At 44.7% G+C, this 121,896-nt stretch overlaps 10 protein-coding genes, 1 long non-coding RNA gene and 1 other non-coding gene across 16 annotated transcripts; 6 read left to right on the top strand and 6 right to left on the bottom strand.

Annotated features, from left to right (window-relative positions):
- Window positions 1–241: 241 nt before the first annotated feature.
- Window positions 242–19,043, bottom strand: LOC101072056 (noelin-2-like). 3 transcript variants are annotated; one of them, XM_029850556.1, is made up of 8 exons: window positions 18,849–19,043; window positions 12,471–12,620; window positions 11,077–11,232; window positions 7,699–7,918; window positions 6,663–6,769; window positions 2,321–2,497; window positions 2,077–2,250; window positions 242–1,055 (listed from the first exon to the last, which is right to left on the bottom strand). In XM_029850556.1, exons 1-8 carry the CDS (start codon window positions 19,020–19,022, stop codon window positions 735–737), a joined length of 1,479 nt encoding a protein of 492 aa, XP_029706416.1. In that variant the 5' UTR covers window positions 19,023–19,043; the 3' UTR covers window positions 242–734. The 3 variants fall into 3 exon arrangements, with proteins under 3 accessions (XP_029706416.1, XP_003972402.1, XP_029706417.1); XM_003972353.3 differs by lacking the exon at window positions 18,849–19,043 and adding an exon at window positions 16,050–16,582; XM_029850557.1 differs by lacking the exons at window positions 12,471–12,620; window positions 18,849–19,043 and adding an exon at window positions 16,050–16,583.
- A 1,973-nt stretch (window positions 19,044–21,016) lies between these two features.
- LOC101072271 (collagen alpha-1(XI) chain-like) lies at window positions 21,017–40,951 on the bottom strand. The gene is made up of 67 exons (XM_029850525.1): window positions 40,821–40,951; window positions 40,547–40,749; window positions 36,376–36,543; window positions 36,195–36,286; window positions 35,897–36,018; window positions 35,638–35,800; window positions 34,648–34,770; window positions 33,972–34,091; window positions 33,768–33,893; window positions 33,635–33,682; window positions 33,341–33,382; window positions 33,210–33,272; window positions 33,053–33,127; window positions 32,497–32,580; window positions 32,334–32,390; window positions 32,149–32,202; window positions 32,000–32,053; window positions 31,833–31,886; window positions 31,685–31,738; window positions 31,562–31,615; window positions 31,422–31,466; window positions 31,222–31,275; window positions 30,771–30,815; window positions 30,640–30,693; window positions 30,519–30,563; window positions 30,390–30,443; window positions 30,250–30,294; window positions 30,047–30,100; window positions 29,840–29,884; window positions 29,552–29,713; window positions 29,304–29,357; window positions 29,160–29,213; window positions 29,031–29,075; window positions 28,683–28,736; window positions 28,507–28,551; window positions 28,374–28,427; window positions 28,075–28,128; window positions 27,926–27,979; window positions 27,736–27,843; window positions 27,553–27,642; window positions 27,341–27,394; window positions 27,078–27,185; window positions 26,862–26,969; window positions 26,721–26,774; window positions 26,590–26,643; window positions 26,299–26,406; window positions 26,166–26,219; window positions 26,027–26,080; window positions 25,892–25,945; window positions 25,752–25,805; window positions 25,560–25,667; window positions 25,398–25,451; window positions 25,226–25,279; window positions 25,091–25,144; window positions 24,885–24,938; window positions 24,704–24,811; window positions 24,577–24,630; window positions 24,322–24,375; window positions 24,128–24,235; window positions 23,974–24,027; window positions 23,844–23,879; window positions 23,464–23,517; window positions 23,068–23,383; window positions 22,825–22,937; window positions 22,658–22,726; window positions 21,844–22,077; window positions 21,017–21,760 (listed from the first exon to the last, which is right to left on the bottom strand). Exons 2-67 carry the CDS (start codon window positions 40,608–40,610, stop codon window positions 21,614–21,616), a joined length of 5,205 nt encoding a protein of 1,734 aa, XP_029706385.1. The 5' UTR covers window positions 40,611–40,749; window positions 40,821–40,951; the 3' UTR covers window positions 21,017–21,613.
- A 2,008-nt stretch (window positions 40,952–42,959) lies between these two features.
- Window positions 42,960–46,097, top strand: LOC101079988 (retinol dehydrogenase 8-like). Its single transcript, XM_003972305.2, has 6 exons — window positions 42,960–43,117; window positions 44,083–44,244; window positions 44,324–44,503; window positions 44,706–44,799; window positions 44,981–45,164; window positions 45,235–46,097. Exons 1-6 carry the CDS (start codon window positions 43,012–43,014, stop codon window positions 45,460–45,462), a joined length of 954 nt encoding a protein of 317 aa, XP_003972354.2. The 5' UTR covers window positions 42,960–43,011; the 3' UTR covers window positions 45,463–46,097.
- Window positions 46,098–46,202: 105 nt separating this feature from the next.
- Window positions 46,203–52,235, top strand: palb2 (partner and localizer of BRCA2). Of its 2 annotated transcripts, none has more exons than XM_029850529.1 (13): window positions 46,203–46,287; window positions 46,570–46,653; window positions 46,735–46,794; window positions 46,876–47,050; window positions 47,381–48,787; window positions 48,962–50,133; window positions 50,223–50,375; window positions 50,488–50,570; window positions 50,653–50,802; window positions 50,907–51,023; window positions 51,119–51,206; window positions 51,281–51,459; window positions 51,636–52,235. In XM_029850529.1, the coding sequence occupies exons 2-13, from the start codon at window positions 46,576–46,578 to the stop codon at window positions 51,868–51,870; spliced, it is 3,897 nt and encodes a 1,298-aa protein (XP_029706389.1). In that variant the 5' UTR covers window positions 46,203–46,287; window positions 46,570–46,575; the 3' UTR covers window positions 51,871–52,235. The 2 variants fall into 2 exon arrangements, with proteins under 2 accessions (XP_029706389.1, XP_029706388.1); XM_029850528.1 differs by lacking the exon at window positions 46,203–46,287 and adding an exon at window positions 46,317–46,439.
- A 570-nt stretch (window positions 52,236–52,805) lies between these two features.
- On the bottom strand, window positions 52,806–56,350 carry plk1 (polo-like kinase 1 (Drosophila)). Of its 2 annotated transcripts, none has more exons than XM_003972355.3 (11): window positions 55,628–56,350; window positions 55,317–55,485; window positions 55,045–55,189; window positions 54,863–54,956; window positions 54,544–54,769; window positions 54,425–54,464; window positions 54,226–54,323; window positions 54,066–54,143; window positions 53,839–53,993; window positions 53,586–53,768; window positions 52,806–53,503 (listed from the first exon to the last, which is right to left on the bottom strand). In XM_003972355.3, the coding sequence occupies exons 1-11, from the start codon at window positions 55,988–55,990 to the stop codon at window positions 53,330–53,332; spliced, it is 1,725 nt and encodes a 574-aa protein (XP_003972404.1). In that variant the 5' UTR covers window positions 55,991–56,350; the 3' UTR covers window positions 52,806–53,329. The 2 variants fall into 2 exon arrangements, with proteins under 2 accessions (XP_003972404.1, XP_029706412.1); XM_029850552.1 differs by having other exon boundaries at window positions 54,425–54,467; window positions 55,628–56,349.
- Window positions 56,351–57,386: 1,036 nt separating this feature from the next.
- Window positions 57,387–59,361, bottom strand: LOC101080218 (GTP-binding protein Rhes). The gene has a single exon (XM_029850562.1). The coding sequence runs from the start codon at window positions 58,580–58,582 to the stop codon at window positions 57,944–57,946; it is 639 nt and encodes a 212-aa protein (XP_029706422.1). The 5' UTR covers window positions 58,583–59,361; the 3' UTR covers window positions 57,387–57,943.
- A 1,294-nt stretch (window positions 59,362–60,655) lies between these two features.
- On the bottom strand, window positions 60,656–64,937 carry LOC101061207 (fascin-like). The gene is made up of 5 exons (XM_003972306.3): window positions 63,849–64,937; window positions 62,241–62,397; window positions 62,026–62,147; window positions 61,678–61,848; window positions 60,656–61,538 (listed from the first exon to the last, which is right to left on the bottom strand). Exons 1-5 carry the CDS (start codon window positions 64,678–64,680, stop codon window positions 61,333–61,335), a joined length of 1,488 nt encoding a protein of 495 aa, XP_003972355.1. The 5' UTR covers window positions 64,681–64,937; the 3' UTR covers window positions 60,656–61,332.
- On the top strand, window positions 64,811–66,008 carry LOC115253233 (uncharacterized). Its single transcript, XR_003891515.1, has 3 exons — window positions 64,811–64,971; window positions 65,115–65,166; window positions 65,803–66,008. It is a non-coding gene; the product is annotated as an uncharacterized lncRNA (long non-coding RNA).
- Window positions 66,009–72,714: 6,706 nt separating this feature from the next.
- Window positions 72,715–74,122, top strand: LOC101072721 (uncharacterized). Its single transcript, XR_003891510.1, has 3 exons — window positions 72,715–72,799; window positions 72,881–72,966; window positions 73,501–74,122. It is a non-coding gene; the product is annotated as an uncharacterized protein (transcript).
- A 703-nt stretch (window positions 74,123–74,825) lies between these two features.
- Window positions 74,826–91,200, top strand: LOC101072944 (protein tweety homolog 3-like). The gene is made up of 15 exons (XM_003972357.3): window positions 74,826–75,327; window positions 76,104–76,290; window positions 81,011–81,207; window positions 82,941–83,052; window positions 83,124–83,344; window positions 83,428–83,523; window positions 83,618–83,690; window positions 83,819–83,894; window positions 84,328–84,383; window positions 84,478–84,570; window positions 84,773–84,865; window positions 84,942–85,078; window positions 86,579–86,752; window positions 87,719–87,794; window positions 88,917–91,200. The coding sequence occupies exons 2-15, from the start codon at window positions 76,165–76,167 to the stop codon at window positions 89,049–89,051; spliced, it is 1,665 nt and encodes a 554-aa protein (XP_003972406.1). The 5' UTR covers window positions 74,826–75,327; window positions 76,104–76,164; the 3' UTR covers window positions 89,052–91,200.
- A 761-nt stretch (window positions 91,201–91,961) lies between these two features.
- Window positions 91,962–97,514, bottom strand: LOC101073166 (beta-1,3-N-acetylglucosaminyltransferase lunatic fringe-like). Its single transcript, XM_029850559.1, has 8 exons — window positions 97,042–97,514; window positions 95,005–95,053; window positions 94,333–94,435; window positions 94,095–94,248; window positions 93,921–94,000; window positions 93,679–93,838; window positions 93,505–93,590; window positions 91,962–93,131 (listed from the first exon to the last, which is right to left on the bottom strand). Exons 1-8 carry the CDS (start codon window positions 97,399–97,401, stop codon window positions 93,071–93,073), a joined length of 1,053 nt encoding a protein of 350 aa, XP_029706419.1. The 5' UTR covers window positions 97,402–97,514; the 3' UTR covers window positions 91,962–93,070.
- A 17,281-nt stretch (window positions 97,515–114,795) lies between these two features.
- Window positions 114,796–120,318, top strand: LOC115253226 (neuropeptide Y receptor type 2-like). Its single transcript, XM_029850551.1, has 3 exons — window positions 114,796–115,046; window positions 115,359–116,665; window positions 118,724–120,318. The coding sequence occupies exons 2-3, from the start codon at window positions 115,803–115,805 to the stop codon at window positions 119,679–119,681; spliced, it is 1,821 nt and encodes a 606-aa protein (XP_029706411.1). The 5' UTR covers window positions 114,796–115,046; window positions 115,359–115,802; the 3' UTR covers window positions 119,682–120,318.
- The last annotated feature ends 1,578 nt before the right edge of the window (window positions 120,319–121,896 follow it).

Genomic DNA, 121,896 nt, shown 5'->3' with positions numbered 1-121,896 from the left:
GGAGATGAGAGAAAGCGCAAAGCTCCTCTGTCATGCTTCAGGTTGCTCCTGGTTTCACATTTGTTCCAGTTAAGAAGACGTACAGCACTGCTCTTGCCGTGTTATTTATATCTGTGTGCGATGATGAAACCATACCTTCATTTTGAGTAAACATGTACGTAGACAGACATGCAGATGTGCACGGACGGCTGCTCTCACCTCTCAAACTCTGCACCAAAACAGAGAAGACAAGAGTCTTGGCAAACTTTGACAAAGATTTAATGATTAAACAACCATGCTGACTGAACACATCCACAATCACATGACAAACCCAGAGCATCTCCGTCACCGTCGCCCAAAGTCCGAGGTCAAAATTCAGCTCGTGATCTTCGTTGCATTTTTTTCCTCTCCTTTTTTTTAAAATTGGAACCTAAATTCCAAAATAACTTCTTGGGATGTAAATGGAGTGAAACGCAATAGAATATGAATGAGCTCAAGCTGTCCGATTCCCCTTTTTTTCCATCAGTGTCCTTGTAGCAGAGGCAGTTAATTTTCGTCTTCACAGTGATGGATTTTCGCCTGTGACCTTTAAACATATGCCTGACAACCATGTATCGTGTGTAGTTATTACCCCAGCAGTCACTCAAATTCTGAACTGATTGTAGCATTGTGTGAGCGAGTGTATGTGTGTTGTTAGTTGCACTACCTTTCAGGGACAAACTATAATACTTCCCTCGGTTGTACCGTGCGTGGTTCTAGCCGTCGCTCCGGATGACATGAAACAGCGTGATGTTGTATAGCACCTGGTGCCCGTTGTTCCAGGTGAACAGGGCTCGCTCTCTGGGGTTGTAATCCATCATACTGATGTGGGAATACTGGTTGTGGAAAGGAATGTCAGTGTACTCGTACGTGGAGGAGTTGGTGTGGTAGGCAAAGTGGACCTTGGCTCCGGCCAGGTGGGAGTTGGTGACATACAGGGTGCCACAGATCATAAACGCCTCCCCTGCGCTGCGCTTGGGAAACCCTGTGTCCCAGCTCTGCAGGACTTCCAGCGTGTTAGAGTCCAGACGACTCACCTGGAGAACAGAGGAGAGCTTTCCATGAGACAGTACAGGTGTGCAGTTCACCTGACTTTCCTGTAAAAAACACACACACAAGTTTTCCCAAAGCGTCTTTTCACTGCTCAGTCACATATATTATGTGCGAGTTCTCCCACTGAAAATTAAATAGACTGAGGTGAATAATAAAAAAGAAATGCATTGCAATAAAGAAAGATGTACTGAAAGTGTAGTGACTCATAATGTACAGTGCATTACTTTGCACTACAGTAATATTTATGTCCTTCCTCTTCCTGCTGCTGTCAATCTTAATCTGGTGCATTTCCATATTCTGGGTTACCATTGTCCCCTTCTGTCACTCAGGCTTTTCTTCAATACATTCTGGGGGGGGGGGGGGGTTGCCTGAATTTGACTGACTGCTCCATAATAACCTTTTCAAACCAACTTTTTAATATTTCAGCACGGTTCTGCTTCTTTTGTGCTATTCCTGTCCCAATATTTCAACAACTGTGTGTCAAAACACATTAAAAGTCCCTTTTTCAGCTGTGCTGGGGTCCAATATTTGGCTATTTTATCTTGCATGTCATTATCACAAGCGATTGAAGAGATACTGTCAAGACTCAATAAATGCAGGTCCGCCAAACCAGCTGTACGTTTATTAAGTATATGCTTAAATGAGCGTTTGAGAATGTGGGTCAAAGTTCAGATTTTTCTTTAGTATTTCAACTTTGCATTTCAAGCCTAAGTGCAGTGTGAAAGGGAAAATTTTGAAGAAATCTTGTAGGGAAACTCAACGCTCTTGCTTTTCATTATGATGAATTGCTATACTCAAAGAAGCAATGTGTCTCTGACGGAAAAGGTAATGGATTGCAACTTTTTCAAGACTTTTGGAAGATAAATTGGCTGGCATCACAACCTCTACTTAGAACAAACATATGGAATAGTTAAGATTTGGTTAATAATCACATTAATCCCTTTCAGGCTTTTTCTCCTCTTGTGATTGGTATTATGTTATCGCGAGCGTGCAGAAGGGTGGTACCATAATGTTTCCAGCATTTGGAATGGAGGTATACACAGCCCAGAGTCCCATCTCATCAGCCATGAGGTCGATGTCAGAGGAGCCACCCCAGCTGTAGGGAAACGTGTTGTTGTACCCGGCGCCGCTCAGACTCCTTTGAAGTAGCACGCTGCGTGAGCGGAAATGATACTGCACCTGGAGAGACATATCGCGTGTTTATCATTCCCTTATTTCTGCCCTTTTTCTGTCCCAGTCCAGGCCCTACCAGGATGTTGCTTTGGTGCTTGTTGTAGTACAGGGACCCGTTGTAAACCACATGGCCGGTTCCAGCCCAGGCGTGGGGCAACAGGTGCTGCACGAAGTTCTGTCCCTTCGCAAAATCTCCCATGGTTCTGTATTCCAACACGCGCCTGCCTTTGTAGTAGCCGTCCATTGACCACACCTAATGGAGGAACAATGAGAAACAGAAAGATTGAGTGCGTACGAAGACCATCGGAACACCTACAGAGGTAAATACATCCAACAAGAGACTGGTCAGAATGATTTCTGAAACTTCGGTCATCACAATAGTACACACGGATCCTTCAAGTGTCAAATTGGAGCTTTGTTTGGGTCTTGCCTTAAGCAGAAGACAGGGGAAATTCTAAAGATCTTGCGTCACACACCGTTAACATTAATTCACAAGCTCGCAAGCTTATAGCCTGCAATGTTTCTTTTTGCTGTGTTTCACTGAGAATGAAACCTCCTGTAAATCTGAACAGTATAAAGGAATTACCCAAAGAATAATGTGAGACGAGAAATGAAATAAAAGAAAAGGCAGCCCCCACATTGGAGGGAATTATTAATGAAAAGGATTATTTCTTCACAAAATAACAGAAAACTAGGCAGGGTAGACAGCAGGGTACAGAGAAAAGGGATTTTATTTTTTTAACATCAAAGAATAAGTGAAGCTCTCCTGCTGTGGCAGAAATATTTAAATTTTGGATAATTTGTGTGAAATAATCACAGAATTATTTAAGTCCGGATAAAAGTAACTGATTACGGTGCTTCTCAGGAGCTATGAAATACATTTTGGAGTAGGAGCATGTGGTTCATTAAAGCAATGAAAGGACCGGCCTGCTTTCTTTTTGACTACAAACATTCTTCTCTTTTCTGCTGCCATCCAATCCTTCTCTATTTTTACTCCGGATCACCAGATTGTCTGGCAAGACATCTTGTATAAATTTTATTTAAATAGTGTTTTGAAAGGAAAGCACTTTGTGTGCTGACAGCTGTACCCTTCTGGCATTACTGCACAATTAGCTCTTTATAAAAAACTTCCAAACAACACATGGTGCACAGATAGGGTGTAAAACAAACATCCTCCCAGCCTCTCTCCCTTCGTGCTTACTGACAGAGAGATTCTGGGTTTAAAGCTTAACAAAATCCTCACGGGTCACTTAGTGATCCCAGCCCACGCTCTAAAATCCACAGTTCTTGTTCTGTGCAAATATTTGGGCTGAAATTAAGTGTTAAATCGCTGCCTGTGTTACACTGTGTGTCTATCCTAACCTCACACTGCTTTTCCAAACAGATCAAAGGGAGAAAGCTTCCTTTTCTGCTCGCTACAGAGAAGCGGGTATTATCTGTGCTCCACTGAGATGTGAGACAGGCTCAGCGATGACTGATCTAATGCTCTCAAAGGGAAAGATAGCTTGTGATAAATATTGTATCTGATAATAAATTCAGGCTGATCATCTCAGAATCAGGCCGTTTACTGTTGTACCAGTCCCATATACAGCATATGATGTTATAATTTGATGCTGACGCCCCACATGTCCAAGTGTATAAAAGCAGACAAGCATCGTAGAGAAGCAGCATATAATGATGCACAAACCAGTGGGCCCACAGAAGCAGCCATGTAGCAACAGAGCCGATGGTGCTGTGTTAATGAGCAGACCGCGACACACTGCCTGCATCAGTGGCTAAATGCAGCAATAGAAAATGTTCCAAGTAATAAATGTTGCTTATTTGTTGATTTGAATACCAGTTTATGAAGAGCCAGAGGTATATTTAAGCCTCAAGGTAAAGAGTTTAAATAATATTTTCTGGCAAGGGACAGAAAAAGACCTTCACTAGTGGCCCAGAACCGTCTTCAAGCCTTCCTCTCCATGAGACTACCAGGACAAAGGGTGTGATTTATGAAGGTGTGTATGTTCTGCTGGATCAGAGCATGCGGGCGACTCTGGTGTGCTGCCGGCTGCACGTTTTAATGAAGTGCTGGTTATAATTGCCATGTGTGCAGCTAGAGGTTAGTCACACAAATGACTCCTGTACTCCTGATTCGTACTGTTTACAGTGACAATTATTACATCTGAGGTAATTCATTAAATGAGATGATAGATAATAAATGTATACCACTTCCCTTTTTGACTAATGGTCAGACATGGTGGTATAATATAGCACATCAACCAGCTATAGTGATGTTTTATTATTTATCATTTATGTTGTAAACAATTTAAATGTGGAAATGATTAAAGTAATCACTTTCATTACAAGATATAAAATCAATAGAGAGCAAGCTCAAGCTTGGATCTTTCCCCCACAGTAAATAAAATCGAAGTCATTTGTAAACATTAATTCATTTTTAAGGGTTTAGAAAATCACTGCAGTGGGCGGTGGCAGCTCAGTCTGTAGGGGACTGGAGGTGGTGGAGGGTTCTTGGTTCAAGCCCCCAAACCTGGAGGTGTTCTGATAGCAAGGGGAGGTGCCAGGACACCCTTTAAAACACTGCTGAGGTAGCCTCGATCAGGGTGCTGTACCCCCAAATGCTTACATAGGGCCCTGCCTTCACCCATATGCAGCTGGAATAGTCTCCAGCACCCCCCCCCCCCCCCCCCCCCCTTCCCCATAACCCTGGAAGGGATATAGCAATAAAGGAATGAAAGGAATCATAGCAGCAAGCAACCGCCATCATCATATGTAGTCATAACAACACAGTTACTCACTGCAGACAAGTCCATGCTTCTATTTTCTAAAACATTCTACCAGCAAACAGGAAGGAGACTTAAACTCCCCAGGCTTCAAACCAGCTGCAACTGAACTAAGTAAGTGTGAGTGTGTGTTTGTCCTTATTTGTCATGCTAAGAAGGAGACACTTCACGGTCAGTGGGGAGGAGAGGAATGATTACAGATGACCCTTTAAAAATTCAACGCCGCCCCCCCCCCCCCTGTGGTTTTTGTCATCGCCTCCCATGCTGCTCTCATCGTGTCACAGTTGTGTCTCTATTTGATCTGCATCTACTTCCGTTATTCTGTCTCTTTCCAGACCCGCTTTTTTTTGTCCCTGAATTACCCCTCTGAAAACACAGCCAGCCTTTTCTCGCGCTCTCCTGCTGCAGTGCTGCATCTCTCCCAATCTCCCCCTCACGCATCGCGGCTTGACAGATCAGGGAATATCCACACCTCAACAGCTGTTCCCAAATACAGCGACAGGTGCGAGCATGTGCGCGCTACTGTTAGTAGAGTGAGAGCGTAAAATATAATGCATAAACATGAGTTCACACACTTGTGGCAAATAAACAGTTCATAAATGCCAGACTGGGACCCTGTACCGAACGCTGTAGTCATGGATACCAAAGGACTGATGAGAGGGACTCTACCTATAGTGTTTGTTGCAGGTGCTTGTGGAGGGAAAAAGACAGTGAAATTACCACATGAAATCAATGAAATGGCACCTGTTACTTCTGACATCTTAGATGGAGCCGATTTTTCGATTTTCAATTAAAGAGATTTCACATTTCTCTGGAATGACAAAAACATCCAAACTCAACAGACTCTGGAGGTTTCCACATCACACATTTATGAACACTGGGCTTTTTGGATGCGTGAGCTTTTTATGAAATAAAGCATTGGAACACTATTTCTCCAGGCACAATTGCAGTGAATTACTGTTATTTCTATGAATGTAAGCAACATTCATATCAAACAGTATTTGAAAGTACTTACCCTTCATACACCCACAGTTTACTCTATCATATCTCAAATCCTGGAGATATTTGATAAAGAACATGAATACATTTCCTTTGCTGGGCCCCAAAGGATATGCAAAGGGAATTCTGTTTATGCGCGCAAAATGTAAATATGAGAGAATAACCTTTTAATGGAAAAACTTAACAAGGGGTTATATTTTGGAACAAGTTGGACTCAGGAAAAAGGCTGTGAGTGGTTACGATAGAAAAACAGGCTTCTGATCTGATGCACATTTGGTAGATAAGAAAAAGCCTCCACCCAGAACAACATTCCCAGTATCAACTGGTAAACAGAAGCCATAAATGTGATACAAATGCTGCGTCGCTCCCGCTCATCACTGGGGAGAAGCTCTAATGGGGAACAGGCAAGGGTCACCATGGTGATATAAATCATACCTGGCAACTGGGAGACAGTCGCCTTGACAACTAGCTTAATGTGCCTGAACACGGCATGTGCATGCGTGTGTGCAGGAAATGGTTTGTAGGTAGTTCAGGCAGAGTGCAGACAGAATTCTGTTTACTACAGCAAGAAGACAGACTAATTACACAAGAGCAAAAATTAATTCCGTTGGTTTCTTACACACAGAGTCCACTTACCCTACTATCGGAGCTGGGTATCATGGCATCAGTCATCCAGGAGCCAAAGCGGGACCCCGAGGCTCTTACGGTGATCGGGGTGCTAACTGCAGTCAGACGACCACAACCTGTTAACAAAGGGCGATTGCATCAGGTTAAATCTAAAAGAAGGATTTTGTTTAAAAAACCAACTGTGTGTTTACAGTTGCTGGTTCGACAGAGCGACGTTTCTATCATCGGTTATTTAAAGTGATGCCAGTGATGGGCAGCTGCCAGACGCAACAACTCATTTAACTCATAAATGGATTTTCTTCTTGCAGTTTACCGACGTCGAAGCAGACGCATATGTGAGCAAAAAAATATATATACCGGTATATCTGGAGAGCGAAGGCTGAATGGAGGTTTAATAAAGCTTCTCTGTAACCGCAAAATAAATAAAGAAAAATCCTTTTTAGTCATGAGCGAGGTTTAAAATTTTCATTAGTTGCAACTGCCAAATCACTGAAGTGGTTTAAACATGAAGCACTCACCTCCTGCGGCTCTTTGAAGAAGCTGTGAAACTTCTGCTGTCGCATCACTTAAAGCTCATTTCAGTGGTGACAATTTTTCATTTCAAAGACCATAACACCTACACCGACCAACCTATATGGTCCAGTGTTTCCAAGTAACAACCTAAGCCATCGTGTCTTAAGGATCTCATTATTCAGTGAGCTATAAAGCTTTCCGATGAGCTTTTTTTTGGGGGAGGGGGGTGAACCTCTGTGACTGACTTTCCAAGCTCTGTAGTTCACCTGATGGAAGGGGTTTGATTCTGGTCATGACATTTACGCGAAGCATTTTTGCACAAAATAAAGTGAGTAAAATTAAGAAAACAATGTTCAGGGAGAAGAGAAACATTCACCTGAGTGGCAACATTTAGGGTAAGTTGGGGAGGCAGGATTTTAAGCTCTTTTGCTTATTAGAGACTCACTTTTGCAGCATTTGCAGTGTCCCTAACTCACCATGTAAATATACATCAAGCTACAAACTCAAACCTTAATTTTATTCTATTTAGTACCGAGTTTGTTCATGCAGCTGTGCAGTCTGGTCTCCAGCAGTAAAACCCTCTGCTGAAGCTCCTCGTAGTCGTACGCTCCGATCTCTTCCTGGATGGAGGTCAGGATGAAGGACAGGTTGGAAAGCTCCATTCGCAGGGTGATCAGCATCTGCAGGTCTAATCTGTACTGCTCCACCACTGACAGGAGGGGTCGTAGCTGAGACATTTGGCCCTTCAGCTCCTGTAGGAGCATGAAAAAAAAATCTTTTAAATTTTAATAAACATCTTATTTTTTTTATCTTTACAGGGACAGGAAGAAAAAGGCACTTCGGGGGGGGGAGGTCTAAAGCAAGTTGAGCATGGATCTACAATCGCTACTCAACCTGGGTCTGAATCCAACAATTAGACTTCATCTTTCTTATTCACACTTTTCTCCTGCTTATGCACAGAGGAGAGAAGAAGCAAAGAGGTAAGACAAAAATGGAACAGAGGAAGGACAAAAATGGAAAATACCTCCAGGACCTGCTGAAGGGCCTACATATAGTCCATCTGGCCCGAGAAAGCCTTTTGATCCCACAGGAGGACAAACATGATGTGGCTTGAGGAAATTACATACTCGACTGGTGCTGGAACCCAGTTAAGCTAAAATTTATAGAAAGATGCTTCTCTCAGTTTGCACTACAACAAGAACTGCTGCTCTGTTAAATACAGACACTGATTTTTGGGGACAGAGATGTTTGTCGCAGCAGGAGAATTAAAGAATATAGTCAATTTCTGGGTTATCAGGTTGACAATTAACCATTTTAGCTTCAGTTACCATCTCCAAAAATGTATCCAGTGCAGAGCTGCACTTGATATCAGGAAAAAAAGACAAAGAGATGAAAAGAAGTGTCAAAAATGCAGACAAAAAGATGACTCATCACCTCCCCGGATATCTCTTACCTCTGCACACAAACATGACACAGTGTTGAGGAAATAGGCTTGGCAGTCGCTCAAAGACTAAACCTTCTCTTGCTCTCCTAAAATCATGACCTTTCAAGCACAGCATCCACATCTCTGGAGCTGTTTCATGAAACATTTTGCACGTATGGGGGTCTTTCACCCTCACTTAGGTTGGCATCTAAGCTGCAGATACACCGAAGTTTATTAACACGCATTAAAACCGATCTTGACAAAATCCCATAAACCTCAGTCTGTTTAATAGTGCACACTTTGCCCAGCTAATCCCTCCCCTGCCTTTTTCTCCTGCTTCATCTTCATCTTTCTAATCTCTTTGCTCCAGTTTTACTCATGCGTCTCTGGCCCCACCCTTTCTCCCTGACCTTTCCCAACATTTAAAAGAAAAATAAATTAAGCCATTATTCCTAATCAGGGTGTAACTGGAGCCTGTGTCAGCGGGCACCAGGTGAGAGACCGGAGCTCAGCAGGGCACACATGCCCTTCACACACACACCCGTGCCACTGGGCAAATAAGCTCCAATAAGTCCAATGTGTGCGTCTGAATGAGGGATGAAAACATGCAGATACGGTGGAGGGGTAGAGGGGAGGGGCAACAACGTTACTACTCATCCCTAACTCTGACCCCTGTTTCTGTCATCCCAGTTCCTCCACCCCCACTGGACAAATGCCTGTCTTTAGTTATTGATAACTTCCCTGTAGCACCATGTTGTATAAATATTCACCAGTCCTGCTTCTCGGTGCAGTGGCAAGTACATGTGCCTGGAAAACCCACAAGGAGCCAAGAAGTGTGTACCCACACACACTTGAACTAACAGCATAAAAACTTAAAAACAGACCCCAGAGCCCTTCGATGTTGTTAAGAAGATTCTCGCCAATAGATGAAAGGAAGACTGGAAGTATTTAGGACTGGGAAGTATTCAGGACTGGGAAGTATTCAGGACTATCAGGCTGGGTGTGCGCGTTCATTTAGCACACTAAGCTGTTAAAGAGTGGTTATATTGTACTATAATTTAATTTGGATGAGCCTGTAATTGAATTTCTAATGCCCTCCATCTTTGTTGTGATTTTTAAAGGAATGAAATGTGTTTCTTTTTAAAATTCGTATTGATATAAAGATATTCACTATTATTAACTTTGTGATGTCTAACAAAAAATAAATACAGTAAATAGTGCTTATAGCTTTAAGGTTCTTAACAATTCACATAAACAAATGTGAGTGGAAAAGCAGTGTTGCTTCCAGCTAATGTCATGCATTACATAAATTATATAAACAAAGCAATTAAATGAATGTCTCAAAAACTGTGCAATAAAAAAATGCAGTGGGAGAGACTCCTTAGTCATATTTGAGACATAAAACCTCATTTGATGGTTAAAAGTTTTAAGACCTGCATAACACGGAAAGCAGACATCAGTGTGTAAATTATACAGTTTGTCATTAAAAACTTTATATACAGCGCCATTAACATTGTCCTTGCACTTAAGGCTTTCGCACATGCATTTCTTAGACTTTAGACAATCTAATGTGTGATATTGGCAGGAAGCAGGTTTGGGTTTGTTCCAGATATGTCAGCATGAAAATATTTGCTATATAAAATGTTGAACAGCTAAAAGGCCTTTGAGCTGCTGATTTATACTTCAAAGAAAAGAAGCGTGTCTTGAAATTATGGTATGTCCTGGACATCTACCGTAGTAATAGTCCCATCTTTCAGGCAGGCAATATACAGTAAATCCTCACATCAGCGGGTAACATTTCACGCCGGACTAAGTGGCTTTTATTTTGGTTTCATATGGTGTTATTAGAAATGTGTTTTATACTGTTAAACTGTTTTACATTTAGACAGCCGCTGGTTTCACAGCTGATTAAAATATCATTGATCATTTGCTCCTCAGATACACAAGCCTTTTATTCTTGTCAGTTAATCTTCTCCTTGCCTGCCTGTTTGTTATTGGCACCGACGCCTGGCAGCAGCATCATGCCAGACAATTCCATACCTGATGAGATTAGTGCTCAGGAGTCAAACACATCTATTTATTCTACCTTCCCACCAAAGTAATCTTATCTTCCCTGCAAATCTGAAGAATAGAAATTGATTAAAGCGCATGCCACCGGTTCTCTGGCCACCTGCATGTGCATCAGTATTCTGGGAATGTGATCATTAATATAAAAGTGTCAGACTCCACCAGGCTGAAGTCAGACTGGATGCAGCGATGCCGCAGTTGTGCCAGCACCTATGGGTGAAACGCCCTGCTGCACTTTTGCACGGGAGGACACGAGGCTGAAAAACTGAGAGCTCCGAGACAAATTCCATCCCCTTTGTGACAAACAGTTGCCTATCTGACAAGAAACTTAAGCTTGGCATGCGTAAAATCAATGTTTTCACACCAAAGGATATGTTTACCCCGAGGCAACCATCTTTAACTCTGTGTGTGTGTGGGTACCTGCAGGCTCTTGGCCGTCAGAGTGCGTGGGTTGGCCACATAAGTGTGTAAGCGTCCGTCCACTCCTCTCAGCAGTGGCTCAGAGTCACGGACATACTGCAGGTCCCGGGCTGTCCGAAGGTCTACCACCTCCAAAGACTGACTCACATTCTGTACCTGCAAACATTCACAGCGACGCAGATCACGCTAAAGCACATTCCAACTCAATTTCCTGAAGTATTTCTGTGTACTGTGCTTTTGCTTGATTTTTCTTTTATTTTCGTCCTGTTGTCTGCACGACAACTGTGTTTTACAGTTACGTTGTGTTTAAATGGTGACTTCACCTGAGCTCTTGTTTAGTATTTACTTTATTTGGCACCAAGCAGCATACACAGATGTAGTTTTATCTTCCCGGGAGAGAGCCATCTGTGAGTCTTTTGCTTCCATGCTACTACAACAGAGGCTTTGAAAAATTCTATTTTGTGTGTGTAACTTGCATTGATGGCATTTTTTTAAATGTTCCTGTTAAGATCAGTCCCACGCTTTATTCTTTAATCTCTTGATATTTCATTTACATCCAGCAGCAATCACCTCTCCCCTAACTCCTGTGTTTAAACACACTTTAATCATATTCCATAATGAAGGTTAAATAGCTGCATATTATAAAAGAAACCATTACGAAAGAAACAACCCAGATAGCAGCAGTGATACACAAACACGCCCTGTTACAGCACAGCAGGATCTGGGTGGCAATTCCAGACAAACAGTGAGATAATTAATATTCATAAAGACAGAACCTTCCTGTGAGGAGTAAGTGATGAGCTCCTCGTGCACTCCTCATGCAACTGACTGTGTGTGAGCATACAGGCTATACAATATGTATATGTTGGCTGAGAGTTGCACAGTGTGAGAAATGTTTGCCGGTGTCGTGGTGTTCAATAATGCATGGACTTCTGGAACATATCACTTTTATTTGTATCTCAGGACACCTGTCCACAGTGAGAGCAATGCACTGCAAATGCAGCTGCACCCATAGTGAGGCACACGTGCACTTTTGGTCGAGAATGTGGATCAAGCTGTTCCGGTTTAGACTTGATGATGAGGAGTTGTCATTCTCCTCCATTTGTCAGTCATGCCTTTAGAAAATAAAAGCCTTACCGTACATTTCAAACTTTTGATGTGACTGAAATGAAGACACTGGAGGATAAATCTACTGATCTGTCAGTAAAAAACTTGCGTGTGTGGGGCAGGGGGCAAATGTGCACGCTCGAGTGCGGGCGTGTGCGCGTGTTTCTTCTGTGAGTGTCAAAACAAAGAGACAGTTCAGTGAATATTTTATTCCACTACACTGCTTCCTATCTGCACCGCATCACAATGCTGACCACTGGAACATGCACACACAAACACACACACACCTGTTCGGTCAGCAGGCGCAGTTGTCGGCTGCGAGGGTCCCGTTTGCACAGGTTCCTTGCTGGTGCGACCACCGTGCAGACACACCTCCCGTCAGGGTCTGAAGCCGTGCTGTACACCTGCCAACCCTCTTCTGAGCCTGGGTACAAACCCTGGACACAAGCAGCAGCCGTGTTAAGGGAATCCCCAGGAATGTTACATCAGCCTTGCTTTCAACAGGAAAACCAGTGGTTCAGAGTAAATCGGGGTTATTTACTGGGTGCGTTTGCCTTTCGCGAGGTCACAATCTGTGAATGTTGAGTGCTTTTCTATTTACCTGATTCAAATGCGGTTGCTTTCAGTTTTTTGAACCAATTGTCTTCCTCTTCTAAATACCAAAATCACCTTAAGCCCAATTTCCTTGTCACCGTCACACGAACACAGCCTGAGCAGGTCACCACTCCAACCCAGAGTGCACATTCACGTGCCGAGGGGCAATTTAGAGTCACAAAAGTGTTACCTGGTTAAATTAATGACTCCCTTCCGGTGCTCCCTCATGGCCTACATATTGACATATATGTGGGGAGCTGTATGCTGGACCACACCACATCAATAACCGATCTGAGACTGACATAATGAAGCTGGGAACAAATATGACTCAGAAAGGCTAACTCCTACAAGCGTGACCTGAAGTTTGCCTTTTGTTGACGGCATCAAAACATCAGCGTGTTATATAGGAGGAAACTGCAAACCATATTTTGGAGAAGAAATCAATGCCAAAATATTGCTGTGTTTTTCTACGAGCAACATTTGGCTGTCAAAATCCCTGAAGTGCATGTTTTATTGATTACTATCCTGCGAATATGTTTTTGTGAACTGTTGTTCAAAGAAGCCTAATGATTCATAGCAGAAAAACATCTTCTGGTTTTGAATTTTCTTTTACCAGGTCACACTTTCCCTTTGTCTCAGCATATTATGTAGGTCAAAGTATGAGACAAATTCATTTTCTTATTATTAGACAAATTATTTTCTTATTTTAGACAAATACATTTTCTTTTAAATGTCTAATTCTGGGTTCTGGTGAATCCTCAGAAGAGATTTTGGTTATGGCAGAAAAAAGTGGATCCATGTCTTGACTAAATCTCTCTTTTTTTTGGCTAAAATAAGCCGTGACATGTAATCCCTGTCTGTGGCCACAAAAGATTGCAGCTGGAGAGTTTCCCACCATCTCCAGCTGCATCTAGAGCAGCTGTTCTTTCTGGCAAAGTCACCGGCTTTACCAAACACACAGAAATCTGCCCCAAAGTCTTTTTTCTCACGTTTTCATGTGTTTTCTTCTGGTGACATTTTTAACTCTAGTCACAAGTGTTATAAGAGTAATATCCTGGGTTGGTACATTTCTTAATTTCTGACCCAAACACAAAGTCAAACAAAAAAAAAATAATCCCAAAATTCAACTGATAAATCTTAAAATCTGGTTCAGTACAGGTCACAGATTTAATCCTAAATGCATCTGATGTCATAGCTTTACTATATCACACACAGAAAAGTCTATTTCAGTGTTGCATGCAAATGAATGCTTTAATATTTTGTGCAATTATAAGACTGAGTGGGTACCTGCTCAAGGGCTGCAGATGGAAATTAGCAAGCGGCTGAAATTCTCATTTGAGATTATTGGGTCTTAATAAGTAGTTATAAAAATAAAAATCTAGAAAATCAGATTCTTGAGTAATTACCTCGAAAGAATAGAGATCACCTCATTAGCTGCTCTTCAACCACACAAATTAGGTTTAACGCTCAAGCCTGTTTTATTTCAAAACGTGCTTACATAGTGTTCATCTTTCTGTTTTTAATATTTTAGGGTGCTCAGGTGACAGTGTTTTTTTCCTTGGGGTCCAAATGTGTCATGACGCATTAAAGTAGAGCACATAAGCTCCTTTAGTGATGTTTCACCAGCTCTGTGAGTCAGTTTATTCAATATTAAGAGGTATAAATATGTAGAACATGCCATCACACATCTGCTTGTCACCAAGTCAGAGACAGAAGGGGAACAGGAAAATGAGGCGTGCGAAGGGGAGATAAGACACGGAGGAAAGAAACTGATAAATCAATGTGCTGTTTTGGGTGTGGTAACATTGAAGTCTCATTTAAAATGAAGCTGAGCGAGGCAGGGGACTCGATGGGATGAGAGTATGAGCAGGGGCTGTTTGATGTAATTAAACAGAACGCGACATACGGCTCCTGAGGGCTCATTTCACACAGGGGGAAGAAATGATAAAAATCTACTCGGGCATCTTAGCTGATAGTGATCAGAGCAAATACAGACAGTCAACAGAGCTAAATCCCTGCAAGATTCACACGGGCAGAGGATAATCGAATACTCTAAACAGTTTCACGATTCAAAGACCTTTATGTCTAAATATCCATTTATCGTGGCAGAGGGCATAGTACTTGTCCAGGGGACACGTCTAAAGATTGGAATTTTTTGAGTGCTTCCCAAATAGTGGGGTCCTTATACAGCCAGTCTGGAGGCCAATGGCAATGTCACTGTGCTTAAAACAACATCGTCAAGGTATCTTAAGATATTGTGCTTTCATTTTGCTCATTCTGCATACACAACTCAAAAACACAACATTCTGATGCAGTCATACACACAAAGCAATGTCTTTGTCTCAGCAGTAAATGTCAGTTTTCCTCATCTCTGCCTGAAGGGACTTCAGTATGACTGATGAATACTACATATACGGTACAATAAAATGATTGCTATCACTATCTCCTATAAGATGCATGGCGCCTCTCTGCATCCTCTTCTTGTGCGTAGGCGGTCAGTAACACGAGACCTCCTGCACTCTGCTGAACTTGCAAAGAGCTGCCACAAAGCAGCTGCCACGAGACAGGGAGCCAAATCACACAAGTCCAAGATAAAGACACAACTAAATACACGTGGGGCACAAATACATTAATGTGAACTGTATGTGCAGCAATCCAGCAAATATGTCTGTTTTTCCAGGGTGTTCCTAAGGCAACAAATTGCTGACTGTCCCACAAGTGAGTCAGCCTCCCCCATGAGAAATATCACTCCAGTAATTCAGAGAAAGACAAAGAGTGATGTCATTAAATCTTTGCATATATGTGTAGCAGTGGCCGCATAACGCATGTGCGCTTTATGACTCCTGTCAACAACTATTTATTTATTCATATGCCGTATTTGTGCTGCTTGTTCCTCCCGTTTGCAAGCCCCACTGAGCAGATCAACTGGCTGCTTCATGCACAGATGAATCTTCACAAAAAGGTCGATCGCCATAGGACTTAATTCCAAGATGACCCTCTGCGTTTAGTGAGAGTTGTAGTGTAATCAATGCAAATACAACCATTTCACATCAGAGCTTAAATTTTCCATGAGTGACACTAAACAAGTGATGAGAGAGGAAGTATACAAAGAAATTTAAAACAATCCATAGATAAAATCATCACTGAGGCTTTATTCTTGCAAATAATATTCTACTTCTAAAACAACCTACTTGCTGATGAATCACATTGAGTATAAAATTAACTCTCCTGTACTGTGTGTGTGTGTGTTTCTGTGTCTGCAGGATACATACACTAACGATCCGCTCGTGTGTGCCGTCGGGGGAGACGATGGTTCCATTGAGTCCGACCAGCGACGGCAGAGTCTGAGACATCCAGTTAGTGACCATAGCCATGGTGCTGAGCACCGCACCGATCTTTAACATGGGAACGCTCATCCTGACGTGCACACATTCACAGGCAGCGCAGAAAAACAAAAACTGAGGCTGTCTCTCACGCACAGTCCAAACTGTTGACAGCAGTCATGCCAAAACCATCGTTACAGGTAGAAGAAGTGCATGCTCAAGAGTTTTTGGCTCAACCCTCAGCTGTGACTTTGCTCTGCTGCTGATGTCTGCACTCCTACAGCACAATGTCTCTGGTTAGAGGAATCCTGGAGCAACCATTTCAGATGCCCCCATGGGAAGAGGCGTTAAATCCAAACATCCACTCCTCACCTCAGGCTGCAGGAGATGTGGCTCAAACAGCTGGTAAAGTCCTACCGCGCCGTGTGCTTCCTGGACTCCTTCCTTTGCCTGGCAGTAAGAATCTGTGGCTGAGCCAGCACTGCGCTCTCATTTATCCACTAACTCTCTGCTTCTCTCCCTCCCTCCCCACCCTGCATCCCTTTCAGATTCCATCTCTCCCTCACCCTTGCTCTGGTGGCTCATTCATCAAATGAGCGATGTTGCGCTATAAAATTTGCTTAAATTACTTGAGCAATGAAGACATTCTATATTTAAATTTGAATGGTTATGTAATATTAGTATTGTCTATTTTCCACTGGTTTCTTTGTATTATATCCCTCCCTTTGTTGTCTGCTCAGTCCGTTCGCTGAAATTTTCCTTTATATTGAATAACGAAAAACACTTCCATGACCACAGCACAGAAAAATTGACCTTTCTCTGATGTGTGTGTTTGTGTGTGTGCAAGACAGAGGATACACAAACATTCATGAAGGCATACTAGTGCGTTACTGCCCCCTAGTGGTCGAAAATGTTCAATCACTTTACAATCCAACTCATTGATTATTCTGCACATCTTAAATGAGGCAAAGTTGCGTAACACTAAATCTCTGGAGGTTGACTTACACTTGGCTAAAACTAAGAAAATTTAATTTAAAAAAATAGTATTTGGTGCAGACATCTCTGCTTTACAAAATCTTCAATCATTAATTTTCCTGTCTTGTACGTTCTCTATAAAAACTCTGCACCTCTGCTGCTGGTTCATTCCAACACCACGAAGAAGGAAATCTGGCATGCAGTGTGTTTGTGTGTGTCAATGACACCCCAAAACTGTGGACACTGACTGAAATGGAACCACATCCATTACTCCAGCTATAATGTTGTTGATGCTGTTGTTTGTTCCCATTTTCATGCATTCTCTGCTGGGGAGAGGCACATGTTTCACCATGAGTAGTAGCTGTCTGTCCCTCTGCGTTGTTACCGCCAGCTGTTGGCATCCTGCACATTAACTCATCCATTAATCAAGCTCCAGCAGAGTGCAAAATACTGTAACCCCCCCTCAGTCCAGTCTATGGCGGACGGCCCAGTTCATTACTGTCTGCAATATTCACTTGTACATGCAGTTAGAGACGTTTCTATACATTTAAATAAACCTAAGTTTGTTGTCAAGCATTTCTAAATTGTATTATTTTGTCAACTATTTTAAAGTTCTATATAAATATTACTTTAATAGAGCATTATTTTAGAGTAAATAACATTTACAGGTGAATATACATGCTGCAAGGTGCAGCTTTATGAGCAGTTTCTTACTCGAATAAATAACAACAAAAAACATAATGCTGTTTTAGAGGAATTGGATTAAAGAATATTAAGTTGATACCTTGTTTTGAAACTAAAACAACATATTTTCATGTAACTATAGGATTTTTCATAAAGCCAATGCCGATAACCTTGATTTGGCTCTACAGCTAAATTCAGGAGGGTATGAAACCAAATGAAATTACAACCTCACAGTAGCTGAATGAGACCTGGAAAAAGAATGAGATCAGCATCTCTGCCGCCGCGCAGCTGCAAAAGAGCACAGCTGTCCTGCGGATCACGCCTGCAGCGGTGATGTTTCGGTAATTTAACTAAACAACACTAAATGTTTGATGGAGCCTTTGTTCTCATCGGCAGTTACACGCTCGCCCTTTCTCGTCGGAGAATCGAGCCCCCAGGATGTGCATGGATAATACATAAAACACCCTTCAGCGAATACGCTGAACTGACATGAATATTTCAATCAGGAGCACTTAGCAGTAAAACGGTTGTCAAGGAGACGGATGGTGTCAACATGACAACTGAGCAGCGTGACACGTTCTGGGTATTTATTATATATATTTATCAGCTGTAAAAGCCAAGTCTTTTTTAAGGGCGGATGTGCAAAAGTGGGAAATATAAAGTGTGCATGAAAAAAATCTGGATCATCTTAAGAAAAACCAACCAAGAGAAGATGTCAAGAACCCAAGTACAACACAGAAAAGTGAATTTATAAAAAAGGTGACTCAGAGAGAATCAGGCTCTCCTGATTCTGCCAGGAACTCCTTTGGTAGCAGATTTCATATTTATCTAGTCCTTTTTTTTTTTTGCCCACTGAGTTCATGTCCGTGAAGCTAATCTAAATTTTCCACTTGTCGTGTTCTGGGTGATATTTATACATATAAAATACAAACACTCACTCTTATTGCTGAAACTGCAGGAAAAAGTGGTAGTTGTGAGACCCTTCACATTCAAGCCATTCAACAAATAACAAAAAAGAGACTTTATCAAGTACCATACCTTTTACAGTTTATCCTTGCATATCCACCTCTATCTATTTCAAGTTCTTACCGTAGCTGAACGGAGTGTAAGGAGCAACATCAGCACCCAGGAGGCAGCAGGTGAAGCCATTTCCATCAACATCTCCTCTGGATCAAGTCGCTGTGAACTGCTACAGTAGATCCTGCTCCTCTTTAACCTTGGGGTCAGGGATTTCTCAAGTGGACCAGAGGGTAAAGATTCCATGTACACGTGGAGGAACACAGCCGTGATGTTGTCGGCATGCTGAGGAGACACACAGACCCCAATTGCAGCGAACAATAGTCACAGAATGGGTGAAAAAAAGGGAGCGGAGAGAAGGAGGAGTTGGAAACAGGACAACTCTTCAGCTGCAAACACAGCCAAGATGATGCTTTCATGATTTTGTAAATTAGTGATAAATTAGTGAGATCCAGGAAATAAATAAACAACACGTTTGAAGCTTTTTTTTTTAAACTAATACTGTATTTACTCATTTCAAAACAATAATAAATATTCTGGTATGGTAAAATGCCTTATTAGTTATAAAATACCCAACATAAAACAAAAACGAAATGTTTATGGTCATAAATTGTGGCCAAAATGAGTCTTGAATACATTGCTGTATGCTTTAATAAAATAAATATCAAAATCTTAAGTACTTTATTCAGTTTTGTCACCTGCAACTCTACTGTTCGAACTTTTGTTCTACTTACGCTAACGTAAATTAGCTTTTAGCAAAATTAGCCCCTAGCTAAATAATGCTCTTTAGGATCGCCAAAATAAATGTTAATGCATTCATAATTTGAGTGATATAATAATATATAATGCTAAGTATGATTCAACTTGAATGATGGTAACTTGGAGAAAATGTGGAAATTCTTGCCAATTAATGAGCTACGCTAAAGCTAATGAGGCCTAATAAAAATGTCGAACAATGCTTTTACCTTTTTTTTTCTCTCTTTAAAATTACTCGAAGAACATCACATCTGCCTTCAATAGACAGACTAAAGTGGAATAAATAGTTAAACAGAATTAGATAGTTCTGGCAGGTTCAGGGGGATGTTGAGGCTCCAAATAGCCAAGGCCCCGTGCGTGAGGGTGACTTATCAGACTTTCATGCTTCCATCTATATTTCATTCCTGAAAATTAGCGTCCAAATCCTTCTTGGTGAGCTGAGTTCTGCTGCTTCACCTCCTAAATGTTTCAGGATATCCGAGAATGTCTTTGCTACCCGTCGCACACATGTCAAAGATAATACTGAACCAAAATCCAAAGCAGCATTTACCTGCAATTGGTTTATATCTCAGAAAACCACAATCGAGTTTAAATCAAATAAATACAGCTGCAGTGTACAAACACACCAATTTATACATAATCCTTATTCCCTGTCTGTAAAGCTTTTATTTCATTTTATTTAAATAACTATATGCAGCCGGGAGGGTTCAAATGAAAATGAATTCATACATCTTTTGTTCTAATGTATTTAAGCTTGAAATTATGCATGCTGCTGATCAAAAGAGATTAATGAATGGCTTTATTTTCATCCAAGCACATTCTGAACAACCCCTTAAAAGCACTTTAGGCTTCGTTCAAATGGAACCCAGAGCGATTCTGTACATTTGGTCATCCATCTCTCGGGTTCCAATGGCTTTGAAACAATTTTACACATTAATTAACAGGCATTAAATGGCTTTGGCCTTGTTATAGTGTTATTTTCTAACATTCCAGGACGATAGGGCACTCAAGAAACGATAGAGTGCTCAAGAAACCATTAACTGGAGGATGGTGTCATATATTCCCTTTTTTTGTGCAATTTACCTGGCTGGAGTGATAAAACTAGGAAAAATGCTGATATTAGGGGTCCACGTTTGACCTTGACAGAACTAAATAGATTTCAACTCAGATTTAGGTAACACAAAAACAATAGCCGCAAGGCAGGACGAGATGATGCTGCGAACACCTGTACCAAAATCCATAAGCCAGCCAGAGTCATCTCAATGTCTGGCTGATGTTTACAACACAGAGGCCAAGTCTCTTTACTTCAAGAGCCAAAAATGAGACCCAAACCCATGAATGACAGTTAGAGGCCACTGATATAAATAAAAATGCAGACTGCCTCGCTCCGAGCACCCTGCAACCACACGGAATGTGAAAAAAGGCTCTGAAAGCGTGACAAAACAGATCCATGTGCAGTTTGAAAAGAGCATACAGGAGTAGATGGAAAGGAGGAGAGACGTTTTATCTACAATTCATATCCACAAACACGTACACTACATACTTTTATTCCAATATCTTAATCAGTCACTTCCCCAATATTCATATAAAAACCGCGCTTCAAATTTGGACCACAACTTTCTTAGGTTCCTTATGTTTAAACACATGAAACACGGCTTTACAAATTACAAAAAATGCAAGGCCCCAGGTCTCCTTAGTCACGTACTCTGTAAGGAACCACATAATAGCACCATGATTAATTACAAACTAATATACATTTCACAACAACAAAATTATTACAGCAACTGATGACACGACGCTACAGACAGACAAATAAAACCACAGTAAACTGACATCAATGCCAGACGTTTACGGTTTGTACGTTTGAGGATAGTTTAATTCATGGGAGACTTGAATAAAATCTATCATACAGACAGTCATAAGAACAGATGGCATTCAAAGAAAACTGTTTTAAAACCAATTTTTAAATATTCAGCATCACATAAGTCTTGTGTTTTTCCCTGCGTGTAAAAAAAAAAAAAGAAGTGTCCATGGCTCTTTTTTTAATTAAATTACTCCAACTGAAATAGCTCCCAGCCCGGTTAACCGTTGTAGCAAACCGGGCCGACCTGGAAACCGAATTTCTGGTTCCCGTTCCCAAAATCAGACACGGCGACATCGAGGATGGGGAGTGTGTTGGACAGCGGGGCGTCAAATTCCAGCACAGTCCTCTCCTGCCCTGAGCGTGACTATGGCGGGGAACACAATCCATCAGGTTGATCGGCTGACTGAATAAATGGTTTGCACTTACAATTAATTGCGCGTCTCCTACCTGACACCCGTCGTACAGCGCGCTGATGTAGTGCGTGTTCTCGTGCGTCAGCTCCTCCCCGTTGGCGCCTTTGAAGCGCAGTGCAAGCTCGTAGCTCTGGGGGGCGCTGTGCAGCCAGGCGGCAGAGTTGAGGCAGTTGTAGGTGAAGGTCTGCTTGGCTGTTGCACTCAGCAGCTGCAGGAAGGTCAGCTGGACCACATGGACGGGAATGCCCTCTGACCCAGAGTAGGAAAACTGCGCAAGAATCGAGCAAATATAAGTATACACATAAATCTAATGTGACAAGCCAAATAGTTCACTTTGTAAATCCAGCTAATAAAGTTTTAAACGCCTGAGGATCACAATGACCTTGATTTAGGTACCAAAGGTGATTTACTGTAATATTTGCCCATTCTACTGCAATTTTTGTGCTTTTACTTGTTATTATTCTTGAGGATTCGGTATTGAAAACACAGAAACTAGATCGCAGTCGCTTCTGTTTCTTCGTACACACATCTGTGGCCTTATGTGTTATTAATTTGTCCTTTAGTCCTCGACAGAGAAAGAGGGTTATCCAAACAGCCGGATTTATCCTTAGAAGACTGAATATGAGTGTTAAATAAATCGAAAAAAATACAGCGCCAGTGTACAAATACATCAACTGACACAAATCTTGAAGCTCATTCCCTGTTAAGTTTTTCATACCAGTAGAAATGTTGCTACGGAAACTCAACTGCAGTAATGCTGAGTGGCATTTGAGAATGGCCACACAGTATCCAGCATATTATGTCTCGCATTTATTGCTATGTAAAGGAGAACGCTCATCACACTCCACCTGTTTTCCTTTCCTGAAGTCACTGTACCAGGTACCCGGCTTTTCACCCTTCCAGCCTGCTAACTTCACCTGATGGAAAACAAAGCAAATTCAGCAAATCCCTCCTTAAAATGCCAATTAGAATGTTTTTATAAAACAAAAATGTGCATTATCCATGTGAAACTAACCGACTGGAACTTCTTGTCGGGGTACAGGCAAGTCTCTCCTTGTGCTGTGAAGTTGCAGAACACCTTGAATGAATCTCTATGGCAACCCTGGTTTGGATCTATCCAGTAATCACCTGGAAAGAGAGGGAAAGGGTAAGTGAGACACAGAGGCTTAAGAAACATGAGCTAAAAAGGCGAGCGGGGCAGATCTGTACATGCAGGCAGCCGTTTTGAACTCATGCAGGGAAAAACTCATTAACATACCGTTGGGGAGCTCCGGGTGGAGGAGCCACAGCTCCTTACAGGTGCGGGCCGGGCTGTGGTACGTCCCTAGAGGGTTCCGCAAACCTTCCACTTCTACTTTCATGGAAGAGAGAGACGCGAACACTTCCTCCATTTCTTGGCCCTCCTTTATCCATCCATTGTGTTCAGCCTGGTCCCCCTGCATCCACTCATCCTCGTTCCCACCGTATCCCTCCCTGCCCTCCTCCTCCTCGAAGGCAGCACCATCCACCATGTTGTAGGTTCTCCTTCTGTACCCCCGCTGTGGGAAGGGAGAAACCCCAGCTGCTGGTGGGCCCTGAAAATGGGAGAGAGCGCTGTGAAACCTTTCTATTACTTCAAAGGTTATGTACTCAGTTCTCAGGAAGTATCACTCACGGGGGGTCCTGGTTCTCCAGCGGGACCAGTGTCTCCTCTGGGACCAATTGGACCCTAAACATAGAGGGAAAAACACATCATATATAAGCAGCTTGTCTATCTGTTTGAGGTTCTCCGTCCACACTCCTGTGGATAAACCCAGTTATTATCAGGTCTTCAGAGTTCAGTTGGAGTTTTGGATTGTTTTTTATTGCCTTAGCTGGATGTAGGTGTTGGGAACCCCCCCCCCCCCCCCCATTTTTTCAATGATTACAGCTGATTTCTAAACATGTGTGAGCATCTGTGGTTCATTGTTACAGAAAGGGAATGTTTCTGTTCTGCATTTCTGTATGAGAAATTCTGCAGAAACTTAGTTGGATTGTCCGAAAGCTCATAGTTACCTGGTTGCCTTTTGAACCCTGGATGCCCATGGCACCCTGTGGGACAGGTTAAAGAAATTGACCAGAGTGATTCTGATGCCAATGGAAGGGGATGAACATTCCTGTATGTAAAGTTAAGTTGTATACTCACAGAAACACCCGTTGGGCCGGGGGGACCATATGGACCAGGTGGACCAAACGGACCCTGATATTAAACAAAAACAAGATGAAGAAGTGGTGTTTATACTGTCAATAACTAAGTTATTGACAACTTTACTATTTTTCTGACTGGTCATTTTCAGCACCTCATCTCCTTTTGGACCCGGTAGCCCCTGGTTTCCTGGTAGCCCTCGGTCCCCTTTTTCGCCGATGTCTCCCGGTGGCCCTATCAGACCGATTAATCCACCGTGACCCTGCAGAATGATTAGAGTTGAGGCTAAAAACCACGATGAGCGTGTACAATAATGCTAGTCATGAGTATAAGAGCACGTGTAGGCACCTTATCACCCCTCTTGCCGTGGTCTCCCTTAAATCCTAATAATCCCGGCGGACCCTGTGAAGGTCAAAGGTAAGTTTAAATGTATTGACTTTGGATAAAAAGCAATTCATTTGTCTCTGACTTTATTTCAGCAGACAAAGTGTAGACATATATTGTGTTTTAAATACTGTGGCTTCATATTTTATTGCCTCTATTTTCTCTTTGCTGATTGTTAAACATCCTACATTAAAACACGCTAATGTTGATAGATCCTACCATAGGACCTGGGGGCCCCGCCTGGCCAGGTGGTCCATTCAAGCCCTGCTCACCCTGAGAGAAGACAGACAAAACAGGTGATTCACCATCATTTTTTAAGATTTCACTATGGTCTTCTCTCACTTACCGCAGGACCAGGAATGCCTCTGAGACCCTGGGGGCCAGACTTCCCAGGGTGTCCCTGGGGACCTACTGGCCCTGTCTTTCCCATGAGACCCTCCAAACCATGAGCGCCCTGAAACCAGACGGCGCTCAATGTGACCATCTGAGGCTGCGACTCTTCAGAGTGAGTTATGTTTCTTTCTCACCTTTGCTCCTTTCAAACCTTCTTTTCCTCCCTTGCCTGGTTTTCCCAAGTGACCCTGAAGGACACAATTTCGAAAACCTTTCAGCCTGAATCCATCACACGGGTGCAGTGATGCACACATGCAGAAAAAAAACCCTAAAGTAGCAGAAAAAATCTATCTAACTCTAACAGGTCATGTGGGAGACATGAAGACAAAAACACACAGACCCTTCGTCCTGGAGGTCCAGGTGGTCCCGGTTCTCCAGTTGCTCCAGGAAGTCCCTAAAAAAACAACGATCAATAACTGGCAATAATTAGTGAAGCACATCATGAAAGAACTTCGTGGAGGATGGAGAGGCTCACAGATTTCCCAGGATCTCCGCTGTCTCCTTTAACTCCAGGCAAACCCTCCACACCCTGAGGTCAGAAATTCCATATGAGAAATGAGGAACATTTGAAAACAACCCCCAAAACATGTGTTTGTTGGGAGAAGAAGAAAAGGAACAAAAAAAAAGAAAGCTGATTAGACACTCACGTTGGGTCCAGCTTCCCCCTGCTGTCCAAAGTCTCCAGTGGCACCAATAGGCCCCTATCAGACAAAAAGAGCGTCGTTCATCTTGTTTTTCATGTACACACACACACACACACACACACACACACACACACACAGGGAGCAGAAAGATAAGATTTCTCTTACCATACTGCCCTTGGGTCCATCCTCTCCTTGGAGGCCCCTGGCTCCTGGAGGTCCAGGGGCTCCTGCAAGGCCCATGTCTCCCTTCTCGCCTTGGTCTCCTTTTTCTCCCTGAAAGCAAAGGAGAAAATTAGAAAAGTGGCATCTGTCGATGTTCTGATGATAAAAATGTGGCTGCAGAAAATGAGAACTCACGATCATTCCCGAAAATCCGGCAGGACCTGGGTTACCCGCCTCGCCATCCTCGCCCTTAGAGACGCAAGGATGAATATGTCAAACATCCAGAAAGATAATCACGTTGACTCATCATTATCAGGCGTTACTGCTGTCTTTACCTTTTCTCCAACGAGACCTGGCTGTCCAATCATGCCAAGACGACCGTTTGGACCCTGAAAATCAAACAGATATCTTTAGGAATCTGCTTGGATCCACTGCTGGGATCAGTGAGAATGCTAACTTCTGAGTCTTACCTGTCCTCCAATGGGTCCCTGAGCACCAGTAGGGCCTAGTTGACCAGGAGGACCCTAAAACCAGGAAGAAGCACATTTGTTAACTAAAACCATAAAATATAACCATATGATATCTAAGAGGAGTCCGAGATAAGCTCACCATCAGTCCCACGTGTCCACTCTCCCCCTTCTCTCCCGACAGGCCCGGCATGCCCTAAGGAAAGACAGACCATTAAAGCCATGGGTATGTTTCAAACATCTCACCTCTACACCACCTGCCATATGGGTCACACCTGTAGTCCTAATGGTCCTGGAGAGCCTTTAAAGCCTCGGAATCCCTCGTCCCCCTTTGGACCGTACATTCCCTGCTGTCCCCGAGGACCCACCACTCCATCTGCGCCCTGGTACACGTGGGACACCCTCATTCATCAATCACAGCGCAGTGCTTAAATGACTTTTAATTAGTGATGATGAGGCATCATTAGTTATTTAAGCTAGCAGAAGGCAAGTAAATGATCCAGACAGGTTTAATAAAGCTTGGGGGGGGGGAAAGCAGTTCAACTCTCATGTTGTAAAAGACACACCGGAACTCCTAGTTGACCGGCTGGTCCCTGTGGTCCAGTTGGGCCCGGCGGTCCCTGAAAAGAGAAAAGTAATCAGAAACGGCTTCGGTACGGTACTCCGTGTTCAGGGTGTTCTCCATCTTCCCACTTACTCCTTCCCCTTTGTCTCCTTTGCTGCCCTTCTGTCCAGGTTCTCCCTGTTCTCCCTGTGAGGACAAACAAAGACAGAAACCGTTATAGAGAAGCCGTGAACGCGAACGCTCCGCTATCTGATGATGAATCACGCACTCCACCTTATCTCCGTCGTCTCCTGGAAGTCCAGCAGGACCTGTAGGTCCCAGAGCTCCTAAAGGACCCTGCTCTCCATCCTGACCTGCAGGTCCAATCGGGCCCTTGTCTCCCTGAGAAACATTTCATTCTAGTTTATGAAGTCTCATCATGCTTCCACAAGTCAATAAACACAGATATGAATCCAGAATAGTTCTAGTTGGTTATGATTGCTGACTTACAGGCTCGCCCTTCTCTCCCATTGGTCCAGCCCCTCCCAGTGATCCTGCCCGACCCGGTTGTCCAATGGCGCCTGCAGGCCCCGAGGGGCCTCTCTCACCAGTCGGTCCCTGCAGACAGAATATGATGGTTTGATCATTCCTACAATTAAACTGTCAATAAAGCAGTACAGAACTATCCGACTGTGATTAACCTTGATTACATGAAACACATTGTATGATTTTGATTCTTTTTATTTCATCAGAAGAGATATGATGGGACTCACTATGACTCCTGGAGATCCAGCAGGTCCCAGTGCTCCTTTCAAGCCATGGGGTCCCTGGAAAAAAAAGCACAAAGAGCTGATTAAACAACTCAGTAACAACCGGATCATCTACGAATGTGGATTTTGAGAATGGATCCGAGTAAATATAGCCTAGCATCGCAATGCCATTTTCTGCTCAACAATAAACTGCATGTTGTCTGTGTGGGTGTTACCATGACTCCAGGGGCTCCTCTGTTCCCTCTAAATCCTTTCATTCCCGATGGACCATTCTTTCCAGGAGTTCCTGGTAAACCTGGATCACCCTGAGAAATAAAACACACATCAAGTCAAAGAGACTCTGATAGTGCTGCATCCCTGCTAATAATGATTACTGTGTGAGGAAGATATGTTCGCACCTTTCCACCTTCCTTCCCAGCAGACCCAGGTAAACCCTGCTCACCAGGTACACCTGGAGCCCCCGGGTGGCCACGATCCCCAGTAGGACCAGGCTCACCTGATTTCCCCTGAAACCCACAAAAGTCTTGATTACACTAGCACAGACGAGGTATGAGAAAGATGGGCTCAAAAGGTCTCAGTTGAGATCACCTGTGGCCCCACAACACCTGTTGGTCCCGGCGGCCCCGTTTTTCCTTGGAATCCCTGCACTCACAAAAAAGACAGATAGGAAAAAGAAACACTCTGCTGCATGTAGACAGACTTTTAAACCCACTGACACCAGAGGTGACCTAACTTACCGCCTCTCCTCTTTGACCTGGGTGACCTGGAAGTCCATCCTTCCCAGCAGGCCCCTGACAACAAATCAACTCAACTGTCAACTGTTCACATAATACTTAGCCATTTCAAATATTCTTAGGTGCAGAGAGGTGGTTATTGTTACAGGAAATTAAACCAATATGCTAAATGCTAGGGCTAAATTTCAGGTTCTTCAGGAGCTGTAAGCTCTCAGCCCTGCCACTGGGTGGCGGTAGTTGTGGCCATGGCTCACAAGTGCGTCACAAATTAGCTCATCTGACCTAAAGACCTCACAACTCACATTTGATCCTTTAGGTCCAGGCTCTCCATTCCTTCCTTGTGGCCCTTGGGGACCCTAAAATGACATAATCACATGTCAGTCAATCAAATCATCAATCAATAGCATACTGTGTATTTACAAAGCTTTTTTTTACCCTCTCTCCGGGAGAACCTGGGGGCCCATCACTCCCTGAGACTCCCTATGATGAGATGAAGAACGGAGGCAGTCATGGACAGAAACTGATGAAGCGAAGCTGATCATGTAAGGGAATCCACCCATCAATGCTAACTCATGAGGTGTTCCCACTGGCTGATAGGAAAGTCAGCTGACCTTTTCTCCGGGTTTTCCTGTGGGTCCTTTTGCCCCTCTGCCACCTCGTGCTCCCTGTTTCAGAAGACAGAGATGACAGCAGTGGACAAAGGCTTACATTTTCAGGGTTTTATTAGATTCCTGGGTCAGTAAACACAGTGATGAGATCTGTGATGCTGTGAGCATCAATGACACATCTGTACGGAGCAGCCATGTTCCCAGAACAGCCCTGATGTTCACTCGCCACTCAATCCACCGGGATGTTGGACAGACTTCTTTCTAAAACTGCTTTATAAAATTGGACTCGACTTTACACCAGAACTTTAACTTAGGGTAGAACCATGTCTAGTTCTGAGTAACAGCACTTACATTTGGACCCCTCTGGCCGACCCCTCCTGGTTGCCCACCGGGACCCTGAGTAACACCACAGGAGATGGGACGTAAGTGGAAAATTCTGATTATCTTTATTGTTGCCATTATTCAACACCATGTACTCACTTTCTTCCCCTTTTCTCCCCCTGGTCCCAGTCCACCAGGAAACCCATCACCACCCTGGGGAAGAATGAAGAACCCATGTTACACGTCACATCAATAATGCCAATAGCATCTGACATTCAGACAGTCAGCTGTGGATTATTTTACCTTCGGTCCCAGTCTTCCTGGATATCCTGGCAGCCCAGGAACTCCCAATTTTCCCTAAAAACACACAATGAAAGCCTTCATTGATTTTGATGGGGTTTACTTTACTGACTTTACTGTAGTAAGTTGCCTTTATCTGAGTTCCAACCAAGTGCTTATTGTTTGATGATCACTGAGGCTGATCATCATTCCATCAATAATCATTGAAGTTAATACATTAGCTTCATTTGAATCAGTTTTATGCTACATGCCTTCTCTCCTGTATGACCAGCAGGACCGAATTCTCCCTTAGGACCCAACTGGCCTTTGAGGCCCTCAGGTCCATCTTCTCCACGGGTACCTGGAGCACCATTTTCTCCAGAGTCTCCCCTCTCTCCCATCTCTCCTTTGGCACCCGGAAATCCATCCTCTCCCTGTTCTCAGGATAGTTTGTGAGGCAGTAAGACACAAAATCCAGTTTACAGGACATTATAAAGTCCCATCCTGTGCTATTTTTAGAAGTGGGGGGGGAGGGACCCTGTTTTTTTCGCCTCACTCACCTTTTCACCTTTGCTTCCCTTAAATCCTCTGATTCCATCTGCTCCCTGTAAAACATGAGACAACAGAAGCTGAATCATCACTGGTTCCTCTGATGTTCGCATTTAATAGATACAGTACCTAAAAATAAGCAGATTTGGTTGGAACAGTGAAATTAAGTGTGCGTGACTGTGATTTCCTCAATCAATTGAAATTTCTCTTTATTCCACCTTAACTCCTCGCTGTCCAGGATATCCCACAGGCCCCTGCACTCCTTGAGGACCCTGAAAATGGATACGCTCTCATTAAATGCACAATTTCATGACTGATGAGGTCATTCCAACAGCATACCTAACCATGCATGATCATGTAGCTTTCATTTGAAAGAGTAGCTAAGCCTGAAACATACTTACTTACTTAAATTTAGACTTACCGGCAGACCTTTTTCTCCCGGAGTTCCCTCTCTTCCTGGGTGACCCTGATCAGAGCAGGAAAATATCAGATTAAAGTCTGGGGAGTTCTTTAACATCAGTTGTGTTAATTAGTCAGCAGATTAGGTATTCATGTACGTACAGGAGGGCCATCATTTCCAGGTAACCCCTGCGTTCCTTTCTTCCCTTGAGGCCCCTTTAAGAGGAAGGTCAGGCAGTCAGTCAGGTAATAATAAGAGCTGCTTACAAAAGTGAAAAATGGAAGTTTTACCTTCTCTCCTGGCAGCCCAACTAAGCCCTGAGGACCAGGAAAACCCTGTAGGACAGGTAGATCTTCATTATTTCAGTGTGAAAAAAATTCTTTCAGCATTTTAACTCTCCTCTGCTCATACCACAATTCCTGGGTTTCCCTGCTGACCGGGTGCTCCGACTTCTCCCGGGGGACCCTGTTACAGACAGGCAATGGTGTCATGGGAGGAACCTTGTTAGTAGGGTCTACCGTCTCCTACCTCCCCATACTCACTATGTTTCCTTTAGAACCTTGAACACCGTCTACTCCTGTAATGCCCTGTGAGGACAAAAAGGAAGAGAGCAAATAAAAGGGTCATGTTGTTCTGTATCCTGAAGTATCCTGGAATATCGTGGAAAGCATTTATTCCTTAAACAAGCCAATAATTAACGCACTTCTGCACCTCACAAGTTACGACTTGCAGCCCCCAAACCTAAAACAAACAGAGTTGTACAACAAAGGGAGTGCTTGAGGTGTTTTAGGGAGGTGATGATGTGCTCCAAGAAAGAAATTTTCTCCGCTCAGCAAAGAATGACCCGACTAAAATAACACGCCAATTAAACTTTTAAGAAAGGCTTTTAAAGCCAGTGTTTTGCTCATGTGCGTAGGAAGAGCATCACTTAAGCGACCCGGATTAGTGAGTTAGGTCGGCACTCGGAGCAAAAAGTATAGAAATCTCACTCACAGTCAGGCCCGGTGGACCAGGGCGACCTCTGGAGCCAGGTAGACCTCTGGAACCCTAAAGCAGGCATCAGTTACATCAGTTTAATCATCCCAGGAAGTCTGTGGCATCAGGATCCATATGCACAGTAGTGAAAGCTTTTATAGTCTAGATTATCATATACAAACAACAGTAATTTGGATGTATTGTGCATTGGCACTTACAGCTTCACCTGCTTGCCCTCTTGGACCCAGTGGCCCTTCAGATCCCTGAAGAAATATTTTTTCAAAATTCAAATATGACCACATCATAACTGTATAGAACCAACTCGCTGTGAGCCCTCATGCAAACAGTAGACACTCACCCTTTCTCCTGTCTCTCCAGGAGGCCCTGGTGGTCCTGGTTTACCCCTGTCCCCCTAACAAAACAAACACTGATGTTGGCATTGGGATATTTCTGCATTCACTCATTTAGCTAAACAACTCACCTTGTGTCCTTTGTATCCAGGAAGCCCTGGCAAACCATCAAAGCCTCTATCGCCCTGAGGAAAAGGTGCCAACAGAAGAAGGGACGTCAAGAGGAAGAAGAAGAGTTGCAAAGTGAGCTTTAGACCTGTGAGGTCAGCTCTTCCTCACCTTTGGTCCCGCATCTCCAACTTCTCCACGGCCACCGTCTGCTCCGTGTTGACCCTAACACACAAGGAACACAAGCCGTTCAGACCGATGTTGTTGATATCCGAGATAAACAGCAGAACATAAAAACATCATACAGATTCGGCTACAGGATAAATGAGTAAACTCACCCTTTTCCCGATTTGTCCGTTCTGACCTGGGCTACCTGGCAGTCCTGGAGGACCCTGAGTGAAAACACGAGGAAAGACAACAGAGGACAGTAGAAATGGTTCTGAGATGAGTTCCAGATTTCTTTAGAGGTTGAGTCCAGCAGACTCACCGCCTGGCCCATCTCTCCTCTGCTTCCCTTCAGGCCAGAAGGTCCTGGAAAACCCTGAACAAATAAGAATCATGAAAACAGCAGCAGTCAAAACACTGTTCAGGTTGCTTTTAAAAATAAAAAATAAAGAGAAGCCCAAGAAAGTTGTTGGGCCTCTTATTTTAGAATAATGTGACATCACGCACCAGTGGTCCAGGTCTTCCTCTAAGGCCCAGCGGACCTGGTGGGCCCTTCAGGGCCAGCTAGCAGAGCATATAAAAATCAGAATCAAACTGCAGCAGCTCCACACCAGCTGTTAGTGCCTGTGCATTTCAGATGTCATAAATTATATTTAAGGCGTTTGAGTACCGTGGTCTGCTGCAGGATCGCCTGGGCCTGAGCTTCCTGTGCAGATCGCCCCATACCTGTCTTTGGATCACCGCCAGCCTGGAACTGCACACACGCACACACATTTTATGTCAAACTCAGTACTCCACCCTGTGGCCACTCTCTTGAATTGCACTCACGGCAGTCACAGTATTGCAATAAAACTTTAAGTGTCGTCCAAAAGCACCAACATCAGTGCTCAGAAGCAATTTTAGACTTTGAAGGTGATTATTCAGCTGTATTGCCAACAATCATCTAGAAAAAGCGGGAAAAAATCCACCTGGTCACAGCTTTGGTTGGCTCGTAACTCTGACTGACTGCTTTATAGAATCTGTGTCTCTTTTAAGTTCAAGTTTAGTCACCAGCAGGTGATAGTTTTTCTTGCTTAAAAAGTTACGTAACGCTTCCTATCATCTCTCAGTTAGAGTATTTGCACTCTGCCAGCGGCTCCTCTGAGGTTTATTAGGACCAAATGACTGCCATAGCAACGTGACTTCAGCATGCGCGGCCTCGGGCAGCTCAGAAATAGTGTTGTTACCGGTATGAGTATGACGTTTCCTGGGGGACCAGCTACTCCATCAGCTCCGTTAAGGCCCGGTCGCCCTGGAGGGCCCTGAGAAGAGTCAGAGGAGGACACTTATGTAAAAGGCCAAATATGCCATGGACTCATCAAGCATGCAGCGAGCTGTCCTCACCAGCTCTCCGGGGTCTCCTTGAGGTCCTATTGGTCCTATTACCCCAGGAGGCCCTCTTTCACCCTGAACACAGGCAATTAAAACTCACTGCTGTGGTATTTAGCATCTTATTCTGAAGAACGTGTACTAACCTCAGGTCCCTCTGGGCCGTAGGGTCCAACGATCTGAGTTCCCTGCAGAAGTATAACAGTTTATGACATCAAGTCTATATTTGATCTTCTATATTGCCAACAGTCATCTACCTGAAACCTGACCAGAATAGAGTGTTTCTTAACATAATCATGATGGCTACCTGCATCAATTTGTCTGGAAACAGTACATCTTAATCCACACACAAAGATGTTAAAATGCTGCCTCTTGTAAAATGTTACTCCTCTGAAGCCTTTCTTTATTTACACAGTGCATGTTTTTAAACCTTTTATTACCGTTCCATAATATCCTGGTTCTCCTTTTTCTCCTTTCTCCGGTAAATTCTAAGGATAGAAAACAAATGTATCCATTAGTTGGCAAAGACTAAATGAATAAAAATGGTCCTCCGAGCAATATCTGGACCGTTACCTGTGTGTTGAAGAGGACCTCCCGTTCCCTTTCAGCTGGCCCATAACGTTCCTCCTCTTCTTCATATTCGTACTCGTTTAGAAGGGCTAAGTCTGTCGTGTTGTCATAATCTTCATACTCTATGATCTTGTGGGTTAAACAAGACACAGGAAATGACAAAAGGCGCAGAGAGCATGATAAACAACCACTGATGGTCAGTCTCACCTCATAATCTGTGACATTGGGACTTGTAGTCACAGTGGAAATGGACAAGTCCTCATACAGGTCACTGTAGTCAAACTCCTCAAACTCCTCAGCCACATGTTTCTTCGGTGTTCCCTCCACCTGAAACCACAAACAACATGTTAAGACATTTGGCATTTGCATAATATTGATCTGATTGATCATAACTGGTACAGAACTGAGGCTGCCAACTGTTAGCACATAAATAGTTCCTGCTGAGAAAGACTTCCCCGAGGATCGGACTGAACAAGCCAGCAAATTTCCATGAAATTTCCTGCCCAATCTTGGCTTCTCCCTGCCGTCTGTATTTCTGCTGCAGCAGCAATAAAATAGCGCAACACTTGAGCTTTGAGCTGTAGGCCAGATGATAAATCAGCGGCAGCGGAAAGGGACTTGAATAGTTTCCCAGGAGTGCGGAGAGTTTGGCAAGGACCAAGAACCTTGGCAAAGAGTACTGGACCGCAAAAGCATGTAGTGGGATAGAAACAGCAAGTTAGATGTGATACTGAGGATGTAATTGATGCTAAATTGTAACCATATTTGCCTTGTAGGCTTTCAACCAATAACTGCTCTATCAAATTAAAGCTTAAGGGGTCCTAGAATTCCAGCTTTCTATACCTGAGCTGCAACAAAACGATGGTTCCCATCAGTTTTTTACCTCCTCGGCCTCTGTCAGGATGTTGTTGTATGGCAAAGGTGCGTCACAGTCTGGAATGTAGTCCTGGCAGTACGTCTCTGCAGATCTGGGGTCGTCGATGATTAGCAGCTGCTGGATATCGCCCTATGTCACGATATGGCACAGAGAGAAATCTTTAGGACACTGATTGTCGACATCAAAAGAAAACATTGCTGTTTTGCCTGGGCACATCTGTTGTTGTAGTCAGACTCAAGTTATTTAACAAGTTCTTTTTACTGCTGGTCTGTGCTTAATCATCTCCAGATCCTCAGTCTTGAGTCTGAGAATTAAGATCAGAGAGGACGCTCTCTTTCTAGATACAGTATACATCCACACATGGAAGTAGAGCCAGGCTCAGAGTACCGTGGGAGGTCAGTTTAACAGCTGGACCACCCGAAACCCCTGAAAACTACCCCATTTACAGCACACGTCAACACCTGCAAGTAAAACACCCCGATGGCAAATCGCAAAATGTCTTGAGCGCTGATCATTTGAGGTTTTAATCCCATCAATGATAAAGTCCCTGATCTGAGATGGTTGGGGATGAAATCAAGGAAATTAGAACTTTGAATAAAAGTTTAAGTTTACATGGTCAAAACACAGAATGGAAGAAATTGTATCAACAACATTTAATGAATGACTGCCTATTACTTCTCTTTGATTTAACATGGGATAAAACTACAATTAAATAAAACTGACGACGATTAGAATGTGTAGTACGTATTTACAAACACTGGGGGGCAGTCTAGAAAGACGAGCCTGTAAATATACTGTAGATGTGATCTTATCAGATCAAAAAACAAACACAAACACAAATATCATTTCAATAGGTTATTGTGGGATTTGTATGATTGAATATTTTGCCAATCCTAAATGGGTTCATGCTTCAGAGGGCAGACTGAAATATTGTACTCAAAAACAATGTCTCCATGTAAATTATCGTGGCCCACAACGAACATATAACACACTCACCTCAAACACGCCTTCATCCAGAAGTCTCATTCCAAATACAGTCACCCCCTCAGTGCTGACCTGGGGGTCAAAACCTCTGAGCAAGTCCAGGGTGTCCAGTTTGACACAGTCTAGGTAGAGAGTCACTGACTGGCCCTCCACGCCGTAGGCTATTCTGTGCCACCTGGCAGGAAGGAGAGGAAAATATTCCATATTTCTGTCTTTGTGCAACTTTAAATACAGGAAGAGATAAACACCAGGTTCTTGAGTGTTTACCCACTTGCCATCAGCCAGGTTGATCTTCCTAAAGGTGGGGTAAAGCTCTGGAGATGGCTGACCCTCGTGGTCCTCGTAGAGGAAAACAGGAGAACGACCAATTTCCACACCCAACTGTTGTGTTCCCTGAAATAAATAATACATACTATTTATTTCTAATAATAATCATGCGTGGCATCCTGCCATCAGACATTAATAGAATATCAACATCACATCGTTTTAGAGTTTAGTGGGATAAAACCAATATAAGCATGTCTTTATTGGGACAGGATTCAGAGGAGCCTTCTTTCATGGATTCATACCTGTGAGTCGTATAAGGAGAGCAAAAAGACCTGCGAGTCTTTCACGGCTCTCACTGTTGTCATCACGGAGAAATTCATGGGGAAGGAGGAATCTGGGGGACAGGAATCCATAAACAGCAATCAAACGGATTCATTGCTGCATTTCATTTACAGATTTCCACCAGTTTTGACAAAAACCTACCGGGGAAGAACTGTCTGGTGGGCGCGCTCAGCTGAATCTTCTTGTCAATCTTGAAGGCCAGATCTGACAGCTCCTGTCCTTCTCTGCTGGTGCACAGTCCTGCCTCCAACGACACGCCCTCCATGTCCTCCGACAGCTCCAGCACCTTCAGCACATCGATAAGTTCACCTGCCGAGGAAATGGGAGGTGCTGAGCTTTCAACTTCAAAATGCCACAGAATCTACCCCTCACCAGAGGTGACTAAAGTGCTCTTATTGTTTCTTTAAGTCGCCAAAGTGCCAATAACACAGAGTTCATACAAGAGTGTAATGATAACAGTCTGTGGGCGAGTATTACTTTCTGTTTAAAGTAAAGTAAAGGATAAGGGTGATGATAAGAGGCTTGTGCTGTACAATTTAGAGCACGCACATTCATTTTAGGATTAGCTGCTTTATTGTTTTTTTTCTGCATTTGCACTAATCAGGTAGCCACGATGAAGCTCAGGGGGTCCAGTCATCATTTTACTCCACCAACGAGTGAGACCGCCCTGGATCAAAGGATCCAGCTGGGGTTCTCTGATCATGATAGAAGGAGATATTTGTCCCCAAACAGCAGAGAGATGAAGAACAAGCATTTCTCTGGCAAGTGTGAGGAAAACCCAGGTGTGCTAAAAATAACCAAGAATCAGATCAACCACATGAAGCAGGAAACGACTGAAATGTTCAAGATGTGACCGGAGAGAGGAACCCATATGGACATCCCTCCTCGCACAACCCTGGAAATCTGCGAGATCGACTGAGGAGAAAAAGATGGTTGGGTGGATCGGGGGGGCAGAAATGTGTGGCTTACAGACCGTGAAGAGGTGAGGGAAACGGGTTAAAAAGGAGGAAATAGTAGACAGTGGGGGAGAGGAGGACATGCCTCTACTGGTACAGCTTCTTTTCTCACGTATTTCTGGGGCTTATGTGAAGCCTCGACCTGCCTCACACACATAAACACACACAAACACACACAAACACACACACACACACACACACACACACACACACACGCAGGCGTCTGAGTGCCAGATGTATTTGGTGCTCATTTTTGTATGTCTGTTTGTCTGTCCGCCTGCTGGCACAGCTTGTAAATCTGTCGGATGCATTCATTAGCTGTTTCACCTCTTTTTTTTCCCCAAAATGCTGTTGTTGTGCAGTTCCTCCCTGTTTTGGATCACACAGTATTTTGTGTTCTAATCACTCATTAGCACAACTCGCTGGTAATACTTTTGCTGATCCTTGTATATAAAGAAACAGCCAGGACAGCATCACCCTGTGCTCTTCAGTCAATCAATTTTGGTTATGTTAAGTACAAAAATTTATTTGATGTGTGTGTGTGTTTGTGTGTATGTGTGTGTGTGTACGTTCTGGTGTCCATCACTGGCTGCCGCTATCCCGAGGCTCTGAGCTGTGGTAGGAGAGGGACTCTGATCGACATGCACACACACGCTGAGATGTCAGATGTATGCTTCAGCGGGGTCTCAAAAGGAAACTCCACCCGTTCGGAATTGTTCATATATATCACCGAAACCAGATCAAACGAGGATTAGAGACGCTGTCTACAGTCAGGCAGATGGCAGCGGGATGGAGATCTATCGGACGCCTTCTGCTAACTCCTCATTTAAGTATTTTCCTTGCATATGTACATTTACATTCCTGAGTGCAGACTTTGACCTACACATTTTACTTTTTAACTCCTCACAGCGATAACCGTTCCAGACCTGCTCTTAAAAAGCGAAGGCGGTGTTGCAGTCAAGTGGAGGTCATCACCTGTTACTAGAGATTGACCTCTCGGGTTGCACTTCTACACCAGTGTACAAAAATGCTTACTGGAGCAGATGCACAGGATGCACGCATGTACAAACCACGCAGAGAGGCAGATGTTGCACAGGGCGTCGTTAGCATTTCACCACATTCACTGTACACGGCTCAGTCTCCAACCATTTCTACAAAAACTTGAATCCTTTTATGGCTCATAATCAAAAGAAGAATGAAACAAAGCACACAAAAGACTATAAAGTGCAGAGCGCGCCGGATAGACCATATGGTTCTTTTCCTTTCAGCTGGCTATAATCAAACACATGCAACGCTGCAAGGTGGTAAGAGCCACAAACACTCAGTGTCTCCATCACAAAATCAGTGGTGTCACCACATCAGCCTTGTCTCATTCTAACAGAACAAGGTCATCGTACCACTCAGACATAATCCAGCAATAATCGTTCGCCGCAGGATTCCAACTCTTCTCACACAACATCTTTTGTATCCTTTTTACTGTTGGGCCGAGATGTTTGGAGGACAAAGGATGGGCTTTTACAACATATTTGGGTTAAAACGGCAAATTAAAGTGTTCAGATTAACAAAGTTGCAGTTTAAACTTCACCAAAGTGTGGGCAAAACTGATTCTGATCTCTGCTAGCATGTGGTGAACATCTTTCCACAACAGTGGTGCCTGTAGCAATATTCCAGTTTGTGATGTCCCAGCAGGAGGTCCTCATTGTCTGTCTGATCAACAGCTAACAGGCCGCTAATTGTCAAACTACTGTCTGCAATCCCACGAAGGACTGAAATGGAACAGCCGATGAAATATAAGCAAGATGTGGGGAGAGGAGGAAGATCTTCATGTGCACATGCTGCACAGGGCTTCACATGTGCCACACACCTGCCCAGATGTGATGTACACACAGATCTTTGGTCAACAAATAGCATGTCCGTGCTAAAAAACTATCCAAGCAACCACTCAACACAATCAATAAATAACAGAGCTGTGCCGTGCTGAGACAGCACCTGAAAGCACACGTTGTGTACAGTCGATAAAGGTAAGAGGGTGAAACACCTGAGGCCAAACCAGCAGGACCGTAACTTGAGCTCAGGTGAGGATAATTCACAGTCAAACAGGCCAGCAGGTATGACACCTCTCATCTGAAAGAAGGCCAGAACACAACCACAGTGACCTCCGAGGGAGGTGAATAATAGATGCCGTTTGACCCGAGTCCATGCATCATTCATTTGTCAGAAAAGTGATTTTTTTTTTTTTTAAAAAGAAGAGAGAGTGAGAGAGAGAAATGTGTTTGTTACATTCCTGTTTACCAGGATGCCTCCAATGAGCACCAGGTGTGACATGTTAATGGTGTCCACAACCTGACCTAGTTTGACTTCAGATGACCCTTAAGGACTGCAGGTCAAATGATTCACTTCAGTAATGACCTTCACAGACCGAAATGAGCTTTACCAAGTTATTTGAACTGAAAGTTGCTCAAAAAGATGCTAGACAACTTAAATGTCTTACTTCTACGTCATTTTGATTTATTATGAGACTTGTTTAAATAAACAGAGAGATTCCCTTGATCTCCACTCAGGGCTAAGCACTAATGGTGACTACAGGTTTACTGGACCTATAAAAACAACTTTTGTTTGCCCCAGCAACCTCAGGTGGAGGCAATCTGGGGAGGTTTCTGCTGAATCATTACAACTAAAACAAGGGTTAAAGTATAAATCAATGTGATTGTTTTTACATTTCTGCATTTTAAAAAAAAGTAATTTGGCGAGTTACCGGCACAGATGAGCATAATGTTAGTCTGCTAGCATTAGCAGAACATAGGATAAGGGTGTGGGGCTGCATTGTGATGAGGTTGTGTGTTGCTCTAACCGCACTTTATACCATGTATTTTGCAGTTATGGGCACTCACTGATCTTTAATTTCATGTTTGCTTAGCTAAACAAAAACTGGTAAATAAACTGCAACCATGGACCCATATGAGTTCATTTGCTTCCCATGTGGAGACCTGATGTAGGGACAGCAGAGAAAGGACAGAGTTTGTTTTGAAATAGGAAATTAGTTCAATAAAGGCAAAAAAGGAAAAAGTTTAAGAAGAAGTGTGGGTTATGTTTTACTGCAGCCTGCCACCAGATGGCAATAAAGACGATATAAACGCACTTTTTCTCAATGGAAATCACATTAATGCCTTGCTTTGCAGCTTTAACCTGCTTTTACGTTAATTATTATATTTTATTATTACAATTGACTTAAAATCCATCAATTAGGAGGCACATTAATTTAGCACCTTCCTAGTAAGCTCTTATTCCTCCCTGAAATCGTGCCTCAGAACCATATAAAGTATATTTTTTAAATTCTGCAGAGGTTTTTCCCCTACCTTTCCCCGTGTGAATCACCGCAAAGAGCAGCGCGAGCAGCCACGTCCGGTCCCATCGATCCATCACGGCGCATCAGAAGTGATCGATCTCGCGCTCCCAGTAATTCCCCTCGTGGCGCCCGGGAGCTCCGCGGGACACCTGACGAACGCCTGCCTCGAGTCTGCCGCCACGCGCACACCCCGTGCCAGGTGGGGACTCAAACCTGCGCGTGCAGAGAGGTGGGTTTTAACGGTTCTGAATGACAGCGCGCTGCCACATAAGTGAGCTCCTGACCTGGCTGAGGACGGATGGAGAAAGGACCGCGGTCACGGGGAAACAAAGTCTAAATCATGGAAGGTCTCCTCGGTCCGCAGAGAGCCTTCCTCACGCCTTCTCTTCCCTCCTCCACCTCACCCCCACCCCTCTCTCCTCCTCGGCGACCCCTCCCTCTATATGAAGCTGTGCAGACTGTATATGGTATCAATAAAGCCTTACATGTGACATATAAATAAATCTTTTTACCTTTCGATCTTTTGAATCAAATTTCAGGTTGCTGAATCTTATACTGGAACAAATCAATTTGTGTGTGTGTGTGTGTGTGTGTGTGGGGGGGGGGGGGGGGTACTGGCCTTTTTCAGGACTGTGGGTGGGCCGGCTCGTCTGCATCATTACTGTATGTAGTGCTGTAAGTGGGTCTAACATACATAAGTATGTGCACATTTTTACAAAGATCGCTGTAACATTGGCACAAACAATGAACATGTGCAGCCAGTTAATGCTTCCACATTAAGGAAGGGTTTTTTTTGTCAAAAGTATCAGATCCAAATGTAAACCAGCCCAACATATACAGTGAAAAGTTATTCCCATTGTTTTCCCTTGCTCTCTCTCTCTCTCTTCCTTCTCTCTCTCTCTCCACACACACACACACACACACACACACACGCGGCATGCTAGAACAGGACAACATTGCTGCCCAACTAATAAAAATATGCTGCTACAGATTCCAAATTCCACTGCCTGTCTGTCTTTGCCCACCACACACACTTAAAACATAAATGCCCCACGTTCGGCTTATAGACACAAGTAGCCAACGCCTTTCTTCCCTTCAGGGGTATATGTCCTGTTTTAGCTGTAATGTATAGAAAGAAAGACTAACTTTGGATAATCAGCAATGTAGATGCATGTTTCGTGAACTATTTTTTTCTACAAAAAACTTTATGGGGCAAATAGGTTGCTGGTGTTGGAGTTTAGTGCTTACTTGCACACACATGCATGCACATGAATGCCTATAGGAAGCTCAAGACTCACCTGCTGCTGTCCCAGACTGTCTGGGAGAAGATATTGGATATTTTAGGAGAAAACAATGACCATAAATAATAATATCCACATTGTGAAGTATTCTACATTTAAATTGGTTTAGTTTGTTTCTGTGACATTTGATTGTGTATTATGGCCGCTGTCAACGAAGCATGTAAATATTATTTTGTCTTCATCCAGAAGAATGTAATGGATTAAGATTTAATCTCTTTTGATGGAAGATCGTGTTTGACAGGTTTGTTTTAGTAACAGAAGAAATCTGTAGTCAGGTGAACATCCGTGGTGGCTTTTTAAGGGGGAAAAAAGATTCCAGGCATGTTTTTAAATGCCCTTCCCTTTTGTTCAAGCATGTGTGTGACCAAGATTTGTATGTGTGTGTATTTTTGTGTAAAATATGTTCCACTGCAGAAAACAAAAACAACAAAGAATATGGAAATATTTGTGTATCTGTCAAATTTGGTTTAGGTTCTGTGCTTCAATAAAGAATTATGTCATTTTATTTAATCTAATTTACAACCTTAAAGCATTTGGTTTGGTTTAATGTGTGCATTATCTTGTGTTCATTGTTTACAGTTGCATGTTTCATTACTTTTTTTACATGAGTCTGTAAACTGACATAAAGAAAGAAAATACTTTCACAAGATCAAGTCATAAAACATCCCCAGGCTTTTTCTTTTTTGCTTTGAAGAAAATTCCTCTATGAAAATCCATTCAAATTTTTTATACTAATTGCACCTTTAGTATTGCTTTGTATGTTTTTTATTGTTTTATCCATGTTCATATTAATTTTCTATTTTTGAAGTTCCGATTAATGAACATATGCTATACATGAAAATTGTCTGCATTATACTAGTGACCACTTGGTGGCGCTAAAGCTGCACCGAATAGACAGACACAACGTGCGTTTTTAAAATATAGCTTGTTCTCATTTTTTTTAGAAAACCGGTTGTCAGAAAACAAATAATATTTAGTATGTGGTTTAAGACAAACAATTTTGTCCCAGGAGGAAATAAATGAATAAATGAATGAGAGCACAGAGAGGACCAGGCTGTTCTGTAATCTGGTAGTCCATGTGACCCTTGTGACCCTGTCTTTCTCCCTTATCCTCTTATTGTCTCTCAGTTTAGCCGTGAGGTGACAACCACTCTGCAAGCCGAGCAACGTTGTTATGGCGAGTCCAGGGCAGAAAGTGGTGCTGATCACAGGCTGTTCCTCCGGGATCGGCCTGAGGATGGCCGTGATGCTGGCCAAGGATCCGCAGAAGCGCTTTCACGGTGGGTGCTTCGAAAACAGACTGCACGGAAAAATGTTGTGGGTTCGTCTCCCTGGACTCTTTGCAACTATACAACTGCAACAAAAATGACTAAAAAAATTTTTTAAATGTTTTTTTTACCTGCTGACATTATGTTAAACTCTTACACCAGCAAGGCTCTAGTTGGCTTTGAACATAAGATGCTTAAATCATAAGTATTTGTAAAAGTGGTATTATGTCCCTAAAGCCACAGATATTTCTGTGCTTATGAACAGCCTAAAACAGCAGAAAATAAGACATAAATTTAGCGTGTTACAACAATTACTGTAGCAATGTAACAACAAATACTGAACCTAATATTTTATGAATTTCTCCTTAAATTCTTTAACAAACTGCATGTACCGGCCTAAATGAATCAGCTCAGATCCAAACTGAACCGGTAAACTCTTAAACAACCAAATGTTGCTCTTTTTCCCACTGACCAAAATAATGTCAAAGAAGCATTTGATCTGATTTGATCCAGACTAAAAATTTGCAGCAGAATGAAGAGTTAAAATCACGCTAACGGGCACAATAAGCACAGATATTCTCACTGTTTAACTGGGTGAAAGTCACACAGTTTGGCCTCTGACCCAAAATCAATCTTTCATAGCTTTTAAAATAAACACAGACAATAACTAAAGAACGCCGCAGCATCAGACTGATTATCGCCTGGCTCACAGAGCATTTGGAATGCCTATTTCTGGAAAGGGCAGGTGGCAGCCACTATAACAGGACCACTAATACTTGTTTGCAAAGACGTCTTTACTAAATTAATGCTATCGGCATTATAATTTACTAGAGCTCTTCAGAGGTCTTACCACCATTCAACAAGCATCCCAAGACCTCTTCTAGAGGGACTAATACTAAATGCATTGATTTGACTTTTACTATTATTGGTATTGAAAAAGCTTAATTCCTTTTATTCGATGAACCCCTGCTTCTCAGTCATCGCAACGATGCGTGATCTGAAACGGAAGGACAAGCTGCTGGAAGCTGCAGGGGACACATACGAGAAAACCCTTTCTTTGGCTGTTCTGGACGTCTGCAGCGACGAGTCGGTGAAGCAGTGCATCAACGGCATCAAAGATCGCCACGTGGACGTCCTCAGTGAGTAAATCACCTCTTCGTCACGCTGCTCCACAAAGCTTTCAGCTCAAACTCACCGTTGCTTCCTTCTCCTGCCCAGTCAACAACGCAGGTATCGGCCTTGTGGGCCCAGTGGAGAGCATCCCCATCGAGGAAATGAAGAAAGTGTTTGAGACCAACTTCTTCGGGGTGATCCGCATGATCAAGGAGGTGATGCCTGACATGAAGAAACGTAGAGGAGGCCACATCATCGTGGTCAGCAGTGTGATGGGCCTACAAGGTTAGCAAACTGTACAGAGACATTTTAGAGGAGTGATGGAGGTGTGGTGGAGTGGGTGTTAAGAGATAAATGACAGACACACCAGCTTAGGCCTGATGGATGCGACAGGTGTGGATGGAAGGATGAACAAAGGTGTGAATGGCTGGAGGACAGGGTTTGACGTGGGCCATCCAAAACTGATAACGCGTGCACTTTTTTGCAGGTGTGGTGTTCAACGACGTCTACGCGGCCTCCAAGTTTGCCATGGAGGGTTTCTGCGAGAGTTTGGCTGTGCAGCTCTTTAAGTTTAATGTCAAGTGAGTGCCAAATCCACTGAAGCATTCCGCTAAACAGGGTCAAAATCCATATTATTCCAGCACCATTGGAGAAAACACGACAGGATGTTGTTTGTTCGGTGAAATCTTGCTTAAATAGTACATCAATCACGCTCTGTAGCTGCCTTTTATCCTCTCAAACTGGTGGTTTGTCGCTCCACAGCTTGTCCCTGATAGAGCCGGGTCCGGTCCACACAGAGTTTGAGGCGAAGATGATGCAGGATGTGAGACAAAAGGATTTTCCCGGGACTGACCCTGAAACGATGCATTACTTCAAGAACGTGTATCTTCCTTCTGCAATCGACATCTTTGAGATGTTTGGACAAACCCCCGACGACATTGCCAGAGTAAGTCTGTCTCATTCTTCCTGACTGAAAGCTTCATGTCTTATTCCATCCCACCTCTGGCTCTTTGCAGTGCACCGTAAAGGTTGTTGAGTCGAGCAGACCGCGATTCCGCAACCTGACCAACCCCTTGTACAGTCCCATCGTTGCCCTGAAATACGCCGATGACACTGGGAACCTGTCTGTTCGTGCCTTCTACCATATGCTATTTAATATGGGCTCCGTCATGCACGTGAGCATGACTGTCATGAAGTATCTCACCTGTGGATGTCTGAGGAGCAGGACGATTTCACCAAACTAGAAACAGCCTACAGTACTTTCTGTATGCCTGAGAACACCGTTAATGACCAATGTATGGTTCATACTGTAATGAAGTCCTATTTTCTCCTTTACTAGAAGTGTAGCTGTCTATTGAAAAAAAATCAAATATACGTTTTCTGGAATTCTGTGGAGTCTGTCCAGAGTGCCAAAAATAGGTGTTTTAAGTGTATAATGTCTGTCAGGCTTCTGTTTCCTTTCATTATTTGGAAAAAGTAGTGGATTATAGTACTGCAAATTGTTCTTTTTAAGTCATTGTAATTACATTGATGTACAGATTATATGAGATCTGTCAAAACCTCAGAATAATTTAGGCTTTTCACTAAACTGTGGTCACCTTCATATCACAGGTTCATGCATTTTCATTCAATGTTCTTATGGTGTAGTGATGCTGTCTCTGTTGTTCATTACATACATCATTCATTTGTTGCGTCTACTTGTATAAATGGAAGTAAATAGAAGAAAGTACTAGGCTGTATTTAGAACAGTATGTAAATTAAAAATAATATCCAAAAATGATTGTTTCCTTGAAAAGGTGTCAAAGCTATTTTAGATAGTAATTAAAGTGTAGGACATTTTACTGTCAAATGTAAATATGTAAAATATCATAGCTCAATAAACCGATTTCTTTTTCTTTCAAATGTGACGTTAGTTTTGATTATTTTATTTACTCTTTAACTAGATTTAACGAGCTGATCCAGTTATCGGTATTCTACTGCTCACGCCTGTTTGTGGGACTCGCGGGAAATTAAAACTAAATCGACATCAGCATCATCGACCATCAAAATAAAGCAAACGTGATGCCGTTGTAAGTCCAGTTCTTGTGTTTTACATTTAAGCAAGGGTTGACATTTAATCATACAAAACATTTATGTGAGAGAGTGTAACTGTCGACTCACAATCCATACTAGTTTCGTGTTTTTTGCCTTAAGAGCTCGCCAAGACATGCTTTCTGGACAGGTTAGCTTTCTTGCTATGTTGAGCTAACCTTCCGAAAAGCTCCATTAACATTACACTAAACAACAAAGTGAAAGTACTATGATGTCTGAGATGCATATTCATTCTGCCGTGCGTGTGTCATGTCCAAAAGTGCAGGATGGACGACACTGTGACCGACATTCTCCAGTGTGAAGAGCAGCTGAGGACTACGCTTCACTGCGAAGACAAGGACAAGGTTCTGCCCACCAAATTACACACTTTAACCGTACAGACTGCCTTTAATCCTGTGTGTTGTGACTGAATATTATCATTACAGCTTCGCAGGAAGTTGTTATATTTACAAAGAGAGTACCACAGGACCGCCCAGAGACTACAGGTTAGAGACTTTCTTTCAGCTTGCATCGACCATTACACTTAAAATGTTCTCTGCGTTCTATTGATGTGGTTCTCCTGACAGCGAGCTGAGCGTTCAGAAGCCGTGCAGAGGTGTGTGAGGAGCAGGATTACACAGCAATGCAATCATAAGAACCAGGAGGGACGAGAGGCCACAGACAATCCTCCTGATGACCCCTCTGTGCTGATCTCAACCACCACTCCTGCTCAAGATGCACAATGGAATGGACACGCTGGAGGTCATTTTAATTAATTACACTGGTGGTTTCTCTTGCAGTACATGGTCAAACTGACAATTAGATAGAAATTACCTTTCAAGCAACAGAGTTACTAGCTACCAGATGATATAAGTGCAGCTGTATTGTAAGTGTGAACAGTATATGTGTATAATCTTAAATGTGAATGCTGTGCTTTCTCTTAGAAGTGGTGTTGTAAACCTAATAAAGCAGTTAGCATAATTATTATTATTTACCGATGTGAAAGGGTGAGATAGGGATCTTTGCAAATGAATGATTACATTACTTAATAAATACACTTTGCATGTTTTAATATTTTACGATATCCAACAGATTTTGAGAAACTCAGGAGCCGAGTTGTCGGATTTCTCCCTCCTCTGGATGCAGCTTGTCCACAAACTCCAATTTCCATTCATGAATCCACTACTGACGAAAGGCCTAGTCCCTCCCTGCGCCTGCGCTCTCGACGCAGTCGAATGCGTTGGGAAAGGCAGAGTTCATTAGTGGGTGTGAGCACAGATGGCAGTCAGAATGGGCAAGAGCCTAATGAAAGGATGGAGGCTGCTGCAACACAGACGACCAAAGGAGATCAAACAAAGCCGACAGAGGTTTTTAAAGAAAGTGAAGAGCTGTTTTCTGGTGAGGAGTCTCCTTCCCTGCTCCATACACACTCGAGTGCTTTTGGCCAAAATGAAGAGAGAGATGTAGAGGAAAAAGTCATACAAGTAGGACCTGAGCAAACGGACAAAGAGATCAAGCTGTCTATAGAAGCACAACAAGAAACACAGCCATTACTGTTAGCATGTAAATCTGCATTACGCAGGGAAGAAAGTGAACAAGAGGGAAAACAAACTGAAAGGAAGAAGGCGGGATTAGAGCAAAGCGAGGATGGACAGAGGGATGGATGTCTGCAGAGAGGCACCAGAAATGTTGATATGGTTGTAGAAGATGGAAAAGATTGTGAAAAAGGTGATGACAAAGTTAAAGAAGATAAAATAAACATAGATCAGGGAGACCGTGATACAAAGGGAGTTGGTCTTCTGGAGTCGTGTACTTTGGTGGAGGGACTACTTTTTCCTGCAGAGTACTACGTGCGTACCACGAGACGCATGACGTCTTCACAGAGTCAGCCTGACATGCAGGCCGTCATACTCTCTCAGCTGAACATTGGACGACATCGTAGAAGACGGGGCAATGGAAGAAGACTCGCACACAGCGGGGGGTCAAATAGCCAAACATCTGATTCAGTCGGACCTTGTAGCAAATCCAAGGAGGCTGACATGTCTGACGAGACAAACCGTCAAAGCTCCAGTGAGAATTCAGGTCGAGTCCCAGATAGCCAAATTAAAACCGATGCTTGTTTTTCTGCAGCAGATTCTACTTCTCGTCCGGCGAGAGGACAGAAGAGGAGGAGAGGGAGAGGCAGGGGGCGGCCTCACACCCCTCGGTGCTCTTTTAGCCCAGTCACCAGGCCACAAGGACTTGAACATACCTCAGATAATCCCCAACTCACAAACAGCCCGGTCTTACTTTCTCCTTCACCTTACAGAACCACAGTCTTGCCTTGTCCTTTGCCCTGTTCAGCTGATGAATCAAAGTCTTTTTTAACTGGTCCAGTACCAGACGATAAGCAACACCCACCCAGCTCTGCTTCTGAACATGTGGCTGGTATGACTGGAACTAAAAACAGCCCTGCATCTGGACAGAACAGGAGGAACAGATCCTCCCAGCTGAGTGGAAGTAAGACTTGTTTTAATACAGATTATTCAGTTAAACGCAATTTCCTTCTACATGAGCTACAGTGAATATTATAGGTCCAGCTTGTTTGAAGCTATACTCAGTTGTTCCTGTTATAAAAGTAAAGGTACTTTTAAAAATAAAGGTACTAATTTTGTTTTACTTTATGCCCTGCAGGTCAAGAGAGCTGTCATTCTTTCACCATGCCCTCTCCTCCTGCTGCAACAGCTCTTCCTCTGCCCTCTCTGTCCCTAAGCTCATTGCTTAAAGACCTGATTAAGTTTGATGTTCAGCAAGATTTCCATCTTCCTGATGACCAGTTTGCCTCCCTGAAGCTACACAAGCTCCATCAAGTTGCCGTGGAAACAGGAGTTGAACACTTTTCATCACCATCTTATTGCACACGGAGGAGCGTCCGGCAGTTTGTGTTAAATCACAGCGGCGGCGATGCAATCACGCCACTTCCGGTCCCGTGCGGCTCCACGCCCACTCTCCCATCTTCACCCGATACAAATAAAGCAAGCCCCTTCTCTACTCCATCTGTAGGAGTCCAGAACGCACTGATGGCGCCTGATACTACACAGGGATTTGACCAAGAGAAGACAGAAGGGTCCCGGACTGAGAGCTGGGGTCTCGCTGCCTCGCCAGAATCTGTGTCAGCGATGGGAGGACGCGCTGCTGACCGTGTTGATCAGTGTCAGGAGCAAGATGCTGAACTGACACATCGTCCTGGGAAATTCCATCCCGAGGAGACGCAGGGCTTTACGAACCTCACAGACGACGGAGCTCTTCCCAAAACCCCCTCTTTTAGTTGCCAGTCGGAGAGAACTTTCAAGGAACCTCCTGACACCAAAGAGACAAATAAATGCTGTGACCCACACACGAGTCCCTGCATGGACAATAAGAATCAGAGCTCTTCCCTCCGGTCACAGCTACTGCTGAGTCCTCTTCTGGCATCAACTCTCTCCACAACCACGCACCTTCACTCCTCCACCCTCCCCTCCAGCCCCTCACTACCATCACTAGGAGTTACCCCCCAGACCGAGGCCGATGCCCTTCCTTTCGCATCGTCGCCCTCTGCTCCAAACCTCATCCCGCCTCCCCCTCATAGCCCCTCCACTCAGGCCCTCCCCCCTCCGCCTCTGTCACCCCGCCCATACATCCCCCCCAGCCAGCCTCCCACATGCATAGCCAGTCAGGTCCAGGCCTCGTCTCGGCCCGTTCACCTGGCTGAACCTGCAAACGAGACGCACGGCTCAAACATCCAATCTGAGGGTCCTGAGGGAAATCGAGGCTTTAAGACAGAGGCAGAAGATGAAGACTTCAAGAGCTGCACGCAAACTTTAAAGGTACCGGGTTTATATGTTGTAGTTAGAATGCAGTTTTCAAGCAGATAAAACAACAACATGGTGATTCTTGTGTGCATGTTTGCGTACAGTCTCCATCGGGTGGCTGCCTGGTCGACGCATGCTGCCTTCCTGGATCTTTGGGTCATTTGCACGTGGCAGCAGCTGGAAAGTGGGCTGTGTGCCTCTGGACCCAAACTTCAGATTCTGATTGGAGCTTAGTGCACACCTGGTCCTTTAATGAGGTGAGTGTGTGGGCATGTTTGCACAGATGTGTGTTTTTTGAGTTATATGTGCTGGTTTTGCTGATTTTTAATCTGTATCTGACAAGTTTTAATCCTTATTTTCTGTCTGCAGATGGTGATCAATATCTTTCCTGTTGCTGATGCTGCTGGGCTGATTTGTGTGACTCTGGGCCAGTTAGAAATCAGAGAAGTGAGGTAAGTGAATGCAACACACTAAGCTAAAACGTTACCAGCCGAAAAACGCAGAAATAAAGACACATGTCGTCCGTGTCAACAGGGTGCTGTCGTGCTCCAGTCTCTCACAAGTGTCGCTCTGTGACGGTTTGGTACAAACTGTCGCGGCTCTGTCCAAATCCAGAGTCGTGACCTCAACACATTCAGCATCTGGCTCTGCATTGCGGGTGTTTACGCTGTCAGATAGCGGCAGGTAACACGTAGAATGTTGGTGATGTTTCTTGTATTACACTGTGGCTGCATCACACTGCCGTCTCTCTCTCTCTCTCTGTGTCTCTGTGTCTCTCCACCCATCAGCACATCAAGCTCTCAGCCTCTTGTGTCTCCTGGCATTTGTGTTGGTGCTCTCTCCCCGGTCCACGGGCTTCCAGATGCTCTGATTGGCACAGATGACAGCGAACGACTCTTCATCTGGTAGGCAAGATCGTAACTTTTCGTTATTGCTTTTGCTGATTAAGTAGAATCGGGTTGAACGAGTATTTAAAAACATGTCTATTTGGAAATCACAGGAATTTAGATACTGGACAGCTGCTGCAGAAAGTTCTCCTTGGAGATGGTTTCTCCCACGTAGCCTGTCTCAGAGGATACTCGTACAGCGTGAGTGTGTGTGAGGGGCTGATGAGATGATCTGCTGGCAGTTTGGAGGATTTTTATTTGCCTGTGTTGCACAGGGAGTATTATTTGTCCTGCTGCAGCATCAGTTCCTCAGCTCCCACCAGGAAGGAGGAGGAGAGGTTCCAGTGAAGAAAAGGAAGAATATGGGCCTGCTCTCCTTGGTGGCCGTCAACCCTCTCAGTGGGAAGTCCGTCCTGGCTACTCGGTTGTACCCACCCAGCACCTGGTCCAGCCGGTGAGTTGAGGGCCATCGAAGGCTCATGCCTGCAGCGTTGTTGCCTTCACGGCGTTAGGTCACTCCTCGGTTGACATCCAGCTCTTCATCCAAAACGTCTTAATCACTTTGCCAGTCAGAATTATGTACTTTGCTGCGTGTGCTGTGTTACCGCTACACTCCCTTGTGTTCTTCAGGCTGTCTGATGTGGATGTCGACGACCGCAGCGTGGTGGGTTTAAGTCAGAACGGCTGTGTCTGCGTGTGGGAGCTTGGGCGCAGAGGGGTCCCAAGGACGGTCAGGGCTCCCGAGAGTGAAGGCTGGCAGCTGGCTCGCTGGGGGGGAGGAGGGACGCTGTTAACTGGACACCACAACGGTGATGTGACTTTACACTGCTGCAGGAAGAATCTGATTGGAGTACAAACACTTTAATCAAAACCAGTGTTTTTCTGTCCCTGTGACAATGTTCAAATGGAGATTTTAATTGATTTAGAGATGCTTTTTAAGGTGAGCCGCCGTTCTTCCTTCACTTGAACTGATTTGAGGTTTTAAGCTGACAAATTCTGGATTCATACTGACATTACTCCAGACTAAACCTCCGTTACTCTTTCATGAAACAGCATGAAAACACACTGGCCTGCTGTGTTTCAAGATGTTTGGCTTTTAAAATAGTTTGAAATTAACTTTTATCACTGCTTCGTTGTTACTTAAGTGTAGAGTTTGTATATTTAAAGAAAAAAAAGGTTTACAGAGTTTCTTTTAATTGTTTGCATTAAATATTTGTGAAATACACTGTATTTTTTACCTTTTTCATGCTACCTAAGCGAATTTTCTCTTAAATATTGTCGGGCCATTTTAGGAGATGCACATTTATGAAAGGCATTTTATGGATAAGGCTAAACATTTGCATCTTGATGATTGCATTGCTAAAAATTCTAGTGTCTGAAATTTCATACCAGTATTGAAATTATTAACCCTTTTAAAAACTCCAAAATACTTCAACTGTGATTGTAGTCAATTATATTTCTGTCTGTAAAAGTGTCCTCAAGGAAGAAAAGTGACTTTTCTTCTCAGGCTGGTTTTACTGTTTTGGGGATCTGAATGGAAAAAGCAGTCTTATTTAACTTTAATCTCCACTTTAGAACAATTGGCAGCGACACAAATGACTAGTTATATTTCAGGGTATATGAATAACTTTGTTATTCCAAATATGAACTATAATGGGTTATCAGGAAACATGGACTCTTATTTCCAATTTTCTTGGTTTAAATCATTTACAGGTTACTTCGGTTCAATGCTATTTCCATTTAAAACAAGCAGATATATTTTAAATCTTTAGGTCTTTTTAATAAAAAGGAAAAAGCAACTCCTTTGAGAAAGTTTATTTGAACTTGGGAATTAAAGAATTAAAATCTTTAACATGTACATATATTTAGTGGTATGTACACATTTGGGCATCTTGTACATATAAGAGTAAAGTAAAATAAACTGGAAACAATGTACATGATGAAGACATTACATGGTTCTCCACATAGACAAACACATAAAAACAGACAAAACAGCAGAAAAAGATCATTTCTCACCCACACAACCTCCAAGTTGCAAACCTCAGTGGTGTTTGGTTTAGAATACAAAGAACCATGAACATATTTTGAAGGACAAGATGATTCCAGGCGTTTCCTATTTCTACTACGTTGTCTGATTTTATTCCAGCAAGATTAAAATGCTTTTGTACAGTATTAAAACTACTGGCAGATCATCCCACAATAATCCTAAAGTAAAAGAGCATTTACAGGGTCTGGACTCTGGGAGGCAGACAGGAAGAAGCAGTCAGTGATTAAAGACCAGAGTGAACGAGTGGTACGAGTCGGTCTAACACAGCCGGGTAGGATTATCTGTCCAGCAGCTTCTCCACCATCAGCTTGGCGTAGCGAAGGCGGCTGGCCAGCTCCTTACTGCAGCCAAACTCCTCTAGCAGAGACAGTTTGTAGGTGCGGAAGTCTCGTTTCTCGTCAATGTAGGTCACCGCAGCCATGAGGGGGCACAGGATCAGCTTGGTGTGGTCCTGACAGGGGTGGGACAGCCAGAGCGTTTTTTCTCTTTCAACCCAAACCTCGACAAGCAAAAGGTTTGTATAGATAACTCACCTGGAAGAAGTTGATCTGGACGGTGCCGTTGCTCAGGTGCAGGACAATGGCGCTCTTGGTTCTGAACCAGAGGGACAGATAGGGCAGCCTCGCCAGCTCGTCTCCTTCCCGCCGTGCGATGTTGGCGCCGGCCTTCAGCAGGTGCTCGCTCATGTAATTGCGGAAATATTTCAGCAGCGTTATCTGCGGGCCAAAAAGGAAATGAGTACACCGGATGATTTCCTGTGATGAAGCTAAAAACAAGATTTCCCACCTTCTTGTTGAGAGTTGGAGGGTACGAGCGGACGTTGAGGTAGGATTCAGCAGCCGTCTTGTCAATGTACTGCAGACTGTCTCCATCGGTGTACATGATGAGACGCGTGTAGTCGTTAAACAGGACGCCTACGCTGTTGTCACACAGCTGGTAGCCTGAAATACAGACATGTTACCATAACAGCCTTGGAACTTGAGATCTTAATGTACTTAGTCTTAAGTGCTTACCTAAACCATATTTATCAGAGTAGTCGACCCATTTGCTGATCCAGAAGATGGGAATACAGGCGGGGTCCTCTGCCTCTTCTGGAAAGAAAAACAAAAATGCAATTAGTACTGAAATGCAAAGACTATCGCCCAAAAAGGGGAGCCAAGGGGAGTCCGTCACCTTGGCAGACGACGGCCTTCTCGGAGGGTTTGGCTGCAATGAGAACGTTCAGCTGCTGCAACATGTCCTTCAGGTGGTTTTCTGCTGGCTCGGGCTCCCTGGAGAGAAAAGACAACCCCTCATTTAAGAATCCTTGATTAACTGAAGCAAATATGGACGCTGGTGTCAATAGCGGGAGAGAGTTTAAGACGTTTCTAACCTTTGCATGGGCTCCTCCTTCACGTCCACCTTTTCTGTGCCTGCTGGAAAGAAGAGCTTCACCATCAAATCCTGTGGATACTGAATATCTGGATACATTTAGTGTCTCGAGATCATTACCCTTGTTGTTAATGGCGGCGAGAGGGCGTCTCTGGTTCAGCTCCGCCGCGGCGGACGGCCCCATTGAAAAACGAGGCGGCACCGTGAGGCAAGTAGTGGGCAGGCGTGAGGGGACGTAGCCCGATGTAAAGAACTCATCTGCCTGCACGTCAGAAATGGTCGGCCTCTGAGTCGGGTCGGCATGCAACATCCTCTTGATGAGGGACGTTGCCGCTGGGTTGATGTGCTGCAGAGATAGTTGTAAATCCAGGTTAAGAGGAGTCTGCAAAGAATATATGATTTGCATGCTATTCACAGAAATACCGGCAGGCCATCTCACCCAGGGGATGGTGTAGCTGTTCTTCTTTATGCGATTGTAGGTCTCCTTCAGACAGGAAGTCTCAAAGGGGGGCTTACCCACCAACAATGTATACCTGGTGGAGTAAAGACGGTGACCATTTTGAGCTGGTTGGTCTAAAAATCATGAGTTTGCTTTGTTTTTGACTGCGTATTGTGACTTACAATATACATCCAAGAGACCAAATGTCCACTTCATAGCTGTGGCCTTTCTTGCAAAGCACCTCCGGTGCAATGTAGTTGGGCGTGCCACACAAAGTCTTCTTCCTCTCACCATCGAACTCAATCCTGGTGGCCAAACCAAAATCCCCTAATCAAGAGAAACACATTAGTAAAGCTGGACAACAGGTTGTCTACATTCCTTAAAAACAAAAGACTATTTCCACTGCAGACACCATATTGTTTGTGTACGTGTGTCCAAATACTCTCGATCTTACCGATCTTGACCTCCATGTCGTCATTGAGGAAGATGTTCCCCAGCTTCAGGTCTCTGTGAATGACTCTGTTGTTGTGCAGGTAATGGACTCCCTTCAGAAGCTGGGTCATGTAGTAGCGGGCTTCAGGCTCCGTCACAGCCTTGCGACGCTTGTGCAGCTCCAACAAGGACTGGGAGAGATGATTATTTCAATTAAAGGAGTGATCATTTAATTATTAAGTAAATTTGGGGGGAAACGTCATTTGATTTTCTTGGAGGACCATCAGGGCCAACGGCCCTTTGAAAGGAAAGATAACATGAATGCTCGCTCACCCTTCTCCTGCAGATCTCCAGGACGACAAAAACGAAGTCGTCGTCCTCGAAAAAGCCGTGAAACCCCACGATGTTGGCATGGTCGAGACTTTTGTGAATGGCGATTTCGGAAGTCATCTTCTCCCTCTGGTGTTGCTTCAGGATCAGGGACTTTGGCACAATCTTCCCGGCGAACGTCTGCTTCGTCTCCAGGTCGGTGATTTCGTAGCATTTGGCGAAACCACCTTTCCCCAGGAACCGTCCCCTTGCGTATCTTCTCATGGTGCGTGGATCTACCAGAACATCTGGGATTTCTTTGAGAGGAGCCGATTTGGGGTCGACATGTGCCGACGGGTTCGTCGGCTTCGCAATGCCTGCACTCATTTTAGACTTAATCACAACTCGGCTCTAATAGAAACGACAGGAAAAAAATCCTCAGTGTTTTCTAAAAAATATATATATATATCTTAATGGTTGAAACTACCGCTAACTCCCTCGATTCTGACGTTAGTTTAGCTGCAAGCTAGCTTGATCCCATATATTAAAATTAAACACCAAAGTTACTCAAAATTTGACTAAACGATTAAAAAATAGAACGTGCAAGTTCCAGATTTAAAAAAACAAACAAGACATGAAACTAATCGCAGACTTATCCCTCGGTGGTTGTAGCGTTGTGGGCTGCGTCAACAGCTTCTGAAAGAAGTTTAAAATGCTGCCACGGTCGTTAGAGTCCTCTCTGATTGGCTGGTCTGATTTGAATTCAGAGGCGGCAAAGCATCGTGGGAAACTCGTCATGGAATCAGCCAATCATTGAGCCAGAAGGGCACATTCCATGGTTTGATTCGTCAAATTCTTTGTGCTTGGGGTATAGAGTGCTCATGGGAAATGTAGTTAGAGTGGATTTTAAACATTTAAATCGCTGTTTGTCATAACCCGATGTTATGAGTTATTTTGGAATTTTAAGTTTGTAGAGGAGACATTTTTAAAACAATTTACAAACGTAAATGTGTCAGAACTTTACGAATGATTGAAAGTAACAATACTGAAAGAATCATTTTGTGAAAGTGATTGTTTGGACCATATGAATTACTGTACATTATACTATCATATAATATTTGAGGTAAACAACTTGAAGAGGTAAGAATATACCTTGTGATGAAGCAGTTGTGATTCGTGATATGAAAACATCATAGAAAAAAAGAGGTAGGGGCCATCTTCTTTATCCCAGCTTTGTTATGCTTTGTCATTTACAAATACAGTATTCAAATTACTTTGAGTTGAGTGACCATACCATACCATACCATACCATACCATACCATACCATACCATACCATAATGGGCACACAGAAGAGGCTTCCAGAAACAGCATTAATATGATCCCATTTTTCACTTCTATATATCTCTCCTCTTTAAAGTTGAGGCATAAAAACAGTTTTTTTTTTTAAATGCATCACTTCCTTTTTGTTGATTTCATGCAATACAGATGCATTATCTACCTGTATTCAATTACATTGTAGAGCTAACAACAGCAGAATATAACAGTAGCTTGAATGTAGTGTCTTTCTGTGTGTGTGTGTGTGTGTGTGTGTGTGTGTGTGTGTGTGTGTGTGTGTGTGTGTGTGTGTGTGTGTGTGTGTGTGTGTGTGATTGTGCATGTGCATGTGTATGTACAGTATCATCTCAAATGAAACCATTTGGATTAATTCAAATGGAGGGCCATTTTCTGATCTAAATATTTTCCCTGGACAACCATGTAAACAATGGATGATGTTTGCTATTATAGGACTGGAGAGGAAGGAAATTAAAGGCTCATGTTCTGTCAATTTATTCATGATTCAAATATTAGAATTTCAAATTTGTGTGGATATTGCTATTTTAAGCACAATGTTTGGCTCCATTGGGACTACAATGAATACATAATTATTTATTTTACTAAAAGCGCTCTTAAACATAGCTCTAAGTGACCAGGAACCAATAAATTTACTCCCTGCTGTTCTCAGTTAAGGTCAAACATACTCTGGATCTCTCACACCCATTTATTGACTTGTGATAATAGTGGATTTGAGGTCAGCACTATTTACTTTTGTCAATTAATGTAGCTTTACTGCAACCAAACACAAAATGAACAAGTGCAGTACATCACAAACCAATAATATCAAAATATACATTAGGGGCATTATTATAATTTCATGACTGCATTTATTGGAAACAATTATTCTGTTAGTTTATGATGCCTCAACACCTTTAAGAGTCCCAAGTCCTTTTAAAAGTACAAACAGACTACATGCGGGCGCGGTGCATGTACCACATTACGCGGAGTCCAGCTGTCCAGTGTTCTTATGACAGGATACAGCTGCTATTCTTCTTCAGTGGTGGTCTTTTCGTGACAGATGTCGTGCACTGTCTTCCTCTGCGCCTCCACACAGCAGGGCTCAACCGCTCTGTCGATTTCACCCGTTGCAGCAGCGCCCGGAACACACCGACCGCGTTTCCACCGGTGCGCGCGGATGCCTCCACGAAGTCGGCGTCCCACTGATCCTCCACGGTGGCCATGACGTCGGCCGCCGGCAGCACGCGACCCTCGACCTCGCTTAGGTCCGCCTTGCTGCCCACCACGACCATCGGCGCGCCTTTACCGCCCCGCAGCTGCAGAATCTCGTCGCGCAGCCGTTGCACCTCCGCCAGGGAGCCCGGGTCATCCACCGCGTACACGAGGGCGAACGCGTCACTGTGCCGGATGCACAGCTCCCGCATGGCCGGGAACGAGTAGCTGCCACTCGTGTCCAGGATCTCCAGGCGCACCTTACCACCGGACCCCGTCACCGCATACTCCAGCACGTGAAACTCATCCACGGTGCGCGTGTATTTGCGCTCGAAGCTGTCGTGGAGGAAACGGTGGATGAGCGCAGACTTTCCGACCCCTGCCGCCCCGAGGAACACCAGCCGGACCGTGTTCGTGCGCGCAGGTGGAGACATGATGGTGTGAGCCGGTGTGAACAGCTGTTCTCTCCAGCTGGATGTTGTTCCCCTTGAAAACGCAACAGGCCTTAAAGGCTGGCCACAGCTGGCCACATCTGGCCGGTACCACCCACCTATCTAAGTGACGCTGAAATGAATATGCCCTTAACAAGATGCAGTTCATTTAATAAAAACAAAAACCAAGCAAACATATAACAACTACTACTCACACCTTCCGATGAAACAACAACCTGTAAATTTAAGCAACAAATTTTATTGCCGGATATCAATCAGCAGACGGAACTCATGTCCACGGTGCCAGTAATCGGGGTAGAAACCACTCGTTGATTTTAATATTGCTTTGTTAGTGTATCTGTCGGAATAAATAACAGCCAGAAGCCTCACAGCCATAAACCTGCTGCTGTTGTCAAACATAAACATGCAGCCACGTGCAACAGGTATGAATCATGGAAGGTTTTCTCTTTTATAATCCCAAAACCAAGTCACGCAGCACCCGAGCACCTGGATGTGTTGTATAAAAGTTGGACATATATTTTGCTGTGTTTTGTAGATTTCACTGTCTATTAAGGAGAGAAAACAATGTCCTGCACGTGTTTCCTCACGTGGACATAAGTAGAAACTGACGATTTGTCATTGTTTGCATTCAGGTGTCTGTTTAGTGTGTTTGATAACTTATCACTTTCCTTGAAGGTTAATAATTTCTGTATATTATGAATGAGTAATGCCAACATTTAAAAGAACAATCAATAATATTTTGACATAAAATTATCCATCCACATGCGTCTCTTTTCCTTCAATTTGAACTTTTTTGACACGTAATTATGAACATTTTAAAAAGTCAATGGGAAATTCAGTTCACATTATCAACAATAGGTGGCAGCAAACAACAGGAATGGATGAGATTATTGATCAGGAACCACCTTTAACCAGCGTATTTTGCCAATAACGTTTAAGAGATCAAGTTGTAGACTGCTTGGATTTCATATAAGATGATAAACTGTCAAGGATCATGTTTCAAATTCCTTTAAATTGGTACTGTATATGCAGAGGTTTCATGATCTCAGAATAAATTCTTTCTTAAGTCTTTTTGTTTTTGACAACTTCTCCTTTCCTCTGCTGCGGTGCAATATTAGCAATTTCTAGTGGTGAAATCTGATTGCTGTGAGTTTTCTCATTGATACTGATGGTTTGTTTACACAGACTAGGTGTGAACATGTATGTATGATGAATTATTATTTCATATTGCCTCTTTATGCTAATCAGTGTATTGGAGGTTTAGGATTATTGATCAATGCCAGTCACATCTCAGAACATTGCTCTTCTTCGAGCTCCATCCTTGCCATTTTTGTTACCATGACAACAAGACCGGGTAACGGAGATAAAGGATGCGTGTTGATAAAAATACACATCTGAGCGATGACATTATGAATAACTATCTCTGCATGAGGACAGTGGAAGTGGAGTAGGTTGCTTCCCTCCTCTTCTACCCTGCTTCAAATTCCTTTTCTTGGCTCATGGAAGCCTCAGGAGACATGATACAGACCTCTCAGTCTGTGTCCTACACACTATAGTCCCTATCAAAGCATGACAATGATTTTTTTCATTCGGAACTCTAAATTAAGACTCTAAATAAAGCCTGACTCTAAATTAAGATTATGTTTGATTCAGGTTGGAAATAAAGGGGCCATGAAAGAACAAAGGGCGGCATCAAGGTGAAGCCAATGTGAAAGGAGTATCCTCAGCATTTTTGAGCATTTCAGCTTGTCTGCAAATGTCTTGTGCTTAATTGGCAACATCCAGACTTTCAGAATCTGAGGTAATGCCAGCATGTTGATGCACTTGCAAAGGGAATTGATGGTGATGATGTTGTAAATGTGCAGGCGCTGAACATTTGAGAAAGAAAGGCTGGTGCTGATTGACATGACAGAGGATCTGATAAGTGACTGCAATTCACTCTGAGACAACATGACTCAGCAAAATGGAGGTACAAAAGAGAAACCATTCATTAGTGTTTAAACAACGCACCCAGAACACGTGACTGTAGTCAAATGAAATGAACCAATCAGAAGGTCCATGAGATGGAAAAAAATCTTTATTTGGGAGTTCAAAATTTAAAAGGTAACACGCAAAAAAGAATTGACATGGAAGGCACAGGCAAGACCACTCGTCCTCAGTTGGAGATTTTATCGCAACAGAGTTCTTTCAGATTTGTGCAAGTTTACAGAATCCAAGTTGGACAAAGATGTTTTCTGCATTAGAATGCGTACACATGTGCTTGAATTCTTTATAAAACAACTGAAAAAATGCACTAATTTCAGGAAGTTGGGAGAACACACAGAGGTAAATCAAATCCATCAAGAGAGGAAAGCTGGAGAGTTGCAGCAATCATTAACACAAATTCGTACTAAAGTTCCCATGACTACAATTTTGGAGTACTGACAAAGAAAGCTTTATTTACAGCAGAAATGTGGAGCAGGGACAGCCTTTATCTAATGCATGTTGTGCTTTAAAGTTTGAAGGAGAGGAGTTAAACACAGCCGGGGTTCAATAGGAGCAGGTTTAGATATTGTGAGTACTGTAAGTTACTACACCAGTAGTGCCACAAATAAAAACAACAACACCCATGGTGCTTTGCTGCCATGATGTCCAGTTTACCTACTTCATTTCACACTAAACACACAAGCACACACGCTCACACGAACACACACACAATCCCTCACACAGCAGGAAAGTCCAACTGTGCTTTCTTAATATTCCCAGAGTGTGGCGCTCTCCAGGGAGTCAGCACTGGCCTTAAGACCTCCAGCATGGTCTCCTTTGAGGTACTTTCCCCCCAGTGCCCGTATGGCCACCTTGTTGAGGTCGCAGAACTGGAAGAGGAACTGGACAGGAGTGGAGTTGCTGCACACCACTGCTGTGTCGTCTCCAACACACCAGTACTTCCCCTGGGAGTCTGCAACAAGCACCAATCATATGATGCTTAGCACTCAAGCACACCAACAGGAAGAACAGAACGCACTTGACTTCATTTTAACAGGGACCATCGGCACCATTGATTTGTATTCGATTTTGTGTGTCTCAAGATGGCGAACCTTTAAGGGAATAGGCTCCATTGTGGAACTCCAGCTGGAAAACGTCATACGATGCTCGGTTGGAGTCCAGACTCGCCATTCCGGCCTTACGAGCTCCGATGAACCCGTGCTCTCCACGGAGGACGATGATTGGACGGTTGATGAGTTTCATCAGGAACTGCTCAGCCTCCGCTGTGCAGAAGGGATGAATGGGATAATGAAACATGCCCCCCTTGTTTCCCGAAGGAGTTATGTTTGATCGTCAAACACGAAGAGACAAAAATGATGCGATGCTCCTAATTCTGTGTTTACTCTCTTCTCTTTGAGGGTGGGTGAGTATTTCCTGGCACTCTGAGAGCATCATCTCACCTGCATTATCAACAGTAGCAGCCAGTTGACCATTCTTCTTAGCCACCACGTATTTCCCATTAGCTGCACGCACGCACACTCGACCATCACGCCATTCCAGTTCAAATAAGCCATTGCTTGACCTGCAACGAAAACGCCCCATTGAAGATATCAGCATTTCGGTTTTCAATGTGGCAGCGTCCAAGGATTACAAGTGTGTGCATGTGTGTGGTTACTTGGTGGAGGCAGTACACTGCAGTCCTCCACTGGCTGTCAGAGTCCAGTATTTTCCAGCAGCAGTTCTGAAGGCACACTTCCTGTCCTCGCGGCTCATCTCCATCTGGAAGACTTCTTGGTCCCCTTCCTCATCCTGATTGGCTGACAGGTCAATACCTGGAAAAGGTTAGAGAGACGGAGCACCGTGAACCTCTGCTTGTCCAGCTGTTGACGGAGTGATGTCACCAATATTCTCCAGGGAATTGCTGCTCCCACTGATGAACCAGGCCTCCACCAGACAAATCTCTCAAGGATCCTGATAAAGAGCCTGAGACCTTTGACCCCAGGCAGCAGGACAGAGGCATCCTCAAATGTTTCTGCTTTACTGGTATGACAGTGATAACAGTGGGACAGCTAGTTTGTATTAGATGTGTACATTTGTGGGTCTCTGTCATGTAATCAGACACACAATGCCATAATAATGATTTGTGCATTTCTTCAAAATAATCTTGCTGAAACTGGTGCAGGATAAGTGAAAACAGCGCACCAAGTAAGACCCTCCAGGCTAAAATGAAATCTTTAATTATCTAATAATTCTCTGACTTCCTCACTTTGAGTGACACAGTTCATGCTATGATAGATGGACTCATCAGACTTCTATATAGGGCAGGTTTGATAGAGCTCTGACGAACTAGATCCTTATAAAGGCCTGAAACTGGACTTGGATAAACTGGTGTGGATCAGGGTGAGACGGCTCTTCACTGGCTGACACAATGAACTGTTTCCCCTTCTAATACGGGTGAACAAAATGCCTGTGGGTTGTCCTCCAAAAATGATGTGCGTTATTGATTTATTTTGGCCATGTGCGAGTATGTGTGTGTGTGTCTGTGTGTTACATTAGGGTGAATTTTAAATAAAAGACCTTGTCACAAGTCACCAAGTTACTGACCTACAAAGGCCCAATTCAAACAAAGATTAGCTTACTTCTCCCACAATCCATCTCTCCTGGAATGTACACTCGGACACAGACCCCCCACACATGCACCCACACACACACACACACCCACACACACACACACACCCACACGCACACTCTCCCTCTCTCTGTTTTTCTGCATGCATTTGCTGTGTATTGACTACAGGGGTAACTATACTCTCAATAATGGGTTATGGTGGCAGCACAGAGTCACTGAGGTCATCCAGACAAAGAGGTTTCATGTGGCCAAAAAAAAATTCAGATTCAGCCTGAGTCATTCCTCCTCGCTCTCACTGTCCCCCTCCATTTTCTGCCTTTGTGTTCACACAAAAACACCCTGCCTATTTTCTGTCTATATTTTCACATCATTCTGTGTTAAAGAAAGATGCATAAGCGCAGGGTTCGACCGGACCAGAAGCCCCAATGCGGGGCTAGAATTACTGCAGAAAAATGTTAAGCTTGGCCAAAAAAAGGGAGGGGAGAGGAGTGAGGGCACGATAATGAAGAACACATGGTGAGGAAAATAAAGACTATAAGTCCAGCCTGCAAAGCGCATAAGCACATCAGGCAACAGCTGCATGTTAAACATGCCCAGCTATGCGGTGACTTCATGTGAAGAGTGAAACGGTCCCCGTGTGTCCGGGAGCCTCACCTTGTCTGGTGGAGACGTTTCTCTCGTTACCTGCAGTCAGCACGACCTGTGCGTGGCTGCGCTCCAGGCCAAACAGTTCATCCTTCCCCACCCGACTGCTTTTCCCAGACCTCAGCGTGCCGGTGGGTCCCACAGGCGCCAAGTAGCGGCCGTTGCAGTCGCGGAATGCCACTTTTCCGGAGAGGAACTCCAACATGAAGCTGGTGTCCTTGTCCGTCTTGGTGGCCAGGGTCCCGTCATTGCGCAGGAAGCGGTTATCAGAGGTTTCCAGGTGGTAACGCTGATCACGGTACACCAGGGTTATAAGAGAATCGACCCCCCAGGGAATGTCGCGGTTTACTGACACCTCCTGCCGCTCCCCTTGCGCGCTTAAGTGGGCGAAACGCTTGCGCGCAAAGCTGTAAAGGTTAACCTGCGGGTGCACGGCCAGGTGCACGCTCCATTTCTCTGCAGGCGAGACAGCCTGCGCGAAGCAGGTAATCCGGTCCTCGCTGCCACCGAGGTACCGGCCATGGGGCTCCGACTGCAGAGACCACCGCCCGTCTTCGTGCGCAGTGATAACGAAGCGGCAGTCCCGGCCACGCGTCTCGCTGTCCGCAGTCACGTTGCCGTCTTTGTCCGTGGCGAGGTAGCGGCCCAGGTGGGAGAGGAGGAACACGGCGTTGCCGTCCTCGGCGGTCTGCTCCAGGGTCCAGGTCTGTTTCTTTTTCAGGCTGCTGGCTGAGGCGTTGATCTTAAAGCCGAAAGTCTCCGCCGTCAGATACTTCCCCGCGCTGTTGATGAGCCCCAGAGGGATCTGCAGCAGGTCCCCGTCGGCGCCGTTTGCAGACATGATGGCTGTCGAAGGTGTCAGAAAAGAAAAGAGAGGCTGCGGAGGATTGGAGAGAGCGGACAGACAGGGAGTGCGTGTGGAGGTGTCTGAGGAGGGAGGCAGAGAGGGAGAGCTGCTCTGTGATGACTGATGATGATGAGCGTCCCCTGACTGCAGATCCAGCCCACCACGCTGGAGTTGCAGGGGGCGAAAAAACGGGGCTTTTCCCGCACCCAATAAGAGGATCCGTCAACTAAAACCAGCCTGCTGTCACAAATACAAACACAAAAATGCAAGAATAATCCAATCCAGGTCTAACAACTATTGTTTTTTCCACCCATACACCCACCCACCCACCCACACACACACACACCGCCTCTAATTGAAGTCTGCTCACCATCAGTTCCACATGGATTGACCCATTCATTCTCTGACAGAACACTGTTTGTCTTCAGGCCCTTCTGCGTGCTGAAGACCCTGATGTAAAGTTTGGTGACGAGCTAAAAGGTGAACATCTTTTCTCATGCGCATGACATTTAAGAATAATCTGACTATAATAGTGGACAGAACTCAACCTAATGTGACTAAATGGGAGGTGGGAGAAAGGCTAAAGTCGTTTGTGTCAGAAATGTAAACATCAGGGCTGCGGCGTTGAACAAAGCTGCATTTCTGGAATCAGACAAGGAAATGGTGTCAGTTTCCTTTGTCAGCGTCAGTTGTTTCCTGATCTTGTGGTTTCACCTGTGTGGACAAACTTACGCTTCCTCTCTGGGCCCATGGGGGAGTGGGTGTGTCTTCCTCTTTTCCTTTAATACAATCAAAGTTGGTGCCATTAATCTTCTGCTATACAGCAAACCTAAACCACCAGCACAATCGTGTGAATGTTAACTGTATTTGACTCTATACAATCAGACCTTGGACCAGTAGGTTCAGACCTCGACAGACCTGCAATTTGAGGAACTCCTGTCATAGTGAAAGGTTTAGAGCTCGAAGGGCATTTGCATACATGTCTTAGCTTTCGTGAAGGTGTTAACATTTATGCAAACCAGTTCATGTTTCTGTGTTGCGGAATTCACAAAACTGCTGCATGATAAAACAAATAGCGCATCTTAAAATAGGTGCTTGTCTAACTGTCATGTGTAGGGATCAAAACTGGGTTGGAGTAAGGAAAATCTGGATACCATTTGGAAAATCTGGAGTTGGACGGCACATGTGGCGGGTGGCGGATTTGGAAAAGTTCCGCCTGCTCCGATGCAGACAAGAGCGCCCCCTTCTGAGAACCTTTGAGAATGCATGTGTGTGTGTGTATCTGTGTGTGTTCTTTTTCTTGATTCTCTTGTTTCTCTTTGTTGTTTTTATCCTTTGTGAGGCACTTTGTGCTGCCCAGTGTATGAAAAGTGCCATATAAATAAAGATTGAATTAAATTGAATCCATCCATCCATCCAAGCAGAAGTCAGTCATTCAAAATTTTCTGTCACAACTAACATTGTTACAATACAGATTAAATAGGCAAACATGTTTTACAGTTTTCTGATTAATCTGAGCCATAGTTTTTTGTATTTATTAATAACGTTTAATATATGCACATTTCAATCTATCTTAACACTTTTTAAAAACAGCAATGTACGTGCAGTATAGTATGACGCCCACTAGGTGGGAGAGATGCTGCATGTGAACGAGCATTTTTCCCCCACACAAAATAAGCTAAATAACATGGGCAGAACTTAGGTGCATGACACATTACTTCAAAATTTTTTAGTACATTTAACACCTTCAGAATCAACCAGTACATCAAACCAGTTGGTGTATTGAAATTGATGAGCTTTATTAAAGTTAGAGAAGGAAAAAAATGACTTTTTAGAATAATTTCTTAAATATATTGAACTGACTCTTCCAAGTAAATTGCCCAAGTCACTGTTCTTGAGATCTCAAGGGATTTGTTTGTCCAGCAATGCAAAAATATCCTTGTGATGCCTGACTGTGTGGGTCTCCACCACCTGTGTAAACACTTGGATTGAGAACATGATACAGTACCAACAGGTCAGTTTTCTCGACAGACTCTCAGGCAATAGTGAACATGGAAAGAAACAAAGAAAACAGAAGCAGAGAAAATGGTCTGAAAGAAATGTACTTGTATCATTAATATTTTATCTCTTTGCATACTGTGTTCTGTGTCTTTTCAGCAATTGCATACTGCATAAGAGAAAGAAAATATTAACTTTCTGTGAAAGTGTCTCATGGGGAATTCAACCCCAATATAATCTGCCGAAATTTTAGACTTTAAATCGAAAACAGACTTACTAAAAACTCGTTATGCACACTTTTTCTCAAGGCAGATATTCGAATAACATGTCATGCACGTAGACGCAGGATAATAGAGTTGCTTTGAGATGAAGAGTTGAGATAAAAATTGAGAAACTTTCTCCCAGAGATTCTCCCTGAATGCACCTTTTTGCAGAAAGGCATGACAGTATTTGCATCTTTATGAACAATGAAGCAGAAATGAAAATGAAATAAAAATAATTACATAATAATAATAATAACATCTATTTTTTGCAGGTAGTACTATGATTGCGTGGGACTAATTGATCCTGTTAATACCCTTTGACCAATGGTCTACGGAAAGAAATGAGTCAGGGGTTGGCCGCAACGTGGTTTGGGGTTTTAGCTTCGTCAAGCTAATCACAGCTAAGTGTGTATGCGGCTTAAGATTTCAACACAAAGTTTGTCGTTTTCTTACACCGTATTACAACACATAGTATTTAATTTGTCTCGCTACCTCAAATTGAATTTGACAGAATTGAAATAATTTATCGTATTTTGCGGCACTTTTACTCCCATTTCCGTGGAAACCGTCCTAGTTTATTTGTTGGTCTCTTGATTTGAAGGTGTCTTCCGCAGATTCCGGTGTAGCTCGAGCTTTATTAGCTAGTTCCACAGATCACAACAGCTGCCTGGTTGCTCAGACGACTCTATCTGCAACACTGAAGCCAAAACAATCATCTTCAACATTTTACCTTGTCTTTTACCAGCTATGACCGCCATTGTCCGTCAGCAGCGGATCATGCGGAAAATCCACAGTGTTGGAGACAACAAACTGGAGTTGTAGCAAAGCTAACATCTTAGTAGCTCATGTTTTTACTATTAGCAAGAGGTTGGGCAACCTGAAGTGCGCGTTTGGCGTGGGAACAGAAGATGAGAGGTTTACACACTGTAAAAGCCAAGTTTTCCAACTTAACGTAACGTTTGTTCTCCAGCAATGTCCGTCTCGACTGCCAAGCTGTCCCTGGAGGTGAGTGATGTTCAGACGGATGAGGACTGCGACGAGCTGGTAGGTCCCGATCCATGTTCCCTTTTAGACCACAGCTGCTGACTTTGTCCTCGGTTCTGTCTTTAAACAACACATTTATCTTCTGTCGGTGCAAAAAGGCGGCTGTTTATGATGACAGTGACCATCAATCTCTGATAAATTACCGTTTTATTTGGTTGGAATCAGACCACAAAAATAATATATATTTTAAAAAATCACCCATAATAAACAGGAAAAGCTAAAATTCCGTTTAAAGAATAACTTTCTGTACTGTGTTGTTACTAAAACATGATTAATTGAATGCTTCATCAAGCATTGACATTGTTGTTGTTTTTTTAGAAAAATCTTTTTAATTGTAGTCATGCTGACAACTATTTTGTCGACTATATAGGTGGACGATGGATTCTGTTTCTCAGCTGATGTTTCAGATAAGGTAAAAAAAATCAAAATAAAATTACATGTTATTTTTTTTAATACAGCAATGTTTTAACTCTTCATTATATTATTAATACTCTCCATTATTGTCATATTAAGATCAGAGACCAGAGAACTAAATGGAAACGTTCTTCTGGCAAGCCGCCTCCTCCTAGTAAGACCTACTCCACTGCTCTTTGGTGGTTTTTCTAGGAAACTCTCACATCACAAGTTGGTTTACATTTAATTTGAACCTCTGCAGGATCTCCATACTGCTCTAGTCTGAATAGGAAACCTAGAAGAGTTGCAGTGGCAGCCTGGAGACTACCAAGGTCTTCTCTGGGGGACTCCAGAGGGGCCACACCTGGAGAGAGCAGCCTGACTCGCCTCACATTCCCCAGCAACGGCCACAGTAAGACACACACACACACACACACACACACACACACACACACACACACAGCAGATATCAGTATCTGCTCTCAGGAGGATGGAGTTCAGGTGAAGAGAGCAAAGTGAGAAATCCAGACTAATTTTGTTCTTATCAAAACTGCTTTGTGTGAGGAGAAGTACATCATTGCTTTAACATAAAAAGCCATTAACTGAAAGCAAACAAAAAATACAAACTCCCCCAATGGCCACCTCTGTGAAAGTGGCTCTCGTGACTGACGTGTGACTAGTTTTTTGTATACAACACGAATACTTGTCTATGTTTGCCTGTATTATCATCTTCAGAACCATCCCAGACGCTCCGGTCAGAGTACAATGCTACACCAGAGCTTTTCAAACAGACCTCGAGCCTGAGGAAACCCAAAAATCACTCTGGCTCCAACGGTGAGACTGAAAGTGTAGATCTGTCAGAATGAAAAACTGAAATGAGTGAATTAAAAGATTCTCAGAACAATATAGCCAACTTAAATTTTTATAAAAATTATATTTCAACTCCCTATTGAGTATGTTATCACCACGATCCACCTAGAAAAGCTGAAAGAACAAGCTTGTAATAGTAAAAACTGAAATGAGACATAACAGACTAATCTGTTAATTTGTCAAACACCCTTCAGTTTTTCACATTTGGAAGGTTAGAGTGCTCTGACTCTCTGTGTGTGTGTGCGTGTGAGAGTGTGTGTATTTTTTGAAAAACTTTTGCTCATTTGTTGCTTCATTTTGCAGGCGTCGCCCTCAGCGCAGATGACTACAGAGAGAAGGAGGACATGTACGATGAGATTATTCGCCTCAAGAAGGTCATACACAGATAAACTAAAGAAGGATTATTGACAGTTTCTGTTTGTGATTATTTATTTATGTACTCTATATACTTGCATGTTTGAGTGTGAGCAAGTTTTTGATCACTCTGCAGAGTCTTCAGGCCCACAAGTCTGACAACCAGCAACTGAAAGTCAAACTACGCCGCCTGGAGGAGGATAACGCCAAAAGAGAGAAACAGATAGAAGAACTGTTGGATCCTACAAAAGTAAGAGTATGCTGTAAATTTTCATGGATAAAAATGTTAAAGGTTTTAAAAAACTTCTTTTGTCTTCAGGGATCTGAGTATACTCGTAGTTTAGTGGACAAGAAAAAAGATGGAAGTGTGGTGAGTACACTCATTCTCCACATTAATATACACAGATTTAAAAAAAAAAAAAAAAAAATCCATATTGTGTGTGCTTTTAAATGTGGTCCAGGTTGTAAATGGGCTGAAACAGAGGATTTTGAAGCTGGAACAGCAGTGTCGAGAAAAAGAAAATGCTTTGAGGTATGACTACCCTCACCCAGCTTTAATTGATTTTAACATGAGCATGAAGTTGATAAAGGTTGTTTTCTGTTTTCCACAGTAAACTACAAAGTGAGCTCAGAACCACCAGCCTGGATGAGCTGAAGATCACAGTTGAAACCTACTTTGAAGAGGTAGAATGTCTCCCTTAAAGAATGCTGCTGTCTACATCTGCAGTAAATGTGTTAACATGTCCAGGTTTTCCAAAACACAAGACAGGGGGGAAAAAAAGCTAAGAAAATCTTTGCATCTCATATTTCAGATCCAGAGACTGAGGATTCTTCTGGAGGCTGCAGAAAAGAAGTATGTTTCTGCCCATCAGTTTCACTATCTGTGTTATTTTGTTGCATTATAAAAGGATCAGGGTAAGATAACTGGATCTAAATTAGTCGTCAGATGTTCCAACACTGGTTTATTTAATATGAAGTGAACTTTGAATTAATGTAATTTGTCTTCTTCTGTTCTTTTATAAAGAAAAAACAAACAAACATGGATTTCAGCTTTAAAAATTATATGACAAAAGAAACTTACAGCAATCGAGGATGCCGTACATTTGATCCCCAGACACATTAAGAGTTTCTGTGAAGACTCTTCCAATGTGTTCCTGAAACCAGTCCTATCAGAACTAACACACAAGAGCAGACACTTTTCCTTTAAACATCCTGGGTTTGTTAACTTAATTCAAACAGGACATTTGTATTTAAGGTGCTTTAATTTCTCCTCACGTCATGGTGTACAACATTGTCCTTTGTTGTCTGCGTCTTAAACCTCATTTGCAGTAGTCGAGCAGAGAGTCGATGCTCCCAAAGGCAGCAGAAAGTGCTGAACTCGGCGCTTCATCGTCTGTCCGAGAACCTGAAGGAGCTGCAGCAGGAGAACTCGATACTCAGAGAGGAGCTCAACACGGAGAGTCCTGCAGGAGGACTCAAAGGTGCGTTCCTTAACTTTACACACTCTCAAACACTTTGATTATTTTCCTTCAAACAATCCTTCAAATAAACACACGTGCTGCAATAAGGAGTGATGCACCATTGAGATGCTGAACCCTGAGCTGTCTCCTAGGTTACAGAGAATGGAGTAAACAGAGGCTGCTGAGAAAGCTGCTGGAAGTTGAGACGGTGAGAGAAATCGTGACTAACTGTCCATGTAAACACCGACTGTCAGATTTTAAAGAATTATCGCGACCGTGACGACTCCTCTCTCCTCCTATCAGAGGCTGGAGGACAGCAGAAGACACACCCACACAGCCAAACGCAGAGGCCAATTGGAGCAGGGGGTCCAGACCATGCCCACTGAGATGCAGGGGTTTACCATGGCAACAGAGGCAGTGTTCTCCGTGGGAACGATGACTGAGGAAGAAGAGGAGATCTCTGGCCTGAAAGACCTTCTTAGCCAACTGGAGAAGATGAGGGCGGAGCTTCAACAAACACTGTCTCATAAAGAGTGAGCAAGCAGCAACTTTAATAGATATAATTTAAATAATTAAGTTTATTTTCAGGCTATAATAAATGTTAAATGCCTACTTTTTTTTATTTCTGGGGCCAGAGGACAACAGTTACTGTTTACACACACATCTACTATATATAATGTATACACACACTGCACTATATTTTTACACCTTCTGAATCTGTTTTTTAGTGATGAACTGAGACGTCTGAGGACTGAAAAAGAAGACTTACATAAGGAAACAGAACGTTGGAAAGCTGAACAGATAAAAGAGCGGGACGAAGAACGACAGCAGCATAAGTGTGTTCAGCTGATTCTAGACATTTGTTCTATCCATATCTTCCCAGTTTCACAGGGAAGGTGTTGCAAAGCTGCTAAAAAGAAATATCAAATGTGACTCTGCTCACATATTTGGCACCATAATAAAGAGCAGCTTGCTAATGTGAACATATGCTGCTTTTAGTTTATCTCACAATGAAAGAATTTCAGAAAAGGCAGCTGGTTGTATTTGTGTTTGTTTTTACCAGGATGGAGTTAGAGCAGCTGATGGCACAGATCCAAACTCTAGAAGAGAGAATAGAACCTGCACAGGCTGAGCTCTCTTCTGACTTAGCTGCATCACCAAAGAACGATGACATCACACAGGCTGGAACAGGGCTGGAAGAGAGAGAAGAGAAGGATGTTGGCGGTACAGAAGAGGAGGGAGTAGGTGAAGGTTTGCATGCAGAGTGGAGCAAAAGAGAGGGCGCATCGGTAGTGATTCAGAGAAACTGGAGGGAACACAGAGAAAGGGTATGTTGCTAAAAGATCAAGAAATAAAGAGACAAAATGAGTTTGGTCTCTTTTAATCTGTGTCTGCACTCAATGTGAAGGACATGGCGATGCTGCAGTCAGCATTCAGAGGCCACCTCAGCAGAGAGGCACTGCTCAAGCATCTGCTGGAAGATCTGCAGAACAAGGTTTCATCCACACACACGCACACACTAAATCACATAAACGTACACAGCCATCATTCCTGCTCACGGTGTATTCTAACTCTTCTGAAGAGTATTTCCTTTTCTTTTGTTCCCTTCTCTTTGTTTCCTCCTTTGCAGGCTGTAGAAGCGACAAAGGGGCAGCTGGATGGGGTCACCCTGACGTTGATCCAGTCGGCTTTTCGGGGCCACCTAGCCCGCTGCACACCCGAAATGAAGAGGTACAGACCTGAGAGATTTGAAACGAACACACTCATACTGTATGTGGCCATGCATCATGCGTGTGATTATTTGTGCCTCAGCTTTGGGTCCTCAGTGCCTCCTCTGATGGGAAATGCCTCACCAGTGCAGAGAGGAGCTCAATCTGTACATCATGCTGACAGAACAGGTGAAAATTATTGTTAATTATTAGTAGTATCACGTGATCGCCTTGTTTTAGAAAGAATGTAGAGTAAATACACTGTTTATTCAGCCACGTTAAGGTGTCCGTCAATGATAGGTCTTGATGTTTGACTGGACCTCCATTACACCCTCCTGCTTTTAATCTATTCATCATCCATTCATTTTTTATAAGACACACTGAATTTTGTTGTTCAAAACAAAACAGAGGCTTAAATTTACATAGAAATGGAGCCAAATTAAATACTTTCCACTGGAAGCAAAGGAGGTTTGAATGACTAGTTGCTGTATACATTATGTTGTTGCCAAGCTGATAAATACATCTGGGAAGATGGTGAGGGAGAAAAGCCATGGCTGTCCTCTAGTTTGTACCCCTCCAGGACAAAATCCAGAAATGGTTAGAGAGAGATGGTGCACTGCTCTTTTTCAAAAAGCTCAGAAGACCTTTTGAATAAGATGCTATTATGAATACTCCGTGATTTTCCGTATTTGAGTTATTGTGCACATACTACACATCTTCTAGACCAAATGGAACTTCGAACCACAGCCGAATCCAGTGGAGCCGCTGCACTTGACTCCGATGACTCCGATGACATCATTGTGTCTCCGTCACGTCCTCTGAGGAGCCGAGAGGTCTTGATGTTATAGATCCTCTCTCAACTGTTTGGCAACATCGTCCTCCTTATGTGCACATATTTATGGTTCAGACTCTTCTTGGATCTGTTTCCTGTGGAATGAATGTTTTCTTTACAGAAGTCATGCTGAACTTTGGGATACTTTTATACTCAGTTTCCATGCCTTGGTTTTTACATTTCAGCCAAATTTCAAGTGCCTAATACCATCAAAACACAAATTGGTTTTACTTTTGGTTTTTTTTTGTGATCTAATTCAACTACATCTTTGTAAATGCACAAATTATTGTTAGTCCATAATTGTAAAATCATATATATGTACTTCATAAATTATGATCAACAGATGCACTGTTGTAACAAACTGTGAATAAATTATGAATCATTCTGCTGCAACACTAAACACAATGAAACAGATGACAAACATTCATCACTGGCTGGGCTGCCGCTTAAGATGGATTAATATTTCTGAAAGATGAAATAAAAGTTTGATTCATAGAAAAAAAACTGCCAAAACCGCAAATGAAAAGTTATTATATGGTGAAACCAATTTACTTTGATTCCCAGTCTACTTCCACAGCACTCTAGTTTACCGACAGCTGTCAAAATAATTATTAACTCCTAATTCTGGAAATCCTGTTCGCTACTTCCGCTAAGTGTCACACTTTCAAATGTCCGACGGGGATCAGTGTTTGGCTTTTCTTTCTTCTTTCTTGCTTTTATTTCCGTTTTCTTTAAACTTGTAATATTGTAATATTTTTTGTTATTACTATTAACACACTCTTTAGCAGTGTGTAGAAATGATTTTTTGTTGATTTGTTCTTCAGGTTGTTTTAGGTGCGTTTGTTCGTTTACAGAATACTGTTTCACTTCTAGTGTTTATGTTTTTGCCTCCTCGCCATACCTTCATATTTAAACAGAGGCTGGGTTATCAAGCGTAATGACGGAGAAGCCAACACAATTAAAAATGTGTCTTACTCAAGGGCCAATTAGGATTTTAGCCAAAAAACAGACCATAATATAAATATTACATTTCTCATATAGAAAATTGAAGTTTAAAAGCTCTTAAGAACGTCTGACAGATACAAAAAAAAAAATCAAATCGAACAATGACATAAAAATCTTCGGTTCACAAAAGTATAATTTATTAACTAGTACTGTCTCTGTTCCGACGGTAGGGGGCGTTCCCTGCGCTCTCGCGCATCTCTGCCTCTCTCTCTTTCGCACACGCACCCGCACCCGCACGCACTCACAGAGCTGCCGCAAAGCCCCGTCCTCCAGGGCTTTTTAAACACCGTGTTTCTTTCACGCTTCACCAATATCAGCTAATTAAAGAGCCGCGGTCAAAGCGTGGGAACAGCGCGGTGCAGAAATTCCGGCGAGAGACTACGGCGGAAGGAGCAGCGGTGAAAAAGCGCGATTTAAAGAGCAGATCCCGGGCTGAGGGTCAGCGAGTTTAACCCTTATTCCGCCGCAGCTGCATCGTCTCCCCTCGCAGGAGGGGGTCACCATCGCACGGCGCCTCGGTGAAATGTGACCGCGGCTGGGCTGTGTTCGATGCGGTTGGGACTGCAGCCGACTCGGTGGTTGCAGCTTGCTCGGTGCGGCGGCGACGTTCGCATTCACCGCCGGATCAGCCGAGACAATAGGCGAAATACACACCGGCCTGGGCCGTCGGGACCGCATTAACCCAGAGTTTGCATCCGCTTTGGCTTCGCTCGGTGAGTTTCAATCATTTCTCCAGCACCGAATCTTTTTGTGCCCGCAGACATTAAGTGAATTCTTTCCTTTTCCACCCCCGTTGCCTTGACTACACGGAGACTGCGGTAGTTTTAACGAACAAAGCTGGTTAATGCCAACTAATCCGCATCTCGCTAACAATTTATGTCCCCCAGCATGCAATATAAACGATTCTCCTTGGCTGCAGTGTTCTGGAATAGTGTCGATTTAACTGCCATATCCGAGTCGTGCCTGTCTGGGATTAGATAAAACGGCCATTTCATTGCTCTCATAACATTTTTTAAATCACGAAAACCAGCGTTTGGTGTTATGGGCGTAAATGGGATGGCAAGCACTGCCCAGTATGCCGTATATATGTATAGATACCGCATGACCTCACATGCAGTCCAGTTAATAGAATGCGTTGAAAAATGCTGTTTTTCAAGTTTCAAGGAAAACCTTAAAACGGAAAATAGTCGAAGTAAGTGAATTAAAGCCTTTGATGGCTCCAACAATCATAAAGAGACAGTGCACACGACAAATGGATTGAACACATGCATGTCTGCACTGCCAATGAAGATTTTATAGAAGAAAGAAAAAGTACAAAAGAGTTGAAGGACACTTATTTTTAGCCATTATTGTGAAAATCAATATTATTATACTGAAAGAGGCAAAGCTACATATTCTGGTTTATATTTTCCTGTGCCAACTTCCTGTTATATCCATGTTAGTCACCAGTAATAACCAGACAACCTAATGTTCCTGCATCTCTCCACAGTCTCCGCGTGAGAATTTTGGACCCGAGAGCGGCGTGACCGCTGACAGCTAGGTGGGCGAAGATGGCTGCCGTGGTGAATTACTCCCCGCCGTGGTGGGTCAACCTGCTTCACCGGCTGCCCCATTTCAACATGGAATTCCAGATTGTGAGCAGCGACTTCAGGCCGGAGGACTCGGAGTACCAGAAGGTAAAACAGGCACCGGTGGGGGGAATAATTACCTCCCACTCGGAATGTGTCATCTTGTGCATCGTTCGGCATCACCTTATCACACCTCCCGCCGCCTGCCCACACTGTTGTTTTCCCAGCAGAGTGGCCAAATGGTGGCGAAAGCTGTCCCGAAACCACAAAGTTGTCGCGTGTCTCCCTGCACTGATGGTCTCTGAGGCCTAAAACATCCTTCAGTCACAATGCCGATCCCCGTCCTGCTCACATATTGCAGAAATAAACGTGGTTCAGTGATGGGGGAAAGACCAGAACAGCTTTAGGAACCGTAGATGAACGAAGAATCGCTGTTGAGAAGTGTGCACCCGCGAGACCAACTCGTCTGCACAGTTGCGACGTTGGCGTACGCGTGGATGAGTCAAAGCTTTAAGCCGTCAAATATTCAACGTTGGCCGTCAATATTTCTGCACAGAACTTTTTCAGCTGCCACTTATCGGGTCTGACGAGTCCCAGACCTTCTGGATGTCTTCAGAATCAGGATCTGGCTTCTGATGGAATCATAGCAACTCCATATCCCAGATTTTCAGGGATAAATTGGAAGAATTGTGAGTTGAATTTCTCATTGTGTGCACTTGGTGCTCTGTATTACAGTTTCTGTAAATGAGCCTGGACCTTCTCCTTGCCACTGCTCCTTCTCCAGGAGCTGGATTTGGAGCAGACCATTACAGGAACAGAAGGTCGGAGCCATCGGGGCTCTGATTCATGACACGCGTTAATGGAACAATTAATTCATCCTCTTCTCTGATGCAGTGTATGTAGTTGATGCGTGGCTTCAGGGATCTCTGCTTTAGTGTGAAACTCCCCTCCCAAAAAAGGGAGGTTTTGCTGCATTTCATTTGAATCCTCTAACAAGGTGACTTTGGGGTCTCTGCACCAGAAAACACAAGCAGCTGCCAGCGAGCGCCCAGCCAAGAACCATCGTTCTGAATCCCAGATTTATTTCGCTGCAGCGTGTTCGCCCCTCAGTGTCAGTCGCTGACTTAGGAGGATTGGAGGGCAAGAGCTGAGCGTGGGAAGACACCCGCGGCCGCGGAGAAGGGAGGGAGACGCCACTGTGGAGAGGAGGAGGAGGAGGAGGAGGAGGAGGGAGACAGATAAAGAGGGACTGATGGGAGGCAAGAGAGAGGAGCTCCCATGAGCCACGGGAGGTGGTTTTAAATTGCCAAACAGCTACTTCCTGCAACTATTCAGTGTTTGACTGAGGCTCTTTGTGTGTTTGTGTGTGACTGCTGGAATTTTAAAGACCTCTTTTACATCCCGGCAGACCTGCGTGTCCATATAATATCATATGTTTGTCTGCACATGGACGGTGTGTACGGGAGTTGAGCTGTATTTATATATGTCACATGCACTTTCTGTGTCAGTGCATTTTTAGCACTTAGATTTATTTGTCGATGTGAGGTCACAGATCTTCCTCAGGGTTTGTGTGTGTGCGCGCGCGAATGTGTGTGTGTAAGAGAAAGAGAGAGAGCGATAGATAAAGGGTAAAGGGGGTCCCATTCAGGGTGAAATCATTAATTCTGGCTAGACGGGGGAGTGGGGGGAGACATATGGGGTGAGAAGAGGGTGCGAAGGAGGTTGAATTGGATGGGGGGACTTGTTGGGGAGGAGGTGGGTGAAGGAAGGGGCGGTCTGTCCCCTGCTGAAAGAATGCTTTCTTTCTTTCACTGAAGCTTCTCTTTAGATCATTCAGTGTGTGTGTCCCAAAGGCTTTCATGCATCCACTCATCCAGCTGAGAAACCCCCACCCCCACTCCCCCAACCCATCCGTCAGTGCAACGAGTCCAGCGACTTACACACTTCCCTATGGTGTTTGTTTTTCAGATGTGATTCGGATCAGGTATTCAGTCAGTAGGCTTTAGAGTTGCTCAAAACTCACTCGCTCACTCACTCACTCGCTCGCTCGCTCACTCACTCACTCACTCACTCACTCACTCACTCACTCACTTAACTCTTTAGCATTCATGCCGTTGCTTTGCTGACGTGACAGAGGATGCTGACTCTGCAGAGTTTTTTTTTGCTCTTTTGCTGAAAAAGAGCCTTTTTCCCCCCTAACATTTTGCGAGACTTTGGTCTAGCTTGTGTGTGTGCGTGTGTGTGTGCGCAGTTTGGTCTCCTTCCTCTCCAGTAAACTTGCATTGTCAGCGGCCAGCCACAGCTTCACAGCTGCAGAATATTAGAGGAAACATGTGACCTGCAGGAACATGTGTGTGTTTCCAGCTGCAGAAAATAAGGCTTTAATTACTTCTTTCAGCCGCGTGCTGCAGTAGAGGTTTCATCTGTTGACGTGCTTAACCAAGAAACAACAGCGGTCGGCGTTCGTCTGGTGGTGTGTCAGTCGCTCTTTAGGCCAATAGTCCAGGTGAACAAGAAGAGAATGAACTCCGGGTCAGTCAGCTCCTGCCATTGAGAGGGAGAGTCCAAGGACAACTCATTGTAGTAGGAAATGATTGATCCTGGCAGTGCAAACACACACATGCACACACACACACACACAGACACACACATGGGCATACATGTACACACACCTAAATGGACAGATTGAAAGTAGATCACTGTGCCTGGGCATTTAACACACAGCCCCTCCTCCAGACTGTAAGCTGATCCAGCAGCAGAGATGCGCGCGCACACACACACACACACACACACACACACACACACACAAACACACAGACTCGACCAGGCTCACAGTGTTTATTAGTGGCTAATTGATCCACGCTTAATCTGCTCTGATGGTTTGTCAGCCCAACCGATAATCCTGTGGCCATCATACACGCGGTGAAGGGGAGGGTGAAGAGGTTGGAGGCCCTCAATCTGATTTGAAGTTTAACTGTAAGCCATATGGCAGACATTGGCAAACATCAACAGTCTCGGCCCGGCCATTGTTGAAGGATATGCGCCTTCGTGCAAGCAACTCATCCGCTTTCACCTGCATTCGTAGTCTTCTCAACTGTAACCTGTTTGTGCTGATCAACAGCGGTTGAGTTTAAGATTAATGACCAAAAAAAGTAATGTTAATTCAACTGTTCATTTCGTCAGTTCTGGTACCATCTATTGGCATTTTACACAAATTTATGCTGAAATGAGTAATAAATTAAGACTTTGAGTCACTGACGCTAATGTGTCACGACTGTATCTGTGTCATCCTGTCATTGTTGTGTCCTGATTTATGATGGATGGATGGATGGGTGTCATTACAACACTCTTTATTCTGTACAGCTTAATGCATTTTACTCTTTATTATTTAAGCCTGTGCATGAATTGAAAGTGCCTAAGATGTGTGCTTACTGTAGCTCTTTACCAGTAAGCCTGCAGATAATAACACGCTAATACCAGAGGCCATAAATCTATAGGATTGATCTAAATCTTTGTTAACCTGTTGGACAGGAAGACGACATATCACATTGTTGTGACTGCTTAAAAGGGTTTAATGATAAAGTAATACTGTGAGATGCATAAAGAGTCAACAGTTGTTGATATGCTACCCTCATTGCTTATTGATGGGTCTTGAGTTAATGTGCAAGTCGAGTTGGGGAACAAGATCAACATAATCATCACGCGTCTGCTTGAAGATTGTGGACCTTTAATGTTTGCTTCTAAAAAGAACTGACATTTTCCCGTCATTCCTCTGACATGACAGGATGGATCAGATTGTCGTTACCGTGACAATTTTAAGGTAAAAGAAGCAGTCAAATGACAAAGCTGCGCAACGAATCAGGTCACCAGCTGAGCAGCACCAACTGAATTTTTACGCACCCGGTTCCGGCTCTTATGATGGTTCATCCATAAATATATTAAAGGAAAGGAAATCGATAGTTTTACTTTGCATCTGAGCATACAGCCCTCGTAGTCGAAGTTCAAAAACCGCCGCAGGCTGAGGAAATAGCTGGCTGCCAGTTGGGGAAAATTGAGGTCAGTGCAGAAACCAGCAGTTCAGAAGCCGGAGAAGGCAGGAAGAATCTTAGGGGGGAGGTTTTGTTATCATCTCTGATGTCAGCCGCTCGCTGTTACAGAGCAGAACATGTGTTTGTAAGTCTTTTAGCAGGAGCTGTAGATGCCTGCGCTCCAGAAACGTGCCTTTGTCTCTGTAAAGTCCTGCAGTGTGATGGCTTTTCCAGTCGACCCTCGAGGGACAAAAATAGCATTGCTGCGTGTGTGTGTGTGATTTCTCTAACAGCCCCCATCTCTGTGTTTATTCTTTTAGTTTTCTCCCTTTTTCTCTCTCTCATTGCCACAGCTGCACCCCCACCTTCCCCCCAGCCCTCCTTCTGTCTGCCCCCCCACCCCTTCCTTCTTGTACACTTCAAAGCTGTTAAAGGGCGTCTGAGCTGTCTGGTGGGTGCGCAGCATAGAGCTCCCCATCAGCAGCATCTCCTTTGTGCGTGTGTTTGCGAGAGAGCGAAATGCTGTACAAATGTGTCGTTCATGTGATCCATCAAACAGTCAGACAAACGCTGTTTGCTGGTATCAGGTATCGGTTGTGTCTGCATGCATCCATCTGTCTGCAGAGGAAAAGGCAGCTCATGTGGTGTGTGTAGGTAAAGGGTTTCTGCTCCTTGACTTCCTGTATATTGAGCCCACTTCCTTAATTGCCCTCTACCCCGTGATGATCACAGCTCTTTTACATGGTGTATCTACATCCTGACACTGTTTAAATGGTGTTGTGCCTTTTGTTTCTGGACAGTCCATTTTGCTGCTGAGCGCCGTGGCGCTGCTGTGTCTGGCCCTGGACCTCCTCTTCCTCCTGTTCTACTCCTTCTGGCTTTGCTGCCGGCGACGCAAAGGCGATGACTCCACGCACTCCCATTCACACTCGCAGCAGCCCAGCGCCGACTGCTGCTGCACCGCCTGGTGCGTCATCATCGCCACGCTCGTCTGCAGGTGAGAGCGTCTCCTCAGATAAAGCAGACGACGCTTTGATTCAACCAGTCGGTGACAGGGTCGCTCCTGTTTCTGTCACCATAGCAACTGTACCCAGATCTGTTGAGTTGTCCTGAAATGTCCCAGCTCTGCTGTTGTGGAAACCAGCCAGTTTGCTACTCTCAGCTGGTGTTTTTCTGCCGCTGAGAGCTCAGATCTTTCGGTCATGTGACCCCCCCTCCCTTCCTCCCGGCAGCAGACACAGAGACACACTAACTTCTTCCCCTCTCCTGACATTTCTCACCCCTCTTCCTTTTCTCTTCATCTCCACTCTGTTATTTATTACGTCTCCATGTTCATCTTCTTCCCGGCCTAGAAATGTTGCCATGGAGACAGAAGCAGATTTGATGCGGAGATGAGGAATGAATAATACAGTCAAGGGGAGCTACATCTGTGTTTGAGTGGGACTCAGTGCTGAAGAGGGTTTTTGGCTCGAATTAATATTTTATGATTGGCTATAATATTTCATTTTGAATGTTTGCTATGCCCCCTCTCTCTCTGGGGCAGTCATGTGATCAAAACCAAACCATGACATCATATGTTATTTCTGGCTCATGTGGACTCCCTCCTTTTGTCCAGTGCAGGTGCAGCATGTTTTGCTTAAAGCAGCAGCTCCTGTTTGCTGTCAGTCAGAGAACTTATCCAACTTTTCACGGCACATCCTGAAGTGGTGATGTCTCTCGACCAGTGAGAGAGCTGGACAGGCTGGGTGGGTGAAGCACGGGAGAGGAGAGAGGAAAGGTTGAGATGGAGGAGAGGATGAGCAACCAGGACAGGGAGGAGAGGATTCACAGCTCAAATGTAGATTAAATGGAGGCTGCCAACACATAATAGGAAGAAAGGATGGATGTAGAAATATTCATTGCTTTGATTTTCTGTTACTAATGTTGTGTTGTAAACACTTCCTGTTTTATGTCCAACACACTCCTAAAGTGCATGTGTGTGGTAGGATACTCAAGATCTAATGGACTAGAATTAATCGCCATAACGACGGCTATAAAAACCCCTCATCATGCCTGGTGCTACTCTTCAGACATCATCAGAACAAAGGGTGCACTCGCAGACACACGCGCACGCGCATACTGTACAGTACACAAAGGGAAAGAAGGAGGCAGCAAGAGCTTTACAGTACAGGGGGTAAAGCAGCGGCTGTGTGGGGGAAAGAGTTTTAGATGTGGTGCAGTGTAAAGGGAGATATTTTTAGAGTCGTGTGGTTGCTGAGTGTTTGGTTAACACAAGCGTGAGTGTTTTGAAGAAAGAAAGGGCGTCGGGACAAAGAAGCTTCGATATTGTTGCATGTGCTGTGTGTGAAAGTGGATGCAGCGCTGCAGAAGGATCACATTATGTTCAGTCTGCTGACCTAATTATTGTGTAGTCCCCCCCCTTTCCCTCTCTCTCTCTCACACACATACACACACACATACACACACACACTGTGGTTGCCTCAAGTCTGACAACGATGCCAAAGCGGGGCCGAGCTCACTGATGCCTACTGTTGGTTAAAAGCGGAACTGCACACAATAACTGCCTTTGCTGCAGTTTTGGCACGTGTGAGACAGAGAGAGAGAGATAGAGAGAGAGTGAAAGAGGGGGATGATTGAGCTCATTCATCCATATTGATTAAATGAATGCCATCTGATGGCTGAATTAATCATTGTGTTAACACATGGCACTTCCTGTTTCCTGCCTCCCAGCGCTGGCATTGCTGTAGGGTTCTATGGAAACGGGGAGTCAAGCGATGGGGCCAGTCGTGTGGTGTACTCCCTCCGCCATGCCAACCACACCATATCCGGTGTTGAGAAACTGGTGATTTTCTTGCAGATTTTGCTGTCACATTCCAATGAAATGTGTGTAATTGCGGTATTTAACCCCTCCAGGTGTCAGACAGCTCCTTAGCCTTAAACCAGACTGTAGAGGAGAACCTGGTCCAGTTGGAGACGGCCTTCAAAGAGCAGACGGATTACGTGTCCATCGTCCAAAAGCTGCAGGGACAACTGGACGAGCTGGTGAGACTCATAGCGGACGTGCCCTTCTGGTCCAACACTGCTGTTTCCCTGGAGGACCTGGCTCAGAAGATGGAGACATTTGATTTCTACAGGTTGGGGATGTTTGGAGTCGTGATGCACAAGTCTTAGAGGGTGACTCGGGACTGAGTGGGGGACAAATGTGGTCCTTTTACAGGTGGTTGGGGTACCTCGGCCTACTGCTGTTTGATGTCCTCATCTGCCTCCTTGTTCTGTTTGGCCTGATCCGTAACTCCAGAAGCACTCTGATTGGGTACGACGCTCCGCTCCATCCAGACCAATCACGTCGATTCCGGACGTCATTTCTGCTTCTAAGATTAAAACTGGGTTTTCTGCTTGTTCTCTAGCGTCTGTCTGCTTGGGGTTCTGACTCTCATCATCAGCTGGGGTTCTCTCGGCCTGGAACTTGCGGTTGCTGGTGTAAGTGTCGCCATGGCAACACTGCTGAGGCCCTTTTCCTCCGCAGTGATGTAATCCCTTCACAGCTCGAGCTGGTGCGTTCAGTGTGGGTGCTGCTGTAGCCTGTCGTGTGCTCTGTCATCCTACAGTCGGCCAGCGACTTCTGCGCTTCCCCGGATACCTACGTCACCAGGGTAACAAAGGAAAATGCTGTCATCAACCAAGGTATGCAGACAGGAAAACAGGCAGGCGGTGATGTGGCAGAATCTAGATTCCACATACATTCATGAAAACCTGAAACATCTTAAAAAGATCCACGTTTCAACACTGACAGTTGATTCCCACCCTGACACCACGCTTCTATTTTAAGAACCGAGTGTGTGTGTGCGCGGCTGACTCTATCTCCAAAGGGACTGCGGTAGAATGACACTCTGCTTTATAAAAGCTCTTCTAGCGCCGTGTCTGCTGATTTTAACGCATCAGCAGTCCAGCGTAAAGCCACGGTTTGCTCCTTTGCTGCCTGTCTGAGATATAAAAAAATAAAATGAATAAAAAAGTGCAATCTTTGTGTTTTTATAACCCATTTACCAGGAGTTGCTGCCCTTCTCTTTATCCTTCTCTCCCTCATACACTGAATATCATTTAATGACATTTCCAGATATCCTGCAGTATTATCTGAGGTGCAGCTCCGGCCAACTCAACCCATTCCAGCAGGTAACCAGAAGCCTTCAAAAAGTGTCCTTTTGATTTAAAAAGAACCCTCCTTCACACTGGTGTCTTGTTTATGTGTCACTGCGTGTTATTTTAGAGGCTGTCAGGGAGTCACAAAGCGTTGGTGGAGATGCAGGATGATGTGGCAGAGCTACTGAGATCAGCAACACGTGACCACGCCAACACCAAGGTTCGTGCGCCGCTGCGGTGCGTAGGTCCTCCTTTATATTTCCATGGATCAGTGGCTTTCCATTAGCAGGCCCGCGTGTCTCAGCTGTGGTTAAAGAAAGCCGCGCACGTGTGTTTTTCAGCTGCCGTCTGCATGTGCGACTGTGCAGGCGTGCCTCCGTTTGCTAGCATGTAGCTGCAGCCTCTCTGCTTCCTGTGTGCAGGCCAACCTTGAGCAAATCCAGTCAGTGCTGAACTCCACCGAGGTGGGGCTCCACCAGCTGACCGCGCTAGTGGACTGCCGCAGTCTGCACATGGTGAGTCGCGGCACGCGGCGTCCGAACTTTCCTCCCTCTCGGGTCGGCTCAACCCGCTGTTCTCATGGCCTCACAGGACTACGTTCAGGCGCTGACCGGGCTGTGCTATGACGGGGTGGAGGGCCTCATTTACCTGGTCCTCTTCTCCTTTGTCACCGCCCTGATGTTCTCCTCCATTGTCTGCAGCGTGCCGCATACCTGGCCCGGCAAGAGGTAACACGCACACGCCAGCGCACGCACCATCAAACGCGCGAGACTCAACGATCCAACTAACCGATAACATAATAACAAAGCCTTCTAACATCATTTGATTTAAATCAAGTCTGTGTCCTGTTAAGAGTAGAAAGGCCCCTTGAATATGCATGTGGTTGTTTACGTGTGTCCATCGCGCCCCCCCCCCCCTGCCTGTATTCGCACCCTTCTACTTTCATCTGCGAATTTCTGTTTCTTTTCTTGTCAGAGATGGCCAGTCTGGCTTCTCCTTCCATAACTCTTTGTTTGTTCCACTGCAGAGCCTCACAGTTGGGTTTGATTGTGTTTCCTCCCTCTGTTCTGTCCCTTCCTCTCCTCTCCCTGTCCTGATTTGGAAATGCTTTGGGCTTCAGTGAATTATGGTGGATATCGACAAAATCAAATCACTGGTCAAACATGTGATCCCCTTAGAGAAACCATTAGAACAACCAAGCGGTTGTTGGGGTTCGGTGATTAAATTGAGCAAAGCTTGTGTAACCTGAATCAGCAGAAGTGGGAGAATCCGGCCCAGCACGTATCAAATATTCCTCTGTAACGTGTGGAGAGAGCAGAACTGCTCTGAGTGTGACTGTGTTAAATCTGTGGTCCGTCTGATGGCTCGTGCAGTTCCGAGTGATCGATATCGGAGATGTTTTCTATATTTATAAGTGTAAAAGGTTGAGAGTGAAACACTCCCATCTAGTAGCGGATGAGCCAGTCAGCCTTTGTGCCTTTCCACGATGATCAACCTGTGCACTGATCAACTCCTCCTGTAAGATCTGCTCTCAATAACAGGGTCTGCATTTGTACTCATACATTTTTCTGTTGCCAGAGGTAGAACTTCCAAATCAGCACGCTCGTTATTTAATGCCTCATTCTCTTCTGTTGCCGGACTTTTTTTTTTTTAATTTGTATTTTTGACCTTTTTGTCTGAGAGACAGTTTGCCCAAACTGGCCATATTATCTTCTGTTCCACCCTCTTGATGTTTTGCTTTAAGTTTCATGGAGCACTCAGTGATGCATGAAGCACTTTAAAGGAAGAAAACATTTGAAAAATGCCAATTGACGGTGAATATCGTGACTCGTTATTGGAAGGATGCATGAAGAAAACGGCTGCATGTCTGACTTTATTTTCATATGATGCAGTGAGAAAGCAGCTTGTTGGGTCTACAGTGTTGCTCAAGGATGTTGTGTGGTAATATCACAGCCTTGTGCAACACTTGTAACCTGATTTTTCAGATGTCTTCCTGCTCTTTTCCCTCCTTTTCTGCTGCTTTGAGCCTGAAAAACATGATCTTACTGCGTGTGTTTGTATCAGGACACGAATCATTGTACCAGAACATCTGCCCCTCTCCTGACCGCCTCTTCAACCACATGTTTACACTCTCTTGTCTCTCTCGGATCTCATTTCTCCCCCTCTGCCTTCCCACCTCCTGTTCATCACGCCCTCTCGTGCCCCGCCCTTTCCTTGACCGACTGAAGGACGGATGAGGAAGATGGAGAGGATGAGTCGGGCGCCTCGCGGGGAGGCATACACGATAACCTGTACCGCGTTCACATGCCCAGTCTCTACAGCTGTGGCTCCAGCTACGGTAGCGAAGCTAGCCTGCCTGCGACAGCCCACACTGTCAGCAATGCCCCCGTCACTGAATACATGTGAGTTAGCACCACCGCTAGCTAAAGGCTAGCAGGATCTATACACTGCCTGCCTTAGGTAGATGATGCTTGCCCCCCTCATGACCCAGACTAGCGCAGCACTAGTGAGCGCTCATTAGGTTTTGTATGTACGACTCGCATGTCCTCTTTGACGCACTGTCAGCTACGTTAGAACCTTCACCAGCTTCCTTGTGCTGATAGAAGAGTGGCTGCCTGCTGTTCCCATCAGCCTGCCTGTATCAGTCCACAGAAAACATTTCTCTCTCAAAAACACATCAGATGTGCACTCACCATAGCAACCTGTAATAATAATGCCCTGCTTGCTACAGTTTGGCACAAGAATGCTTCTATCTGAATAAAAGAGCATTTAGCCTGCAACTGCTTGCTTACAGGAAATAAGAGCATTATTCTGAGAATCATGTGGCAGTTTTACCTATTTAGGCATTTAAATGCCCCTTTTCAGTGATTAAGATGCAACATGCCTTTGTAGTAGATTGTATTTCCAACATTCAAATATATATTCCAGATGCTTGCATGTGAGGAAACTGAGCAGCTGCCACTGCATGATACAGTTGTATATTAAGGAGTTGGCAACAGCAAGACAGGAAGCCGTGATGGCGCCAAGTGAGAAGGGTCCAGTGTGTAGATATTCGCCATTTGAATACCTTTGGACTGCATGTTTCAGTTAGAGTTCAGCCATTTATGATGTGACATTAGAGTAAACATTTTAGTGCCCTTACTGTATGAAAAACATCATTTTGAATACCTACTTAAATAATTCAGATGATAAAGAGCCAGTGAAGCGTAATGAAGGATGATGTAGCAGAGACTTTTAACCCCCTCTCTGTTGATTACACCTTTAGGCCACTTAGCCATAAACACAAGCAGACCACAGATCGGCTGCTGGGCTGCTGAGCACCAGCTGCGCGTTGATCGCATACAGTAACCTCTTATTCTATAATGCAGGAGCCAGAACGCAAACTTTCAGAACCCTCGGTGTGAGAACACCCCCCTGATTGGCAGGGAGTCCCCTCCACCCTCTGTAAGTGCACACTTTCTAGAACACACTCTCCCTCCGCTATCTTCCCGTACCCACAATGCAGCTGGAAATCGCGACGCTTTAAGAGGATGTTTGGGCGCCTTTTGTGCCGGATGCTAGTGTGGATATTGGAAGATAGCCTCCCATTCCTTCACCACTGTCAGTGTACTGTGTTCTTAAACTAGAGCGTGATGATGCACCGTCTTTGTAAAGGTCATTTTGGCAGCCTGGGATCACAGAACGGCGTGGTTCCACCCACAGTTGCACTCTATTTCTGATGTATTTGTCATGTCAAAAGTGTGGCTGGTTGACGAGAGGATGTCTGGATTAAAACAGAAACAAAGGTGCTGCTGGGTCTGTAGCCGTTGTTCCACACGGTGTCACAGTTCTGGGGCTAAATGCTGCGCAGCAAAGTCAATCTGGCTTCTTTTTTTTTTTTTTTACTGAAACACCAAACAGACGAGCCCAAATCTTCCTGCCCCCCCACCCCTCTGTCCCCACACTGTGTCTGTGTGCATTCTCTCTGTTAAGGTGTGTCCGTCCTCTGTTTCTGTGCCCCCTCACCCACCATTAAACCATCACAGGAGCACGCGTCTCCCCGCCCCCCCCCCATGACCGCTGCTGTCGGACCGCAGCGGACGCCCGTACCATCGCGGGGGGGCCCCGACCCGGCCCGTTCTCTCCCCGCCGGACCACCCGGCTGAAATTTCCAACTCATAGGCCGCTGGCAAGAGACCACTAACTCATAGCAGGCTAACAAACTACATCAGAACTAGAGCACTAACTACGGCCCACATCCGCTAATTTACAATAACACCATCCTGACTTGATCATGTGATATAGTCTGTAATCAATCCCCTGGCTGTCCAAATGACTGCTCATACTACCGTATCTGTGTGTTCAAACATCTATCTATCTATCTATCTATCTATCTATCTATCTATCTATCTATCTATCTATCTATCTGTCTATCTGTCTATCTGTCTATCTATCTATCTATGATGCTTATTTATACTTGTCATCTTCATCTTGTCATCTTTTCTCCCCCTCCTTTCTTTTCTTTTCCAACATTAACCCGTCCTGTGTTTCCTTCTTTTTGCCCCGCCCACTCCCCACTCGCCGCAGTACACCTCCAGTATGAGAGCAAAGTACCTGGCCACCAACCGACCAGACCAGAACCGACGCTCCGTCCCCAATGACCAACTGGACCCGGCCAGCCGGCCTCACCCCACCGCCCGACCACAGTCTTCAGTCCACTAGGGACTAGATCCAGCCCAAACCAGTTGCCCCGAGGCACCCAGCAAGGGCCTGACCCGAGCCGAGCGCCAACACCACACATGCCAGGACTCATCAACCAAGCACCTCAGCAAAGGATTGCACCACAAAGGTCCGAAAGCTCATGGTCTAAATCAGAACCCACAATGCACAGCGGTTAAAGCACTTCCTCCTTCCACAGTGCCCCGTACACTGCCCTCTAGTGGAGGCAGCTCTCACTACACCCACACACATCCACCCACCCACACAGACACACACACACATCCATAGCCTGTACAGACGTGTAAATAGTAAACATGCGCTTTACTCAGATCTGATGACTGTTGCATCATTGCTGGTAACGTGGTGTGCTGCGTGTTTATCGTGGATATTCTCGCTGTATCTCGTATCCGCACAGACAAGCCGACGCATAACCAACCTGTGAACCGGAAAAGCCATGTTTAGGTGGACGCAGCGTCCTCTTTATCTTTAAATTAACGTCTAACCGAGACTTGAATCGTGAGCTTGAAAACCGCCTCTCTCCCTGTATGTTTACGCGCACATACATTACACGTGCCGGTGGCTTCGAAATCTCGTCTTGGATCTGGACATTTTTGGGAGGTGGAGCGAGGGACGAGTGATGGAAGACGGCTCAACCTGTGCCAAATAAACTGAATCATGAGGGATGCCTGACTCTGTCCTATTCTACTGCCTCCAGAGGTCTCAAAGGAGAGAAAAGGGGAAAGAAAGTGGAATGTTTTCCCTCAGACTGTAAATAATTAGGGAACATGGAAGGACACTTGAAAAACACATACGGAGGGAAAAATGTGACCACACATCTGCCAGGTGCTACAGCAGGCGGCTGTGACTAAAGAGAGATGGATGAGCTTTTTTTTTTTAATTCAGGGACGTGATTGGAATATAAAAGCAGTAACAACTTCTCGTCTTCTTGTTATGTTACAAAGAAATGTTTCAGATCGAGGAACGTCAGCGTTTTTTGTGTTTTATCTTAAGCTGCAAATTTCAAAATTGATACTGTGACCAACGACTCTTTTTCTTTCCCGTGCTTTTATTGTGTTGACTTTGGCCGAACTTTGGCAGTCTTTTTTTTTCTACCCACAAGCACAAGTTGTCTTGGAGGCGAGATGGAGAAGCAAAACTGCCTGGAATACTGCCAGTGTTTATTCCTCCCGCCCTCAAACTCTGTACAGCCAGTAAAAACCGTGTTCGTGAACCCATGCGTGTGTGACACACTTGCAGCTGGTTGATTGCTACTCTGTTACAGAGACTGACACAAGTCATCTCCATACACACACACACACACACACACACACACACACACACACACACACACGCTCAAATTCATGCTGTACATAAATCCAGATAGCTCCTGTCTACATCCCCTACCTGTTCTGTTGTCAGTACCCACGCTCCCTGTGGCATCCTCACCATTTGCATCATGGGTGATGTAGTTTAGAAGCCTAACGTTAGAGCCGACCTTCCTGTACAGCATTTTAACGTGTGATTATTAACCGCCGACCACCTCTCGTGTTAGTGAGACAATCTTTAACGCGTGGTTTTACTAGGAAGCAAAATGTTCTGGTGATAATGATTTTCATGGCCATTGATGGAAAAACAGTATGACCTGTGCGACTAGGCACTGACGATTAATGGCCTTTCATAATGTTTGTAAATCCTTACAGCAGTCTTCATATCACAACTTGTTTTTTAAAAAAATTCTTCTGTCTTGTAAATATCAAAGTTAAAAACAATAGCTAGCTGTTTTGTAGGAGGAAAAAAGCAAGAGCAGCATTTTTCTTCTCTTATTAATGGTGAATGACTTCCTGTCTTGCAAGGATTTAATAAAAATATTCCAGTGTCGTCTGCACGCCTGACATTAAGGTGTATTTGAGTTCCTGTGCAGTGGAACGCGCGTGCGTGTTTGTGTGTGTGTGTGTGTGTGTGTGTATTGCATTGGCAGGACTTCAATTACACCTCTGCCCAGAAGTGACGGGCTTGTTTTTCTAATGGCTGTTTTTGATTTTCTGATGGTTTAACTAAGATATTAATGGTGTACATGTCAACTGTGGTAAAGATATCATTCAACCTGGAATCAATGTTTTAAAAGAAATTAAAGCAACTTTAACGTACAGAGGCGTCTGTCTCCCTCTAGTGGTTTGTTCTTACAATGACACATTTACTGTCCGTCTCACCAATGTGCAAAAACCAGCAGCTTCAGCGTTTCCTCTTATAAATAGGTCTGGACCATGAACGCGCTGCCATTTTAAAGCAGGCAGGTAACAGCTGCGCTGAAGGTTGCACATGTGGACCAAAAAATATCAGTAAGAATGCGTTTTTTATGCCCTCAAAGGCCTGGGCATGAAAATGCTCTAGAATTTAGTGCAGCACTCTGAAGCACTTCTTCCCTGAGATAATTATTGTAGCATTCGTTTTTGAGATTCCTTTTTTCCATCAGCAGCAGCATTTTCAATAGATAACCAGGAACACAAGTGTGACGCGTGTGTACGCTAAAAGTCAAGACTAATCTGGGATGCTTTATAGTTTTAACAACCCCCAACCTCCCCGAATCCTAAAAAAATTCAAACCTGTGAAGTAGCAACAGAAATTGCAACATTTTTGAATGTTCCAACAGTTCTTTAACTCAATTTTAATTAAAATACGTTTGCAGTACCAAACGCAGCCATCAGATGTCAGAATCAGCTTAATATACTGAACCCGGACAACCGTCTCTTTTTTTTCGCCGCCTCTCCAGTCCACAGAAGCACACACGAACAGCCCTCTGTTCCTTTATCTCTGACGTTCCATGTGTAAAGCTCCATCAGATAACATGCTTGCGTGTGATCAGAGGTCAAGAGTTCTAGTTATGCTTTACACTCACTCACTCAGACACACTCATGCATTTAACACAGATCTTTTATTCAATCAATGTCTACATTTAGTCCAGATACTGGAGAGGAAAAGGTGTGTTTCAATGCAAAGATGCTTCACACATTCATTAAGAAAAGGGGACAGATTTTTTTTATATATATGACTTATTGATGTTAAGCGCAGAAAGACAACGACCCAACATGAGTCAACGGCGTATCAAAGGGGACACATCGCTCATGTAACCCACCTTTTAAACTTACAGGTACTTCATTTTTGGAAGAACACAATCAATTATACATTTGTAATCTGCACAGATCGGACTTCAGAGCCCAAAAAAATGCGAGGTCAGTGCATCTGCACTGCCTCCGACGGCTCTTTGGGGTACCGAAATTAGCTCAACCCTCCTCATTGGTTTAGCCGAGCTAAACAGTGCAGTTTAACGTCAGCTTAAACCATCTTGTTAAACTCCCTTGCTGCTGCAACTGAGACAAAGTGCTGAGTATTGATGTGTTTTGAGTCTCCTCATGCTAACGACCTTCATGTATTCATCGTATGTACAAATTATATTGCTGAGGATGACAAAACTTCTGGTTTGGTACTGGAGATAAACGCTCAAAGGTTTGCAGTAGGCTGTACATTCACAGTTCCCAGTGGGTTTACATGCACTAGCAACATGTTCAATATTCTGCTTCTTCTCCAAAGCGATGACAATCTGCTAGCCGCGGCTAACTCTGAAGTTTCTTGCTTGGTTGAGTTCGGCCTTGTGTTGCTACTTTCCGAGCAAATATTTGCCTTCATATAAAGCAGCTGAAACAAATTTACAGGTGTATTTACATGGTGGAGAGTTTGTCGCAGCAGGTTTGAGACCTCACCGGCCAAAGAGATAGAATAGCCTTTGTCCTTCATTTTGAATCCAGAAACTTGAGTCTTCATCTCAAGCCTTTGGCCCTGTGACATCTTGTACAATTGACTTTCCGAAGAAGTCAAAAGGAGTTCCAGCATTTCCACACACAATCAGAGACTCCTCAGCTGTGGGGCACCACAGGGGCCTCATCTCTTTGGTCCTGGATGAAATTATTGGTCCTCCCGAGAAGAGCGAAAAACTGGTATGAGGCAACGTTCCGTCAAGGTGGCCGTTAAAGCCGCCGGGGGCACCAGGGGGTGTCTGGGTACAGCAGACAATGGACCGACCTGAATCTGAGAGAGAGACGGAATGAATACGGAATAATAGTCACAATGCCTGGAAGCTGCCGACTGAGCATTTCAAAATAAGACACAATCGGTCAGAGACAATGAACAAAGACGGGAAACCTCCCACAGCATAAAAGAGAGAAGTGGTACAAAAGACAATAGCGTCATAGATACGTGAACAAATATGAAAATGAGGGGAAAATTAAAAAAACAAAACAGACTTTAATACCAGGAAGACTTCAAATACAATCACTTTGCCTTTCATATTTGCTCGGCCACAGGAAACAGGACCAGAACGTAAACAATAGATGTATATTTCTGGGAACGTCTGGATGTTGGACTCATGGACAGGCCGGAATTTCCCACCATCGCGTTTTACCTCGTAGGATCTTCCTTCACTGAAAACGGCCCTCTCAGGTTGACCGTGTTCCTCCTGTTCTCCGCCGTTCCGTAGCTGAGCGTCACCTAAAGGAGAACAGGCGGCCAGTTCAGAGAGCGTCAGAATACTGGAGACACTGGTCCCGCTGTACCGGCGCTGTATACGGGTGTGTACCTGACTGTGGATGTCTGACACCAGTCCCAGGTTCTCCAAATGCGAGTGGAAGAGTGGCGAGCGGATGAGGCTGGCGCCGAGCAGCGCGTTGACGATGTAGCCGACGGTGCAATCGTCCGGGAGGCTGATCCGCTCGGCCGTCTCCATGAAAACGCCGCCACTGCAGCAGGGATACGACAGAGGGGGCATTTAGGGCGCCGCGGACACGGCGGGACTGTCCGCGTGCGGCGGAGGCGGCTCACCTGGCCCAGGGTTTCATCTTTAGAGCGAGGCCTCGACTCAGGCAGAATCCCGCTCCGCCCGTGGCGAACCAGAAACGCACCTGCGCCGGAACGCAAAACACACGCCAGGCCACGTCAACGCTCTGGGCGGAGCGGAAGTGTTCAGATATACCAGACAGGAGTAAACGGAGCTACCGTTCCAGGTGTTCCGGGGTTCTCCGGGGCTTCAATCGGCCGCTCCAGGCTGGGACGGCCGATGTAGACGTCCTGGGTGTGGCTGTGCTGGGACAGGAGGCTGAGGAGCGGCCCGACGTTCAGGTAGTTGTCATCGTCAACGTGACAGAACCACCTGCGAGGTTCACAACACCGAGTCAGCAAAAGGGCCTGTGTGTGTATGTGTGTGTGTGTGTGTCTGTGTGTGTGTTTTGCTCACTTCTTGCCAGAGTTGATGAAGGTTTCATACTCCAGCGCCATCTTGCAGGACAGAGCCTGGCGGTTGTGAGCTGCTGAGCAGTTGGTGTTGATCAGGTGCTCTCCTGGACATCAACACAAACAACAACAACCACAAATCAAACACAGAACCAACAGGAGAAAGATTTTCCCGTATCCAAAAAGAACGTTTCTCACTGCTTTTTGTGAGGTGGTTAGCCTGTTAGCAGTGTCTTAGCCTCTTAGCCACACCGCTAACAGGCCAGTTAAAGTTTTTAAAAGCTAAACAAGGCTGTGGAATTTTAAAAGTGACCCTGAGGTGACCCGACAACTCTCGGGCGTGCCTGTAATATGTGTCCCATTTACATCTGAAAGTGCTGGTGGCTGACAACAAGCTAACGCCGCGTCTCGAAGGGGGAAGACAACCAGCAGCAGCCGGGTTCAAGACGACTGGATCATATTTGCTGTTGTTTCTTGGTCATAAAGTGAGAATAATGACAGAAAGGAAGAGTTTTATTAGTGAGGCTGTTGATCCAACTGAAGTACAGCAACTTCCTGCACTCCATGGAAACATGGGGTTGCCCACTCAGCAGCCTGGACTGACTTCCTGTCTACACGTTCCAGATAACACCGCTGCTTCCTGGTTTGTGTGTGTGTGTGTGTGTGTGCAGCTCACCCATCCTTTTCCTCAGCTGCTCGTCCTCTCCATCGCTGAACACGTACGTCTGTGGGAAAAAAACACAAACAGTTCGTGTTATCTCAGCAGGGAAACAGACACACACAGAAGCTCTGGCCATCATTGTTCATGGGTGACTGTTACACACACACACACACACACACACACACCCACACACACACACACACACACACACAAACGATGTTGGATGAAGGCCAGGACAAAGGTCAGCCTCTTGTCTATCAACAGCGGGGCAGCTGGATTTGGGTTTGTGTCCATGAGTGTTTGTGCGATGAGTGATTGTGTGTGTGTGTGTGTGTGTGTGCAGACCCCTCAACTTTCCACTGGAAGTAGACACGCTCCCTGGGTGCAGCCTGAGAGCAGCATGTAAATATTGTCTCATGGCTCTGAAATTAAACCCACCACAACATGGAGTCATGTTGAATAGACCCAAGATCAGGTCCCCTCAGTGAGGCTTATTCTCCGACTGGGTGAATTAGCATTAGCACCATTCGTGTATGTGAGCTAATATTCAGTGACGTTGCCCATTTCCCCTCTTGACCCCATGTCTGCCACCCGCTGGTGAAGAGAGTTGTTGCCCCGATGAAGACGCCCGAGCTGCCATTTTAAACAATACTGAGAAACGTGTACGTCTCTGGAGTCCTCCTGCACGTCAACGGATCAATACTTCAAGGATCTTAGAGGCCGTCAGCTGATCTGAGGGAAAGTCGGAGGGAACATCCTGCTGAGCAGCGCAAACCTGAAATAACCTCTGGCCGCTGCGCAGCCCGGGGGTTGGAAAAAAGGGGCCGAACAAAAACCAGCCAGCCAGCTGTGAGGTTTTGTCAGCATTTTTTTTTTCTTTTTCCGCCTCTTAAGTCTCCAGAGAGCAGCTGGGCTGTTGGAGGAGTGTGTGTCGTTTACCAAAGTACACTTGAGCTGGGGGGGGGGGGGGGTAGAGGTCAAAGAGAAGGAAAAAGATCTGCCTGATGGATGAAGGTATCTCAGGACAACACACCTGAGGCAGGGGGGGGGTCTGTGTCAGAGCGCCGGCGTGTGTTTGCTCCTTTTTTTAGCTTCCCGTGAGAAATCTGGCGAGCTCCCAGGGCCTTCCTGCGAGGGTTCAACGGTGAGAACCTGTGTGTTTTCCATTACTCAGCAGTCTGGCGGCGCGGAGGCGTGTCTGGGAAACAGGTAAGGTTTCCCCCACCTGAGCGTGAGAGCGGCGGCCCGCTGACACGCATCAGCTGAGCTTTGTTTACGCGTCAACAGAGACGCGAAAAGAGACCTCCGGAGGATCGGAGCCGCTGTTGGACCTCCCACGGGCGGGTCTGGAGCGGATCAGGGAGCCTTTGAAGCCGGCGGCTGCAGTTCACCACGATCCAGACAGATCAGGCCCCGGAAAAAATGGATCTCACGCCGACGGGCGAGGAGCTTCTGACGTGTACATCAGGTCCATCAGGGAATATGTGTGACCCCCTTGTCCAGGGGTCTTCTGAGCCACCCTGGGCTGAGTCCCCGCCCCCCCCTTCACCCCCTACCAGTATTGTGTCAACACATCAGGGGCCTGGCGGCCCTCAGATCTCCCCCTCATACACTACAAAGGTCTCTGGTTTACGATGGCGGATCAAAGGGAGTCAGAGTTTTCTAAGGGGGGTTTATAACTCGCATGTGACTGCGACAGGGGGGAGAGGAACCCTATAACCCTCCAGCGATGGGCAAAATGATGCCCATCTGACCTTCGGTGCGTGTTAAACATAAACATTCAAAATGTTTGAGTTAACAGCCATAAGCTGTATTTATTTTAGTCATAAATGGAACCTCTGCAGTGTTCTTTACCGTCCAATTACCAAATGCAACAACTAGTTTACAACAATGGAATAAATTCATTTAACAGTTTGAATCTGATGCATATGATTGGCAAAATGTGGAAGAACGTTAAGTGCACATGTTTTTCTTTAAAGTGATTACTGGTCTTATGGGCAGTGACTCAAAGAAAGTAGTTTGGAAGTTCTTTCTAATTGGTTCGAGGCTCACCTGTTGCGCGCTCCTGGAGATCCATGTGTCCAGAAGCAGCTCCAGCCTCTCCCGGTGGTATCTCTGGGTGCTTTTCACCGCTATGAACACATCGGACGGGGACAGATGCTCCACCGGCTCCGGGGCTGAACTCCTCCGCGGCGGGACGCGCACGGCTCTCCTCTCCCGAGTCAGCTTCCTGAAATATGCCGAAAATGCTTTCCCGCTCGCTGCTGCGCCCGCGGGCGGCTCCCTCGGCTCTCCGCGGCTCGGGTGCCCAACATGAGCGACAAGTATCCCGGTCACAAGCAGGCAAGTGACCACGGCAGTAGCAGCAGCGGCCCGGGGGCTCGGGGCCCCACTGGCGGGGTTCCACACCATGACCGGGGGGGGGGGCTGCTTTCACAGATTCATCCACGGACAGAGGAAATGAGTGTTTTCACCAGCGCAGCTGCCACATTGGTGTGCCCCGGCGGCTGACCTCCCAAAGTGGGGCTGCTGTTGCGCTCTTTCCAACAAATTAAGGAGTCCGTCTGTGGGCGGGGCCACAGCTGCTCCAACCAATGGGTGTTTGGAGCGCCCTTGGTGTGGGCGGGGACTTCTAACACGTAAGTGGTGCGATGAGCCACATGGCATCAAACAATAAAAAAATCCTAAAAGTCATTTATAGTTGTATATATTTGTATTACACATTATTTACACCTTTTCATCTAATTTTCAACATTTCCAAATGCGCACGGTCGTAAAGTCACAACAATTACCGAAGATTCTGAATTAAATCGGTATGTAAAGTGATTCAGATTTTAAAATATGAAAGAAATGTCTTTAGTTCGTGTCTTAGTTTGTGTTGCTTTCTTTGCAAAAATCGTCCTTGCCCTGCTTGTGTGGAGGCATGCTGGGGAACTCTCCAAGTGGACAGATGTGGTAGGCTGTGATATCAGAGTGTGTGTAGTGCTGCCAACTGCACACACACACACACACGCACGCACACACACACTGCCAGATGCACCAAACATGTAAGGAATGCCTCCTCTCTAATAATGTGCAGTTTGTCTCTGCTATTTAAGCTCCGTTGAGCCACCAGCCGGCGTCAGTTAAGGTCCAGCACACAGAAATACTGTGAAACTGGATTTAGGAGTCAAGACTAGGCTGAAAAACAAATTATACGTAGAGAAAAACGGATTTAACTGCAATCCAGCTTTGTCATTATTGCTGTACGTGAAGATTTGAACCTGTTTGTGTGGTTCTTTTGTTTTAAACTGTTTATATTTTCGTGCACCAAAGAAGCAGTGTGGAAGATGAGGAGACATTAAGGAGCTGCTGGGCTGCACAATGTATCAACTGAGAACAAGATGTTTAGAAAATCCTCCCAAAATTCCAAGCTGGTCACATGCATTTGCTGACAACAGACGATGGTTATTCACCCAGAACGTTAAAAGCACCCTTTGGTTTAAGTGAGTCAGAACTTTCAGGATGAAGAATGAAAAATAAATAAATGGGGCTTTCTTAAGGTTCATTCCTTCCAGTAAACATGTTTCTGTCAGGCCGCACAGACGAATTTCCTGTCTATTATTTACAGGTGTTTTTGAGATGGCCCTGATGTGACGCACAGGAGAATATATTTACAGTTTTCTTAAACGTCCTTTCTGAAGGAATTTAGAAATGTTTTTCTTTGTTTTCAGGCTTACGTGCCAGGGTTTTCTTGGTTTCAGGTCCATTTCACTGATTTCAGCACCGTCAAAGCTGCTTTGTTTACTTCATTTGTGATTTGCACTGTTTCCGAGTGAAAATCATCTGGTGAATGTAGCTGTGTCATCTTGCTTTTCTCTCCAGATTGTTGCCACCTGCTCAGCCTCGCCTCAGTATTCCAATTTTAGCTCAAACCTGGTTTAAGATAAACTCTTCCTCTCTGGTGTCGATAACCAGAGAATTTATTTTTCTACTTAATTACAAAAATCTGTTCTGACTTAATGACTCAGGTCGAAGCCCACTTTTTTTTAAAACTTCTAATAGGCTGCTTTATTTAAATCCAAATAACCCGTTACAGGAGGCAAATGTCTCCGTCCCTGCAGATGCCAATATCTGTGTCTGATGTGGTTCCTCTTGATGTGGATCTGCATCAGAATCTGCCCTCGCTCCAAATGGAAAACAAGGCTCTCTTCCTCATGGCAAACCTGCCACAAAACCTCTTTTCACAGCTGCTAAAAAAAGTTTTCAGTGTTTTTGATATAAAGATTTCCCCATGACTGACCCCCCCCCCCCCCCCCCCTTCCCCAATATTTGGAAAAAAGGTCGGAGCAGAACTTCCCGTTTGTTCTTCGTCCCAGCAGCAATCACGCAGCAGTTTCTTCTTTCAAGGGAATAACCACATTTAAGCAGTACTCGATCCTCTATTAATTTCAACCTGCAGATGAAAGTGATCTCGGGAACTTCGGGAGGCGATTTTTTTTCCCCCTAGTTGTTGTCATTCAAAGGGTGAGAGGAAGTGAGAAGGAAAAGCCCAAACTTGAGGGTCGGAAAACTGTGACCTTGCTCTCCTGCAGCAACAAAACGAAAGAGAAAAAAAAAGAGGTCTGAGGGGCTGAAATCCTGGAGCTGAGACCTGCTGTTTCGCTCTGACCCAGAGAAAACGTTGGTTTAGAGCCAAACATACGGGCTAAAAGAGCAGGAAAGAGCAGCGAGCACATAAACAGAGCTTGTGATGAGACTATAAATAGAGGTTCTTCGTTCATCTTCTATTCAGCTGCCACCAACCACAATGTTCTCCACATAAATACTCAACTTCAGGCCTGTGGTGGCACCGATTTGCTGTGAGGAAATCAAAGCCAAGAGAATGTGCTGCTTAGCTGCCACACTCTATATAATTTCCAGCATCGTCCTGGAATAAAGAGCTCTTCCCGACACTCGAGGACGGAAACATCTGTAGCTGTCATCTGAAATATGGGAAAACATTGCTCAATCTTTCTGGTGGCTGGTTTAAAATGAATCTGAAGACATGGGGGCAAATTCAATTACAAATTTCAACTACAGTTAATGGTGAACTTGATTACAGGGCAGGGACACGTGCACGTGGCGTTGATTGAGTATTTTTGCCTGAAGTTGCTGTACTCCGGTTTGTTTTTCTTCATCTTCCACCTGCTTATAGACCCTTCTTGTATGTGGAATGGACACGTGCCTGCTTTCACGCTCATCACCACTGACCCCTGACCACACTTTCATGTCTTATGTGATCAAAGCTTCGCCGCCTTGCAGCATGACCACAGAGCACCGACTTAGCTGCAGGTTTCTCTTCAAAAGGAATCCAAGGGCTGTAAGAATATGGAGGTGAATGAATCAGGAATGCTTTGAGAGCATTCTTTAGCGTTCAAGAATAAAGCTTCAGCTCGCAAATAGACTCGCTTCTGTCAACATGTTTGACGTATTCTTCTGAAACTCTTCAGAAAGAAAAAATGTCTCCTGTCCACCAACTAAAAAGCAGGAATCTGACCTGCTGAAGCCCCTTGGTGCGCTCTACCTGTCGCTCTGATTACAAAACATTGATTCCAGAATCCTGCAGCAGAGAAAATAGACCTTGAGCGCTGAGTCACTGACAATTGTGGAGAATTTAGCAGTTCATGACGGTTGTAAATGGAAAAAGAACCTGCAACAGAGAGGGAGGATGGGCTGTCTAAAGGAGACAAACTTCTCCGATCAACTTGTTTTTCCACTTAGGTCAGCAGTGGAACGTGTGTGAGGTCTCGCCAGATTTATCTGCCCACCGCTCCTCTTTCACGTGTCTGTCATAACATCACCACAACACTTTGCTTTTCCTCTATGGACAAAATAAAACCTCGCAAAGAACTTTTTTCATATTCTTACTCCGAATCATAAGCCTGCGTGTTTACCCGAGCGCCTGTGTGTGTGTGTGTGTGTGTGTGTGTGTGTGTGTGTGTGTGCGCGCGCTGCCTCAACAAGAGCTCCTGTCATCCTAACCAGGACTGTAGAGTCATGTGTTTCTCATTAAAATACTCAGGCCTCAGTTTTTAAGAGGACAAACACCATCAGAATGTAATTTAACCATCTTTTGTCTGTTATTACAAATAAAGTTTGTTCCTGCCGCTGCTGCTTGTGGTGGTAATGATGATGATAATGATGATGATGATGATAGTAAAAATGTTTGGAGGTGCTCAAGTTTCCGGGCTACAAAAGCAAAAAAGGGGAGTCATAATCGCAGGATTAATCAAAAACAGAAATAAAGCTTCATGGATGACCTAGCAGCTACTTAGCCAAAGCTGATTAACTTGGACCATGTGAGTCCATTAAGTGATATCACAACTGCTCATACCACCCAGAGTCTGTGTGTGTGTGTGTGTGTGTGTGTGTGTGTGTGTGTGTGTGTGTGTGTGTGTAAAAGGCAGTAGGAGACACTGTACATTCCCAGGGGAATTCAGCACAGAATCCCTGATCACAAGATTTCACAGTAGTTGGTTTAATAAGTGTGTGTTTGTGTGTGTATGTGTGTGTGTGTGTGTGTGTGTGTGTGCGTGTGTGTGTGTGTGTATGTGTGTTTTCGTGTGATGGACAGATTTGACATTTAAACTGTTAAACTTGAGTATTGAGGTTTCCGTGTGTATAGCTGTCACATTAGCATGTAGGTCCTGGGCGCCACGGCATTGCAGAGGTTAGCGCAGCATCCTTATAAAACGCTTATTACCTCCAGCTTGGACCCTCTACTTCCCTCCCACAGTTCAGAACCATACACATCAGGTAGGTTACAGAGTCCAAATGGCCCCTTGGTGCGGCTGGATGGTTTGCTGAGCAGCAGCAGCAACAGTTGCTGATATTCTGAGGCCAACACTGACTGTCCCCCACAACAGGAAGTGACTCATTTGGATTATTTCCTACAGTTTTAGCAGCACTTTCTGGCAAAGGATTATTATTGGAATATTTACGGTCGCACAAGAACTTTCTTCAGGAAATGCTAAATCACTGACTGAGGCGGCCAATGGAAAATTACGCTAACCTGTTCACACACTCAAAATCACAACAAAAAACCTTTCTGGAATTGTTAGAGATTTGATGTGTTTCCATGGTAACCCGCAGGATATGTTAGTCTTTGTTCTTGCAATATCTGGTGCCACAACTGACTTCAGGAGTGGAGATACTTGAGGTTCCAATTACGCAATTGTCCCGACCCACAGCGAACTGCAACATACTGAACGGAACATCTCCGACTGTTCCTCTGTTTGGATTGATGGAACATTTAGAACCACTGATGCAAACTCACTCACTCCTCCTTCCTGACACTCATCTGCACTGTCTGCCAAAGCTCCCTAAATCCCACCAGTTGCTCACTTAATCAAAAGATAACAGAGGAGCAGTTCTCCATGAGGACCTGACAAAAACAAAGACCTGCAGTTACTAGTTTGGTTGACTTGAAGGTGGTTGCAGACGTAGGACTGTTAGGGTGTGTGTGTGTGTGTGTTTGTGAGGTTCACTGTTGATTTCGTTAGGCAAATGAGCACATTTTTTTCCTGGTCTCCACAACTTGAAATGAGGTTTGTTTGAGGTTTTGGACCTGTGTTTGGGTTCAGTAGACGATGACTTGATAGAATTCGATAGTAAAGATGAAGGAAATTAACTGTTTCATTTAGTTCAGAGAGACATTTAATCAATCTAAATTAACACCACACACACACACACACACACACACACACACACACACGGGTCTGCAGGTAAAAGGAAAAGGATTAATGAAAACCAATGAATGTGAAGGTGAGCACTCTGAGAGTCATGGTTAATCAATTCATCTTTAAATTAACTTTTTACATTGGAAAATGGTTTCGAGCACAAACGTCCACACAAGCACAATATTTGCGCACTAGAGAATTTGAGCTGACCTTTTTTAGATTTACCAAAATGAGGTGATAAATACTGAGTTGCCTGCACAAATGATTTAGTTTGCGTTTAGTTTTGATCATTTCTATTATTCAGGCAGGTTTCTCGAAACAAACAGATTTGTGTCCCTGCAGCAGCTTTAAATAGGCTGTTGTGTTCATCTGTGACTTGGAGGCAAAAGCTTCACGCATGCTAAAGATGAAGAGGGAACAAAGAGCTCACCTCACTGCTTTTGTACTGGATTTAAGTCATAAACCTGTACTGACCCACCAGACATTTGTTCTGCCTCCTCTGGTGATTCACCTTTAACCTTTCACCTCTCTGAAATCCATACACACACACACAGACACACACACACACACACACAGACACACATGTGCGCTCACACTCAGCCGTGACAAATGCAGGAGAGACACTGGTCTGTGTGTGGAGACGCAGAACGGTCACGCTGGGAAGGACATGGTCTGAAAAATGAAAAGTAAATCTTCTAAAATGACGTGAAATTGAAACAGATAAAAGCGTCTCTCAACCTTGGCGACACAGTTGTGTGTTTCAAACTCAACTGACTGAAATTAAGGTGAAATACTGAAGTGTTTATGACAAAAAAAACAGCCATTTTTGCTTGTGCCGTGATTGTATAAGTGGAGGTGAGGACGTGAGAGACAAATAAATCAGCTTTTGTCTTTTTAAACCAGCTTTCCCCTCTAATTTAATGGTTTTCATTCAACTCTCAACCCCACCTGGCGCGTGTGAGGCCACATGAATTATTTAAAGGTTGTGAAGGGTGAAATGTGATAAACATTGTGCCACCATTTATAGAATTACAATGAGGCTAAATGCACTGCTGTGTCCTGCTAATTATATTTGCAGAAAACTGTTCATTTCGATGACTTCGCCACTTTCACTTCCATTCGTTGGCAGTTAGGGAATTAACTGTTAGAGTTTATTTATTATTATTCATTTACTTGCTATTTTTCAAGCACTCACACCTTGAAGCCAAAATGCCAGTTGACCTCCTTTGATAAAACTGTGAAGCAAAAGAGCGGATGAGGAGAGTGTTGGACACTCTTTTTTGTCTTTTTCTCAGACAATAAAACATGCTAGCACGCTAGCTTCTGCATGTGTAATCCAGCTCTTTCTAACTGTAGATGTACAACTAAACAACCAGATTCTCTTTCACCACTGACCTCCGCTGACACTTCTGATGTGTTTGGATTTATTATTAGAGAATTTGGTCTAATCTTTAAAAAAAGAAGAAGAATCACTCTGCAAGGTGATGTTCTGATCAAGTCGCCACCTGATGACACCGTCAAGAAATTCTTCCCTTGGCTGGTGACGCTGGCGTTGATGGCGGTTGATGATTTTCAATAAATGAAGAAATGATGAGACTGGTTGTTTCACGCTGGGCAGAATGATAAAAGCTTCATATGTGAGGAAGGAGACGAGTGATTGGATGAAGTGGCGGTCAGCCAGAACCGCCTGATTGGGCGACGATGAAAAAGAACAAGTGATGGGAGCATCAACTGTTGTTCTGTCGCCACTCAGGCACAATAACAACAGCTCAAGATGAGAAAACACGGAGACTCAGACCACTTCCTTCACCTCTTTCCTGCAGTTATTGGAAAAGGAACCCGATTCCTTACTGCTGATGCCCCCCCTGACTGCTGCAATAGGCTGGTTTATATGTAGTCTCAACAAACACCTTCAACAGCAGAACTTTCTATTCATAATCATTTCGCTTTGTAGAACCCAAAAAATAATGAAAAACCAATCAAAGCAAATCGTGCGCTTGTACGTCTTCAATCTTTTTGACCTTGGGGAAAAAAAGAACTCGTTGCTCTGGCGGGGACAAAGATTTAGCCGTGTGTTGTGTCGAAAACCTTTTCTAATCAGTAAATCTAATACGGGCGATACATTTAGTGTTCAATAAAAGTAATCTAACCTGGGTTTGCTGTGAGGATTACGCTGTTAATTACACTAGACCGCTCATCAAAGGCTATTGACAAGGCAAAAGAATGAGGTATTGAATCTGTAATTAAGTTCCTTTGCTTTTAATAGCCTTGGATTTATGAATCTCTATAACACATGGAGGGATTATATATATATATATAGTGTCAGATTTGTCCGTGTCCCACAGCCATTACTGCTGCGTGTCTCCTCCTTCATCCTATTTAATTAAAGGCGGTCATTTAAGATAGCTCTCCATAACGTCCCCGCTCTTCATATCCGCCTGTTCCAGTTTGATCCGAATTCCTATCCAGACAGTGGTGGAGTTGAGGGAATTCAGGCATGATTCAACACAGAGAGATTTTTCAGAACGAGCTCCTGTTTAGAATGTGCTTTTATACACGTCTGCTAAGGCACCGAGGACATGCTTTTGTCAGTGAAGCTGCACCGTGGCAGCGCTGGCCTTCTACACCAAATTTGGGGAAATGCGAGGTGAGGCTGATATCAAAGGACACCTTCCTGTTTTTGTGTGAACGTGTTGGCGACGTCGGCACGGCCCTATCTTATCACCCTGCTCCAAACAGGCGTGCTGCACATGTGTTGCATCGCTCTGACACCTACGAATCTCTCGTCGCCGCCAGTTTCATCAAACACGCGCTTGCTAAGGGCCCAGAATATTGACAGCATCCGATTTATCGTCACGACCGGCTCCTCTTTTCATTTTCCGCAGCCGTTCTGCTCCCTGTTTATCATTCTGCAGCAGATCAGAGGGTGAAACAGCCCATTTTTCCTATACCTACACTGAGTCCAATGCTATTGATGTTCAGAAGAGATACAGTTCTCCTTGGTAGCTGCCTGCTGTGGTGCAACGCAGGGGTGTTTTCACTCCTGGAACCCGAAAGCAAGTGTAAATGGAAGCGTTTTCACATTCAGGTAGTGCTGCTATGAGATAACTATCAGGCTCGGATTAGCCTGGTTCACAGATGATAAACAGAGACAAGCTGTGTATGTTAAGGTCTTAAAATCCTGAAAAGAAACGCCATATGCTGTCATTATGCAGCCGTTGCCTGACTGCTAATTCCCCCGCCACCCCCGTGTAAGGACTCTATTTCCCTCTTGCTGAGGACCCTTGCAGGACTGATTGGGTTTGTTTGAGTTTGTTTGCGATCCGTTCTCTCACGCGGTCACATGTGAATGCAGCATCGGCTCTGCCCTCACAGTGCAACACTTTCCACTGACACTGATAAGCAAACAGCCCCGGGGACATGTACTGTAAATCATTTTTAGCACAGCTGCCATCCCGACTCTGCGTGCGAGCGAGGTTTCTCCGGCCAGTTGCAAAAGCCTTCCAAATAAAGTTGTCTGCGGGCCCAAAGAAGGGGGGTGGGGGGTTGGGGGGCGATCAAAAGGAGCCTTGGAGTGTCACAGCAGATGTGCGGACCGCTCCGTGGTCAGATTAAGATAATGCCGGACCATATCTGGAGTTCAATCTCTTTACAGTCCTGTAGACAAAAGCTGCCTTAATCCTCTGAAATACTTGGAGTCTTTTTTTTGGTTATCATTCCAGGAGGCCTGAGTGAGCAGATTGGATTCAAAGCACAGCAGAGAAAATGCTTATTGATCAGCAGGACGAGCGGTGCAATTTGTAAAGCTCCTCTTTTTGTCGAGCTGCTCCAACTCCGGTGACTCAGCTGACCATAAAATGTCCAGCAACCCTGTGGAGCTCCCGACCAAGCAAATCTGCCACGGGTGATTTAATTAAGGCTTCGTTGGGGGGGGGGGATGTTATCGCACAATACAGAACTTCCAGAATGCCAAGCAGACGAACATAGCCTCTTTAAGGTTGGGTCCATTTTTTGTTCTGGCAGCTCGTCCTTTAAAGCTCCTCAGGTTGATTGCCGATGCTCTGCTGAGCGGGAAAGCTTCAGATGTGGTCAGTTTAATATCTACTCAGATCAGTTTTCAATCAGAAACATCTTTATCAGATGTCACTGTTTCAGATTCTTCAGTAAAAACAAAAGGAAAATCCCATGTTTACATCAAAGAGAAGCTGAATGGTTGCAGAAAAATGAGAAGCAGGCGTGGAGGTCTGAAACTGAGAACAGATGCAGCTGCACTCCAAACGAAATTCATGGAAGAAGAACAAAGAACGTTTCTACCTTGCCTCCTGATTAGTTTTATTCTCCTGCAGGAGGGGTATCTGTTCTGTCATGGGCAGAATTACTCAAGGATGTTCTTAAAACTAGTTTCAGGCTCATCCTTGATCAACAGAAAAAGCAGAAAAAAAGCAAGTCCCAGCAGTAGAATGGGAAAATGCCTCCACACAACATATTAAAAGTCACCACTTAATGCTGAGACCTTTAAAAATGTCAAATTGTGAGTTCGGGAGCAATTGAAAAAGGCCTGCAGAAAGAATTTCAAAATAAAAGCACCTATATGAATGAATAATGAGGGAATACATGAATGATGAGGTCGTTTACCCACAGGGTAACAGGGTCAGGGTCGTTGGGACAAATCAGGTTTCCGTGTGACATATCGATTTCTTATCACTAGGGGGTGCTGCAGCCTCTGTCTCCAACGTGCCACATAAACGTGCACGAATGATCACCATACACATTATTACTATGATCGCAGGTGTTTACGTTGGTATTTTTCTATCTCCTATCCCTTGGTGACCATGAAGCAGCGGGCGGCGTGATTTACTCACCCTGCAGCACCCCCCCCCCCCCCCCCCCCCCCCCCATTGAACAGGTTCTAATCAGGCTGTGCGATGCCATCAGGCTCTTTTGAATACCTCCACTTCCTCCTCGCACACACAAACACATGCACATCAGGTCTCCCCTTACATCCCTCCATCGTTTGTCTTGTATGGGCGCCCCCTGGCTGTTTGTTTCAGCCTGTTTTCAGAGGTCGGAGTAACCTGTATATAATATAAATGTCAATTTTAAATCAAATAGGTAAACTTTCAAATCTAATCGGCATTAGTTTCAATCAGTTTATGGGTTATATCCCGTCCTGCTGCCAGTTCCAGACCAGGGCGATAGGGGACGCTGTCCTAATACAAGAGGCATGACGAGGTCTTCTGCTGCACGTTTACACCCATGAGCATCATTAATTTATAGTCTAATTAAAAGCAATGCCCATGTTCTATGTTCAGGTCCTGCAGAACGGAGCCCAGAACCCTTTAAATAAATGTATGATATTTACAGAAGAGTTATAAAAGAAAGTTAATGCTAATCAAGGTAGTTGAGTTCATGTTCTTCGTGGTGCCGCTGAAAACATGCTGAGTCATCAGATGTGGTGTCGTTAGCGGGGTTTCAGGGAGTTGAATCATGAATATTAATACCTGAGATGGTCCCGATGATTTTCCTGTCGCCTTAAATCCCAACACGCTGCGCTGGGCTTCACTTATATGTTGAGAGACGGGTGATTGGATCTGTTCAACAGCCTATGATTGCCCAGCCGAGGGATGAGCTTAGCGACTCCAGAATTAATAAATAATAAAGAAATAATGCTTGTAGCCTTGAAACTCGAGCTTCAAAAGCTGGTGGAAACAGCTCTGACCCCTCCACCGAAACAATCAGAAAAACATGAATACTTCTCAGCTGTGGTCCAATTTTCCCAAACACACCTGCGTTAGCCACGTGCACGCACACAGACCAGGGGAATAAGAAAGGCAATACAAAGAAATATGAAAGGTGTCTACAGCAGAGTAGGTGGCTGGGGAAGACAAAGTACCTGATGTTCCTGCCATTTTAACTGCAACCACACAAAGACAGAAAGGAGGTGGTGGAATTTAAATCACCGTAGTTTGATCTGTAAACACTCATCTGAGACGATGTTCACATCAGTGATGTCTGCTCTCCAGAAAGATCTCAAGGAAAGCTGGCTTTTTTTTTTTTTTTACATTAGACCCTGTTTGTTCATCAGTTCCTAATAACCTCATATGAATCAATCTAATAAAAATATACTTATTTTGCTCTGAAGCAGCCCAAAAATACATCTGAAATGTAACTCGGTGAAAGTCAGAAAAAACCTGTTATTGAAACGAATGCTTTCAATCAAACACTTCAATGCCACATCTGGACCTTAGCTTTAGTGAATTTGATTAATTTCACAACGTTGAGAGACGACAGAGTGGCTCCACCACGGTGAGAAGAAACCGGTTAATTTCCGGTTTTGCGGTGCAGAAAACCAGGCCGAAATGTACATTTATTGCGAATGCAGGATGCCGAACAAACCGAATAACAAAAAAGGCAGCAATTACAGCTGCCGTGTCAGGACGCGTTGTATATCTGCGGCCGGGTCATAAATATTCAAGGAAACATGACAGATATTGATATTAGGTGCTTGGAGCTTTATGAAACATTTCGAAACCCTTAGGTCAGGACTCCTTCATGTTCACAACAGACTATAGAACAGCCGAGAGTCTATTTTGCATCTCACGAGGCATCTCTCATGGCTGCTCCCGACCTTGTTTATCCCGACCCTGTTCATCAGACTTTCATTAAGCAGCCATTCAGCTGCACAAACACGTTTTTATCATGGCTTCAGTTGTGCAAATAGACCCAAGATGAAGATAATTCCAGCAGAAATTTGTCCTCCATGTCCACTCCACAGCCAGTGTCAGCAGTGCTCCCATCTTCTGGTGAAATTCTCCACTGAAAAGGTGCCTTTTTCAGTGCTTTTTTGCACACTTTCAACAGATTTTATTCATATTCTCCTGGAAACCAGGCCAGTGGTACCAATAGTTGTCAGTGTGCATGATGGCTCATCTATTTTATAATTCATAAATGGTATAAATACTTAAGAACAAGCATCGGTGAGACCTGACCCAAACGCAGAACCTAGCTTGTTGAAGGCATCTGTCAGTTCGTGGAACCAGATGAGATGAGAATAAAAGGAAACAAGTTTTTTTTTTAAAGATCGAGAAAATTCAGCACAAAGAAAACATCATCCATTCAAATGAAAAAGAAAATAACACCTACATCAACCTAACAGCAGTGGAGCATTGGAACATATAGGAGGATGAGAGAGAAAGGTTTTTTTTTTGTGTGTGTGTGTGTGTGTGTGTGTGTGTGTATGTGCGCATGCGCCAGGATCAGGATCAATGCCTCCTGGAATTGATCGTCCACATAAACACATACTGATGGTTCGTTAAACGATTTGAGAGCTTCAATTAATAATAGAAATGAGATCATAGTGTGCGTGTATGTGTGTGTGTTTGTGTGTGTGGTGGAGGGTTGGGGGGGCATGATTCATGTGTGCCTTCAGCAGGGATCCCGGCATTACCACAGAGAGATGCTCTAATGGTTTATGATAATCACTTCCTGTCCCCAAAGGAAGAACAGCGTGAAATATGATGTTAGGAAGAGAAGGACAGAAAAAGAGAGCGAGAGACAAGTGACCTCGTCGCAGCTTTAGAAAACACGCAGACGGCATTTGTCCAGCCTTAAATAAAAGGAAAATCAATGGAGATAAAGATGGGGTGGCAGCTAAGCCCCGCCCACAACCAGATCAGTCCAATCTGAAACAAAAGGTGGAAAGATCAGTAGTGAGAATAAAAACACACCTGTCGGGGCGATGCTCTTTCTGGACAAACTCTCAGCACCAGCAAGTGCAGGCCGCGTGGCAGGAGCTGCGCCAGTCATGTGAGAAGCGTCCAAGGTCCACCTGGGTCGAGAATGCTGCCCATGGGCAGAAGCATGGTGGATGCGATAATAGTAAAACCAACTGTCCCGCAGAGCAGATAAATGTGGGTCGTAGACCCGAGCTTGCCGACGAGTGTAATTTAGCGAGCGTGTACTGGCTGTCACCTCTCCCTGCTCCCACGCTGTAGACTCTGATTGCCGTTGCATCCCATCATTGTTTTAATCAGTGAACACCAAAAGTTTGATTACCAACCTGCTGAGAATCTGGAAGGAGAAACGAGCTTGGAACAGCGGTCGATGTAATTCAGAGATCACGTGATCATTATGGCCTCAAAGACGCACCTTCAGGCATCATAGATTACATCAGCATGTAAGGTGTCAGTTATCTGTAGTAGTGGGTCCAGAAGTGTCTGAGAGTGACTCCCAACCAATTCATTGATGACCAACGTGCATCAAGCACCCTTGACACCATGTGATCCCGCTGACCACCACTCCCATTTGCTTGATTTAAGGTTCTTTCCCGTTAAAACTATTCTTTTTTATCATAGCGTCATCCGGACTGAGACTGATGAAAAGGTACGTTTCTGTCTAACTTTGTCGAAATTCTGACTATATAAGGTCTCTTCTTCACTGACCACTCTTTCAGTTTCCATATAAATCTAAAGTCTTAATAGGATATTTCGTAGTCATAAGGTCCTGGACCACCAAACACTGACCAAATGGTGTTCCCCAGATAGCATTAGCTTTACGAGCTGCTTCATCCTGGTGTCGCACAGAGTATGAAACCAAAATAATGAAAAAATTGGCTCCTAAATATTTGATTTACACCAAGAACAAATGGAGATAAGAAGCAAACTGCAGATTGAAATCATTGACCATTTGCACTAGCGTGTTGCTACTGCACAAGAAGCGACCATCCTCTGGCTGCCAATCAAGCGTGCTTAGCCCCGCCCCCTTATTTATCCTGTAACATGTTAATAACTGCGATGCTGTTCTGAGACTTGTTCTCAAGTATTCCTCATTCCTGCATGGGTCCGTCAGCAGACGAGGCTCGCCTCATTCAAGGTGGCAGAATTGCTTCTTAATGAGCCATGAAATAAGATTTCAAAAAAAAAAGAAAGAAAAAAAGAAAAATTGTCGAATGAATCCCTCAGAATCATTTTACGTATTGAAATATGTCTGTCTGTGTGTCAGCATGAGCTCAGAGCGTTGGAGACATGGAGACAGCGGTGCAGATGCAGCGTTCGGACATACAGATCGATAAAGTTCCCATTTATCCTCCATCCATCAAGTGAACGTTGTGTTTTTACCGAAAACAACCAAACCCAGACAGTTTGTATCAGGGCTGCTGCTGTTTCCAGCAACTTGTCGGTTCTTATAGATTTCATCAAGTTAAAATCCGGAACAGATGGGCTTTTAGCAGGCAGATTTCAGGCGGATTTGGTTCCGGGGGGGGTTGCGCAGGGACCTCAGGGGTGCAGGAGGGGCTGGCAGGTATGGATGGGGGTTGTGGATGTATACAGCGAGATGCTAAAATCGATGTGGAAGTATACTGGGAGCCAGTGAAGCTGCTGCAGGACTGGAGGGACGCACTGGCTTAAAAGAGTTAAGGTCATAATACAATCAATAAAGTGTCCAAGTATGATCAAACATGCATTTATCTGGGCCGAGGGGACAGTTTGTCCTCCCGTTTAACTTGTCCATGACCTGCATTCCAGCGCGTACGGCATCTGTGAGGGTTTGGCAGCTTGTTTGCATGGCGGACGGCGTCTTTGAGCCCTCTGGGAGGACGCGTGCGTCTCTCCCGTCAATCACGGGCACCTCAGAGGACAGTTTCCCTCCGGCTGCTGCCCCGTGTTGTTTCATTCGTCCCCTTCGCAGCGACAGAATGTCCACTGAGACAAACACAAAAGCAAACATACGTCAGACTTTTGTCTGAGCAAATGTCACATTTTCTGAGCAAATGATTCATCAGGAAATAATGACAATACCAAAGCAGAGGGTCTTTTGTGCTGTCACCAAGGCCTCATTCCAGAAGTTTAAAAGAAACCGTGCAAAGAATCTGAAGTCAGAACACACTCTCACAGTGGGCACTTTATCTAGCTCGAATGTTTCAGTGCCGAACCTGTTTTTTTAGAGCCTCTTTCCATTTTTATGAGCGTAAATAATTCTGGGTGCAGTGCCAGAAGTCTCAGAAGGCCTAAGGCCATTAAACAGGTAGGCTGGAGTCGTGCCTGTGAAATACTCATCAGAACCGCATAAAAACAAAAGAGCAGAAGTGAGTGGTTCTTCTATTTATATAACGTCACTGAGGAATAATGAGCCCGGACGTTTCTCTCAGGTGAGACTTTAACGTGTGTCACAGCGAGCTATAGGGCTCTCTAAAGGCTCCATGAGGCGCTGAATACTGCTGCTGCTGCCCTTTCAGAGAGAAACCACACACACACACACACACACACACACACACACACACACATGCAGAGCATTCAACACTGGCATCTGTGTCGATTCCTTATGTTTTATTCCTTCCACACGCCGGTATGATCCTCAGGGGACTGAAGGAACTAGTTTATTCTGACAACTGAATGCATTGAGGACCAATCATCTCCACCCAAACTCATCAGCCGATGTCGGCTTGATCGCACTTCAGCGGTAGTGATGAGTTTGTCCGTTAGGCTTCCTCAGGCGGTTCTCATGAGTTAAGTAAAAAAGAAACAAACAGACCCTGTCAGAGGATTTGCTGATCCTGGATTCCAATCTCCTGGCTGATATTAGCGTCTTGATGATCGTGGCCCCTGAGGTCCACCTGGGGATTAGAGGTCGAGAGAAACCGCCTTGAATGGTAAATATTGAACATCCGGAGCTGAGTCAGAACATCTCTTTTTTTGGGTGTTGCTGATAAAGTGTCTGGCAGGGACTGCCCAGCAGGTGGCAGTGTAAAGGCTAAGGCAGAAGTGGGCGGAGCTTCTGCATTTAACCTTTTGACCTGGGCTAGCTGGTCTCAGGTATGACTAATTAGACTTGTTTTTGTGTTGATTATTCATGCTAACACCATATTTCCCCACATGTATTTAAAAACATGGTTTTGAGGTTAAATATATCATCTGTGAGGCTGGAGATAATGTGCTGCTTGGCTTTGCCCACATTAAATGTGAGAACTGTCCACATCGCCTTCGGCCATGAAGTCACTCCTAATCAGCGGACAAGCGATGCGGTCTCTAAACCTGACATCCACCGGGAGAGGATGACGAGGTGTGCACAAATCGATCTGATCACAATGCTTGATGACAGGGAATTATTCATTCACTGGGATCCAGCTGGGACATAGTGATCCGGATTATCATGTTGTTGGGTTATTAGTTGGGAATTCCTTTACATTTTAATTTCTACATTTCCAGGGAGACCTATGAGGTCAGTGCTGGTGCCCGTGCCAATTATTTCATTCCATCTGAATAATTCAAACATAATTTCTATCCTATTCTGCAGGTTATACTGCTAAGCTTTAATTATTACCTGATGAATTTTTCTTCCCTGACAAATTATACTCAGCGGCCAAAGATTAATTACTTGCTCCGATCTGCATGTATGCTGTTAATCACTCATCTCAAATCAAATGAAAGCTCAGTACAGACACTGGTCGAACTGGTGCAGGCAAACATTATCTCAGAAGTGGGCTAACTGGCTTGAAAAGTACACATAATCAAATCACATTTTCAGCTGGCTAAAATTTGCACCAGGCTTTAGGTGGATACGGTACAGCCTGTCTGGCCCACCTAATTTTTGCAAACTTGAATTCAGCACCTCTCTTTAGGCGACCATTTACCTTTTAGCATAGCACAGCAGCAGAAGTGAGCAAACAGAGGTGAATATTCTAGAGAAAACATCGCTGACGTATGTTTTAGTTGATCAGGCTAAAGCAGCCCCAACTTTTCAAGACAAGTATCTGCACTTTTGTATGTCGAGCTGTATCTGTGATGCTCTGAAGCAAAGGGAAAGAAGCCTTTATTGGAGTTATTTGTAAGAGCATCTTGTCAGGAAAAAAAAGCTTCAGTGACTCAGACAGAATCCTCATTCAGTCTTGCTATCAATCAGAAGAGGACAAAATTGTTTATTTCCAATGAATTCGTTCCGGAAAGGTGATGTATATCAATAAAAGATGTGTTTTGATTGATTGCGGGTTATATGAGCGACATGTATAGGTAGTGAGTGGTTGAGCGTGCTCCTCTCTCTCTCTTTTTCTCTCTCTCTCTCTCTCGCTCCCTCTCTGCCCCCCTCCCTCTATAATATCCAGTCCTGCAGTGGCAGCAGTGGATCCTCTCGACGCTCCCAGGAGCAGAGACATCTGCGGAGCGTTACAGTCAAAGAAAAGCTGACAGACACACAGAAGAGCCTCCCGCGGCATCAGATCCCACAAAGGTGGATGGACGACACCCTGAAACCGCTTAAAAGGCGTTTTGGAAGCAACTTTGACTCCCTCACCATCTTTTTCCCCCTGTTTTTTATTTGGCTGATCAGCACCAACATGTTCAACCTTTCAGCACTAAAGAGACGGTCAGTAAACAATGACTCCATTAGCTTATTATCCAGTGAGTGTCAGATCTGTTAAGTTTCCTTTGCTCCTTTTTAACAGTAAATCTTTGGTGTTTTGGCTTTTAAAGGTGCAAATGACTCTCTGTAGCGTGTAAATATGAGATTTGATTTTTATTTTTGCTCAGAGCAACACTGTCTGATTCGTGAACTGCTTAACGTTTAAATTTGGAGTGTGAAAATCAGTTCTCACCTTTTTTAATGCTGAACTGCGATCCAGTTGTTCCCGGGAGAGATTTCGCTGATGTTATCTGTCAACTGTGTTTCTTTAAACAGAGCTAATTGCACCCCCACGATAGGACCGAAGGTGTGATGACAGTTGAGGAAGGTCTGCATTAGTTTCTCTCCCTGGAGGTGGAAAAGTCTGTTAAATGCTGCTGGTGGATAATCGGATAGGCGGTCCCTCCCAGGAGCACTAACGAGATCCATGTTGCATGAAGAGGTTGATCAACGTCATTATCTCGCTGACTCATGGGATGTGCCAGAAGAAGAGCAACCCTGATGTATACACACTTTAGCGCAGAGGTGGAGACCGCAAGGATAGAACATGGAGCCTAACGTGTTGCTTTTGCTAAAGACTTCCAGAGTTTGTGGCTTTTAATCTTTTTTTTTCTGGGATCGGGAATGGGTTTTGATGAGGACCAAAGGTATCCGGTGCAGTAAAGGTTACAGTCCAGAGACCTTCTCACCCATCGTCACTGCTGCCTCTGGGAATAGAGCATGGATCTGTCCCAGCTGTCGGACCGGAGCTTAGCTGATGCCAGCTTCTCCCCGCTGCAGCAGAATGACCACGCCGAGCTGAGGCTCAACCACAGCTTCCAGAGCTCCGTGATGCTGCCCTCCACCTTCAGCTCGCCCACTGGCTCCCTGAACCAGCCTCTACCTTCTCTTCTGCCCTCTTCCCTCATCTCCTCCCCTTTGGTCACCTCCACCCTGACTTTCCAACAACCACCTGCCTTCACGTTCCATTTGCAGTCCCCTGCCTCTTCTCCACTATCCCTCTCTACCGTTTCTCCAAATGACTTGGCAGGCATTGGGGCCATGCTCCTCTGGACTCTTCACGAGCCCAGCACGATCGCTCTGACCATCATGTACTCTATATCCTTTATTCTGGGATTTGTCGGGAACCTAATGTCCCTTCGTGTGCTCACCAACAGGCGCAGCCGTCGACTAGCCTCCGTCAGTGCCACGCGCAACCTCCTTGTGAACCTGGCGGTGTGTGACCTGGCTGTGGTGTGCGTGTGCATGCCCATCACTCTGGGGAACCAGATCTACACCACCTGGGTGTATGGCGACCTCTTGTGCCGGGCGGTGCCGTTCACGCAGGCTGTATCAGTCTCCGCTAGTGTGCTAACGTTGACGGTGATCAGTGTGAATCGCTACTACAGCGTTCGATCGCCGCTGAGAGCTCGCTCCATGTTTACCCGCCGGCGAATCCTGGTCACTGTGGTGGTGGTGTGGATGGTGTCTTCCATCATGTGTGCACCTATTGCAGTGATGAACCGGAGACAAGAGATCAGCTTTGGGACGTTCGCCATTTTGGTTTGTCGGGAGGAGTGGCCTCAGAACCGCCTTAAACAGGGGTAGGCGCTTCCTACAATGTGTGACATCATTAATCTGCTTTCTTCTTCAGGACTTTTGGAACCCTCATATAATCCATGATTATAAAGCCCAAACACTCCAAACATAAATAGGCAGAAGGAGAAAGGAAAAAGACTGCAATGAATTATGAAGTGTTTGCCTACACGTCTACCCGTCATCCCCTTAATTCTGCTCTCAACACCGCTACATCCCAGAATAATTAGCTAATTCAAACTGCAGCGGCCACCGCTCGTCTCGTTGGTTTTTTGTAGAACCTGCAGGCTGGCACTGTGAATGATTTGAAGCCGTTCTGGGTCTGAGTCTTCCCCGGGGATCGGAGGAGTGTGGCCAGATATCTGATTATTTATCTGATTGTGTGACATCAGGGAGGTTGTTTTTCTGCTTCGGATCGAGATGGAAGCAGAGCCGTCTGGGTTCACGCTATCAGACTCATAGGTCGCTTTCAGGCTACCTGCAATGGCAAAGACAGCTGATGGCCTGGAGAACCGCACGTTGTGCATTTTCTCAGCCAGGATTTCATCCATGGTCTGCCAGATTTTGTAATTTCTGCCGTGGCCAGGTCCGTTGATGTTTAAAACCTTTTTAGAACTTAAGAAATGCACTTAACTAATGAAGATTCTGGGTGAAACGCTCAACAACCCCTCATCCAAGCTTCCTGCAGCGGCGCCCCCTAGTGGCTAGGGTCTGTTTTAGCACACACATGTCTATTTTTGACTGTTCCACCCCTCTGTTCGAACTCTTCCTCCTGTTTGACTGGAGCTCTTTTGCCTGTGGGCAGATTTTGAGCTCATCTGTACAAACAGCAACAGGGACTCTCTTAAAATACCAATAAATCCAGCAAAGCACTGATTTTCTTCAGCAGCATAAAAATGCGGGCGGCATATCCTCTCTTCATCAGGAACAGACGTAGCTCACGCACGGCCCGTTAGCTCCCAGCAGTCATTGACGGACACGAGCAGCTACAGACGACTTGCAGTCAGATGGTGGATGCGGCGGATTTGCTATAAATCCCAAACAAATATCCATTTACAAGTGAAACCTGTTTTTTATGGCATTCCAACTGTTTGCACTTACCTAAACCGAGCTTACAGTCGGCCTTTTCGACTGTTTACACTGTTTTCTACATTCTATAGATGGATGATATAAAAGATGTTTGCAGCTCCCCCCCAAATATGAAAGTATAAACTGAAAGTGCACATCAGATTTAGGCAAAAGACACTTGTTTGTTTTATGTTACAGCATCATTCCAATTTTATTACCTTGAGTCTATGAATATAGAGCGAGCCATCTTAACAGATGAATCACAAGGATCTACAGTAACGGCGTACAATAATATCACGTCTTGAAGGTTTGTGCTTGGATTTCTATCCTGAGAGGACTCTGAGAGGTGACTGATGGCGCCATTATTGCTTCACCGTAGATGCAATCACTGTCTGCGTCGGGCTCGATTCACCAGAGAATCCATCAGATCGTATGTTCTGTAACAGGTTTATGATCGTGGCCCCTCCATACAGAATCCAGTTTGTGCTGACCTGTTTGTGATTCAGACCGGATCAAAAAAAAAAAAACGTCACACGCAGGTCCGGCAGGTCCATTTTCACAGCATCCATTTTTCGTCCCATTTTCACGCCTCATTGCGCATCTCGTCGCAAAGAGGTGGCGGCCGTGTTTACTTCTGCCTGCACGCCGCGCTGCACGTGATGTTATTGCTCTTCTTTAGGTCGCTTCAAGGTCGACTGATTTAGGTCGCCTTTTAGGAGACAGTCCACAAAAACTAAGCAGGAAATCAGCCCTGAGCATCAGGGGCTGCAGAGTAGCTAGACGCTGGTTGCTGCATCGATTGCTGGGAAAACATTAATAAGATGCACATGCCGCACTGATTGCTGAGCTTGGACGACTATTTATTACACAATTCGCCTCCTGATTCTATTATGAATCGATAAAAGAGTAATAAGGAGAGAGGATGTAGTTGAGGAATAAAGTCCTGAGTGAAGTTGTGTTTGGAGGACGTAACCAGGCCACATTTTCTGTTTCCACAGATATAACGTGCTGCTCTTTGTTATGCTCTACTGCCTACCAGTGAGCTTCAACCTCACCATCGGCTTCCTGACCGGCAGGAGGCTTTGGGGTGGAAAGAAATCCACCTTCGCCGATCTCGACCCCCGCAGCCAGGCTCTTCACGTCTCCCGCCTCAAGATGCGGCAGAAAATCGCCAAGATGGTGGTGTGCCTGGTGGTGCTGTTTGCCGTTTCCTGGTTGCCTCTGTACCTGGCCGACCTGTGGATCGATCACGAGCAGATCCCGCAGCCGTGGCTCGTGCAGACCCGACCTTTTGCGCAGTGGCTCGGCCTGACGAACTCCAGCCTCAACCCCATTTGTTACTGCTTCATAGGGGACCTGTACCGCTCGGCGAAGGTGATCCGGATGCGGTACTACCAGAAAGTGGCGGCTCTGTTTGGCACCTCCTCTTTTTCCACCTCAGCTGCTCCAGTCGCCGTGATCGCGGACAGCAAAGTGACTCCTGCCAAGCACCATCACATCTCCGCTGCCGCTGCGTCCACGTCCATGGTCACGGTCCCCGGGCTCCTGAGGCTCGCGAGCGGTCAGGTGCTGGGGCAGAAGGTGGGGCCTTCTGGGTCTGACCACAGCATCTCCGACTGGTGCCAGTTCAGTCCCAATGTTGGTGACGGTACCTTATTCTCCTGCCAGCTCCGCACGGTCCAGTCCGGCAAGCGAGCCCCACCCACTAGAAGACACTCTGTGAATGACAATACCAGAACTTTTGTACTTTTAGGAGTCAAATCGGTTGAAATGAACATGTTGCCTTTAAGGAGGCATTCAGGGGACAGGATATATGGTCTGACAGCTGATAAGAAAGACATCATTACCGTAGGGAAAAATGCTCGCTGTTACTCTGGGCAGAGCAGAAATAAAACATCACAAGCAGCTTCACTGGTAGGAGACCAGAAGGAAGGAACAGATATGACCAGCCTGTGAGAGCGGCACACAAACCAGCACATCCTTCATGTGGCGTGAAGAACCTGAAATCCTCACAGCCAGCAGACTCATATGTTTTTTTTAAATTTCCCAGGACCAAAGTGGCCTGGTCTGACTTTGTCCTTGTGATATTCCCTCGCTGCGATGGAAATGAGCCAGAACGGCAATAAGATCGGGTTTTCCAAGACAGATGGTGGGGGCATTGATGGAGTGGGCCCCTGTGGGGGGTGAACATTGCTTCTCCCCAGGTTAGAGGGCCGGTTATTGTTCCCACAGAGCGATTTAAGACACTGAACCGACAACTCGGTCACTTTGTCAAATTCTTCATTTTCCTTTTGTTCTGGCTTTTTCAGAATAATGTGGGCAATGATGGTGCGTTTATAGTCGCAGGTACTTATCAGGGAATGTTTGTTGTATGTATGTATATGAAGCAGCAAAGAAAACTCGAAATCCAGTAAATGGCTTTATGTTGCACATGTTGCTAATGGGTGCGTTTAGCCTAAACTCAAAACAAGCAGGGTTTGTTTACAAAAAATTTACAGGGGGTCCGAATGCCCTGCTAACAGCTTGATGTGTTCTTTAATAACGTGTTGTTTTTTTGGTGGTCATGAAAACCTAAAATTAAAGCAGTTACACAAATGAACAACCTTCTCTGTAGCAATAGAATTCTTACGCCAAACTCTGTGTGTCTCCTACACTTGGTAAACACTTTTTTTTTTGGTTCTTGAGGACATTGAAACCTCCATGAAAAAGAGACTGAACAAGATCAGGTTAAGTTTTACAGAAACTTCCGCCCCTGATTCTTCCCTCTAGAGCAGGGGTGGGCAAATCCAGTCCTCGAGGGCTACAATCAAGCCAGGTAGACGATGGAGTTCCATTTACCTTACCTTCTGCCTGGTTAAACAGAAAAGCCAGCTTGAATCTAACCCTCAAGGACTGGATTTGCCCTCCCCTGATGGGCAAGTCCAATCCGCAAAGGCGGAACCCCAGGTGAAGCGTTGTGTGCCTGTAGGATAGAAAATACGGCACGGCACTAGCCCTCGAGGATTGGACTTGCCCACCACTGCTAGACAGTTTTAGTTGGAGCTATCGGCGACTCTGGCAGTTTTGATCCGATTCAACTGAACCTGAATGTAGAAAACTGTAGAAATAGAGAACAGAACCAACATGCAGCCCAATTTATATTTACACAAGAATGTTTTAACCCAGCATTTGGAAGTCGCATGCACTATCATGTTTGCTAGCAAGTGACAGTCAAACAGCTGGCATTGCTGAGACTCAAGGTCAGCCCTAATCATTTCGATGTTCCAATCCAAAGCATAGAAGCAACAGGCTGCTTTAACCTCTCTTATTTCTTTGAGTGTTTGCAAATCTCTTACGATAGCGCCACCTGCTGGCACGGAGTGTTTGAGCATGCTTCTGAAGCACGTGGAGATGCTCATCTGCAGTCCTCCCTGTATGTTCAAATGCAAATGTCGTGGACAGAAAGAGGGAAAAAGGAGTGGATTAGTAGAGTAATTCCATCTTCTCCAGCTCTTGTCCAGACCCACCTGAGGTCAAGCCCGAAGGACAGACCTTCTAGCCCTACAGACGAGGAATGCTACGTTGCTTCCTTGATGCTCTGTCCCTTCCTGACAAGAACATCCAAACTACCCAATATCTTTAACAATGCCCATTTGGAAGATCCTGGGTGGGAAGATTAATGCGGAAAATAGCAATAAAACCCCCCTCCGGTCACATTTTTTAGCACGTTGGCTGACCTGTTGAGTTGGAAGACAAGGCGGTTTTGTGTCACCAAGTCGGCGGCCGAAGCCAGGCCATTCCCCGTGAAGATCGTGGCCTCGGGTGGGTTAGAGAAGCGTTCGGTCACAGACGAGAAAAACATCACCAGGGTTTGCCTGGAGCGACTCAGAGAACGACTCGAGAAACTCCATCGACTGCTTTGTAAAAGCAATTAAACAGCAGCCGTGGAGATTAAGCTAGTTGGAGCATGTGGAGACAAACGTGAAGTTAAGGATATTTAAAACAAACTCCACCCCATCACCATGGTGACCATGGTCACTCCAGAATCCTTTCAGCTTAAAGGTACACGCAATAATGCTTTTCACAAACATTCTCTCCAAAGAATGTCACTCCTGACACGTATGGATTTGCAGAAGACAGCTGCTGATTTGTGGATGGTGGAGCCCTGAGGCATTTATGGAAAATATCCACA

Source organism: Takifugu rubripes, chromosome 17 (genome assembly GCF_901000725.2).
Source record: "Takifugu rubripes chromosome 17, fTakRub1.2, whole genome shotgun sequence".
In the NCBI taxonomy this organism is placed as follows: domain Eukaryota; kingdom Metazoa; phylum Chordata; class Actinopteri; order Tetraodontiformes; family Tetraodontidae; genus Takifugu; species Takifugu rubripes.
The sequence above is the reverse complement of the archived record's forward strand: the minus strand, read 5'-3'. Positions and strand labels throughout refer to the sequence as shown.

Bases quoted from the DNA above. Each gene is read 5' to 3' on its own strand.
- LOC101072056 (XM_029850556.1), bottom strand. From the start codon at position 19,022: ATGGAATCTTTACCCTCTGGTCCACTTGAGAAATCCCTGACCCCAAGG. The intron at 11,233-12,470 runs GTGTGTGTGTGT...GAATGTTTGCAG, and splicing joins TGCGCCTGCTGACCGAACAG to GTACAGAATGTGAGTCAGTC. The intron at 2,498-6,662 runs GTAAGTGGACTC...TTCCTCCATTAG, and splicing joins TACCCAGCTCCGATAGTAGG to GTGTGGTCAATGGACGGCTA.
- LOC101072271 (XM_029850525.1), bottom strand. From the start codon at position 40,610: ATGGATCGATGGGACCGGACGTGGCTGCTCGCGCTGCTCTTTGCGGTG. The intron at 36,287-36,375 runs GTAGGTTTTTGT...CCTGTCCCCCAG, and splicing joins CACCAGACAGTTCTTCCCCG to ATTCCTCCTTCCCCATGAAT. The intron at 24,812-24,884 runs GTGAGAAAGAAA...GTCTGGTTTCAG, and splicing joins AAGGTTTGAAAGGAGCAAAG to GGCGCTCATGGTTTGGAGGG.
- LOC101079988 (XM_003972305.2), top strand. From the start codon at position 43,012: ATGGCGAGTCCAGGGCAGAAAGTGGTGCTGATCACAGGCTGTTCCTCC. The intron at 44,504-44,705 runs GTTAGCAAACTG...ACTTTTTTGCAG, and splicing joins CAGTGTGATGGGCCTACAAG to GTGTGGTGTTCAACGACGTC. The intron at 45,165-45,234 runs GTAAGTCTGTCT...GGCTCTTTGCAG, and splicing joins CCCCCGACGACATTGCCAGA to TGCACCGTAAAGGTTGTTGA.
- palb2 (XM_029850528.1), top strand. The intron at 48,788-48,961 runs GTAAGACTTGTT...TATGCCCTGCAG, and splicing joins ATCCTCCCAGCTGAGTGGAA to GTCAAGAGAGCTGTCATTCT. The intron at 50,134-50,222 runs GTACCGGGTTTA...GTTTGCGTACAG, and splicing joins GCTGCACGCAAACTTTAAAG to TCTCCATCGGGTGGCTGCCT.
- plk1 (XM_029850552.1), bottom strand. From the start codon at position 55,990: ATGAGTGCAGGCATTGCGAAGCCGACGAACCCGTCGGCACATGTCGAC. The intron at 54,957-55,044 runs GTAAGTCACAAT...TTACTCCACCAG, and splicing joins TGGTCTCTTGGATGTATATT to GTATACATTGTTGGTGGGTA. The intron at 54,144-54,225 runs GTGACGGACTCC...TTTTCTTTCCAG, and splicing joins GAAGGCCGTCGTCTGCCAAG to AAGAGGCAGAGGACCCCGCC.
- LOC101080218 (XM_029850562.1), bottom strand. From the start codon at position 58,582: ATGTCTCCACCTGCGCGCACGAACACGGTCCGGCTGGTGTTCCTCGGG.
- LOC101061207 (XM_003972306.3), bottom strand. From the start codon at position 64,680: ATGTCTGCAAACGGCGCCGACGGGGACCTGCTGCAGATCCCTCTGGGG. The intron at 61,849-62,025 runs GTGAGATGATGC...CCTTCTGCACAG, and splicing joins TGCTACTGTTGATAATGCAG to CGGAGGCTGAGCAGTTCCTG. The intron at 61,539-61,677 runs GTTCGCCATCTT...TGCTTGTTGCAG, and splicing joins TGGAGCCTATTCCCTTAAAG to ACTCCCAGGGGAAGTACTGG.
- LOC101072944 (XM_003972357.3), top strand. From the start codon at position 76,165: ATGGCTGCCGTGGTGAATTACTCCCCGCCGTGGTGGGTCAACCTGCTT. The intron at 83,345-83,427 runs GTTGGGGATGTT...GTCCTTTTACAG, and splicing joins GAGACATTTGATTTCTACAG to GTGGTTGGGGTACCTCGGCC. The intron at 83,691-83,818 runs GTAAGTGTCGCC...GTCATCCTACAG, and splicing joins TGGAACTTGCGGTTGCTGGT to TCGGCCAGCGACTTCTGCGC.
- LOC101073166 (XM_029850559.1), bottom strand. From the start codon at position 97,401: ATGGTGTGGAACCCCGCCAGTGGGGCCCCGAGCCCCCGGGCCGCTGCT. The intron at 94,436-95,004 runs GTGAGCTGCACA...GTTGATGTCCAG, and splicing joins GCAGCTGAGGAAAAGGATGG to GAGAGCACCTGATCAACACC. The intron at 93,591-93,678 runs GTACACACCCGT...GTTCTCCTTTAG, and splicing joins TGTCAGACATCCACAGTCAG to GTGACGCTCAGCTACGGAAC.
- LOC115253226 (XM_029850551.1), top strand. From the start codon at position 115,803: ATGGATCTGTCCCAGCTGTCGGACCGGAGCTTAGCTGATGCCAGCTTC. The intron at 116,666-118,723 runs GTAGGCGCTTCC...CTGTTTCCACAG, and splicing joins CAGAACCGCCTTAAACAGGG to ATATAACGTGCTGCTCTTTG.